The 144,179-nt window shown below is 47.5% G+C and overlaps 1 long non-coding RNA gene across 1 annotated transcript; it reads left to right on the top strand.

Moving 5' to 3' along the window:
• The first annotated feature begins 52,984 nt into the window (after positions 1 to 52,984).
• LOC146797382 (uncharacterized) lies at positions 52,985 to 140,553 on the top strand. The gene is made up of 3 exons (XR_014968986.1): positions 52,985 to 53,059; positions 133,021 to 133,143; positions 137,506 to 140,553. It is a non-coding gene; the product is annotated as an uncharacterized LOC146797382 (long non-coding RNA).
• The last annotated feature ends 3,626 nt before the right edge of the window (positions 140,554 to 144,179 follow it).

Here is a 144,179-nt window from a genome sequence, read left to right as displayed (position 1 = left end):
GTAAATATTTATTGAGCGCATATATCACCCGAAGGTCTCAAAGCACTAGCCTGCAACAAGAAACCAGAAGGGCAAGGGAAGAGACCCTGACTGAGAATGAGAAAGTCTCAAAACAGCCAGGTTTTGAGAGACTTGCAAAACTTTCTGTGGTCTGTCTCAGTTTCGAAGATGAAGAGGGAGAGCATTCCACAATGTTGGATCAAGGCACGAGAAGGATCTCCCGCCATTCCTGGCGGTACGAATCTTGGGAAGGCTGAGAAGATGTTTATTAGTGGATCGGAGAGTTCTGGAAGGGAGATATCCTTTTAGTTTATTAGCAAGGTAGTGAGGACCATGCCAATTAAGTGTTTTATGAACTAAACAGTTGATTTTGAAAATGATATGTTTTCTGACAGGGAGCCAGTGCAGAGCTCTAAAACAGGGAGCTGAGGAGGATAGGGGTGGCAAATTTATTACCAGTCTGGCCGCCGTATTTTGAAGGACCTGGAGTTTTGTTAGGTGCTCTTCGTTAATGGAGGCCAGAAGGGCATTGCCATAATCCAGCCGCCTTATGATAAGTCCTTGCACCAGTGGCATGCGAGATGACAGTTGGACCCACTTAAAAATCTTACGAAGGCTGCGCATTAGCCCGTAACAGATGCTGGCTACATAATTGACGTGGTTAGACATGGAGAGCTGATTATCAATCTGTACTCCTAAATTACGAATTGCGGATTTGGGAGAGGGACAAATGCCTAGATTAGGAGGCCACCAGTCACTTTACCACAGAGTTTGTGCTTTACCGAAGAGAATAATTTCGGTTTTGCTATGCGTTAAGTTGCAGGTGGTTGCTTAGCATCCAGTGGTGTATGTCCAAAATACACTGCCTGAACCGGAGTCTAGTGTGGGTGGGGTCAGGACCGAGTGTGATTAGTAACTGCATATCGTCGGCGTACGATACTGTCTCAAAGCCGTGGGTTTTAATCACACTGGCTGACGGGGCCACGTACAAGTTGAAGAGTGTGGGGCTCAAGATGGAGCCCTGGGGGACACCCTTGTCTAAAAGTTGGCTGCTGGAGGTAAATGAGCCCAACGGAACATTGGAAGTACGATCTGTCAGATAACTCCTGAACCAGTTCAGAGCGGGGCCCACGGCACCCATCTCCCACAGACGATTCAAAAGAGTGCTGTGGGAGATGGTGTTGAAGGCAGCCAACAGGTCAAGAAGGACCAAGATGGCGGATTGTCTGGCATCAAGAGAGAGTCTGATGCTATTGACTATTTCCAGCAGGGCTGTTTCGGTGCTGTGTGAAGCCCGAAACCCTGATTGCGAGGGGTCCAACAGATGATTACTTTCAATGTAGGTGAGCAGTTGATTATTGACTAATGACTCTAGGACCTACCCGAAGAGAGGGAGGAGGGAGATGGCTGGTCAGGATCTAGAGTGGGCTTCTTTAGTATGGGTCTCACCATGGCCTCTTTCCATCTAGTTGGAATGGTTGAGTGCAGTAAAGATAGGCTGAGGAGTTTGGTTAGACCAGGGAGAAGGGCAGGACCGATTTTGGACAAAATGTGCGCTGAAACTGGGTCAGTGGGAGATCCTGATTTGACCTTACCGAGAGCGATTCTGACATCCTCATGGGTGAATTGTGTGAATTCATTGAGGGAGGTGGAAATCAAAGGGTTATTGCTGTCCGATCCCTGATATTGTTTATTGTCGCCTGAGGGGGGGAAGAGACTGTGGATGTTATTGATTTTGTCCACAAAAAAGATGGACAGAGTATCCACCCACTCTTGGGATATCAGCTGCGCTGGCTGACAGGAGTTTGAGCTAGTGAATTCTTTTAATATTGTATACAGTTCTTTGTGGGAATTGGAGGCCTGACTAATTCTATCCCCCAGGTCGTTTTTTTAGGCCTTGGCTATGTGATTGAGATAGTGCCTGTGAGTAGATTTGTAGAGCTGTCTGTCACCGGTGGTTTTCAAGTGTCTCCACCTGTGTTCTGCCGTCCTGGTGGCTAATTAGTCAGATTTTAGGTCAAAGGTAAACCAGGGTGATATTTTATGGTGGCGATTAACTTTTTTTTCAGGCGCAATTCTATCTAAAGTCCGACAGATTTCTGCCTCGAGTAACTCAGCTACTACATTGGGGTTGTCGGTATTGGCTATGGGAGGGGTAGAAAAATGGAGAGAGAAGGTGGCCAAATTGGCTTTGTCCCATGATCTGCTCAGTGTGGGTTCTCTATATGAGTTTTCTAAGCTCAAGGTTGCCTGAATATGAAATTTTAATATATGGTGGCCAGACCAGAGAACTGGACTTGGGGGCTCAACCTCAATATAGGGCGAATTAGTAAATAAGAGGTCAAGTGTATGGCCTGCTGAATGTGTAGAACCCACTATCAGCTGATTTAGACCCAAAGTACTTAGGCTTTAAATAAGAGTGTTGGTATAGGTATCATGAGGGAGTTCAGCATGGTGGTTGAAATCTCCTAATAAGAGAAAGTTGTCAGCTGCCAGGACATGGGGCACGATGGTCTCTATCAGGTTACTGGAAAAGTGGGCTTTGTTACCTAGAGGGCGATAGAGTAAGGTACCGCTCCAGGATCCTGTATTAAAACAGTTAAGTTTGAAGATGCAGAGTCCTCCCCAGTCCGAGAGGAGGGTGTCGATTATGCTGAATATAGCACTGGCTCTAAATGCTATGGCTAATCCACCACCTCTCTTACTGTGTCTGTCCAGTTGAGTCAGTTGGTAATCAGGTGGGAAGGCGGTGGCAATGTCAGGGAGGGAGGACTCGCGGAGCCATGTCTCTGTGACAAAGAAGATGTCAGGTTTCTCAGAGTCTAACAGAGCCCATATTCCAAGGGCGTGTCTGGGGATAGATCGGGCATTACAGTAAATCCCTGTTAGGTGATTACAGGGGGACAAGCAGGAGATCATTAGGGGGGGATGGTTGGGCAAGGTTTGGGAAGGGGTCGGTCCCTGGGGGAGTGGGTGAGCGTCCTACGGAAATCTCGGCCACCCAGGGGGAGGTTATGAAATTCACTGAGGAGGTGGATCTGTTAAGCAAATGAAGCTCCCGGCTAGTGTACTGCATAATAGCCATGTATAAAGGAAGATTATAAAGGTTAACTGTGTGGAAGGGACAGGCAGGCAAGATAGGAAATCAGCCAGGGTGTCCGGCGTCCGGCGGTGACCAGGCATAGACGGGCATAGATGGGCTTGCCTTCTGCGCGCCGCTGCGCACGTCTGCTCTGGAGCCCTCCTTTTAACTAAAAGGAAGTGAGCTGTAAAAGGAGGCAGCAGTGCCTGGAACGCTGACCGGAGGTTTAGGGTGCTTCTGGTAGGAGAGATTGCTGGTGCACGTCCCTCCGCTCAATTGGAACAAGCCATGGCGGAACGGGGACTGCACTTCGTTTAAAATAAGGTGAGAGCGTCGCAGTGCAGAGTAAAACCAGTTTAAAACAAATTGGCACACAACTAAATGACGGACAGAGTTGCGTGCCGCGTCTGACGTGTGATAAGGTTACTGTAGAGGCCTAGTAGCCTGCATACCTTCTGGGAAGGCTAAGTCTTTCCAAATCTCTTTGGTTGGCATTTTTAACAGTGAATCCAAAACCACAATATCAGGCAGTGGAGCCATTGCTAAACTGCGAAGGACCGGGAGCAAAAGTCACATCACCACTGCCAACTTTTCAAGGAACTATATCAACTCAGGACTGCATGGTACCCGCGAACAGCTGCACAAGTCTGTTTCTTCAAAACTAGGACTAAGGGCCTGATTCCAAGCGAACCTGTGGTGACGGTCCCTTGATCACCAGACTGGCGGTCCAGCTGCTGTATTACCAATATGGTGGTGGGACCTCCACAGGACCGCCACAACCGCCGGGGATCATGGATCCAGTGGTGGTGGCATTGCAGTCAGAGGCCCTAATATGCTAGTGGTGCTGCTGGGGCACCGCCTAGCATATTAGGAGTTTCCTCACCGCCACAGTTTTCATGGTGATGAGGCCGCCATGAAAACTGTGGTGGTGAGGCCCCCTGTTGCCTCAGGGCCATAGTGTGGCTACAGGGGGGCATTTGTTGTGCCCCTCTGAGGGCATTCACCCCATTTCCTGCACGAACGGGCTTTGGCGTTCCCATTGTGTTGCCTTTTTAATAGGCACTGCCATGATGTAAATGTAAATGTGTAAATGTTATAGACTTGTAAAGCGCACAGCTACCCCAGCAACGGGGCGTCCCGGCGCTGTAGACCGCTGGGGAACCCGTCCCGGCTATCCCTGTGAGATGGTCCCTTTCTGGGTATCTCCAAGGTGAAACCAGGCATCCCCGGCGTCTGTGGGGGGCCGTTGTAGAGATGAGGCAAGCTTAATGCCCAGAGTTGCCGAGTGTGTTCCTGGTTAGAGTAGGTACCGAGGCGAGAATTATCGAGTCCGTTTTTGACCCTGGTCCACGACCCTGCCGCGTCGGGAATTGAACCCTGGTCCCTGGCCGATTCTCTGCTTACGGGTCATGAGAATGCCAAACGGCCACCCACCAGACCACAAGATAACTCGCAATCTGGCGGGCGGCTGGTGGTCGAGTTTTGGGGTCTTGGAGTAGGGCGTTGGCATGGAGGCCCACTCCAAGACCGCTAAACTCGTAATTAGGCCCTAAGTCTGAAGCCAGGATGACGCTCTGCTGGGCATACCTGCTGGTGCTGCTGGGTGTCTGTGCTCTCATCTAGACTCTGGTCCACATCCCTCCCCCCGTACCCACCAGTGGGTGACAGCGCACCATTTTATTAGATACTTGCCCACCTGGTGGGGATGTCACCACCTCAAATGCTTCCACCGTGCAGTGCATGCCCATGAGGCAGAGCTGAATGTTGAGTGGGTGATCTTGATAAGGGGGGCTCCTTGACATTCTGCTTTGCTCTGCACAATCAGACCTTCAAATGAGGGTTCATTGCGCAGAATAAACATTGTTCCTACCGTGTACTGAGTACTACTTCTTGCCTGTCAAGGACTTTTTCCTCCCTGGTACTGCCATAACTCACATGGTGCCCCACATGCAGGAAACATCAGTATCAGTAGCCCTGCCCCATAGTGGGTGGAGCTAATGCTACTGCGACCCAGAGGCATTCTTTCTCTTTCTAGCACTTCTGGGAAGATAGGCCACACAAAGGATGGAATTACTTAAAGCACTGGCTCTAAGCAAACTAAACATTTGGGTTGTTCTCAATACACAACTTTAATGAGACCAATCTAAGCAGATTTCATGGTTCACCGTCTTTATCTTTTTTTATGTTTTTAAATATTTGTATTTGTGGTCTTTACTTTTGATCGACGCTGAGTAACAGTTCTCAGTGAGGCGGACCGGTCATCCATTTTGGACTTTCAAAGTCCTACTGTTGAGGTGGGGGGGAGTGAAGGGGGGGTTCAGAGTGTCTTGAGGATGGAAAGTGAGGATAAAAGGAGAGAGCTGGGGGAGGCAGTGGGGAGCTTGGGGGTTGGGGGGCTATGCAGCTTATTCTTATGGCTTTCACAAAAGTCCCAACGCATTATACAACTGCAGACTTGGATAATATTTCTCCCAAGAGTGACAAAACCGTATCCGTGTTTTGGAAAATTGGGTGCCAGTTTCCTTCAGGATTTATCAATTCTCATGAACACCCACTTCTTTTTTAATGAAAAATGTTTATTGACATTTGTTGGCATCCTAAAGACATCCATAGTCACTGATACCTCAATGTCTCAAATCGCATCACAATAAGTATGTTACGTCACTCACATGACCACCCACTTCTTGCCTTCTCCGCTGACCCCAGAGTCAATGTGCAATACAAACTACTGAATGGTGACTCTTAGCTGTTATACAAAAAATCAAAAACAACCAAAAGTCATTGTTCATACAGGTTGGTGGCAGGGCTAGTCGGTTGCCTGTATGCCCACAGTTGCCCTTAGCACAGCGGAGACTGCCCTTCAGGGACAGCTTCATCGACTGACTTCTGAAGCAATCACTAAGCACTCATACATTTCCTTGTGGATGGCAAAGAAGTGGGGAACTTCTCCTTGTCCCACCCTTATCTTGAGATTTGCAATAAATGACATCATTTACATTGACCCTGCGAGTTCATGTAGGCGAAGGTAAAACCTTTACACATATCATCAGGCGAATTTGGAGTCTCTGCATCAGCCAAGCTGACCACTGATGCAATGTTCCCCACCTGCACACATACAGACACCTGCAGACAGGCAGACATCTGCTGACATACAGACACCTGCCGACATACAGACACTTGCAGACATACAGACACGTGCAGATATACTGGCAGACACCTACAGACATACAGACACCTGCTGACAGGCAGACACCTGCCTACATACAGACACCTGCAGATATAAAGACACCTGCTGACGTACAGACACATGCAGACAGGCAGACATCTGCTGACATACAGACACCTGCAGATATAAAGACACCTGCAGACATACAGACACTTGCAGACATACAGACACATGCAGACAGGCAGACACCTGCAGACAGGCAGACACCTGCAGACAGGCAGACACCTGCAGACATATAGACACCTGCAGATATACAGACACCTGCAGATATAAAGACACCTGAAGACAGGCAGACACCTGCAGACAGGCAAACACCTGCAGATATACAGACACCTGCAGATATAAAGACACCTGAAGACAGGCAGACACCTGCAGACAGGCAAACACCTGCAGATATACAGACACCTGCAGATATAAAGAGATCTGCAGACATATAGACACCTGCAGACATACAGACACCTGCTGACAGGCAGACACCTGCCTACATACAGACACCTGCAGATATAAAGACACCTGCTGATGTACAGACACATGCAGACATGCAGACACCTACAGATATAAAGACACCTGCAGACATGCAGATACCTGCAGACAGGCAGACACCTGCCGACATACAGACACCTGCAGATATAAAGACACATACAGACATACAGATACCTGTAGACATACAGGACACCTGCAGACAGACCGACACCTGCATACAGGCAGACACCTGCAGACTTACAGACACCTGCAGATATAAAGACAACTGCAGACATGCAGATACCTGCCGACAGGCCTGCACAGCTGGCCAGTATCCTCACCACAGTATGAGCTGCCCTGCTGATGAAGGACACGACATCCAATGGCTTGGAAACGCCTCAAAGTGCAGTCCAAGTATGAGGCAGGCAATGGGGCTGAAGGTTGTGGTGTGGGGCGGGTCTGAACACCAAGACCTGCGATGGTGAGTGTGGGGGAGGAAGAGAATGCCTAAAAGAGACCTCTCTGAGGGTTACAACTGCATGGGAAATGATGCGATATGGGGCAGTGATCGTGTCAGGAGTGTCGACTCTTAGGGCCTAATTTTGAGCCGCCACGCCAGTGGCCCACTCTGCCAAACCCGTGTGCGCACCGCCCACCAAATTACAAGTTTTCTCGTGTCTGGTGGCCTATTTTTTGGAGCGGTGCCTCCAAAAACAGGCACCGCAATGGGAATGCCAAAAACAGTTCCTGTAAAGTCCATGTTGTGCAGGAACTGGGGTGCATGCACAGCATGCATCCCCATGCACGTGGGCAACAGTGGGCTCTGTAGGGCCACCTTTGTTTTAGGACCACCAGCCTCCATGACACCGCTGGCGGTCCTAAAATTCATAATATGCATTGCGGTGCTGCAGCGGCACCACCAGCATATTGCTGAGCCCCTGACCGCTGTGCCACCGCCAGGGAACAATGGTTCCCTGGCAGTTACGGTAGTGCAATGGAGGTCTGACCGTCAAAGTTGTAATTGGGCTATCAGACCACTGGTGCGGCGGTGGCTGGACTCCCACCACTGCCCAGCGAGTCTGGTAGTATTCTGACCGCCAGTCTCATAATTAGGCCCTAAGTGGAGGATGGTTGATATCTATTGCCAATTAACCTGAAGCTCCATTTGGGAGTCTGAACGATTTCTCACTGCTGCGAAGAGCAACTGAAGGTGCCCTTTAAAAAACAAATATGCGTTTTACACCGCAAAGCTTACAAAGTTTTACAAAAACTGCAAATTTAAGTCGCACAACTTTGCCTAATTGCAAATATGGTTTCAACTAGCATTACCACAGTAATACTTTGTGATTTGTTTTTCACTGCCTTCCATCTTCGAGCAGCGGAAGCTTTTGGTGGGTGAAAAACCTTTATTGCATCAGGCACCCTAGGTTGGCACTTTTTGATATGACATTTACTGGTAAACAGTTCCAAAGCACAGCTGCATGGAAATGCAGCAACTTACCACCTATTTGGTCCAGGCAAAGTTTCAATTTTCCTAGGAGATTTAGAGTCAGATCGCAAGGGGTGACTAGAAATATGAAATGTTTTTTAAATTGTGGGACTATTTAAGGTGTGATAATACGACAATGAAGCATGGCATAAACCCATGCCCTCTTCATGCAGCTTGGTTTGTGACATTTTTCATTCAGACTTTCAAAATATTTTTCAAGATACAATAAAAAATTGGTGGGCCTTATTATGAGTTTGGCGGTGCAGGTGCCGGACCACCCCGCTTCTGCACCGCCAAACCCATGTTTGAACAGCCCATCAGATTAGGAATTTTCTCCAGTCTGGTGGGTGGTTCTTTGACGTTCCCACGGCAGTGCCTGTGAAATAGGCAATGCAATGGGAATGTCAAAATCAGTACTTGCACGACAGAGACAGCTGCAGTCCATGCAGGTACTGGGGTGCATGCACATAGGGGGGCACACGATGTGCCCCCCCCGTGTGCATCCATATGGCGCAGAGGCACAAGGGGCCCCCGTAGGGCCCCCTTTGTTTCCTCACCATAACACTTTTTATGGCGATCACACACCCCTGAAAAGTGTGTCGCAGCGGACTCGCCAAGCATATTGCGGCCTCAAGACTGTCGCGCCTCCGCCAGGAATCTCTGATCCCTGGCGGTTGTCGTGATCCCAGGGCAGCCTGACAGTCCTGGTGATAATAGGGCAGTCGGAAGACCACAACCAACGCGCTTCTGCGAGTCTGGCGGTCCGTTGACTGCCAGACTCGTAATCATCCACTGTGTCTTAGCATGGCAGCATGGACCCTGTGCTAACTACAACGAAGGAGCGTGACAGACACGAATGGTGTCAGGACCAGGGCATGAAAACAGTGGGCATGCACACACTGATGTCTACATGCCTGGAAGCAAACACCCAAAACATGCCACCCACATGCATCAACGTGACTTCAGCCACAGGGCGGGAGAATCAAGTGAAGGGTGCTACTCTTAAACACGATTATTGTGGGAATAATGAAAACGTGTAACAGTCTGCCTCTGGAGACACAACAGAGGCACCTGGACCCGGGTAGATAAAAACAGCCACTGCCAAAAGAAACAGCAATGAAAATAAATCCCATTGTGCTCACTTTTTAAAAAGAAATCACAGCGCCACCCTCACAATAATGAGAACTGCCTTCCCAGGAGTGAATCATATCAAATAAACATGCATAACATCTGCGAACAGAAAGTATTGCATAAGACGGGCTCTGGGGAGGAGGCGCCCACACTGGTGCCCTCTGAGGCACCAGCAGGAGAGGTGCCAGCTAGGAAGGGGAGGGCTGCACATAGGAAGTGCCAAAGAATGAAACCAGACACGCACTGCTTTTATGTATGGAGTTTTTTGTTAAAGTTGGTTATAAGTGGACCACCTTGTTGATGGGCTCTGGTTTAGTGAGACCAAAAGGCATTTAATTTATTGTCCAAGTCAAACGAAAATTGGGAAAACCAGGGATCTGGAACAGAAAGCTATTTGGATGCATTTGCTTAAAGGCCCCAGACACTTTACTCAACTGAGGAAGCGCCTTCTCAGAACAATACTTACTGAACAACAGATGTACTTGGGCGCACTGATGCTACAGTTTTCTGGGTATTGTGTTACTACTTGTCCTTGAAAAGAGTCATGGTAGGTGTAAGTGACAAACATCTGCAGCTCCAAGTGTTGGAGTGGGCCACTGGTTGTTGCAAAAGGTGGGGATGACCCAGATGTAACAAATACAAGTCAAAGCAGAACGATGCTGCTGTGGGGAACCCACATCCAATTTCATACAAACATGCTCGGTCTCAATGAATTAAAGGTACTTCCACCTGGCAGCATGTGTTGTCTAAGATTGGTAGATCCTGATAAAGGTAAAATAAAAACGAATTGTCATGTATTAAAAGTATGAGTTGCTGTTAGGGTGGAAAGTTCTGGACTTTCGGCGCTACAATTGTTAGGGCCCAATTTTATATGTGGCACAGTCCTCGTAAATGGCTACACCCAAGAGCCATTATAAAGTTAAGGTTCAGAAACGGTAGAGGGTAGTGCCTTCTTACTTGATCCACGTCGATGGATAATCAACATCAAAAAAAAATTCTCAAATAGAAATCACTTTTTTGGTTTTATTTGTATTTTTGTCAAAAAGAGTGCAAATAAATTATGAAGAGAAAAGCCAAAAGCTGACACGTGTTTCGCCCTAGTGGCCCATTGGCCGTGGGCTTTTTCAAGGCGGTGTAAGGTGATCATCAAAGTCTTCCTGTCAATGTCAGATGTTTAGTCTCTGCGGTCTCGGGGAAGTCCAAGTATTAAAAGTATATTGTGAGTTACAACATTGACATCGCGTGCTAAATGAAGGAAAGGCGGGTGGCAAAGAAGATTTCTTGTGGTTTGCAGGGAAATTCACGAGTGTTTCGTGAAGACTGGTGCCGTCACAGAACATTGAAACATTCTCGATTGCTCTTGTCAATCAGTAAAGATTCACCCAGTGGAAGCCTCCCTCAAAGGTACAGATTCCACTGTGCAAATGACAGCTGCCCGCAAATACCTAGAATGTCCACAATATGCCAAGGAGGGTCATGTTGTGTCATAGGAGCCGTATTGGAGTGGGTGTGGTGGCCTTCAGATACCAGGAGGTGGCTACCACCCAGGGGCGGCTCCTCCACTAGGGCGGAGGAGTGTCGCCCCACTGCTTTCTCACAGTGCGAGAAAGCCAAAACATAACATGGTAATAACTTTTGGTATTTACAATTTTTTGTTTCTTTCTGCATTTCTAGGAGCTGCAGGACAGGAGTGGACAGGAGTGGTGTGCCCTGACTGCGCATGACTGGTTAGGTGAGCCTTCTCGAGCCGCCCAAACCAGTTATGCGGCCTCTGCACTTCTCCAAGTAGGCTGCATTACAGCCTACATGGAGAACATGCCATCCCCTACAGGCCCTGGCTGGGCGCGGCCACTGGGTGAGCAAAAGAATGATGGATTTAACCCAGATCTCTTGACTGGGGGTGAATGTTTTGATTTGTTCTGCATTCCGTTCATCAATAGGTCTTTTTGCATTTGTCCCAACCAATCACAACGCTCCACTGGAGCGTTGTGATTGGCTTAGGGGAGGGGAGGGAGGCTGCCTGCTTCCTATTCCTGCTGGAGGCAGGAGAGCAGGAAGAAAGTGAAGACACGGGACTCGGGCCGGCAGAAAGGTCGTTTTTTATTATTATTGACCCCCTCTCCCCACGTGACCCCCCCTCCCCGGGTAGCTCCGTGCCTGCCCCCTCCACCGCGAGCCATGCCAGCTGCTAAGCTACCACCAGATGCCAGGAAGTGTCTACTACTGATATTGGGGTGGCTACCATTTGACACAGGTAGAGGCAACCAGATAACAGAGTGCAAGGGCCACCAGATCCCAAGTGTTTGCCTCTCGATGCAAGAGGATGTTTGTCTTTCATATGCCATGGCATGGCCAGCAGACACACACCTGCACATGTAGGCAGACTGACATGAGTATGCACAAACACACAGGCTCCTATTAGCATACATTCGTGCACACATTAACGGCTTACTCCGTATCCCTCCCTGCAAAAGGAACTCACTCGCCAGCCAGCACAGTACAATCAGTGCTGCCTCCTGCCTCCTCCATTCCCTGCTCTACAACAGCCCAAACCAGTGGTGAACCACTACCAAGAGGTACTATATTTGTCCAGGGATTATGGCATCTTCTCCCCTTCAAAACACTCTCATTGGACACTGGGAGTATGCACTCGAAGGCAAACGGAATATTTTGAAAGGATACAAGAAACAAACAAAACACCATCAATAGAGGCATCAGATGACGGAAACAGCAAAGGAAGACAGACATATCTCCGAGTCCCATTGAACAATATAGGGCAGGTCAAGAATGAACGGTGTAATTGATGCGCATACTAAATCTACAGAAAGATCTGTGGCTAATAGAATGTTCATGTGAGAAGTATAAATCATCCATGTTTGGCTAATCAAACTTTTTGTTGTAGGATTCCATTATTCTGTGCTTACACAGAAGAAATTTAGAGTTGGTGACAATGTTTCGGCCCTTTGGTGTTCGTGGACAACCTTCTGCGCGACTAGTAATATTCAATTAGTATTAAGCAAGTACTCTAGTTCATTGAAAATTGGCCTTACATTAAAAAAGCCGAAGCGCTGTTTCTTGTTTATAGTTCAACCACATCGGCATCTCCGTGAAACTTCTGTTAGTCAGCTGAATATGCATGTGTTTCACGTAAATGGTGTCTTGCACCAAGGTAAGGGTTTGTCAGAGGTTTATCACGTGCATTTATTTCATGTGAGTAAATTCTGAAAATTCACTTCTTGGCCTAACGTGTACTTGTTCCCAAGTGTTCCTTTTACTGACATTATTCACAGACAAGTGAACCTTTGCAAAGTTTAAACACGGAAGAAATGTATGTGCTCATTCTGGGGGTGGCTAGTCCATCCCAACTACATAACATTAAAAAACACACTCGTCCTTGGCCATGAGTATTTTGCTAGACTTCCAAACAACTTAGCATATAAATTGCCTCGGTTATTCTTCAAATAATGTAGTGTTTAGATATCAGAATCTACAGTTATGAATCAGCGTGGGCAATGGGGAGTTTCCTTATGTTGCCTGTCTGCGTGCTCCGATTCCAGAAGCGGAATAATGGTAACCAATGATGGATGGCGTTTGTGGGCAGAAGCGATAAGGTTCCCAGACTTTCCCCATTCTTGCTTTTCGCACCCTGGTTCTGGCTTGTTTAAGTCGGCGTGATGCTATCTGTGTGTTCTTGCATAGAGGCCAGGGCACTTAATCTTGCATCGGCTACAGAATGAGCTCAGCTTTCCTGTACATTGAGGTACCTGAGCGGAATGCAAGTTATGTGTCTGCCTTATGTGGTTTTACAAATGAGTTTACTGACTCTTAGTTACATTGTGTTGACCTCACGAAAGTGACTTTATGGAGAAAAAAATAGGGTTGAACTCTGTGTCACCCGCTTTAGGATTCTAGGTCACACTGGAGATTACACTCACCAAATCATTAATTATTAAATTAAATTACCATGAGTTGTGTTAGCTGTGTATTAGTCTTGTACACTTGTGCATTTGTCATTACTGTATATTTTAGCCAACACTGCTGCTCAGCGATTTTGAAATCTTCATTCTAATTTCGAAGCAATTGTAACAGTAAACCCTAAATTCAAAATGTGCAATGCACTGTGATATATCTGATGCCAGCATAACATGTCATGTGATGACATTCCTTATATAATTGGAACACACGTGTCGCTCTACCGGTCGCAACATGACCCTGCAGGTACTAGGAAGATCAGCTGTGGGGCTTGTGCAACGTGTGCTGTGATTCTACAAGCCCTTTGAAGGTGCTGTAATTACAGACCATGCCTTAAAATACTCCTACCTGGGTCCTTCAGGGCGTATAGATGCTTGTCGAGAGCGCGTGGAGGCCGTGCTTATTGGGCACAGTTCAACGCATTTGAACAGAGTCAAAGTCCTTGACAAGGTCCAACAACTCTGAGGCAGCTTCCTGGTCCTACTGGTTTGGGTTTTATCCAATTCCAGGTGTTAGCAGGATGTGGACTGAGGTTTTGTGGCCAGTAGAAATCTGTTCTTGTCTCCTTGGACCCTCCTGGGCAATATTCCTGTTGATCTGTTAGCCATTAGTTCAGCAACACAGTTCTTGGTTGAGGTAAGTAATGTACTTACGAGATACAAACTGAGCTGCTTACAACTACTATTCTTCTACATAGCATTGTAGACTTTGAAAGATGTCCTTTCCGATTGGCCATTTAAAAGGAAAGGTGCACGGGAAAACTCTGTCACCCTCACCCGGCTTGCCTTTTACTGGTCTGTCATCTGTTTGGCTGCCAGTGGATTTGAAAGTCAGTGTCTTCGTCGCCCAAGGAGACTTTAGCGGCCTTAGTAGAAGGAACTAAGAATTTATAGAGTCTGGGATGCATTTGCAAATCTTTTATGTTGCCCAAAGTAGAGCCATAAAGCTACATGCACCCTGCTTCGAAGGGATACACGTGTTTTGCTAGAAAACGACTACACTGACTAGATGAGCTGCTTTAAAGAGATGAGTTGGAGGGCGTAGCCAGGGCTGGATGGGCTACAAATCCCAAAAGGCCTGTTTGGACATCATTCTCTTGTGTTGGGGTTGCCGCCTTAGACCATCTGCAGGGAGGTGAGGTCAAACAGCTATACAAATATGGGAGGAAATTCGAAAATTTGAAGAACCGGATTTGTCTTCTTATCCCAGATGCAGCCCGGTGTTGGTATCAAGGGTAGAGGAGAACGGCATTGCAAGTGCTCCATTATACATGTTATGGGCACCTAGGCACTGTAGGTCAAACAGCGTAGGGTTGTACCAAATGTAGCACATGCTGAAGGAGCCAGCTTATCCCACTCCATTGTAGCATCAGCGAACAGAAGCTCGTGCCACATAGTTTAATAATTAACTTGGGAGAAAGTGGATTTCGTACAAAACATGGCACTGGATTTCATCCAGAAGGTAGTCATAGGCCTGGTGGGGCTCACTGGGAGTTAGCCAAGCTGTAAAATTGTCTGGTGGGAGATTCTGCTATGATTAGATGGGTGGGGTGCAGGATGTATGTTCTGCAGCATTGGAAGAATCAAGAAGACTTGAGTTGGAATATTGTGGTTTACAGGAAAAGGTTAACACTTCCTAAACTGAAGTATGCCATTTTTGAGGCGTGCATGCAAGTTTATTATGTTACACGAAAAGGTGAGTTATAAAAGTAGAAGATATTTGGAACGACCCGGGGTCTTTCTCTAGGTTAGGGTTTAAAGAATCCGAAATTGGGGCCAGATGTTTTAGAGTAGCGATTTCCCAATGACAAATTTTACAAAATGGCAATTTGGAAATGACTTTTTTTAATGTATAATAGTGATCCTTCCTAAATTTGCGAATCGGTATGGTTCGCATTTGCAAATTAGCAATTTTCTAATACCGAATCGGTAAATAGCAAATTGGTATTTAGGAATCGCAATGTACGAAAGTCGCAATTGGGAGCAACTGGATGACATAATGAGGAAGTGCTTTCACACATGCTCTCTTGAGTACTCTAAAGGAGAGAGGAAGGCAGACTGAGTGAGCTCAGTGTTCTGGTTAGAGTTTGTTGCCTTTTGGAGAAAGTGTTAACCACCATTTCCCGAAAGAAGGGCAAAAAGGATGCTGGTGATTGCAAAATGAAGCTGAATTGAGTGAGAAAGAGCTGGAGGTGGTCACTGAAGGATGTGTTCCTTCATCATAATGAGTTTTTGGGGAAAAAGTAATTTCAGATTCCAGATAGCCAGAAGAAAGACATTTGGTAAAGCCATCCAAGCCAAAATGTATGCTAGGGAAGTCATGCAGCGTACCATCGAGGTGATAAGAAAGCAGGTACAATCTGCGTTTACACACAAAAAGGTGGCAAATAGACTTGCTGAGTCCCGTAGAACAGGTGGGGGTCCTCTCAACACTGGTACCTCCAACACCTCTGGAAGACCCGATTGAAAGCACCAATGAGCCACAAAATATAGCTGGGCTTTCGGAAATGGATACCTCTGTCCCACCCACTACATCCAAAGGTGAGTGGGAAATTATTACATATTTCCTTAGTTAGTAGCATTGCAAAAGAAACCCTTTTCAATACATATTATACACTATCTTATACATTATGGGAGATGTGGTCCCTAGATTTTTTACTTGTTCTTAAATTAAATATATAATTCTTTAAAAATATATATGGCATTTCTGAACGTTAAAAAAGTTCTAAACACATTTTTATGAAACAAATGAATCTATTAAAAAAGAAAAATAGCTTTTAGTTCCAGCACGCTTAAAACTATATATCACAGATGTCCCATCCACAAGAGGTGATGATTGATAACATGAGGCAACTCAAGATACTACTTCAGATATGGAGGAATATAATGCAACAACACTGACAACAACAGCACCTCTGCCTTGCAGACACAGAGCAGCAGTCTCTCCACTGACAGATTTCCATCAGGTGTCATACGACCAAACTATATATATGGATACAACATAATCTTCTAGAAGAGGGAGGGACATGCGTAGGAGGGTTTTTCTGCGGTGATGCATTGCTTTCAGACTGAGAGGTTCAGGCATTGTTAGGCCTTCATTTAATGGTGACACTGCAGCTGCTTTGGTGGTTTGGAGAGCAAAATGTTGGTAGTGCAGCGCCTATAAAATAAAAACATTAAATCATTTAATATACACTTAAGGATTGATTACGATGCCGGTCGGACCGGCTTACGTGGTTCTGTTGGAGGCAGTCGGACCGCCATTTTCTCGTTGGAAGTGATCGGTCCGACCACCAGATTACGATGCATGCATTCTTTACTCTGACTAACGGCTGAAAGACTGCCGACTCCGACAGCCTTTCCCCGACTGCCAAGATTGCTGTCGGAAGTTTTTTAATTAAAATTATAATTAAAGTAGTTAAAAAAAATCTGGAAACATTTTAATAAATAGCAAAAGACATAACTTATTTTACAAAAATATAACATCTTTTTGAAATACAGCATGACATATCTTTTTATCTTTTTTCCCATGTTTTCCAATTGACTTTAATGGGGAAAATTGTTCTTTTTTTAATTTTTACTTTCAGGCTTGGCATCCGCAGTTTTGCGTCTTTCTACAGTTGGTGGAGTGTCGTGGTCAAGATCGGATGCAAATAAGAGCTGCAGTTAAGTAAGAACAGTTTACTTTACTGTTTGAAACATATTGGTGGCTAAATTTATAGGAATGAGAGAGGGGGGAGGTAGAAAGATAGTGTATAGAAATAATTGTAGGTTATTACTGTTTTAATCACTTTTACATCCCCCTGCAGGTTGTGTTCATATGCGCACATCGCATTTTGTTTTTTAATTTTCGGTTTTAAAAAAGTTGGAAAAAATGATTGTGATATTTTGAAACTTATTTTTGTTTTAGAAACTTTATTTAAAATAAAGCATGTTACAATATAAGCATTCAATTAGTACATTCAGGCATTGATGGTTTAGCGGTATACATACATAACAACGGCACAAAAGGGTATGCATTGATATATCATTCAGCGAATTGTACATGTGTCTATAAGGCGGTCATGAACTCGTGGTGTAGAACTTCGCAGTAGCAGTGGTTGTAAATGTGAGTTTATAGTGATCTATGCTACAGCGTAGGGTGGCGGGAGCTGGAGGTCTGTGCCCAGGGGAGCAGGGTGACCGTCAGTGTCATCTATTTGACAGAGGTATGCCACCAGGGGGGCCCAGATGTCATGTGGTTAGCTCGCAAGCGGCATCAACTTCTAATATTCAGTCAGGTGCGTCTGACAGTGCACAGCGTCCGCAAGCCAATTTCTGGTCATCGGTGCTGGTTTGCGGCTCCAATGGATTGCCACTCTGCGCCTGGCCAGCACCAATAGCATTGCCACTAATCTGTAGCTTGCATCCGGGATCTCTTTGACATAGCCCAGTAGACACGCAAGCGGGTCTGGTGTAATGTGGTCTGAGGTGAAGGCACTAATAGTTTTGCACACTGCCTGCCAGTAATTGGCTATCCTCTGGCATGTCCAGGGCAGGTGCATGAATGTGGCGTCAGGCGCCGAGCAGCCCGCATATTTTGTCTCTGCGATTAGGCCCATTTTGTGGCGGGCCATTGGGGTACGATATAGTCTATGTAAAAATTTGAAGTGTATCAGTCGTAGCCGATAATTAGGGGAGAGTCTTTCAGTCTGGTTGCAGCAGTATTGCCACTGGTCTGGTGATGGCCCCATATCTAGATCTGCCATCCAAGCGCAGCGCACGCGCTCAGTGTCCGCCGGGGAAGCCGCAAGGGTACGTGCATATAGCCTGGTGACAAGTTTGCGAGGTGACGCAGTAGTATGAAAATATTCGAGTGCTGCATTAGGCTGTGGAGAATTCGGGAATGAACTGTTAATGTTCCCGCAGGTCGCTCTAATTTAGTAATACAGCAGGTTGTCAAGCGGGGTGAGTGACTCAGTGTCGGCGCGTGGAGTGAGAGTTAGGAACTGCCCATTAGGATAAAGGTCTGCATTGGTGCGTATGCCCAGGAACTTAGCCCGACGTGCCATTCCTCTGTTGTGTAGTGGAGGAACTGAAGGGTTCTCAGCCAGTTGCATTGTTGGCACGTATAGGGTGTCAGCACCAGAGTGTTTGCGGATGCCTTCCCACACCCAGCGCATGCATTCGAAAGTGTTAATTCCGTGCCTGGGAGCCCTGTTTGGCAGAAACAATGCCGTCTGCTGTGGCCAGAGAGATGCCAGGACCGCCTCAACCGCCACATGCGGCTGGAAGGGCGTTGGGTGTAGCCAGAAATGGAGGAAGCTGGCTTTGGCGCAATATGCATACAGTTTAAAGTTCGAGCCCCCATCTCACCACGCGAGAAGGGTAGGGTCAGGATTTCATAAGCAATGCATGGTTACCGACCAGGCCATAGTAGAGTGATTATATTGGAACGTAGTCTCTTGAAGAATTGTGTGGTAAGGGGGAGAGGAATGTTCAGAAACAAGTATAATAGTTTCGGCAAAATCACCATTTTGGAATCTCGCAATACAGCCCGGAAAGTGGAAGTTGGTTCCAAACAAGGATTTTCGTTTCCAGCCATTCCATTGTCCTGCCAAAATTTGCTTTCCAGAGCTCCACCGGGTCCCTGCTCACCCATATGCCTAGGTATCCGGTCGGCTCTGTCGCTCAGTTTATCGGGAATTCCTTAAGGAAAACCAGTGTCGCATCGGTGAGAGGGAATAGGATGGACTTGCTCCAGTTGATTTGTACACCGCAATAGCCTCCAAATCGTATTACCTCTCTTGTCATTGGCGCTAAATTTGTTTGCGGCTCACGAATATATAACACAACATCGTCCGCATAAATAGAGGTCACTAAGCTGCGGGCTGAGAAGCCAATACCTCTCTGTGTGTGGTGTTGGCACAGTCAGGCTGCGAGCGGCTGCATCGCGATGGCAAATAACATTGGCGAGAGCGGGCTGCCCTGACGTGTGCCCCTGGTGATTGCTATGGGATTGGTAATTTGCCCACTAATTTTGATACGTGCTGAGGGCACAGTATATAGCAGCTTGATTTTGTGGATGAAGGTGGAGCTGAAGCCCAGACGACCGAGCAGCGAGAAGAGGAACGGCCATTCTAGTTCATCAAATGCCTTGGTGGAGTCCAGTAAGACCGCCACCGCAGGCAGGGAGGGGGTTAATTTGGTGCATTACAGAAAAGATTGTACGTAGATTGTGCGACGTGGCTCGCCCCAGTATAAAGCCTGATTGATTATGGGGCTTCCTACTCATATCATGGGCATGAGTAGAAGGAGTCAGATTGCTAATAATTTCGCAAATATCTTATTAACAGTGTTGATTAATGATAAGGGGTTTTAGAATAAGTGTAATGAGCGCCTCTCGGAGAGAAGGTGGTAGACGACCTATAGTGACAGATTCACTGGACATGTCAGCGAGATGGGGGATCAGGATAGAAGCATATTCTTTATAGAATGCGGGGATAAGCCCATCTAAACTCGGTGCTTTGTCGCCCGGAGGCTGACGATCACCTGTGCAATCTCCTCCGCAGTGAATGGGGCGTCTAGGTAGTCGCGGTACCCAGGGTCGAGCCACAGCAGTTCAATTGAGTCAAAGTATTGCTGTATGATTTCAGGGGGGGGGGTTCTGCCCTGGCTGTATATAATTAAGGCTCCCTGTTTTCCGTTTTTACCGATTTTTACAGATAAATACAGTCAGAAAACAATGTGTTTTCTTTCTGCATTTATTTTTCTAAAAGTGAATAAATACAGAAAATTGTGCTTCTTTTTATTGACTCTCCGTACTGTCTTTCATGCATTGTAGCCCAATAGCTGAGCAGATGTACAGCATGGGAAATTAAAAAACAGGATGAAATTTCTGCAAAAAATGGCATATGTCAATATATATTTGTGGTATAATGCTAATATTTAGTGGATGTATCGTTACGTAATATTTGGCAGCTTAAATAACTAAATCATGAAAGACATCAAAGTATGAGTGTGTGTCTATTAGTTAATTAAATATGGAAATGTACAATTTTACAACTTCATTTATACACAAAACACAAAATAAACATTTATAAATGCAGATAAAATATCCCAAAAATAAATATGGATAAACACAGACGGAAAGGTTACAAAAATAAATACCATAAAACCGGGAGCCCTATATATAATTGAAAGTAGAATGACATGATTGTTGTTATTATTTCACTGGGGGAAGTGATCCTGCCCGCAGTGTCGTCCAGAAGTTCTGTTAACTCAGCAAGTGTGCCAGCGTTTTGCCAGGGCGATCTACCTCTCCATACCCGCGGGCCTGCGCCTCTCGACCTAGATAGTTAATTTCACGCTCTGCTTGAGTATGATATTCCGACAGCTTTGTCCTGATGTCTGCCAGCACAGCAGGGGTAGGATGGGCACAGTACCCTTGGTCAAGTGTTTTGATTTCCGCCTCTAACCGCTCCAGGGTACCTCGGATGGATCGAAGCACTACCGGCTGCTTGGTGATGCCCCCCCCCCCCGGATCACCACCTTAAAGGTTTCCCAGAGGACTGAGGGCGACTCCCCTGAGCCAGTGTTCAGCTCGAAAAAGTCAATTATAGTACTGCACAGTTCTTCTTTAAATGCGGCATCTCGTAGTGCAAAGGGAAGAAAATGCCACGCAAGCATTCGCTTCGAAGTTTGCGGGATCCACAAGGTCAGGCGCACAGGAGAGTGATTGGATAGGGTGCGCGCCATATTCGCAACGGAGGAGGTCCAGCAGGCGACATCGCGGGTGACCAGCCACAAATCAATGTGGGACAAAGAGCTGTGCGTATTGGAAATGCAGGTAGCCTCGCGTCTATCATGGTGGGCCAGGCATCTACTAAGGTGTTGTCTCGCATAAGTGAGAGTAGCGAGGCAGTGGCCTGCAGGTGCTGTAATCGCGCCCCTGTGCGGTCTAATATTTGTTTTTTGAGTGCAATGTTAAAATCGCCGCCCCATACCACTGGGCAAGGGCAAGTGAGGAAATCAATTTCCACATAAGGGGGTAAAAGGCCGAATCATCCATGTTTGGACCATATACAGCTGCCATAGTTAAGGCTGCACATATAATGTCCCCGTCAGTACCACGTATCTGCCCTCTGTGTCTAGATAAGTGTGCGAGGTGCGCCAAGGGAGGCCTTTTTTTAAGCACTATGGTGACGCCTTTTGCGTAGCAGAGTAAACCAAGGAATAAGAATCGCCCCAGCAGCGGGCGCGCAGCCTGGCCGTGTTAGTGGCTGTGAGGTGTGTCTCTTGCAGGAAACAGACGTAGATCTTGTGTCTAGCTAGGTAGGTGTGTATGAGTTGTGCTTTGCGATGGTCGTTCATGCCTCTGATGTTCCAGGTTAAAAACGTCACTTCAGCCATGTACGAAGGCCGAGGGGAGTGTGCTAGTATGCGTTCCGTTGTTGGTTTTGGAACAGGGGGATGTTGTGCCATTGTGCGCTATGTAGCTGCCATTGAATGTAATGCATAGCATGTTTAAGGTCAAACAGGTGCAAAAACTTAGCATACCCTAAGGATATGGATCTAGTACCACATATCCTCTGCAAACTTCCCATCCCTTCCCCCCTCCCACTCCAACCCCCCAATGAGGTTGAGACTCATTCCTCCCCCCTCCCAAGGAGCCCCAACTTGGAAGATGCCAAAGGAACATGGGAATTATCCCTGTGGGGTGCGTGGGCTCAGCCAGTCTTCCCCCTTGCCATGAGGGAGGGTGGCTGAGTGAAATTTTTCGCAGTTAAGGGGCGATGTGCAAGGTCCTGGTTAGCTACAGGCAGACAGGTGTAGGCAATGGTGTGCAGTGGCGGCACTGACACGGTCCAGTTAGGAAACCTGGTTTAGGAGGGGTCATGCAGCATGTGTGTTATTTCCCTGCCATTATAATTAGTCATTGTCACTGGTGCGGCCATCATCAGATGAGGCGGGTGGGCCCCGGGAGTGGCACTTTTGCAGTTGTTTAGCAAATGACATAGCCGCTTGCTTTCGGGTCTGTGAAGTAGCCAGGCTTGTCTCCGGAGTCTATCCGCAGCTTCGCTGGGTACGTGGGAGCATATGTGATGCGTAGCTGCTGTGGCAAGCGTTTGGCAGGTAAAAAGTCTTGTCTTGCAGCTTGTACAGCTATGGTATAATCAGGGTAGAATGAAAGAATATTACCTTGGTGTCTGACCTTGCCCATTTCTCTGGCTTTTCGCAGGATGGGGTTGCGGTCTCGATAGTTTAAAATGCGTGCTATTATGGGTCACGAGGGAGCTCCCGGGTGAGGCTGCGGGCCAAGGGACGGGTGCGCCCGGTCGACAATGAAGAGACCGGACAGGGCAGCGCCAAAGTTTACGCGCAGTAGTGACTCCAGGTAGTCTTCCATTTTGAGAATTGCTGTGGATTCAGGGATGCCTGTAATGCGGATGTTGTTCCTGCGAGAGCGGGATTCGAGATCTGCATTCTTGGCATGGATGAGCTCTAGAACCTTGTCCATCTTTAGCAAGAGCTGCCGTTTCTCCGCATTGGCGTCATCCGCATCTGACACCCTGGCCTCCAACTGCCTAATACGATTGTCATGCACGTCTAGCTGTTGTTTTACTTGGTCAAGGCGAGACGCTAAGTGGTCGATTTTAGAATCAATAGTTTTTAGACTGGATTTAACCTCCAGAAGCAGGGAACGTATGTCCTAGTCTTGTACTTCCAGTGCATCGGTCTGCGTGGCTTGCTTGCCGGCCTCATGGGGTAGGTCTCCTCACCTTCCAGTCCTGCGGCCCTCAAAGCTTAACTTAGGCTGGTTGGGGTCAGTTTTCCCCATTATGGCTGTAGTTGGAACGCCAGGGCCAAAGAGAGTAATGTGCAATATCCACACAGTGCGCCGCAATATGGTTAGTTGGTTAAGCCCCGTCCGTTGGGTTACGTACACCCTGACTGCGCGCAGGGGGCTTGGGCCCCATGACCACTTCCAAAGTTCTCGCTAGCCAGGGCCTGCGCCATGGGTCTGGACAATGGAGGTAGTGGGGTGTAGAGCGTGCTCAGGGCTTCCTCCAGATGATTTTGTTGTGCCCCCCATGTAGGCTGAAGCCTCCAATGTTGGGGATGAGCACCGCCGGCCCCACCTTTATTTCTCCTAATAGGCAGGGCACCGCTGGAGTAAGCAGGAGTTGCAGTGTCAGGGGCTGTTGCAGGGCACCCCCGGTGTCAAGCGGCAGCACGGCCAGGCCAAGGATCCCAGCGAGGTCACTGCCCACCAACGCGCCAGGCACGCACTTATCTCAGGGCAAGGCAACTCTGGCCATGCTGGCAGGCTGAGGGGCAGGTTGTCTCAAAAGCGAGCCAGCCAGGCAGGCACGAGGGGGTGGTCAGGTTAGTTATATTGCACTGTGTGGCGTAAATGGCAGCAAGGACACTGTCCCAATCTTTGGGATCACCCCGAAGCAGACTCTCAGTGGTGATTGCACGATAGTGTGGTTGGGCCCTCCCGGCCTATAGCCGCTGTCCACAGAGCCACAACGCGTTCCAGGCAAGGGGCTCCACCGGAGGGCCGTCACCCTGCCACAGTCCTCTGTCCCCCCACCTCAGCGCCTTACTTGCAATCCGATGTGCAGGTCTCAACAGCGGGTCCCAGCATGTGTGGTGGGGCCCTCCAGGCCTATAGGCGCCGTCCACCAGAGCCACAACGTGTCTCAAGCAAGGGTTGGTCGCTGCCTCTGCGCCAGACACCCTCACATCCAGGACGTGTCAGTTCCGCAAGGGTTGGGAGTCAGCACAGCCGCGTCAGGCCTCTGCAAGGCAGCAGCAGCAGCATCGATACCCCAGGTGTGGCATGGCCATAGGTGATCAGTTGCGCTGCGTCTCCTCTAGGCCACAGTTCCCACGCATCTTCTTTGCAGCCTCCGCCCAGCCACAAATATGGCGATGCCGGGAATTCGGATAGGGGTGCCAGTGCAGCACAGGGCAGCGATATCACTGCCTCCGTCTCAGCCAGATCCCGGCTGAGGCCGTCCGGTGTGACAGACCTCCCGCAGGCTGCAACCCTGCACGCGGCCTCAATGGCGCCACTGCCTGGAAGTCAAACTCTGGTGTCTTCGCCGCCCCGGGCACCCCAGGCTTGGCAAAACGGGAGTCCGGCCACCAGATGAGTCAGCAACACAGGCCTGCTCTCTGTGCTTCAGGGCATACTCGATGCTGCAGGGCTTTGGCGGAATTCATCGCTCGGATGACAGAGCTCACTTAGTGTGCAGCCATCTTGCCGCCGGCGAGACCACGCCCCCCAATATTTTGAAACTTATTTGAAATAAAAGGAACATTTAAATTATTTTGCTTCATATTTTTTCACTGTTTAGTGACTTTTGAAGACAAAGATCGGTTAGTGCTGGACATTTTTGGAGAATTTCATTTTGGACATTGGTTGTTATTGTGGGTTTCTTAATAACTGGCTTTTATTCAGGAATTTCTTATTGGAATTTCTTTTTTTTTGTAATTTTGTGGATTGCCAATTAATAGAACGTAAAAGATGTATTTTTTATATTTTTTTAATGGGAGTGTTGGCCTTTTCCCTGGATTATGGTTTCACTCTGGTTATTGGATTACTCAAGACTCTTGGTGACTGGTGTTATGAAATATCACTAAGAGTCGAAGAAAGAAGACAACTACAGGTAGGAACACAAAGATGTTGCTTTTTTTTATTAAAAAAAATTCAAAAATGGCACTTGACTTTGTAAATGTTGAAAAAACAGGTGAGTAATTTTACAGGTTGTTAGTATATGTTAGAAGTGTAGGATGTATGCAATATTGTCAATGGAAATTGATGATTTTTTTCCAATAGCCTCTCGGACATTTCTTTGCTTTTTTTGGATACACGAGAGTTCAGACTACCTGACAATGATTGCGCCATTCTCATATCCTGGAAGTTCTGTGACCCGACCCACTTAGATGGACAATCCAAGTGTCCTCAAAGTAATTGAGTAGTGGAGCCAATTTTTCCTCATTTTGTAAAAAGTATTCTGATTCTTTAATTGATTTGTAGAACTAATCGACACACTCAGAAGGTACAAAACACAAACCTGTTAGCCTTTTCAACTCATACTGTAGTTTACTGCTTGAAATGTAATCATCATATTGTAAATTTTCGCCAATATGCCTGGGAAAAGTGGAAAACACATCCTTGAATTTGGGTTTCAGTGTACATTTTAGTAATAGTATTAATCATCTGTTATTGAAAATCAATTATAATTTTCCTAGGACTTTTATTCACAGTTTTAGTTTTTATTACTGATACAAATTCAGTGTATGTTGAGGATTGCTTGTCAGGGAGTAAGCTATATGCCAATGTTTCAGTTGTGCTGTTTCTGTTTGCATGAATAGTGTACATCTGTGTGACTGGATGGGGTGTTGACTTAAAAGTTTCACCCATTATCCAAATTTCATTATTCTCAAGGGTCACTAAGGTATGGGTTGTGCTAAAGATTAGTATTCGTTTGAGAGGGTTTTCGTTGTCATATGGTAGGAAGGGTTCATTAGCATATGAAATTGTACGTTCAGGGGGGATGTTAATGTCAGAGTAGGGTTGTGGTGTTACTCTTTGGGCTTCACTCACCTGTGTTTGCCTCTGAATCATTCTCCTTAAATTGAGTATAATGGGCATTCTACTAGCAGCTTTCAAGGGGATGTTTTGGGCGACCTCCCTCAAACCTGAGCCGCAGGGTTCATTGGAGGTGAATGCTAGAGTTTTTAATTGTTGGATGCTCTCCCTCACTTCGATCTCTATTGCAGAGGCAGAGTGGTTATGTTCTTTGTCAGCCCGAGTAATCGCTCTGCCTTTGCAATGGGATGAAAAATACTGCATACACCTCCAGTGACTCCTGGGCTCAGTTAATCTCTCCTTACAATAAATATAGCCACCATAGTCCCACAGCCTTTTTCCTCGCCGTGATTGAACATAGTTAGAATAGTAATTGTGCCCCCAGTCACTGTACAGCACCTTCCCTGAGGTAAGTACCCAGCAGAGTTTGAAAAGTAATTTGGCCCCCAGGCACAGTTCAGCACCTTCCATGAGGTAAGTACCCAGCAGAGTTAGAATAGTAATTTTGCCTCCCCAGTCAAATCACAGCATCTTCCCTGTGGTAAGTATCCGGCGGAGGTAGAATGAGAATGTTGCCCCCAATTTCTGTCTAGCACATTCCCTGAGTTCAGTACCCAGCGGAGTTAGAATAGTAATTTTTCCCCTCAGCCACTGTCCAGCACCTTCCCTGAGGTAAGTACCCAGCACAGTTAGATTAGTTATTTTGCCCCCTTTCACTGTCCAGCACTTTCCATGAGGTAAGTACCTGACAGAAGTTAGAATAGTAATTTTGCCACCACTCACATTCCAACTCCTTTCATGTGGTAAATACCCAACTGAGTTAGAACAGCATTTTTGCCCCAGTCACTATGTCCAGCACCTTCCCTGAGGTAAGTACCCAGCAGAATTTGAATAGAAATGTTGCCCCCCAGTCACTGTCCATCACCTCCCCTGAGGTCAGTACATAGCAGAGTTAGATTAGTAATTTTGCCCACAGGCACATTCCAGCACTTTCCCTGAGGTAAGTACCCAGCTGAGGCAGAATAGTCATTTTGCCCCTCAGTCACTGTCCAGCACCTTCCCTGAGGTAAGTACTTGGCTGAGTTAGAATAGTAATTGTGTCCCCAGGCACTATCAGCACCTTCCTGAGGTAAGTACCCAGTGGAGTTAGAATAGGAATTTTGCCCCCAGTCACTGCCCAGCACCTTCACTAAGATAAGTACCCAGCAGAGTTTGAATACTAATTTTGTCCCCAGTCACTGTCCAATACCTTCTCTGAGGTCATTACCCAGCGTATTTAGAATAGTAATTTTGCCCATCAGCCACTGTCCAGTGCCTTCCCTGAGGTAAGTACACAGTGAAGTTTGAATTGTAATTTTTCCTCCAGTCACTGTCCAGCACCTTCCTTGAGGTAAGTACCCAGAGGAGTTAGGATAGTAATTTTGCCCTGCAGTCACATTCCAGCACCTTCCTTGAGGCAAGTACCTGGCGGCAAATAGAAAAGTAATTATGCCCCTAAGTCACTGTCCATCATCTTCTCTGAACTAAGTACCCAGCAGAGATTGAATAGCAACTTTGCCCTTAGTCACTGTCCAGCACCTTAAATTGGGTAAGTACGCGGCAGAGTTAGAATAGTAATTTTGTCCACTAGTCACAATCCACCACCTTCCCTGAGGTAAGTCCCCGTGGATTTTGCATCCAGTGACTGTCCAGCACCTACCATGAGTTAAGTACCCAGCAGAGTTAGAATAGTAATTGTGCCCCCAGTCAATGTTCAGCACCTTCCCTGAGGTAAGTACCAGCGGAGTTAAAATAGTAATTTTGTCCTCAGTTTCTTTTCAGCACCTTCCCTGGGGTATGATGGTAGGAGAGTTAGAATAGTAATTTTGCCACTCAACCACTGTCCAGCACCTTCCCTGAGGTAAGTACCCAGAGGAGTTTAAACAGTAATGTTGCCCCTAGTCATGGTCCAGCACCTTCCCTCAGATAAGTACCTGGCAAAGTCAGAATAGTCATTTTGCCCCCCAGTCACATTCCAGCACCATCCCTGAAGTAAGTACCCAGCAGAGGTAGAATAGTACTTTGGCCCCTTAGTCACTGTCCAACACCTTCCCTGAGGTAATTACTTAGCTGAGTTAGAATAGTAATATTTCCCCAGCCACTGTCAGCACCTTCCCTGAGGTAAGTACCCAGCAGAGTTAGAATAGTAATTGTGCCCCCAGTCACTGTACAGCACCTTCCCTGAGGTAAGTATGCAGTGTAGTTTGAATAGTAATTTTGTCCCGTCACTGTTCAGCACCTTTCATTAGGTAAGTACCAGGTGGAGTTAGAATAGTAATTTTGCCTTCTACTCACATTACAGCACCTTCCCCGTGGTAAGGCCCCGGTGGAGTTAAAATAGTAATTATGACCCCAATCACTGTCCAGCACCTTCTCAACCACTGTCCAGCACCTTCCCTGAGGTAAGTACCCAGAGGAGTTTAAACAGTAATGTTGCCCCTAGTCATGGTCCAGCACCTTCCCTCAGATAAGTACCTGGCAAAGTCAGAATAGTCATTTTGCCCCCCAGTCACATTCCAGCACCTTCCCTGAAGTAAGTACCCAGCAGAGGTAGAATAGTACTTTGGCCCCTTAGTCACTGTCCAACACCTTCCCTGAGGTAATTACTTAGCTGAGTTAGAATAGTAATATTTCCCCAGCCACTGTCAGCACCTTCCCTGAGGTAAGTACCCAGCAGAGTTAGAATAGTAATTGTGCCCCCAGTCACTGTACAGCACCTTCCCTGAGGTAAGTATGCAGTGTAGTTTGAATAGTAATTTTGTCCCGTCACTGTTCAGCACCTTTCATTAGGTAAGTACCAGGTGGAGTTAGAATAGTAATTTTGCCTTCTACTCACATTACAGCACCTTCCCCGTGGTAAGGCCCCGGTGGAGTTAAAATAGTAATTATGACCCCAATCACTGTCCAGCACCTTCTCTGAGGTAAGTACCCGGCATCGTTAGAATAGCAATTTAGCCCCCTGTCAATGTCCAGCACCTTCCCTATGGTAAGTACCCGGCAGAGTTAAAATAGTAATTGTGCCCCCAGGCACATATCAGCACCTTCCCTGAAGTAAATACCCAGCAGAGGTAGAATAGTAATTTTCCCCCTCAGTCATTGTCCAGCACCTTCCCTGAGGTAAGTACTTGACTGTGTTACAATAGTAATTTTGCCCACAGTCACTGTCCAGCACTGCCCCTGAGGTATGTACACAGCGGAGTTAGAATAGAAATTTTGCCCCCAGTCACATTTCAGCACCTTCCCGGAAGTAAGTACCCTGCAGAGGTAGAATGGTAATTTTGCCCCTCAGTCACAGTCCATCACTTTCCCTGAGGTAAGTACTTGACTGAGTTAGAATAGTAATTTTGCCCCCAGCCACTGTCAGCACCTTCCCTCAGGTAAGTATCCAGCAGAGTTAGAATAGTAATTTTGCCCCCTTTAGAGCACCTTCCCTGAGGTACGTACCCAGCGAGAGTTAGTATAGCAATATTGTCCTCCCCAGTCACTGTCCAGTACCTTCCCTGAGGTAAGTATCCAGTGGAGTTGGAATAGTAATTTTGCCTCCAGTCACTGTCCAGCACCTTCCCTTAGGTAAGCACCCGGCGGCAGTAGAATAGTAATTTTGCCCCTTAGTCACTGTCCATCACCTTCCCTGAGGTAAGTTCCTGGCAGAGTTAGAATAGTAATTTTGCAACCAGTCACTGTCCAGCATCTTTCATGAGGTAAGTACCCGGTAGAGTTAGAATAGTAATTTTGCCCCAGTCACTGTCCAGCACCTTCCCTGTGGCAAGTACCCGGCGAAGTTAGAATAGTAATTTTACCCCTGGCCACATTCCAGCACCTTTCCTGAGGTAAGCACCTGGTGGATTTAGAAAAGTAATTTTGCCCCAGTGACTGTTCAGCACCTTACATGAGGTAAGTAACCGGCAGAGTTAGAATAGTACTTTTCCCCCAGTTGCTATCCAGTACCCAATCTGAGTAGGTGACATGTTTTATTTGTATTAAATAACAATTTCATAATTTTCTTTTAAATAAGGTTGATTTTACAAACTGAAGTTGAGGGCTGTGGATAACTTTATAACGTCTGAAAGATTTTGAAAAATTCTGAATAAATATACATACAAACGCCGAATCGCTATTTGGAATCACAAAAATAGTGATTCTGTATTTATTCGGTTCCAGAGCCGCTCTTCTGCTAAGGCAGAGGAGCGTTGCCCCCGCTCTTTCAGCAGTGCAAACAAACAACAATAAAATGATAATAACATGACGTCATTATCATTTTATTTTTCAGTATGGACTCAGAGCCAGATTAGTTCGGGGCGGGGCAAGACTGGCCAGAGCAGAAGGAGGAGTGGTTTGCACTCTCTAAGTGTGCATGACTGTTTGGCCGGCCTGCTTGGGCCGGCCAACCCGCCCTTTGCACTTAGCATTTCTCCACCTGACTGTGTTGTACAGCCAGTTGGAGAACTGTGCCAGGCTCCCAGGCACTGCCTGAGCGGCCATACAGGCCGCTCAGACCAATAACGATGCCGCTTTCATGACAGCACGGTTGTGATTGGCTGGGAGAGTCTGGGAGTCTGGGTGCTTCCGTTCCGTGCTGCCAGTGCCGAGAGACGAGGATGGAGGAGAGGGAGTGGTGGCATTCACAGGTAAGTTTATTTTCTCTTTTTTCCCACCCCGTTCTGAGGCAGCCATGAATGCCTTTTGGACATACCACAAGGTATTTTGGGCTTGCAAATAGCCAGATTTAGCAAACTCAAAAACCCTTTGTACATCTGGCCCTTCTGGAGGTGGGGGGGGGGCTTCCAGCAGCCATTCCTACAAATAAAACTACTTGGGGCCTCAGTGATCCTCAAAGATTGATACTTTGTGAGAGACCAAGCTCCTGCTCTCGTCCTAAAGCCCGCGAGCACTCAGGGTGGAGCATGTTGAGGACTCCTGTATGAACAAGCATTTTCAATGCAACAGGTCTCGCATTAGGTTGAGTTACAGTTATTGGATTAGTATATCTGTGTTGTTTATTGGTGTTGTTTTGAGTTAGTTGGTATATAGTACATGAACTTATGCAGGTCAATTATCGTTGATTAATATTGTTTATTAGACCTTTTATCATAGCATATAAACATTTACAGTGAATAGTTTAAACAATTGTAGAGATAGGGCATGAGTTTGCTATATATCAACCACAGGCAGAGCGCGTGCAAATGGGAAAGGGAACAGAATACGGTACTGTTGTGTGTCGAGACAAGAAAAGCGGAGAAAAGAAAAGTAAATACCATGTGGCACAAAATAAACACGAAGGACTTCGTAAAGAAAAAAAGGGAGTGAGGAACCAGGTGCAGGCAAAGGTAGAGCGCGTGCATATGTTTAGGTGGCAGGATAGAGTGCAGGGCAGAGGGAGAAGCAGAAAGGAAGGGCAAAGTAATAACATGAGTATAGGTAGGAGAACAGAGCGCAGGGCAAAGTAAAAGGCAGGGCAAGGCAATAATATAAGGATAGGTGGCAAGACAGAGTGCAAGGCAGAGGGACATGCACAGAGTTAAAAACATGAGGATAGGTGGCAGGAGAGAGAGCAGGGCAGAGGGACTGGGCATGGCAACAAAATTAAATGAGGATAGATGGCAGGATAGAGTGCAAGGCAGAGGGAGAGGCACGGCAAGTTAATAGCATGAGGATAAGTGGCAGGAGAGAGTGCAGGTGAAAGGGAACAGAATACGGTACTGTTGTGTGTCGAGACAAGAAAAGCGAAGAAAAGAAAAGTAAATAATATGTGGCAAAAAATTTAACACGAAGGACTTAATAAAGAAAAAAGGGAGTGAGCAACCAGGTGCAGGCAAAGGTAGAGCGCGTGCATATGTTTTGGTGGCAGGATAGAGTGCAGGGCAGAGGGAGAAGCAGAAAGGCAGGGCAAAGGAAGAACATGAGTATAGGTAGGAGAACAGAACGCAGGGCAAAGTAAAAGGCAGGGCGAGGCAATTATATAAGGGTAGGTGGCAAGACAGAGTGCAAGGCAGAGAGACAAGCACTGAGTTAAAAACATGAGGATAGGTAGCAGGACAGAGTGTGGGGCCGAGGGACAAGCATGTGGAGGCAAAAACATGAGGATAGGTGGCAGTACAAAGTGCGGGATAGAATGAAAGGCACGGGGAGGCAAGAACAGGAGGATAGGTGCCAGCATAGACTGCAAGGCAGAGTGAAGGGCACGGTGAGGCCAGAATATAAGGATAGGTGGCAGGAGAGAGTGCAGGGCAAAGGGACAGGTAGGGCGAGTGAAAAAACATGAGGATTGGTGGCAGGACAGAGTGCGGGGCAGTGGGTAAGCATGGCAAGTTGTTAACATGAAGATATGTGTTAGAACATAGTGTGGGGCAGAGGGACAGGCATGGGGAGGCAAAAATATGAAAATAACTGTTAAGACAGAGTGCGTGGCAGATTAAAGGCACGGCGAAGCAAGAACATGATATCCATGTGACTTTTGCAGGCTTTGCCATTTTCCCAAGTATTGAATTGTATATCCACTACAATCCATCAGTGGGAAATGCAAGTGCAGATGTACAATTTCTTAGTTTATTTTTCTCTGTGGAGGAAAAACTGTGGAGAAACCTCTTTCCCTGGGCCTCCAATAAGTTTGACGGGGTTCCTTCCCTTTCTTACCCTGGTAGGGGATTAACTCTAGACATTTGCAGCTGAAAATGTTTGACAATTTCAAGGGTGAGAGAAGACCCCTTAGAGTTTGCGAATCCCCACAAACTGATATGTTTGTGTTTCACAAACTCACAAAACAAACCACGTCTTGTTGGAACCACTTCCCAACTCATGCGTGGGATTTACACATGCCTTATTGTACACAGTCATGGTGTAGGGTTCCAAAGGTGTAGAATTCCAAAGGTGTAAAAGGATTTACACCATCTAGATATTCTAGTTGATGTAAATCCAGCCATTATCAACAGCCAACAAACGTTTATACTGAAAGTACTTTTGTGAATTGGGCATTGTTATGTAATCTTTAATGATGTGTCATTGTCTCCTTTTTTACAAGCTTTTGGGCTTTCTGTTCCCTCAACGTGGTTGACCATACTGAACCAAAATGATTTACATACAAACATAAGTGTACATTTTGCTTTTAAAAGTTCAGTACTACATACATTTGTTAATTTTCCTGAAAGAGGCTATAAAGAAAATATATTCCAAGAAGAACAAAGAAATGATAGACAAATTGAAAAAAACATTCACAAGAGAAAACCATGAATGAAATAATACAAAAAAGAGGGCGAGTTGACATAAAATCAGTTGTGTTTCAAAGCACGATTGTTTAAAAGCAGGATGCACCTCTTGTCACCCTGAGCGATTTGTGAACCTTGATACTTTAATTCAAATCCTGCCCTGGGGTCGAAGATCTGACCTGAAAGGACGGAAAATTGCCAAAACCTCAAATTAGAAGTCTTACTCCTTGGCTAACCTCAATCTGCAGTGCTCACCTTCAGAGTCCCGAGAAGAATTAAAGGATTTTGGAAAACAGTAGGCGTGAGCGCAGAGGAATGTGATTCTGTGTAGCTATCACTGACGAGACTCATCACTAAACGCAAAGAAGCATCCGTCATGTACGACATCAAGAGCACAGGCAATTTGCTTTTGGTTTAAGCTTGACATGTGGGGAAGCAATTTTGACTTCTATCAACTGAACCCAGCCTCGCTTTTAAATTCCGCAGACGGAAAATGTTCCCCGAGATCTGTGAACAAAAAAAGGTTGCACACCTGGAAAATGTCTGGCGAGAGTATTTTTGCACAGAGTTGCTAGGTGCACATTTTAAACAAAACGAAGGGCTTTTTGCCCTACGGATCAAAGGACCAATTACATAATGTAGAAAATCCTGCTACGGCCGTGAAAATGGAACATCTGCTTGCAAGACCTAATAAATCAAGCGCGCGGTGGGAGTGTGTGAGCGCACAGTGGGAGCGTGTGAGGCAGAGAGGAGACGCCATGCGCGTGCACATCGCCTGTCCGTGCACGCACATGGTTTTTCTCCCTTCGCGCACCAAACCCACAACAATAGAGTCTCGCCAAGGCGACGCAGCGCATGCGCTGCGTTCGCTAGGCGAGACCTAAAAAGGAGGAGGTGGTGTGGCTACTCCCCTTAGCAGCTACTGAGTCTGCTAGTCTCTCAATTCATCATGTGTTTTTTACATAAAAGAGCAAATAAAAGAATAAAATAATAAACCTGAAACTCCAAGCATTCCTGTAGTAATTGGGATGTTGAAGTTTATTTATGTTGTTGTAGGCAATGCTACCTATATGCGTGTACTGAGGCAAACAAGAAAGACACTCTTACTTGCAAAAACATATGTAATGCATGTAATACTGGTCAATAGTTGTATTTAGGAAATAGGGTTTATACAAAGAATAACCTCTGTTAATTAAAAATAAATGGCGTAAACTGATTTTACAACATAGTTTTTGGTTCATAGCAAGGACTGTAAAACAATAATTTTGCATCAGGGGTAGGCATTCAGTCAGGGATTGTGTTACCACACAGTAATTGTGGTATTACATTAAACCTGCATTTAAACAGGGAATAGTTTGGGAAAATAGTGCATCCGTAGGTTTTTTGCATTTATAGTTACAGTGATAAGACCAGCTGGGGCACAGTATTTCAGTAGTATTCATTTGTGCGCGTCATTTAGTGTCACAAATTATGCCAAAGGCAGTGCATTGATTGCACTGAAGGCGTGCCAATCATTCCTTGTTGCCACCCTGTCTCCTTTTAGGCACGCCCACTGGGATTGGATCGTTTACGGGCGGATTTACACTCTTTCCTTTAAAGGACTCGAAGCACTATTTTTTTCTCATTTGCAGTGCCGTCCACACGCTTGTAATGGCCGCTAACCGCCTCTCCTGCTTCAGTCCCCCACCCTCGCAAAATGTGGAATTCTGCTGCATCATCAACGCACCTTATCTCTCTGGTGTTTAGCTTTTTAGAGCAATCTATTCATGCATTCATTTGCACATTATGATGAGCTGACGAGTATATTTTGTGTGAGGCGGGGTTGGCCTACAGAGGTATGTTTGAATGGTCCTAGTTAAGGATACAATGTATATTTGTAATACATGTTCTGGTTTGCGGACATGAACCCAGTGGTCTTTGGGGTAGTTAGCCAGTCCTTGGAAGAAACATGGGCTCTCGTCGTACAGTGAGTGCAGCGTCATCTTAGATTTTGCACGGCAAGGATGCAATGAGCCCCAGTGGGACACTCACCACTTAGAGGTGATGCAGACACACCAAAGAATGAACACAAGTGCCTTTTGTCCACCCCGCATGTGCGTCTGTTGTGAATCCGCGCTTGTGCCCTGGTGCTGTGCACACAGAAGCAGGGCTACGGGAACAGAGGCGCCTGGACGGTACTCAGCCTTTGTGTACATTATCGTGACACTCTGTCGGGCAGCAGCTCAGTGCTGTATTTAACGATTGGAGGAGATGAGACCCCCTGATGTACACACACTCGCTGTGCATCAAGAGGCAGAGAACCAGGTCAGCAGAGCTGCTGTAGAGCCAGAGAAACCAGGTCAGCAGAGCTGCTTTAGAGGGAGAGAACCAGGTCAGCAGAGCTGCTTTAGAGCAATAGAACCAGGTAAGCAGAGCTGCTTTAGAGCCAGAGAACCAGGTCAGCCGAGCTGCTCTAGAGCCTAAGAGCCAGGTCTGCAGAGCTGCTCTAAAGCCAGAGAACCATGTCAGCCGAGCTGCTGTAGAGCCAGAGAAGCCAGGTCAGCAGAGCTGCTTTAGAGGGAGAGAACCAGGTCAGCAGAGCTGCTTTAGAGCCAGAGAACCAGGTCAGCAGAGCTGCTCTAGAGCCAGAGAACAAGGTCAGAAGAGCTGCTTTAGAGCCAGATAAACCAGGTCAGCAGAGCTGCATTAGAGGGAGAGAACCAGGTCAGCAGAGCTGCTTTAGAGCAATAGAACCAGGTAAGCAGAGCTGCTTTAGAGCCAGAGAACCAGGTCAGCCGAGCTGCTCTAGAGCCTAAGAGCCAGGTCTGCAGAGCTGCTCTAAAGCCAGAGAACCATGTCAGCCGAGCTGCTGTAGAGCCAGAGAAGCCAGGTCAGCAGAGCTGCTTTAGAGGGAGAGAACCAGGTCAGCAGAGCTGCTTTAGAGCCAGAGAACCAGGTCAGCAGAGCTGCTCTAGAGCCAGAGAACAAGGTCAGAAGAGCTGCTTTAGAGCCAGAGAACCAGGTCAGCAGAGCTGCTGTAGAGCCAGAAAACCAGGTCAGCAGAGCTGCTGTAAAGCCAGAGAACCAGGTCAGTAGAGCTGCTCTAGAGATTAAGAGCCAGGTCAGCAGAGCTGCTCTAGAGCCAGAGAACCAGGTCAGCAGAGCTGCTGTAGAGCCAGAGAAACCCGGTCAGCAGAGCTGCTTTAGAGGGAGAGAACCAGGTCAGCAGAGCTGCTCTAGAGCCTAAGAACCAGGTCAGCACAGCTGCTCTAGAGCCAGAGAACCAGGTCAGCAGAGATGCTTTAGAGGGAGAGAACCAGGTCAGCAGAGCTGCTTTAGAGCCAGACCACCAGGTCAGCAGAGCTGCTTTAGAGCCAGAGAACCAGGTCAGCAGAGCTGCTCTAGAGCCTAAGAACCAGGTCAGCAGAGCTGCTCTAGAGCCAGCGAACAAGGTCAGCAGAGCTGCTGTAGAGCCAGAGAACAAGGTCAGAAGAGCTGCTTTAGAGCCAGAGAACCAGGTCAGCAGAGCTGCTGTAGAGCCAGAAAACCAGGTCAGCAGAGCTGCTGTAAAGCCAGAGAACCAGGTCAGTAGAGCTGCTCTAGAGATTAAGAGCCAGGTCAGCAGAGCTGCTCTAGAGCCAGAGAACCAGGTCAGCAGAGCTGCTGTAGAGCCAGAGAAACCCGGTCGGCAGAGCTGCTTTAGAGGGAGAGAACCAGGTCAGCAGAGCTGCTCTAGAGCCTAAGAACCAGGTCAGCACAGCTGCTCTAGAGCCAGAGAACCAGGTCAGCAGAGATGCTTTAGAGGGAGAGAACCAGGTCAGCAGAGCTGTTTTAGAGCCAGACCACCAGGTCAGCAGAGCTGCTTTAGAGCCAGAGAACCAGGTCAGCAGAGCTGCTCTAGAGCCTAAGAACCAGGTCAGCAGAGCTGCTCTAGAGCCAGAGAACAAGGTCAGCAGAGCTGCTGTAGAGCCAGAGAACCAGGTCAGCAGAGCTGCTCTAGAGCCTAAGAACCAGGTCAGCAGAGCTGCTCTAGAGCCAGAGATCCAGGTCGGCAGAGCCGTTGTAGAGCCAGAGAGCCAGGTCAGCAGAGCTGCTCTAGAGCCTAAGAACTAGGTCAGCAGAGCTGCTCTAGAGCCAGAGAACCAGGTCAGCAGAGCTGCTCTAGCTGACACTGACCGACTGACTGACTGACACTGCCTGACTGACTGACACTGACTGACAGACTGACACTGACTGACTGATTGACTGACACTGACTGACTGACTGACACTGACTGACTGACACTGACTGACTGACTGACACAGACTGACTGACTGACACTGACTGACTGACAATGACTGAAACTCACTGACTGACACTGACTGACAATGACTAACACTGACCGACTGACACTGACTGACACTCACTGACTGACTGACACTCACTGACTGACACTGATTGAGACTGACTGACACTGACTGACGGACACTGACTGACTAACACTGACTGACAAACATTGACTGACTGGCACTGACTAACATTGACTGACTGACACTGATTGAAACTGACTGGCACTGACTGACACTGACTGACTGACACTGACAGACACTGACTGACTGACAATGACTGAGTGACACTGACTGACTGACACTGACACTGAGTGACTGAATGACACTGACTGACTGACACTGACTGACAGGCTGACACTGACTGACTAACAAACTGACTGACTGATTGACTGACACTGATTGCCACTGACTGACTGACACTGACTGACTGGCACTGACTGACTGACTGACACTGACTGATAGACTGACACTGACTGACACTGACAATGACTGACTGACACTGACTGACTGACTGACTGACAATGACTGACTGACACTGACTGACTGACTGACTGACTGACTGACACTGACTGACTGACAATGACTGAAACTCACTGACTGACACTGACTGACTGACACTGACTGACTGACACTAACTGACACTGCCTGATACTGACTGACTGACATGGACTGACTGACACTGACTGACTGACTGACACTGACTGACACGGACTAACTGACTGAAACTCACTGACTGACACTGACTGACTGACAATGACTGACACTGACTGACTGACACTGACCGACTGACACTGACTGACACTCACTGACTGACATTGATTGAGACTGACTGACACTGACTGACTGACACTGACTGACACTGACTGACAAACATTGACTGACTGACACTGACTGACTGACAATGACTGACTGACACTGACTGACTGACATTGACTGACACCGACTGACACTGACTGACACTGACTGACTGAAACTGACTGATTGACAATGACTGACTGACACTGACTGACTGACACTGACTGACACGGTGGGAGCGTGTGAGGCAGAGAGGAGACGCCATGTGCGTGCACATCGCCTGTCCGTGCACACACATGGTTTTTCTCCCTTCGCGCACCAAACCCACAACAATAGAGTCTCGCCAAGGCGAAGCAACGCATGCGCTGCGTTCGCTAGGCGAGACCTAACAAGGAGGAGGTGGTGTGGCTACTCCCCTTAGCAGCTACTGAGTCTGCTAGTCTCTCAATTCATCATGTGTTTTTTTACATAAAAGAGCAAATAAAAGAATAAAATAATAAACCTGAAACTCCAAGCATTCCTGTAGTAATTGGGATGCTGAAGTTTATTTATGTTGTTGTAGGCAATGCTACCTATATGCGTGTACTGAGGCAAACAAGAAAGACACTCTTACTTGCAAAAACATATGTAATGCATGTAATACTGGTCAATAGTTGTATTTAGGAAATAGGGTTTATACAAAGAATAACCTCTGTTAATTAAAAATAAATCGCGTAAACTGATTTTACAACATAGTTTTTGGTTCATAGCAAGGACTGTAACACAATAATTTTGCATCAGGGGTAGGCATTCAGTCAGGGATTGTGTTACCACACAGTAATTGTGGTATTACATTAAACCTGCATTTAAACAGGGAATAGTTTGGGAAAATAGTGCATCCGTATGTTTTTTGCATTTATAGTTACAGTGATAAGACCAGCTGGGGCACAGTATTTCAGTAGTATGGTTTTAGCCAGTGATGGATCACTTTAAATATTTTTTTTTAAAGTGTTAACAGTGAGGTTATCACAATACCACACCTTCAGCTGTACTTGTTTTTAGGTCTTGTGACGTAAGCAGCGCATGCGCTGCCCTCGTCTTACCAGACTTCTTGGAATCGATACGATTCCAGAAGCCTCGTCCCAGCTCTGCCTTCAGCTTTCATTTGGGCGTGTCATTTGGTGTCACAAATTATGCCAAAGGCAGTGCATTGATTGCACTGAAGGCATGCCAATCATTCCTTGTTGCCACCCTGTCTCCTTTTAGGCACGCCCACTGGGATTGGATCGTTTACGGGCGGATTTACACTCTTTCCTTTAAAGGACTCGAAGCACTATTTTTTTCTCATTTGCAGTGCCGTCCACACGCTTGTAATGGCCGCTGACCGCCTCTCCTGCTTCAGTCCCCCACCCTCGCAAAATGTGGAATTCTGCTGCATCATCAACGCACCTTATCTCTCTGGTGTTTAGCTTTTTAGAGCAATCTATTCATGCATTCATTTGCGCATTATGATGAGCTGACGAGTATATTTTGTGTGAGGCGGGGTTGGACTACAGAGGTATGTTTGAATGGTCCTAGTTAAGGATACAATGTATATTTGTAATACATGTTCTGGTTTGCGGACATGAACCCAGTGGTCTTTGGGATAGTTAGCCAGTCCTTGGAAGAAACATGGGCTCTCGTTGTACAGTGAGTGCTGCGTCATCTTAGATTTTGCACGGCAAGGATGCAATGAGCCCCAGTGGGACACTCACCACTTAGAGGTGATGCAGACACACCAAAGAATGAACACAAGTGCCTTTTGTCCACCCCGCATGTGCGTCTGTTGTGACTCCGCGCTTGTGCCCTGGTGCTGTGCACACAGAAGCAGGGCTACGGGAACAGAGGCGCCTGGACGGTACTCAGCCTTTGTGTACATTATCGTGACAATCTGTCGGTCAGCAGCTCAGTGCTGTATTTAACGATTGGAGGAGATGAGACCCCCTGATGTACACACACTCGCTGTGCATCAAGAGGCAGAGAACCAGGTCAGCAGAGCTGCTGTAGAGCCAGAGAAACCAGGTCAGCAGAGCTGCTTTAGAGGGAGAGAACCAGGTCAGCAGAGCTGCTTTAGAGCAATAGAACCAGGTTAGCAGAGCTGCTTTAGAGCCAGAGAACCAGGTCAGCCGAGCTGCTCTAGAGCCTAAGAGCCAGGTCTGCAGAGCTGCTCTAAAGCCAGAGAACCATGTCAGCCAAGCTGGTGTAGAGCCAGAGAAACCAGGTCAGCAGAGCTGCTTTAGAGGGAGAGAACCAGGTCAGCAGAGCTGCTTTAGAGCCAGAGAACCAGGTCAGCAGAGCTGCTTTAGAGCCAGAGAACAAGGTCAGAAGAGCTGCTTTAGAGCCAGAGAACCAGGTCAGCAGAGCTGCTGTAGAGCCAGATAAACCAGGTCAGCAGAGCTGCTTTAGAGGGAGAGAACCAGGTCAGCAGAGCTGCTCTAGATCCTAAGAACCAGGTCAGAACAGATGCTCTAGAGCCAGAAAACCAGGTCAGCAGAGCTGCTGTAAAGCCAGAGAACCAGGTCAGTAGTGCTGCTCTAGAGCTTAAGAACCAGGTCAGCAGAGTTGCTCTAGAGCCAGAGAACCAGGTCAGCAGAGCTGCTGTAGAGCCAGAGAAACCCGGTCAGCAGAGCTGCTTTAGAGGGAGAGAACCAGGTCAGCAGAGCTGCTCTAGAACCTAAGAACCAGGTCAGCACAGCTGCTCTAGAGCCAGAGAACCAGGTCAGCAGAGATACTTTAGAGGGAGAGAACCAGGTCAGCAGAGCTGCTTTAGAGCCAGACCACCAGGTCAGCAGAGCTGCTTTAGAGCCAGAGAACCAGGTCAGCAGAGCTGCTCTAGAGCCTAAGAACCAGGTCAGCAGAGCTGCTCTAGAGCCTGAGAACAAGGTCATCAGAGCTGCTGTAGAGCCAGAGAACCAGGTCAGCAGAGCTGCTCTAGAGCCAGAGAACCGGGCCAGTAGAGCTGCTGTAGAGCCAGAGAAACCAGGTCAGCAGAGCTGCTTTAGAGCCAGAGATCCAGGTCAGCAGAGCTGTTGTAGAGCCAGAGAAACAGGTCAGCAGAGCTGCTCTAGAGCCTAAGAACTAGGTCAGCAGAGCTGCTCTAGAGCCAGAGAACCAGGTCAGCAGAGCTGCTCTAGCTGACACTGATTGACTGACTGACTGACTGACACTGCCTGACTGACTGACACTGACTGACTGACTGACTGACACTGACTGACTGACACTGACTGACTGACTGACTGACACTGACTGACTGACTGACACTGACTGACTGATTGACTGACACTGACTGACACTGACTGACTGACACTGACTGACACTGACTGACAGACTGACTCTCTGACACTGACTGACTGACAATGACTGACTGACACTGACTGACTGACACTGACTGACTGACACAGACTGACTGACTGACTGACACTGACTAACACTGACTGACTGACAATGACTGAAACTCACTGACTGACACTGACTGACTGACACTAACTGACACTGCCTGATACTGACTGACTGACATGGACTGACTGACACTGGCTGACACTGACTGACACGGACTGACTGACTGAAACTCACTGACTGACAATGACTGACTGACAATGACTGACACTGACTGACTGACACTGACTGACACTGACCGACTGACACTGACTGACACTCACTGACTGACACTGACTGACTGACTGACATTGATTGAGACTGACTGACACTTACTGACTGACACTGACTGACAATGACTAACACTGACCGACTGACACTGACTGACACTCACTGACACTCACTGACTGACTGACACTCACTGACTGACACTGATTGAGACTGACTGACACTGACTGATGGACACTGACTGACTAACACTGACTGACAAACATTGACTGACTGGCACTGACTAACATTGACTGACTGACACTGACTGACTGACACTGACTGACTGACACTGATTGAAACTAACTGACACTGACTGACTGACACTGACAGACACTGACTGAAACTGACTGACTGACAATGACTGAGGGACACTGACTGACTGACACTGAGTGACTGAATGACACTGACTGACTGACACTGACTGACAGGCTGACACTGACTGACAGGCTGACACTGACTGACTGACTGACAAACTGACTGACTGACTGACTGACACTGATTGCCACTGACTGACTGACTGACACTGACTGACTGGCACTGACTGACTGACTGACTCTGACTGACAGACTGACACTGACTGAAAATGACTGACTGACACTGACTGACTGACTGACTGACAATGACTGACTGACACTGACTGACTGACACTGACTGACTGACACTAACTGACACTGCCTGATACTGACATGGACTGACTGACACTGACTGACTGACTGACACTGACTGACTGACACTGACTGACACGGACTAACTGACTGAAGCCACTGACTGACACTGACTGACTGACAATGACTGACTGACACTGACTGACACTGACCGACTGACACTGACTGACACTGACTGACATTGATTGAGACTGACACTGACTGACTGACACTGACTGAAACTGACTGACTGACACTGACTGACACTGACTGACTGACAAACATTGACTGACTGACACTGACTAACATTGACTGACTGACACTGACTGACACTGACTGACACTCACTAACTGACACTGACTGACATTGACTGACACTGACTGACTGACAATGACTGACTGACACCGACTGACTGACTGACTGACACTGACTGACTGAAACTGACTGATTGACAATGACTGACTGACACTGAGTGACTGACTGACACTGACTGACTGACACTGACTGACACGGTGGGAGCGTGTGAGGCAGAGAGGAGACGCCATGCACGTGCACATCGCCTGTCCGTGCAGGCACATGGTTTTTCTCCCTTCGCGCACCAAACCGACAACAATAGAGTCTCGCCAAGGCGAAGCAACGCATGCGCTGCGTTCGCTAGGCGAGACCTAAAAAGGAGGAGGTGGTGTGGCTACTCCCCTTAGCAGCTACTGAGTCTGCTAGTCTCTCAATTCATCATGTGTTTTTTTACATAAAAGAGCAAATAAAAGAATACAATAATAAACCTGAAACTCCAAGCATTCCTGTAGTAATTGGGATGCTGAAGTTTATTTATGTTGTTGTAGGCAATGCTACCTATATACGTGTACGGAGGCAAACAAGAAAGACACTCTTACTTGCAAAAACATATGTAATGCATGTAATACTGGTCAATAGTTGTATTTAGGAAATAGGGTTTATACAAAGAATAACCTCTGTTAATTAAAAATAAATGGCGTAAACTGATTTTACAACATAGCTTTTGGTTCATAGCAAGGACTGTAACAAAATAATTTTGCATTAGGGGTAGGCATTCAGTCAGGGATTGTGTTACCATACAGTAATTGTGGTATTACATTAAACCTGCATTTAAACAGGGAATAGTTTGGGAAAATAGTGCATCCGTATGTTTTTTGCATTTATAGTTACAGTGATAAGACCAGCTGGGGCACAGTATTTCAGTAGTATGGTTTTAGCCAGTGATGGATCACTTTAAATATTTTTTTTTAAAGTGTTAACAGTGAGGTAATCACATTACCACACCTTCAGCTGTACTTGTTTTTAGGTCTTGTGACGTAAGCAGCGCATGCGCTGCCCTCGTCTTACGAGACTTCTTGGAATCGATACGATTCCAGAAGCCTCGTCCCAGCTCTGCCTTCAGCTTTCATTTGTGCGCGTCATTTGGTGTCACAAATTATGCCAAAGGCAGTGCATTGATTGCACTGAAGGCATGCCAATCATACCTTGTTGCCACCCTGTCTCCTTTTAGGCACGCCCACTGGGATTGGATCGTTTACGGGCGGATTTACACTCTTTCCTTTAAAGGACTCGAAGCACTATTTTTTTCTCATTTGCAGTGCCGTCCACACGCTTGTAATGGCCGCTGACCGCCTCTCCTGCTTCAGTCCCCCACCCTCGCAAAATGTGGAATTCTGCTGCATCATCAACGCACCTTATCTCTCTGGTGTTTAGCTTTTTAGAGCAATCTATTCATGCATTCATTTGCGCATTATGATGAGCTGACGAGTATATTTTGTGTGAGGCGGGGTTGGACTACAGAGGTATGTTTGAATGGTCCTAGTTAAGGATACAATGTATATTTGTAATACATGTTCTGGTTTGCGGACATGAACCCAGTGGTCTTTGGGGTAGTTAGCCAGTCCTTGAAAGAAACATGGGCTCTCGTCGTACAGTGAGTGCAGCGTCATCTTAGATTTTGCACGGCAAGGATGCAATGAGCCCCAGTGGGACACTCACCACTTAGAGGTGATGCAGACACACCAAAGAATGAACACAAGTGCCTTTTGTCGACCCCGCATGTGCGTCTGTTGTGACTCTGCGCTTGTGCCCTGGTGCTGTGCACACAGGATCAGGGCTACGGGAACAGAGGCGCCAGGACGGTACTCAGCCTTTGTGTACATTATCGTGACACTCTGTCGGGCAGCAGCTCAGTGCTGTATTTAACGATTGGAGGAGATGAGACCCCCTGATGTACACACACTCGCTGTGCATCAAGAGGCAGAGAACCCGGTCAGCAGAGCTGCTGTAGAGCCAGAGAAACCAGGTCAGCAGAGCTACTTTAGAGCAATAGAATCAGGTAAGCAGAGCTGCTTTAGAGCCAGAGAACCAGGTCAGCCGAGCTGCTCTAGAGCCTAAGAGCCAGGTCTGCAGAGCTGCTCTAGAGCCAGAGAACCATGTCAGCTGAGCTGCTGTAGAGCCAGAGAAACCAGGTCAGCAGAGCTGCTTTAGAGGGAGAGAACCAGGTCAGCAGAGCTGCTTTAGAGCCAGAGAACCAGGTCAGCAGAGCTGCTTTAGAGCCAGAGAACAAGGTCAGAAGAGCTGCTTTAGAGCCAGAGAACCAGGTCAGCAGAGCTGCTGTAGAGCCAGATAAACCAGGTCAGCAGAGCTGCTTTAGAGGGAGAGAACCAGGTCAGCAGAGCTGCTCTAGCGCATAAGAACTAGGTCAGCACAGCTGCTCTAGAGCCAGAAAACCAGGTCAGCAGAGCTGCTGTAAAGCCAGAGAACCAGGTCAGTAGAGCTGCTCTAGAGCTTAAGAACCAGGTCAGCAGAGCTGCTCTAGAGCCAGAGAACCAGGTCAGCAGAGCTGCTGTAGAGCCAGAGAAACCCGGTCAGCAGAGCTGCTTTAGAGGGAGAGAACCAGGTCAGCAGAGCTGCTCTAGAGCCTAAGAACCAGGTCAGCACAGCTGCTCTAGAGCCAGAGAACCAGGTCAGCAGAGATGCTTTAGAGGGAGAGAACCGGGTCAGCAGAGCTGCTTTAGAGCCAGACCACCAGGCCAGCAGAGCTGCTTTAGAGCCAGAGAACCAGGTTAGCAGAGCTGCTCTAGAGCCTAAGAAGCAGGTCAGCAGAGCTGCTCTAGAGCCAGAGAACCAGGTCAGCAGAGCTGCTGTAGAGCCAGAGAACCAGGTCAGCAGAGCTGCTCTAGAGCCTAAGAACCAGTTCAGCAGAGCTGCTCTAGAGCCAGAGAACCGGGTCAGCAGAGCTGCTGTAGAGCCAGAGAAACCAGGTCAGCAGAGCTGCTTTAGAGCCAGAGATCCAGGTCAGCAGAGCCGTTGTAGAGCCAGAGAACTAGGTCAGCAGAGCTGCTCTAGAGCCTAAGAACTAGGTCAGCAGAGCTGCTCTAGAGCCAGAGAACCAGGTCAGCAGAGCTGCTCTAGCTGACACTACCTGACTGACTGACTGACTGACACTGTCTGACTGACTGACACTGACTGACTGACTGACTGACACTGACTGACTGACTGACACTGACTGACTGATTGACTGACACTGACTGACACTGACTGACTGACACTGACTGACAGACTGACTCTCTGACTGACTGACAATGACTGACTGACACTGACTGACTGACACTGACTGACTGACTGACACAGACTGACTGACTGACACTGACTAACACTGACTGACTGACAATGACTGAAACTCACTGACTGACACTGACTGACTGACACTAACTGACACTGCCTGATACTGACTGACTGACACTAGCTGACACTGACTGACACGGACTGACTGACTGAAACTCACTGACTGACAATGACTGACTGACAATGACTGACACTGACTGACTGACACTGACTGACACTGACCGACTGACACTGACTGACACTCACTGACTGACACTGACTGACTGACACTGACTGACAGACTGACTCTCTGACTGACTGACAATGACTGACTGACACTGACTGACTGACACTGACTGACTGACTGACACAGACTGACTGACTGACACTGACTAACACTGACTGACTGACAATGACTGAAACTCACTGACTGACACTGACTGACTGACACTAACTGACACTGCCTGATACTGACTGACTGACATGGACTGACTGACACTAGCTGACACTGACTGACACGGACTGACTGACTGAAACTCACTGACTGACAATGACTGACTGACAATGACTGACATTGACTGACTGACACTGACTGACACTGACCGACTGACACTGACTGACACTCACTGACTGACACTGACTGACTGACTGACTGACATTGATTGAGACTGACTGACACTGACTGACTGACACTGACTGAAACTGACTGAAACTGACTGACAAACATTGACTGACTGACACTGACTAACATTGACTGACTAACATTGACTGACTGACACTGACTGACTGACACCGACTGACACTCATTAACTGACACTGACTGACACTGACTGACACTGACTGACTGACTGACACTGACTGACTGACATTGACTGACACCGACTGACACTGACTGACTCTGACTGATTGACAATGACTGACTGACACTGAGTGACTGACTGACACTGACTGACACTGACTGACTGACACTGACTGACACGGACTGATACTGACTGACTGACACTGACTGACACTGACTAACTGACTGACAGACTGACTGATATAGACTGACTGACTGACACTGACTGACACTGACTGACATGACTGATACTGACTAACATTAGGTCTCGCCTTTCATTAAGTTAAAGCCATTTGCTTTGCTATGCAATACCATTAGCAAAGCAAATGGCTTTACCTTAATCAAAGGCGATACCGATTGCATTTTCAATGCTTGTTTTATTTGGCTATCTCCAAGTGTGGGACCTTACTTCATCTTCACGCCCCATTTCTTATTGTGCAAATAGGTGAACAGAACAAAAAGCAAACAAAGTAATAAATTAAATACAATCTCATAGGTTTTATCTAGACAATCGACCAATGACTCATAGCCAATTTGACAAAGCTGATGGGGAAACACAAATATCACACGACAGCACGCTATAGAAGACATTAGAGGTTTCACGAGAAACAAAAGACAGAAACCCCTGCTACTACATGTAGAAACACACTTTCAGATAAATCCTAGTGTTCCAATTGTTCCTTGTGGAGCACTTTTTTACTTGCAGCAGTAGAAACCCATCTTCTTAGAGAGAGGAAGGCAGGAACTACATGACTTTACATCCCACAATATCTAAGCACCTTAATGTTGCTGATGTTATGTCACCCAATTCATGTGTTTAGCGGTTTCAAGGTCTTCAGGCAAATCGCACATCCCTTACGTAACTAATCCATGATGGTAAAGTATGCATCAGCTGGACTGGGAGCCAGAAATACTAGGTGAAGTTGTAATGCCATTTACAGGATGGGTGAGGAAGTAAATGACACACAATTGATGAACGTAATGCAGAACAAATCAGAACATTCACCCCCAGTCAAGCGATCTGGGTTAAATCCATCATTCTTTTGCTCACCACGCCACTCCAGTTCAGACCTGGCCATATGCAAATCAGTCTCGACCCTGTGCCTCGTGGGAACGGTCCAGCTCAAACTACCAAGCTAGGATGGGTGGCATGAAAGCTGTGGTTAAAAAAATATGCTTAAACAGGATTGTGATATCATGTAGGATTTGTATGTGAAGTATGTGGTACAAAGAAAGCTATTTGCAACTTTTTACGTATCTGTGTAACTTATTGTGCCTTGCAGTATTCACACACATATGTATTGTGTTGGTTAACCCAAAAGATCACCAAGATAAAGCTTTAATGGTCAACGGGAACATAATTTTGGTCACAATCTGTGGTCATGAGATGTATATGAGAGCAAAAAAGGTGCTGCCTGCTTTAAAATTATCATTTGCTCATGAAATAAGCATTCGTTAAGTGCCACATAGCAGGCCCCAGCCCCTACCACACTCACTTGAGTGATGTATGGTTTCTTACGCATGCTAACCTTGCAGTTGACCAAACTTCTCAAATCAGTCCATGTAGGCCGGAAATCATGCAGGCTCTGTATCCTGATGTGGTAAGCAGCACAAACCCTTTGTGGGGAGTGCGAATGAGCAAACAAGGCTGATGATGGCAATGAAGATGTGGAGGCCACTGCAAGGATGGGTGGAAGGGGGAGGGGCCTGTTCACCACCGTGAGCCACCGGAAGGCACAATCTGATGCTAACGGAACTATGATAAAAACCAACCTGCCTTGGGACATGAACCGGGACAGAGATTAATGTTCAAACTGTCAGAAGAAAAAAAACACTAAGACCATCTGCATCTGGAGGGATCACAATTTAAATAAATCATCACTGATGCTTTAGAGAAAGAGCATACTGCCTTGTAAAGGAAATGGATGCAGCCGAGAGCCAGCCTGAAGAGAGGCCCTAGACTTTCAGATCCTTCCTGAGCTCTGTGTCTGGACCCTTACAAATTAGATCAGATCCCAACATGACAGAACAGGATCCATAATGACCCTACCAATTTATTACTAACAGTGCCGGAACTGAATGAGAGATCGTGTTATAGATGATTGTGCATACAGCAAGACTGTGCAGTTCTGCTAGCTTAGACAATTCCCACTACATATAACACACATGAAGAATCAGGATGGGTTAACATGATGAACAGCAATACTACATTTATTAATCTATATAAATCAGGGGTCTCCAACCTTCTCTGTAGTGAGAGCTACTTCTGATCAGTGAAAATCATTGTGAGCTACTGAAGGCTAAGCAACTCGCACATTCTTATCAGACACCCTCATGCCCAGCTTAACTTGACTTTAAGCCTAATGTCCATAGAGCCAGATGCTATGATTTGAACAAAATACTTTGATTAGCGGGCACTATGACAGGGCTGTTTGTGTCAGTGAGAGCGTGGTCTTTGGGGATGTATAAATATGTATGCATATGAATGGGATATATATGTTTACTGGTGACCTAGAGACTGTCGTATGTACTTGTGGCACAGCACATACCTTCACCATATATGTCACAGTTACATGTATAACACAACTGAGAGAAATTTAAAGTGCAGAAAAATGTTCTGCAAAAATGTATGGGATATGGAATATTTTTTTGCGCTTTAGATAACTCCAGCTTAAAAAATGGCTGTAATCTTCACTTATAAATATCGTGAAAATTAAATTGAAGAGTTAACTTTGTTTATAGGCATTCCATAAAACTCAACGTTTACATTTTTTCCCATTTCCAAGTGTCACATTTACAAACACCAAGCATCTTGCTCCCTGTGGCCTGTAGAAAAGATGTGATAATTATAACAGAAAAATACATTTGTTGAAATGGGAGGAATTTTAAGTGAATAAACATGCTTCATAAAACTTTAATAGTATTCAGATTAATTGAAAGTGTGGAAAGACATTAATACTTAATGTTTCATAGAAAACGTTTTTTTCACTTTAAATTTCTCCCATTTGAAAAAAAAATTACTATTTTGTCAGTTATGAATATGGCACAGTGACTACTGGCCACTGAGAGCAAAAGGCCTGCTGTTTGTAAATGAGACACTTTGAAATGGAAGAATATTAAATAAAGAGTTAATCATTGAGGTAACTTCTCATTTTCTCCCATTTAAAAGCATTCAGAAACCTCATTTTGTTCTCACACTTCAATATTGAGTGGACAAGGGCTTTTTTTTTTTGTAAACAAATTTTATTCGTCAAATACACATTCAGCGAAGCTCTGTGAACCAGAGGCTTCAACGGCATCAAGAGACAACATACCCGCTTTGACATTTTTCTCATGAGAAATCTTATGAAAATTACAGAAGAGACATGCATAACCAAGACAGTCCCCCCATTTAAATAAACATAAAACCACCCCCCTCCCCACCCCCCACCCATCGCACTGTCCATCTAGTCAAGGCAGCAAATCTGTTCACAACTACTATTCTGTACTCTCTATGAACCATGTCCCTAAGACACCGCTGCACCCGATACACCAATGTTACATGCCCCCTTAAGACCGGGAGGAGATGGTCCACTACCCACACAATTATTCCACTGAAATGGGTTCCAATTCCAGTCCCCTGTAGTCCGCCCAGCGCTTCCAGATTTTAAAATGCTTTCGTGGGCAGCCCCGTGCCACATAAATGGGGGCCTCTAGACCCATACAGAAATCTAAACCGGCCTTCCAGACAGATATTGGGGGTGCGACTTTCGCCTTCCAAGCCCTCGCTATATCTCGCTTGGCAAGAGTAAAACCCAGGAGCATCAGATGGCGCTTATAGACATTGCCTCCTATATCATCCATCACATGCAGGAGCACCAATTTAGGGGACTGTGGGAGATCCCAACCCAGAACCTCAGAAAGGCATGTCAGAACCCCCCGCCAGAACCTAGTTAATGCAGGGCAATCCCCTACCGTGTGTAGCAGCGTCCCCTCTTCACGCAGGCAGCGGAGGCAATTCGGAGAGGCCACCAGGCCCGCCTTATACAACCTAACTCTGGTAAAATAAACTCTGTGTAGATATTTAAACTGGATGAGTCGAAGGCTCACGGCTACAGCCGCCCCACGCGGAGAGGCCAGGGCCTCCGTCCAGTCCTCCTCCTCCAGCTGACCCACATCCTCCTCCCATACCCCACGGAGATGCTGCAGAGACGGGGAGCAGTGAGTCACCAGGGACTGGTATATTCTCGAGATCTTATGGTCTCGTAGGTCCCCCATGAACACCTTCGCCTCAAGTGGACTAAAATCGTCCAACTCCTCCAAACCCACCAGGCTGGGAGAAAGGGCATGTCGGAACTGCAGGTATTTAAAGAATTGGGTACGCGGCATATGAAAGTCAATCTGCAGCTCCTGGAAGGATTTCAGAATAGGCCCCCTCATTAGTGGACAAGGACTTTTATTTAAGAGTTAAGCACTCCAGCGCTTCACCTCTGTGCCCCAGCCTGGCCCATAATCTGACTGAGCACTGTTCCTTATCAGCCTCTGGTATCTGCCGTCTGATGATAATAATGTAAAGTAAACACAGCCTTCCTTTAACATTAAAAGAAGAATGCAACACTTTGCTTAAGTAAAAATGAACTCAAGGCTGGGAGCTACTTCAAAGGTGTCTGGGAGCTACTGCTAGCTCAGATCCACTGGTTGTAGACACCTGATCTACATTGTTCTAGCTGCCTGCCTCTGGCCCCGTTGGCTGTGGTTGAAGGAAAAAAGTACCGGGCTGCAGCTTAAGAGTTCTTACTTGTGTGTTGTACTATACAATATAAATCTCTCTCCACTCCCTCTATGGCAGCTAAGAAACATATATTCTGGCCAGGTGGCAAGCATTTCGTTTCAGGATTTTTTGATGACTGAAGTAGATACATTAATGTTTTATAACAGAAAAGACATGTGACGAGTAATTTATATGGCATAGACATTAAAAGGTGCAATACAAGTGCTGAACCAGCCAGGGGTGTGGGGTGGTGAACGCAAAGCGTTTGCGGCACATCCTGCAGATTCCAGAGCACATCCTGCGATTGTCTTTTCCCTCTCAGGGTTCAGGGAAGAAAAATGTCTTCAGGGAAAGTAAAGGTATTTCCTTGTTGTAAATTACATTTCATTAGACTGTTCAAGTACGCCGTCAGATTGCGCCAGGCCGATATGATTTACAAAACATCTAATTTCAAAGGCTATTATCCAGAGAAATGAGAGGCTGACTGTGGCATTTCAACACCTCTTCAGGGGTAGTAAGCGCTATATAAATACAATTCCAATACAATAGAAGGCCAGTATTGGTGGTGAGAGTAGAATAAAAAGTTAGTTAATCCTTTACTAAATTTTAAAATCGTCTTGTTCTTACTTGTCAGAGAAATTAAAGGACCCTAGCTACAGATAAGGATGCTGCCACCTTTCTAAGAAGAACATAGGGAGCATTGGGTGTTGTTTTAAGAGTCTGCAAAGGGCTGGACATTATACTTAACAGGACATTAAAGAAAATCGAATTTATTAATTGCTAACATGACTTTTCAGCCTTTGTTTACTTTGATTATCAGACAAGGATCTTAATGCAGCGCTGGAACACATTTTAAACTGCTTTCTAGTTATATTTTCTGTTTGAACTATGTACAAATACGTGCTATAAATACCGACTTTAGGTTATTTTGCCTATTTTCGGACCGACCAGGACATTAAAATACCGGTGATGCCGGTAGAAAACTGGCCAGGTGGCAGAACTGAAAGGCTCGTTCCTTTAAGCTGGCACTTCTGCTCCCCTTTCCTTTCGGTGTCTTCATTAACCGCCGCCTCCCTCTTCTGCCTGACCCGCCGGTTTGCCCTCGAGGGGCTGAGATTGTATTATTTCCGGGTTACGGACCGCTGACCCCCCCCCGACCTCGGCCCAGTTCCAGTTTCCGCCTGTCTTCGGGCCGATTGTTGCTGCTTGCACGTTGATCCTACGTCATTTTAAAGCGTAGGGCTCCGCAGGTCAGTCTTTAGTTTTTACGCTACATTCTATTTAATACTACTTTTGTTTTTATACTCGAAAATACATTTATTTGTGCTCTTTTTTTCTTGTTTTGTGCTCTGCAATTTCTCTCTATTTTACCAGAATTTGCGAGGGACCAAAACAGTTGTAACAGTGACCAGACTCTATTATTTATTTAAAAACGAGTGCGAGGGCATTTCTCTTAAGAGATGCATTTGGAATGTGTCAGTTGTTTCATTTCCGGCCACGCTGACTGTATTTCCTGGTCTATCCTGGCCTATCAGGAGGCATAGGCCTAGGCAAATTTTAAATTATGTGTATTTAATTTTGTAAATTTCGTATTATGGTATTTGTCTGAAATACATAAATTACAAATTGCCATGTAATTATGCTGACGTTGGTGGCAAAATTATAACACTGGAACAATGTCAACAATCAGAATGCGAGCGGCAGTAGTTCTTTTCACGCTTTTTTCTACTGCGAAATGTGTCAATGCGTCATAAATGGATTTTAAGATGCATTTCAAGCTAAATATAGCTCTAAATAATGGATTTTAATTTCACATAAATTAGACTACATTTCTCTGAAATTATCCTTAATTGCACTAAAGCCATTTCCACAAATTTGGGACACCTCAGGAGCTCAGGTCCTGTGTACATCACACAACTCTGCCACCCTCTACTCATCCCTTCTTAATAAGATGCCAGTTTCAACCCCTCAACTCTTCATAGGCCCTCTCTACTTAACCCCTTCCGCCCAGGGCTGCCCAGGAGGTTAATGCAAAAATAACAATTGATGGACAGAATGCAGAACAATGTCATACATTTACCCCAGTACAGAGATTTGGGCCTAAATCCATCGTTTTTTTGCTCACCGTGCCATTCCAGTTTGAACCCAGCCATATGCAAATCGGTCTTGACCCTGTGCCTAATGGGAACAGTCCAGCCCGAACTGCCAAGCCAGGTCCTCCCTGCACTGGAAACAAGCATCCTAGGACCGGTTTCGGGGTTTAACCCCTCTTCAGCCAGGATAGCTTGATTCCAGTGGCATGGAGAGCACGGGACTCACGTCCCACTCGGGGTGACAAATGCAAAAACAACAATTGATGGACAGAATGCAGAACAATGTCATACATTCACCCCAGTACAGAAATCTGGGCCTAAATCCATCGATTATACTTATGTGTTCACTTCCTTGTTTTATTTTAACAGCAGCCATGTTAAGGTTTCAACAATACAATACAACTCCAAACCTCAAAGAACTACAAGATCCATGGTGCTTGAGTAAAAATGACAATTCCCAAGTGTATAACCCTATTCACCAATGAGAGTCCACGTAGCTATGCGACATTACTACCATCTAAAAGACCGCCTCTTTCTTGCTGCTCAGAGCAGTCATGTTGAGTACCTTTTTCTGATCACTTTACTGAATGGAAAACATTTCAATTGTACCCTATTCATTGGTTGAGGTTTGGCAGCACATAGACAGTGGTTGGCACTGCAGATACCTCCTGCTTCCATGTCCCATTACAGGCTCAGCTCCGGGACTTGTTTTCCCCATCAGCCCTTTCCATTAGCACTTTGCGAATCCGCTTCACCCAATCCTATCGCCCATTAATTCAGCTTCATGTTGGCACCATTTTCAACCAGTGTTCACAACACGGCCACCTGTTAGGATGCCCTCTTTCAGTAGAGAGCAGGGGCTAAAATATTTATTGAAGATGGTTCTCAATACCCACGGAAGCTTCCTGACCTGCCTGCCGTGTGTCACACTCAGAAGGGCGCTTTCCCTCCCTATTACACCCATGGGTTGGCTGTAGCAAGTTCCCCTGATAAAATAAGGGGAAATTTGGTGATTGGGACTTGAATTGATGCTGTTGAATTAATCCCTTAAAAATGACCCTACCTCAGGGTCCCCATTTTGTGACACCTGTAGACCTCACTCTAGAGGGGTTGAAGACTTTATCTTTGGGAAAGATAAGCCAGCTGTATATCAGGGTATGTAGACTTATGTCCAGAGGTCCATCTCGACCTCTCAGGACCTTTTGTTCAACAGTTTAAGACATTCTTTTCCCATTTACACAACCCTGATTGTCTGGCCCGACTCTCACTTCCAGTTTCTTCCAATGCACCTCCCCAATCGGGACAAGATGCTCCTTTTCCTTTAGTTTACATTAGTACTGCTGCTAGGGGTTGGGAGTCCATCGCTCCTGCATTGGCGTTCATAAATATAACCTGGTGGATTAAAACTGATATACGGGGTTCATCATCCGTTGCTGCTACATTAAATTCATTTAGTATTATCTTGTAGCTTAGCACTACCGCCCGGGATTCGGCTTCTGCCCGTCCTCTCTTTCAATCCATAAAGTGTTACATGGAGGGTTCGAACTGTTGCTACGAGTTGGGATTCTGTTACTCCTCATTTTGTCTCCTTCTAGTACACACTGGTACCACTATTCCAAGAAGGAAGTAACATCCTTGCATGCCTGCTTCATATGAGTGCCTGCATGATCATTTTGCTATCCCTCAGTCATTTTTCATCTCAAGTTCATGCATGGGCGCATACTATACGCAAGATAGTTGCTCAACTCTGACCCTCGTCCACATCTACACTACATGTAAACAATACTACAGACGCACGCTTCCAACCAAGACACCTAAACAGAGAACTTTGTTACAGACCCCCCTTCATCCTTATTAGGGGTAAGAAGTGCTATATAAATTGAAACACAAAACAACACAATTACAAATTGTACCAAAAGCTCAACAAATGCCAATGTTGTAAGCATCCCATAGAGCAGCCTACTACCTGTCAACAAAGTGCTTTAGTACTTTATCAGAGGTGTTAAGCGCAATATAAGTACTAAAACCATACCATAACAAAATTATGACACTCTTTAAACCACATTAGCATCATATCACAGTCTAAGAATTCTTGCTGTTCTATCACCAGATAACCCTGTGTAAGCGTAACAATTTCTCTGCCTTAGAAGAGTGTGTATGTGTTAAAAAGTAGTTCAAAGTTTGTTTCCATCAATGACACAACTTTCTGAATACTTCTCTGAATTCCCATAGGCCTTCAAAAATTATTTGTAGAAAAACGAGTGGGTCTTGGCAAGGAAACCCAAGGTCCTTTTAGCAAGGCTGTGGCTGCTGCATCATCGTATCACAATACCCTAGCAGCAGAAATGTTGTAGGCAGTGAGGCAAGCTGTTTACATCTATCCAAGCATCTTTCCCGAATATGCAAGAGTTCTTGGTCGGTTGGGGTTGTAGTTTATTGTTGGGCACTTCTGCGTAGAGCATTTTCAGTGAACGTCCTCATTCCAGACAGTGCAGAATCTGTGATCACTGCCAACATTTCCTTCCCTGAAAGAAACTCAGGTGCAGGTTTGGAGTATCATTCCTACACACTCGTCAAGAACTATGTGGTAAGCAATGCCTCGAGCCTGATTCCTGACTGTCGGAGGGATGGGCAGAAACAGAAGCGAGGAGGCCGTATGGAAGTAATAGTGAGATTTTATTGAAGAGATGTGACAATCCCAAAGCAAGGGCGGGAAACAAAGGAATGCAGCTCTTCACTCCCATCAGCGCAATAAACCCAAAGCACAATCTTGACCAATTTCCAAAAGGGCCATGCGGGTCTGCCAGTTGTAGGAGTCTTCCTCACTTCATGGTTGTCTGGTCGGGTCCCGAAGTTTACTCCACCGAAACAAGAAAGCAAAAAGCAGCGATCAGTGTTCTTGCTCTACTCTGTATAAAGAGCTTCTACCACACCTCGTGAGGGATTGGCCAAGGGAGTGAGTGAAAAAGGAAACAAAGAAAATAACGAAAGGAAAGTCACCCAGCCTGTATTCCCAACAATTTGACTGGGTCTTCTCCCTGTTATATTGTCCCCAAACCGATATGGGTAGGAATGGTGGTGGCCACACAATTGGGATAGGAGGGGGCTCTTGGGAGTCACTATGCCAAAACCCTGTTTTCTTCACCTCCCCTTCTGTTGTCACTCTGCCCAGGTTGCATACCGGTTTCTGTCGCAACTCTCCTGAGTTGCGGCGGCTCATGCACGTCCTTCGGGATCCACCAGTCTTCGGACCACTCCTCAGGATTCTCCGGGTCTCCGTCTTCTTCCGTTCTCGCCTCTGCGATGTCCTCTGGTCCACCAGCACTGCTTCTCTCCCTCGCTCTCCGTCTTCCTGGCGCCGACGACCCTGTCACGACTTCTTCCTCTTTTATGGTACCATCCCTGGATTCCTCTCCTACTCCGGATTGGTCAACTTGGGTTTCCGGTCCGCCCCTCCGTGGAGTGACTGCTTCCGGGTTGCATTTTCCGGGCTGTTTGAGGGGAAAGTCCTTCGTTACTGTTGGCTGCACCTCCCCGTGTTCGCTGTCTTCCTCCCGACTATACCGGTAAGGGACCCATAAAGGAGGTACAGAGGTGATAGCGTGATTGGCGGTGGTGTTCGGGGGTGCCTCTTACACTGACACATTGTTATAATGTGAAGTAAAAGGTCCTGCCAGTGGCCTTTGTTTTGCATGTCAGGGCTGTAGAGAAAACTGAGGTTATGGGCTGATTTGGAGTTGAGTAGGAATTGAACCTGTAATTTGATCCCGTAGATGAAGCTCCCTACCAATTAGATATTGTTTAATGTAAGGGCCAGTAGTGTCTAGGGAGCTAAGAAAGAAGACAAGGAAAGTATGATGGCTTGCTGGATGGCAGAGCAGGGTATTTGCCCGGGATGCAGAGAGAGGGAAGGGTTTGTTAAGTGCAAGGAACTCTGTACTGAGAATAGATTGGGTTGGAATTGTCTGCGGTGTGTTTGTAGTGGCCAGCACCAAATCTGCTTTCTTTAGCCCATTTTGCTGGCTCACTTTCTGCATGGTAGGACGATTGTGTTGTACATATGTAGAGATGATACCCAGTTTCCTCTTAACATCAGAGGTGAGGAGGAATCGGGGATACAGCAGCTTCCTGTGGTGGATTTGCGATAACTACTTTGAACTCAGTCCATCGAAATTAGAGATGCTTTTGGCTAGTTTGTTAAATGGGTGGGATTGTAGTCTTTGACCACCGTCTTTGGGTCCATGCCCTTCTTCAGTCTAAGCTGTAAGAGAGATTTGGGCGTGGCAATTAACTTTGTCCTCTCTCTGTCCCAGCAAGTGGTGGAAGTCACAAAGGCCTGTTTCTTTCCTCTTTGGGTCACATGAAGACATTTTAAAAGCATTTTGTTACAGGTGATGGTCGTTATCTTCGTCATCTATTTGTGATGGCCATTTACAACCAGGTTTGATTCTGCTTGTAAAACAATCAACAGACTACACCATATTCATAATGAAGCTGCTCTTGTAGTTGATGGCATAGGAACATTTGATTCAGTTCTGGCTAGAAATTTGAAAGACAATACCCCATGTAGAAACTTTGGTCCACTTCTCTGTTTTCAACCCTAAAGGTTACATGCAAAAGGTTGAGCAGTTGAGGTTTTAGTTCCCAGGGTGTAAGCCTATGTGACCTTTTATCCATGTTTTTCTAAGCAGAACAAAGCCTCTTTATTGTTGCAAGAAATTTAAATCATAGATCTATGTTCGTAAGATTCCATTGCAAAACCGCAGCTCTTGGCTAACTAATGTGTATATCACCAACAGACCTTCTCTGAGGATGGATGATTGTGCTATAAAACAGTTACAGAGTTGAGGGTTGTATGCGATTTCATAAAACAAACATTTTATGGAATACCGTTACCGAAAAACCATCTCACCTAAACTGTTTAATGGAAATTTGCAGGATTAATGGCATTTACCATTTCATATAAATGCAGGTCTTACTTTCAGAAACAGAGTTATTTATTGCAGTGCTTCACTTCAGTGGAGCTTAATTTAGAATTTACATTGTCGAACAATTACTTTGCTTGTAATTCACTGGCCCCCTTACCACCCCTAAACACTATCCTTGCATGATCCCCTCACTACCCCAAAACACCATCCATTCCTGCCACTAAAACTTCCTCACTGCACCTACAGCACCCCCATTCTCGACCCCTAAACTCCACCCATCCCTGAACCCCAAAAGACATTTCTAGCCCTAAACTCCAGCTACCTCTGACCCTAAAACCCCTCTTACCCCTAAACTCCACCCGTTATTGAAACCTAGATACCCCTTTCTATGCGTAAAACCCACTGATTCCTGAAGCCTTAAAACCCCTCACCATTACTAAACTCTACTCATCCCTGAAACCTAAAACAAACCTCACAACTCCTAAACAACTCCCATCCCTGATGCCTACAAACCCCTCACCTCTGCTAAACACCAATTCCTTAATCCTAAAACCCTTAACCACCCCAAAGTTCTAACCATTACTAATTCTTCACTAGCCCTAAACTCCACCCATCCATCACCCCTAAAAACTGCACCATCCCTGAACTCCACCCAACCCTGACCCTTGAAACCCCTCATCACCTCAAATGATCATCCATCCCTGAGCCCAAAAACCACTCACTACCCCTAAACTCCACCCATGTGTAAATAATGTATATTTTTATTTTTAGAAAAATTATCTTTTCTTTAAAATCTTTCTTTAAAATTGGTTTTCTATTGTTTAATTTTCTTCCAATGTGGTTTCTCAGTTCTAGTTTTTCCATTAATTCATGTACATCATTGTTCTGTAGTCTGGAAACCCTGGGGAGGTACGCCTAGATGTGGCTAGTGATTGTGTCATAGATGTGGCGGTCATGAAAAAAGGCAAATTACGTGTTGAGTAGGGCATGTTGGAGGGTTGTGGCTGAGATGAGTGGTGATTTTGAATGATCCTGGTTGGATTGGATAATATTCCACGAAGGTTCACTTGGGCATGGTCTTTGTGGGGATAGACCCACTTCCTTTGTGAATGTTGTGATGTAGATTGCTACAGTTGCATGTTTGGTGGACAGTGAGGGTATCAGGACTCATAAATTAGAATTTGGTCAAGGTACGGTGGTAGATTCAGTGAAGGGAATGATTTGAACACCATGGGTAGAGATGTGCAAAGTTTTTAATTCCTTAAGTGAAGTTTCGAAAAATTCCCACTTATTGACCTTTGCTTTGTTTGCTTAGGGCCTAATTTTGATTTTGGCAGACAGATTACTCTGTCACAGTGGTGACTGATATCCTGTACACCAAAATGTTAATCCCATAGGATATAATGGGATTTATATTTTGGCAGACGGAATATCAGTCACCGTTGTGATGCTGTAACCCGTCTGCCCAGATCTAGACCAGGCCCGTAGTTTCCTACATTCCCTTGTATATCACAGCATCAAAATGTTTTTCCTGCTGCATTTTTTAGACCAAGTAATGATTTTATTTGTGGTGTATGCATAGTTAAAGTATCTCAGTAGTTAACTTTTTTCTTATTCAAAATACCTACATTTTCATGTGAAAGCTTAAAGACATAGAACTTCATAACATTTTTTAAAAAAGAATCTTCAATTCTTTTTTTTCCCTACAATGGTACAACAGGAAAAAAAAACTCTGGCCACTCACTTATCCTAAGCAATGCCCAACAAGTTGTGCATTAAAACTTTCCCATCGCGTTGCAGCAGAACTCGCCCAATGACCTCTTTTTCCAGGGCCACTTGTTTAAATAAAGTGGAGAAGGGCTACGAGGCCCCCTCCCCGAGCCTTTTTAGGCCTCGGGACCTCATCTCCCAGAGTCACTCTTTTTAAAAAAGGGATGGGGGAACACGTGCCCCCACCCTGGGCCGAATTCGGCCCCGGGATTTCCATCTCCCAGGGCCCAGTGTTCTTTTTAGGGGGAGGGGGGCATGCAGTCCCCCTCCTCGAACCAACTTTGGCTCTGGGGACTCCATCTCCTGGTGCCCAGTGTTCTTTTGAAGGGGGGAGGCACTCATGATCACCCCTGAGCCGATTTTGGCGGGGAGAGCCATCCCCCAGGGCCTGGCGTTCTTTTGAGGGGCGCGCATGCCCCCAATCTCTTGGCCGAATACGGCCCTGGGAACCCCATTCCCTGGTGCCTGGCGTCAGTGCTTTAAGTGGGCCGGGTCTGAGCACCGGCAGTTTTTTAAAGGGGGCCTCAAAACGGGTCTCTATCGGGCTCTGTTCTGTGCCCTGGCTCAAGCGGTCTGTTTTTTCCAGACTGCAGTGACAGCAGGCACATTCATGTTACGGCATGACGTCGTGCCAGGTGAGTGTTGTAGGGGAAGGGAAATCCTTTAAAGAGTTATTTTCTCTCGGGATTTCCCTTCTCTTTTTGAAATTCAGGAGCAGCATTGAAATTCAGGTGCAGCAAAATTGTCGTGGTGTCACATGCAACTAACAACCATTGACATAGCCAATGGTCCTGACTTGTAGGTATGCTGTTACTTGTTGTATCAGATATCTAGATGCAATGACAGAAACAGCAAAATATAAGTCGGGCGGCACACTATGCTAAACACAGATTTTTAGTTTACGTGTTTTTAAACCACGCCCGTAATTACATTGGCCACGCCCCTTTTAGAGACCCTCGAGTCTTTTCATCCCACTTAAAGCCCTGCCTGGCGTTCTTTCAAGGGGGGCGCTTGTAGTCCACCTCCCCAGGGCAATTTCAGCCCTGGAGATTCCATGTCCTGGGGCCGGCATCATTTTTAGGTCTCGGCTAGCGATGGCTGCGCTTGCGCAGTCTCGCTCGCGAGATTTAATGACTTTAAGAAGAGGGGCTTGCACCCGCCCCTCTTCTCTCCTGTTCTCCATTGGCTGGCCTCTTAAATGCTGGCCAGCCACTGGAGAAGAGGTCCAGTCACTCCGATTATGCGCCGTCCTTTTCGGATCGGGGGGCGTGTTTTTTGCGAGAAGTCTCAGGGAGGAGACAACAGCAAAACACGCCCCCAAATCCGAAAAGGACGCTCCCTTTCTCCGAGGCATTTCTGCTGTGCCTCGGAGAAAGGCGGTGGTGTCTTTCGGTGCCCTCCATTAAATTCGATCATTTATGTAGCAAAGAAAATAAAAGTAATTGTCGCTTGCAGATTTTAACTCTCAATGTCTTCAGTCTCTCACATCAACATTTGTGCACGCTCTCTCGGCTCGCGGGTCATCGTTACACAATTCAAGCTGTTTTACCGAGCACCAGGCACGTTTTACGAAAACCACCCCCTCCCTCACGAACATTTATTTTATAGAACTCTGGTTTCTCTGCCACAATGAACCGTGCTTGGACTATGGTCTCCGCTCTGGCAAACAGTACTTCGACCTCTTTAACTTCCTTTTATGTTGTGGTGCTACAACTCGGCGCCATTTTGCGACGAACCGCGTACTTCCACCACAGCCTCCGAGTGCAATGGCCAATCCGTCCGGGTTATTACATGACTCGGGACCAGCACGTCCCCGCACTGTCCCCTAGTGCACTTCAGTGCGGATCCGACAAGCTCCGCAGTCAGGGTCCGGAATCGGCAGGCCCAGCCGATAGCTTTACATTCGGCCGTTCGAGGCTGTAAAGTCAGCGTTGAATGCCTGCACCTCGAGGTGACTCGGGTAATTTGCTCTCCAGGTCCCGCAGCAACTTCGGTCCTCTGGGGTTGCTGCTGGTACTTCGCTTGTTGTTTCAGGCCGCAAGCACTCGCAAGTTCGTATCCTTTCAAAGTTCCCTTTTCAAACAATCATTATCAACGCCAAGTCTGGCCCTGGCACGGTAGTGCGATTTTTGTTTAGTATTAATAAAATGTGACACTTCAGACAGCAGCTTCAGCAGAGAGGACAAAGAAGGAATGGGCATGGAATCCAAATACAGAAACTGAAACTTCTCTATCAAGGGGAAACATCACTGCCAAAGTTCAGAGCTTGTGAAAAAGCGACCAGCGAAATCACTTGCTAGTTAATGTTCGGGGGGGGGGATAAGCGAAAATTTGGGGGGGCGCTGAATCTTTAAACAGTAGGCAGAGTGGCGCTGATTTTGGGGGTGGGGGGGCTGAATCTAGGCAGAGTGGAGCTGCGGGGGTTCTTAGAAGGGGTGAAGCAACAGCGAGGCCTCATTAACATGCAAATGGTCTTTTTAAAGACCTGTGAACTGCTCAGGCGCGGCTTTGTGTCTGCCCGGGAAGCGGTCTCATCCCGGGCTGCCACACACGACGGGGGGGGGGGGCTGAAGCCCTTTGAGTTCAATGGGTGTTGCGCGCCTGATCACAGGTAAATGCGGGAGAGAACGGGGTTGTTGAGCAGGGCCGGGCTGGCTTGCCCGGGCATCGGGCGTTTCCTGTAGCAAAAGTGCTTCACAGTTAACCTCCCCCATGACCCTCCAGCTGGTCCGACATAATTGCCAGGCCTACTTTGGGGTTCCAGTTCGGCCCTGTTGTTGAGTATCCTACCCAGGGCTTTAAGTGGGATACAAACAAATGGGTGGGGGGCGGTGTTGCGCGGGGTCTATACGACTTGTATTTTGCTGTCTCTTTTGTCATTGCATCCAGGCATAATGATACAACAAGTAACATGATACCTACAACAAGTTAGGACTATTGGCTTTGTCAATCGTTGTTAGTTGCATAAGATAAATTAGCAGTAACTGTGGCTTGTATATAATATTGAAAAAGCATCCACTTGAAGCCCTAGTGACACCACGACAATGTTACTGCTCATGAGTTTCAAAAAGAGACAACAATATAATCATGCAGTGGCTGAACTCGACAGATTAAGAAATATATCCCAAATTATATATAACAGTCGGTAGACGCATGCCTCTACAGTGTTCTCTTATATTTTGAAACCAGAATTGGTCAAGTTCGTATCCTTTCAAAGTTCCCTTTTCAAACAATCATTATCAACGCCAAGTCTGGCCCTGGCACGGTAGTGCGATTTTTGTTTAGTATTAATAAAATTTGACACTTCAGACAGCAGTTTCAGCAGAGAGGACAAAGATGGAATGGGCATGGAATCCACATACTAATCATGCATATTAGTCTGGGCCACTGGCATTTTGCGATGCTGCAGCGTTTTCCTCATAATTATGGATTTGCCAAACTTCCCAAATAATGCTCGCATAATAAATCTCGCTTTTGAGAGTGATTAAGCTATTGACATTGTAAATAACAATGCCGTTTCTTTAAATGTTTTAAAAACATAAACAAAAATAATGTCACGAGCAATGCCAATAGCTCTAACTTTAACAATGCCGAGACCGTTGCATTGTAAATGCTTGTTTAATGGGGAGGAGGGTCCCGCGGCCCCACTGCCTGGTCTGATTGTGGCCCCAGGTATCCCATTCCCCAGAGGGGAGGGGCTGGAGATCTTTTGAGGGGGAGGGAGGCGTGCATGGCCCCCCTCAATCCCATGCCCTGGCGCCCAGTGCAATTTTTATGTAGATGGGGGCACTCGGCCGATAGTTCATCAAATGCCCCATTGTCAAACAAAATTATTCCGTGCTTTTGCGTGTTTAGTACATTCAATATTTGTTGACTGGAAACTTGAGAATGCTACTTTATGGAGTCAAATTTGTTAGCACCAGGAACAGAATTCGGAAGTCGAGCTCGGACTTTCTAGGTATTGGAAAAAAAAGCCTTTTTAAATTCCTTACTAAATTAAATAAAAAAATACGTTTAATGAATGTTCCACTGATGGACGTGGAGTGTTTCAATGAAGATTCATTTTACACATGTTCCTTATATCTAAGATTAAGCCATCGTGGGTTGAAAATATATAAACAGTGCACCGTCACGTATTATAAATCGCACGGTTTATACACTCATTGGGTTAATGTATTCAATTAAAAAATCTGGGGCTTATTTACAAGCTCCTTGCATACCCAGTACGTCACTTTTCCCAATGTTAAAAGTGACGTACCTGGGGCGCAAGGGGCTTGTAAATAAGCCCCATAGAGTTTACAATAAGGCATATCTGTTCCGTCTCCCACCAAAGTCGAATAAAAGCGTAGTGGCCATCTTCGTAATAGTAACAACACCGTGTTGTTAGGGCAGACACAATTCAGGAAAAGTGTACTAACTTGTAATCCATCATTACATTGTGACAGTATCCCTTTGGTCTATCTTTCTGTCAAATCTAGTTGACTCGCACCTGTTTCTTTTTCCGAGTTCAGATGGAACATTTCACCTGGCTGGAGGAAGTCATAAAGTTTCTGCTATACTATGTATCTTTTTATTTAAGTCTCGCTCTGCGACGCGTTACCAGTGAATATGAAACCCATCCCTTCCTCGATGGAGTTCGGGCGACATCCACCGACTATTTGGATACATTGCACCGATAACGATGCTTTTAGTTTGTTTCTGGTTCTGTTTTTCTTTCCAATCCTGTCCATCTTTCCACGTGGATAATATCTCAAAGAAAGAGTAATTTACCACGTTGTAAAGACACGTTCAATCTGCTGAGCCCTCGTGCCCGAGACCTTAAAGTTGTGCTGTCACAAAAAAGGGAATCCGCCTAGCGCCTGAAATGCGACAATTTGTTTTGTCAAGAGCGCCTTCAGGAAATTGGTATCCTGCACCTGCCTTCGTTTATATTTTCAATATTCCCCTTCACGACACGTGCGCACTTCTGTAGTCGTTATTTGGTTTCAAGATTCTTGTTGCATAATGAACACTTCTGAAAGATGCCTTGGACGGGTCACCTGGGCTAAGAATCTAGAGCCGTGAAAGAGAAGGTAATCTGGGCTGCTCAGATTGACTCTGCTGCGCCATTTTCGTACACGTGGGCGCTTGAATTCTGAGGCAACGGATAGAGGCTAGGGTGACCAACTGGCATTGGTGCAAATTCAGGACATTGAATGTAAAAATTCAGGACAAAGGGTCAAAATTTTCAGGACAAAAATTCAGGACAGGAGGTCAAAATTCAGGACAAAAGGTAATTTTTACACACACATCAGAGGAGGTTGCACAATAGTATATAAGTAAATAGACAACCACTTAAGTACAAGTGAAAATAAGTTTATATTGGGTTGATACAATTGTTCACTTCATGGTTTTTCAGTATGCGCGCAGCTTTAAGGAAATGTGCAGGTATTTTTGTGGTAACAAAAGTGCCGTTCCACCCCACCTTTCCAGCTCTCAGAGAAAACGCCAGATGCCAGGTCCGGCCAGCCTGGCTTTGCTACCACCCTCCAATGGTGCCCCTTATCTTCACATAGACCCTCTCTTATGTGTATTTAATTTCTTTTAATGTGCTACTCAAATCAAGTATGTAGGGCAGAGTGTTGGAGTGTGTTACAACATACACATATTATATAGAGACAATGACTCATATAAATGTGAAAGTCAATGTATAGGAAATTTTGCTTAAGATAATGGGGCTTACAATGTGTAATGCACAAGTTACTTACTTGTGTAACAATATATCTGAAAGAGACATTAGTTAGTGATAGATTCCTTACCTTAGAATATCTCCAGGCGTCAGACTGGATCTGGAAAGTTTTCTTCAGCAGTACCCCTGCGCGTCGGTAGGCGTCATCGTACGGCTCCGTGTACGTCGCTGGCGCCGTAGCCACCGAGATGACGTCGTCAGAGCTACTTAGACGCGCCCACGCGCGCTGACGTCAGTTCTGTACACAACTTTTCCGCGCCAGAAGCGCAGAGCCATGCCAGAGACCGACTACTGGTGCAATAGAATTAGGGCCCTGAAAAGTATGACCTGAACCCTAGAGAACAGTTCGCAAAATGGGGAGAATGGGCGGGCGGTAAGGAATCTATCACTAACTAATGTCTCTTACAGCTATATCGTTACACAAGTGAGTAACTTGTGCATCCGAAAGAGACATGTTAGTGATAGATTCCTTACCTTAGAATACATACCCAAGCAATAGCAACCCCGATGGTGGGTCTGCGAAGTGAGATTACACCAGAAAGTCACGGAGAACTAAACGGCCAAAGAAGCCATCTCTCCAGACCTGACTGTCAAGGCAATAGTGCTTAGTGAAAGTATGCAATGAGGCCCAAGTTGCCGCATGACAGATGTCTTGCAGTGGGACACCGCGCCCCAATGCTGTAGTAGCTGCTGTCGACCTGGTAGAATGGCCGCGCAGCCCAACCGGAGGTTCCTTTTTGGCCAGAGAGTAACAGGCTTTAATGCACAAGACAACACATCGGGAGATAGTGCGCTTGTGCACAGCCCGGCCTTTCTTGGCGCCCACGTAGCCAACAAAGAGCTGGTCATCCACCCGGAACTGTTGTGTGCGGTTGAGATAGAACAAGAGCGCACGTTTTGGGTTCAGACGATGGAGCCTCTCCTCTTCTCTTGAAGGGTGCGGAGGCGGAAAGAAAGTGGGCAGAGTTACAGTTTGCCCGAGATGAAAGGCAGAGACTACTTTAGGTAGAAAGGAAGGACGCAGTCGAAGCACAACCTTGTCCGGATGAATCGCCAGGAAAGGAGGTTTGCAGGAAAGAGCCTGGTGCTCACTCACCCGCCGAGCGGAGGTGATGGCCACCAGGAAGTCAGTTTTCACAGTCCATAACCGCAAATGACAGGTATGAAGAGGCTCAAATGGAGCACACATCAGATATGTGAGAACCAGGTTCAAGTCCCATTGAGGCATCACAAAAGGAACAGGAGGGAAAAGGTGAGTAATGCCTTTGAGAAATCGATTGACAACCGGGGACTTGAAAAGAGAGATCTGATCAGGCAACCTGAGAAAGGCTGAAAGAGCAGAAAGGTAGCCCTTGATAGTGCCCAAAGCAGAGCCCTGCTGGGCCAAAGAAAGGAGGAACAATAGGACCTCTGAAAGAGGGGCTGCAAGAGGATCAACAGGTTTTGCTGTGCACCATACCACAATTTTTTTCCACCGACAGGCGTATACCGTTTTAGTGGAGGGACGCCTGGCTGCCAGAATCACATTACAGACTTCGGGAGGCAAGTCAAATAGAATCAGCTGGCGCCGCTCAATCTCCACGCAAGGAGGTGGAGGCTGGAAAGGTTCGAGTGGAGGACCGTCCCCTGCTGCTGCGACACGAAATCCTCCCAAAGAGGCAGTCAGATCGGGGGATCCACGCTCATAGTGAGTAGCTTGGGATACCAAACTCTTCGAGCCCAGTCCGGTGCCACAACAATGACTTGTGCCCGGTCGTGCCTGATCTTCTTCAGCACTCTGGGCAGAAGTGGTATAGGCGGAAAGACGTACAACAGACCGCAACTCCACTCGTGACGAAAAGTGTCACCTAGCGAGTGCCGCCTTGGAAACCTCAACGCACAGAACTGCTGACATTGCGCGTTCTCTTCGGTGGCGAATAGATCTAACCAAGGTTCTCCCCACTGCTGAAAGAGACCTTGCACCACCTCCGAGTGAAGACGCCATTCGTGATCCAACATGCACCTGCGGCTGAGTTTGTCCACCCTGGCGTTCAGGGTACCTGCCAGGTGTTGAACCACCAAGGAAATGCCTTGACGTTCCAGCCACGTCCAGAGACGTAGAGCCTCCTGACATAGGGTCCACGACCACACCCCGCCCTGTTTGTTGCAGTACCACATGGCGGTGGTGTTGTCTGTGAACACCTGCACTACTCTCCCCTTAACAGAGGGAAGGAATGCTTTGAGTGCAAGTAGGATCGCCCTGAGCTCCAAAAGATTGATATAGAGCTTGGACTCTGCCGGAGACCAGAGGCCTCTGATCTCCGCCTCTGCCATGTGGCTGCCCCAAACCAGGAGGGACGCATCCGTCACTACTGTGTGCTCCTGTTGGGGAAGGGAGAGGGATCTGCCGCTGACCCAACGCTGGTTTGTGAGCCACCACTGCAAGTCCTGTGCATTGGCCTCCGAGATCTAGACTTAGTCGGACAGGTTCCCCCAATGCTGCGTCCACTGGAACTTCAGGGCCCACTGCAGAGCCCGCATATGCCACCTGGCATGATCGATTAGCAGGATGCAGGAGGCCATGAGACCCAGCAGCCTCAGTGTCTTCCTGACCGAAACCCAGGACCAGGGCCAAAAGATCGGAATCATAGCCCGAATGTCCCGGACTCGCTGTTCGGGAGGATAAACTCAAAACTGTGCCGTACCCAGAACCACTCAGATGAAGAGGAGCTTCTGAGAGGGAATCAGGTGCGACTTCGGCACGTTGATGGAAAACCCCAGCAAATGCAGGAGGTCGGCCGTAGTCTGGAAGTGGGAGATGACTGCCTGGGGTGAGCCTGCCTTCAACAGCCAGTCGTCGAGATAGGGGAAGACTGAAACCCCTGATCTGCGCAGATGAGCTGCGGCCACCGCCATCACTTTGGTGAACACCGGAGGGGCACTGGTAAGGCCGAAAGGGAGCATGGTGAACTGAAAGTGCTCGTGGCCCACCTTGAACCGTAGGTAACGCCGGTGGGCTGGCAGGATAGGGATATGAAAATAAGCATCCTGCAAGTCCAACGCTACCAGCCTGTCTTGTGGGTCTAGGGCAGACAAGACCTGAGCAAGCGTGAGCATCTTGAACTTCTCCTTCTAGAGGAAGCAAGTGACGTTCCGGAGATCTAAGATTGGGCGCACACCTTTGTCCTTCTTCGGACCCAAGAAGTAGTGGGAGTAACAACCACGACCTACTTCTGGCGTCGGAATGCACTCGATGGCCCCCTTGGCCAAGAGAGCCGCAACTTCCTGCTGGAGAAGTGCCAAGTGTTCCCCCGACATGCGGTGGTACTGAGGTGACATGGCTGAAGGGGTAGATTCAAACGGGAGAGAGTAGCCCCATCGGACTATTTGCAGAACCCAACTGTCCGAGGTTATGGAGCGCCAGTGGGGAAGGTGATGGTGAATCCTGCCACCCACTGGCGTCAGGTGGGCCTGAAACACAGGACGAGGACGGTTTAGAGGCGGCGGCGGCAGGGGAGGTGGTGGACTGACCCGTCCGCTGTCCTCGGGACCCACCACGGCGGGTCCCACGTCCGCGGCTGCACTGAGACTGTGGCTGCGCAGGCTTGCGGGTCTGAAAAGAACGCGCTTGGGTGCCCAGACCCTGACCTCGAAAGGACCAAAAAGCGGACCCCGAGGGAGTGCGCGTGGTGGTGAGACCCAAGGACTGGGCCGTAGCCTGAGAGTCCTTAAAGCATTCCAAGGTGCTATCTGCCTTATCACCAAAGAGGCGTGTACCATCAAAGGGCATGTCTAACAGGTTGTTCTGGACATCCCTAGAGAAGCCAGTAGTTCGGAGCCAAGCATAACGACGGAGCGCCACTGTTGTGGAAAGTGCCCTACCGATAGAGTCGGCCGTGTCAAGCCCACAACGAATAGTACATTTTGCAGCATCTCTCCCTTCGGTAATGGCTTGGGAGAGAACCGCCTGTGCTTCCACAGGGCATTGAGGCAGCACCTGTGCCACAGTGTCCCACACAGAATGGGAATAGCGACCTAGCAGGCACGCAGTATTCACCGCCCGCAACCCGGAGCTGGCAGATGTGAAAATCTTTTTCCCAAATAGTTTCCTTGTCCAGAGGAGCAGAAGGAATCGCACTCGGCGAGGCAGAAGCCTGGACAACCAGACCCTCAGGCGTCGGGTGTTGTGTGAGAAAGCTGGGATCGCCCAGCCCCGGGTGATGGCGGCGCGTCCACACCCTTGTCTACCAGAACTCCTGTGTTAGGTTTGACCCAGGTGCCCAACAGGATATCAGTAAGTGCTTCATTGAAGGGCAGTAACGGCTCCGCAGAGGAGGATTGCGGCTGCAGGACCTCAGTCAGGAGATTGGTCCTGATAGGCACAGAAGGGAGCTCGAGGTTAAGAGCCTTAGCTGCCCTACGCAACACCACCGAAAAAGTCCCAACCTCCTTCATGGCCACGGAAGAAGGGGACAGAGTACCAGGGTGAGGAGAGAAATCCAGATCCACTGGAACCCTCCACATCGCCTTCCCATTCAGGCTCATCTTCGCATTGGGCTGCAAGAGGATCCTCAGACCCCTCTCAGTACTCCCCTTCGTCCACCGGTTGCTGAAGAGGCCGGTAAGGACGAGGTGCCCTGGGAAATGGGATCAACTCCCCTCCAAGAAATGGAATGGGAGGGTAAGATACCAGTCCCGGTTCGACACCATCCGGCGTCAGCGGCGGCGCTGCGCCCGGCACAGGAACAAGGACTGGAGCCAAGGCCGGAACCGAGGCCAGAGCCTGGCGGCGCTGCAGAGTATGGTGCCGGTGTAGCTGAGGCCAGAGGCAGCGGCACGGAGGAGAACCCTTCCAACGGATCTGCGGGGCCCGAAGGCGCTCCGGAGGGACCCGGTGGGGCAAACAACTGGCGCAAGGCCGAGATGAAGGCCTGCACCTTGTCCGAAGTCGCGTGTGGGCCCGGAAAGGGTGGGTATGCCGCAGGCATCAACGGAGGCTCCAACTGAGCCGTGGGGGAGTCACCGCCCGCCCCATCCACTGCGTCCCGCGACCAGTGAGGTGTAGAGGAAGAGCAATGTCGCTTCTTCGACTTTTTATGGTGCCTAGACTTACCTGTCCCCGATTCCGATGAGCTATGCTGATGGCTCCGCGACCGGTCCCTCAACCTCCCACGGGACCGGACCTCCAACAACTTTCGGAAACGCTCCCGCAAAGCTTTCGGCACCATGGCCCGACATTCGGCGCACACCTCGGGGTCATGGGCGTGCCCCAAGCAGAAGAGACACATGTCGTGAGGGTCTGATACCAACATGTTTCGACGGCGGGCCCTACAGGACTTAAACCCGGGCATCCCTATTGCACCAGGAGTCAAGTACACGACAAAACAAGTTGTTAGAATCCAAGTTAAAACTTTTAACTAGGGGTACCGCTCTCTCTCGGATCTGCGCTGCTGCGTGGAAAAAGAAAGAATTGACGTCAGTGCGTGTGGGCGCTTCTATGTAGCTTTGGCGACGTCATCTCGGTGGCTACGACACCAGCGACGTACGCAGAGCTGTACGACGATGCCTACCGACTCGCAGGGGTACTGCTGATGAAAACTTTCCGGATCCAGTCTAACTCCTGGGGATATTCTAAGGTAAGGAATCTATCACTAACGTGTCTCTTTCAGATCATACTTTCATCCATCATTCAGTCTTTCACCATTCATTCTGTCCTTCCATCTGTGTGCCCATCCATGTCCATATTCAATCATTTACAAACTTATCCATCACGTATCCTTCCATCCATCATTTCACTCATCCATACCTCCATCCACCCTTTTACTCATCCATCCATTCATCCATCCTTTCACCCTATCCATCCGTAAACTCATCCATCCACTCTTCCACACATCCATTCACTCATCCATCCAGCCATTTACCTGTCCAGCCATCCTTTCACTTACTCATTCATCCACCCAGTCACTCATCCTTCCACCCATTCACCCGTTCAGTCAATCATTCACCCATCCTCCCTTTTTCTCTCCCTCCCTCGCTCACTTAACCATTCATCCTTCCTCCACCCACCAATCCATCTACCCATCCACTCATGAATCCATCCATTGAACCTATCACTTATCCATCCTTTCACACATTTATCCATCCTTTCTCTCATCCATCCACCCTTTCACTCCTTCACTCATCTATCCACGCTTTTGCCCATCTACCCACCCTTTCACTCACTCATCCAGACTTACATCCACCCTTTCACTCATCCATCCATCCATTCACCCTTTCGCTTATCAATTCCTCAATCCACCCATCATTTTACTCATCCATCCACCCATTCACTCACCCATCATCCACCCTTTCACTCATCCATCCATCATTTCACTCACCCATCCATTCATCCACCCATCCCTTCACTTACTTCTCACTCACCTTTTCACATTAATTATGAGCTGAGCCGGGAGGAGCCAAGATGGCGACCGGGACGGCAGCGTAGACTCCCGGCTCCGTGAACCTCCGCATCCCGCACGGATATCCTGCCTGAGATCCTCAACCTGTGCTGCGTGGTCGTGTCTCTGAAGGAGAGGGGCTCCCGACTGTGTGACTCCGAGGTTTCTAGCTGCGGTATCGCCGGAGAAAACTGCATCGGAACTTTGCGGCCTGTGCGGCCCTGGAGCCGGGACCTCGAGTGGACGTCGTGGCCGGGTGGCAGTGCAACAACAGCGGCCGGTTGTGACTGGGTGGAGTCGGCCCACCGGAGCGGTGCCAAACTCGGCCTACATTTCGGCGTGGTCACTTCTACTGCCAAGCGTAGCGGACCGAGTGCATGTCCGGGGGTGCAATTCTTAGATCCTCCGGTGACTGCCCCTGCCTTGATGGTGAGCTGCCCGGCCGCCGTCCGTATCCTGCCCTGATCATTGCGGGCCGCCCCCTGGATCTACGGGAGCTGGTCCGTGGTGGGGACGACTGTTGCCCGTGACCACGCAACGGATAGTTTTTTGCCTGCCCCCGGAACCCGGTCACCCGCGACGTGGACATCGCGACGCTTGTCCCAGGGTCCCGGCCCCGGTGAGGGTCGGGCATACTTGGCGGCCATCTTGTTGCGATGAAGCCTACCATCCTGTCCGCTGGGTCGCAGCGGGCCTGTGAGGGTGCGACTTTTGGGAGTGTGGCGGCGCGATCGCAGAGAGCTGTGCTGGGGTACGGCGACCTCCTCGAGGCTCTTGGTGCTCTTCACTCCTCCTTGGTTCATGGTTTCGGGGTCTTGGGGAGTAAGCTCGACGGTGTTGCGTCAGAGTTGGGGCAGTGGCGGCCCACCTGTCCGCACGCACACAGGGACTACTCACACTGCGCACAGGAGGACACGGTGGCGGCCACCCCTGAGGTTAGTGCACAGCTGTATGCTCCGGCCAGTATACTACAGTGTGTTCGTCCTGCTGAGGGCCTGATCTGTCCCGGAGGCGTTGGACCTGAGTGGGATGTGGTGGCCTCGTCCCGTACGTGCCCTCCTGCGACCCAGAGACAACTCCAGCAACTATTGTCTGCTTTGGCTGCTTCTGCCTTCCTGGACCTTGAGTGCAGTGCACATCCTAGGGCAGCACTGGGAAGCCTGTTTCTCCACGCGGCGGACTGTGTTGATGCTCAGAGACTTCCACCCCACCTGTGTGCGTCGCTTCTCGGTCGTTTTTGGACACTCCTCTACCGTGGAACATTGGATATGGTGCTGGGTCGAGGGGTTGACATGGGCAGAATTCCAAGGAGTGGTCAGGGATAAGGCTGATCCTTCAGGGGTGGTCATCTAGTGGACGGGCGGGCTCAGGGGTTGCGTGCTCTCCTGGCATGACTACTAGCATAATAGGTGCCTAATGCTCCCCATCTTGTTTTGAGACGATTGACTTTGTGCTGTTCATTGTTCACGCTGGGGGAAACTTACCGTGCGGGAGGGAGAAGCCGGGGGTATGTTTTTAAGGCCCTCCTCCAGTTTATTAATACTCTCTCTACCCCCCCGTCCGGGGGGGTTCTTTTCCTACTTCTTTTTCCCTATTCTCCTATATTTCGGGTCTGGTTCCAGGGCGACAGGCACACTGCTGGGGGGGGGGGCCATACTCATCTGCAGAGGTGCGGGGTGGGGGTTGGGGGAGGGGATTCTGTACTCTTTCATCTCTTTTTCCATGGCCTCCTTTTTCTTCTCTGATTCTTTTTGTTTTTCTTTTTCTGGGATCAGCGTGATACACCTCCTTTGCTATGACTTGTTGCCGTTTCCTGTGTTCCACAACTTCTGGGGTGTTCTCGGGGAGTTCGGCGGGGGACTGCGGGCGCAACTGTCTATGCTATTCTTCCCCATCCTGATGTTCTTGTGTTTGCGCCATTGACCTAATAGATTGCTGTAAATCGCTAACGTCTATTACTCTGCATACTTGTACTCGCTGTTTGAAAATTGTTTGTCACCTGATCCTTCTACCTTGTTTCATTATAAAATGAAAACCTTTTTCTCCTGGTGCCCTACTTATGCTGTCCACAGTATTAGCATTACGATTCTGCTCCCCGAAGTGCTGCCTGTGTTTATACTTGCCCGTTTTTGATCTGATTGCTTAGCGGCCGGCCCCGGGGGGTTGTAGGCCCATACTTGTTCTTATTGAAATGTCAATAAAGGTTTTCAAAAAAAAAAAAAAATTATGAGCTGAGCCTTTGTCTGCAGAGTTGCAGACAAAAGAGACCCATCAAGAACTCCACCCTCGCTGTGGCTCCTAAAGCAAGGGGTGGGGCAGGGTTCACTATGCCCCTGCACATAGGCAATCTGAAAAAGTGGAAGGCATGAGTCATGCATGATACACAGTGCCTGGACATGAGGCGACTGTGACATGGTGTTGTTTCCAGAGCTTTACGTGGGATTAAAAAACTAGAGTGGTCTCTCCAAAAGGGGTGTTCGATGTAATTAAGGGCGTGGCTTAAAACACATAAGCTAAAATTCTGTGCTTAGTATAATGTGCCGCCCGACTGGTTCACACTGCAGGCATCCCTGACTATGGCTCTATATATAGCTAAGTGGTGAATGATGTCATAATATCTGCCAGGGGTGTGATGAGGTACATGATGTCACAAGCCTGCCAGGACCAGGGATGTGATGTAGTACCTGATGTCACAAGGGATTGATGGAAACGCGTATAACACTCAAGGCTCGATGGAGAGACCAGTGTTACATAATGTTGATAGGTGTAAGCCCGTCTGTAACATGACATCACAGAACCAAAAGATTGAGGGAAGGAAGTCAGTTACAATTAACTAATTATTAAGGTTTCCTGTGTTCTCTTATTAGCGTACAGACTTTTATTTTGAACCTGCCTAGACAGACAGAAGCTGTTAGAGGGTTTGTTCCAGAATTTCTCTTTGTCTTGATTATGCTACAGATATTGCAGCCACAGTGGTCAATAATTAACAATAGTCATCTTTCAATGACGCTGTCAAAAAGAATGTCCTTCAAACCCATCGTAACAGAATCTGTAAAGGCGCTGGTGAGACGGGCCTAGTGCACTGCACAGGAATGCACAGCTTTTAATTCTGTTTTCTCCTATCTGCTCTGCCCATTTCACAGGTGTGATTCAGTTATTCAAATGGCAAGGTGGGATCTAAGAATTAGAAGACACCCTGTATCTTTCTTCTGCACTGACTAGCAGAGCCTGACAGTGGCCTTATGGCTGGGCTCTGAGTCTTCATCTGTGTGAATGCCTCTGTGCTGGCCTGGCTTGCCATAGACTCCTTGTGTGACTCTACACAGCTTCAAGAGCTCTGCACCCATTCACTCAATAGAAGGTAGTTCTGGGTACCCAGGTACGACAAGGTGCCCAACAAAACTGTAGCCTTAGAATCTGCTCATTACTACTCACAAAATGAACCTTAGACATCATACACAGCTGCTGCTTGAACCTGAAAAAACATTTTATGTTTTGCGCAAGAGGCATTCCAAGGGTAGAATTTGCATTCCAAACATAGTTCTGACTATCCAAATTAGAAGTGTGGTTCCAATCTGCAGTCTAATGGAATTCTTTTATTTCCTAATTAGAACTTTCATTCCAAACATAGAATGTCATTTACAAAGTAGAACTCATTCTAAATTAGAGCTCAAATTTCATATTAGCAAGGCCTGAACATCACATAGTGGCTTCATTGTGACACCACAGACACCCTCATTGCAAGTCTTGTTGTACATTTGATTTTGCACAAAAACTAAATTTCTGATCTAACGGGTATTGCAAACAAAGTAACACTACTGCACTCTCAGGGTTAGTCATGGATACATTTGGTCAGGTTAAAGCTTGTGGAACGTGTCCATGGAAAACTGCAGGGAACTTGGCATAAGTCTGTCAAAATCAGGGCATAAAGGTGGACGTCAGCTATAATTCTCCAGTGCAAGAGCACGGCTGTCACATGACTGCCCATGCACAGCATAGCATTTGACAGTTAAGGAGCCGTCACACATTCACACATTCACAATGTTCTCTCAGACAACTTCTTCACCAAAGAAGAGGATGGACAGGTACAGGACTATTCAACTGATCACACGAAAGGGAAAGGAGAATGGGATGGTAAATGGGAGATGGAATGATATAGGGACTTCGTGTTACCTCTACATGGAACACACAAAACCACCTCATTCGTATTAATTAGCTCTTTTCAGCTCCAGTAAGAACAGATGTTATATTTCATATCGGTAACCTAATATAGGTCCAAGGAACATCGTACACTTTCCCTACATCAGCTCCCGTTTTTTCATATGAACGAGCTTTATAAGGACATAACTCCAAATAACGACAGAATGCCTTATAAGTACATCACGCCTTATGAGGACTGCAGCCTTTTATGGACTAAACCTTTCACCTATAGGCTAACATATGCAGCGGGGGTGTACGGAGTCAGTCTGCCACCAGACCCACGGTATATGTTATCCGTAAACAGCCTAGGTCCTGCATAACAGGGTACTATTGGAACTACTCAGGCTAGGTGATTCATATATATATATATCTATATATATATATATATCTATGTGTCTTGTTTATATAACTCAAGCACTACAATTGGGCGATGCATTATGTTGTATCTTGTAAACTTCATGTACATTGAATTTTGTCACAGTGGAGTATTTATACCGTGCTTTTTTATCTAACCATTCCTTGTGAATAACACAACAAAGTCCACCGTGTTATATAGATCTAATTAATACAAAATACTTAGATCGTGCTTGAGTGGGTAAAATTAATTCGTTCAAAACCATTACAAAATGGAGCCCACGTTTTTCGTAGCATACTTGTGATCAGTCCCATTTCGATGCCACTGAATATGCATATGTAAAGAGAACGAGTTTGTATTGTGACCACACCGTGAACAAGCTTATTGCGAAACGCGTTGGTGAAGGCTATCACTTGCCTGGATTAAAAACTTGGTGAACAGCAGTCCTGGGTGTCCTGGATTTCTTTTCGTGATTTTCGGAAAGGTGCGTGTGTAATATATCTATATATATATATATATATATATATATATATATATATATCTACTGGCGGTCGCCAGTAGATAGTTATAGTTACAAGTTACAACCTAGTTTCCATAGGAAATCTCAAAATTCTATTTTGAATAACTTTGGCGCCGGTTGACGAATCCTCGCAAAATTTTCAAAACTAATGGGGCGCTCCGCTCAGCTCCTACCCTGAAAGTCTCGGGGTGATTCGTCAAGCGGGGGCCGAGAAAAAGGGGGGGTCCCAAAACGCGTTTTCCCCATGCATTTTTCCATAGGTCCTTTAGTCGCAGATACAGCCCGAACGGCTGAACAGAATTACGTGACATTTGGCAGAGATGTAGCCATAAGGTCAAGGAAGTGCCTTTTGCAGGTCTGGTGTAAATCTGTTCAGTATTTCCTGAGAAAATAGCATTTAAAAGCATATCAATATCTATACGCGCGCACCGTGCGCGCACCGTGCGCGCACCCTGCCGTGCGCGAGAGCAATTCTGATTGGTTGTTAGATGTCGGTAAACATTTGAATCAGTCGAAACCAGGAAGTGTCGGCCGCCATTTTGTCTCTCGCAGTCTGAGGGAGTGAAAAAAAAAGGTGGAGAACGTGAAAAGGGGGCAGAGTGGACAGTTCCTGACCCCCTAGCCTTGGTCAGGGGGTCACAGAAGGACCCCCAAGGGAGAAAAAACAATTTATTTTTTTTTTTAAACGCGAGGTGCGCGCACGGCACGCACTGCGAACCGTGCGCGCACGGTGCGCGCACCTCCCGATTTAAAAAAAAATAAATAATTCACGGTGCGCGCACGGTGAAAAACCTGAATTTTTTTTTTTTATAAATACATAACTTAGCATTTAAAAAAACGTACAAATTCACTGAAAAAACCATAGGTTTCACACACGTTATAGTTACGAATTAGCATTTAAAAAACCTTGCAAATTCACTTAAAAAACCATAGGTTTCACACATGTTATAGTTAGCTGGACATTTCACTCGTAAAAAACCAATATATAGTTAGTGCAGGCAACTATAACTCACGCGACCGCAATCCTCTGCTGATGACGTCAGATATTACATCACTGATGACATATGTGTCTTTATGAAAAATAAATATTTGTAATATATGTATAGCTAAAGATTAATGGAAGAAGACATGGGTAAATCAGTGTCTAAATACAGTGATGTAATATCTGACGTTATCAGCAGAGGATTGCGGTCGCGTGAGTTATAGTTGCCTGCACTAACTATAACGGGGGAATTTCATTGGTTTTTTACGAGTGAAATGTCCAGCTAACTATAACATGTGTGAAACCTATGGTTTTTTAAGTGAATTTGCAAGGTTTTTTAAATGCTAATTCGTAACTATAACGTGTGTGGAACCTATGGTTTTTTCAGTGAATATATATATATATATATATATATATATATATATATATATATATATATAATCTACTGGCGGTTGCCAGTAGATAGTTATTGTTAGGACCAAGTTTCCTTAGGAAATCTCAAAATTCTATTTTGCATAACTTTGGCGCCGGTTGACGAATCTTCGCGAAATTTTCAAAACTAATGGGGCGCTCCGCTCAGCTCCTACCCTGAAAGTCTCGGGGGGATTCGTCAAGCGGGGGCCGAGAAAAAAGGGGGGTCCCAAAACGCGTTTAACCCATGCATTTTCCCATAGGACTTTAGTCGAAGGTACAGCCCGAACGGCTGAACAGAAGTACTTGAAATTTGGCAGAGAGGTAGTCCTCAGGTCAGGGATGTGCCTTTTGCATATATGGAGTCAATCTGTTCAGTAGTTCCTGAGAAAATTGCAGTTAAAAGCACATACATATCTATAGCCGCGCACAGTGCGCGCACCGTGCGCGCACGGTGCGCGCACACTGACGTGCGCGAGCGTAATTCTGATTGGTTGTTACATGTCAGTCAACGTTCGAATCGGTCGAAATCAGGAAGTGTCGGCCGCCATTTTGTTTGTTTTCAGTGCGAGAGTGGAAAAGGAAGGTGGCGAACGTGAAAAGGGGGCAGGGTAGAGAGTTCCTGACCCCCTAGCCTTTGTCAGGGGGTCCCTGAAGGACCCCGAAGGCAGAAAAAAACATTTACATTTTTTTTTTAAATCGCGGGGGTGCGCGCCCGGTGCGCGCACGGTGAAAAACCATTAAAAAAAACAAAACATTTTTTAATACGTAGTTTATTGAAAAATAAATATATAAAAAAAATACATACATAACTTAGCATTTAAAAAAACGTACAAATTCACTGAAAAAAACATAGGTTTCACACACATTATAGTTAGGAATTAGCATTTAAAAAACCTTGCAAATTCACTTAAAAAACCATAGGTTTCACAACTGTTATAGTTAGGTGGATATTTCACTCGTGAAAAACCAATGAAATTCCACCGTTATAGTTAGTTCAGATAACTATAACTCGCGCGACCGCCACTCTATCACAAGGATGATGTCATCAGTGATGTCAAGAGTGATGCTACTGACCATGTCATGAGTGATGCAGTATGTGACGTCATGAGCAGAGGATTGCGGGCGCGCGAGTTATAGTTATCTGAACTAACTATAACGGTGGAATTTCATTGGTTTTTTACGAGTGAAATATCCACCTAACTATAACATGTGTGAAACCTATGGTTTTTTATATATATATATATATATATATATATATATATATATATATATATATATATATATATATATTACGGAGTTATTCGTTTCAAGCGCTCCTATGCACCAAAAATCCAAAGGAGACCAGGAACAAACGAACGCTGACCCAGGATGCGGGTGAGAAATTTTATTTATTTTCATTAGAACAGCAATGCCTGCATGACGCGTTTCAGCCTACGAAAGGCCTTGATCACATGAAACTGACTATATATATATATATATATATATATATATATATATATATATATATATATATATATATATATGTCAAAAAAGAGGCTCCATTTTGCCGGGGGCCCCCAATCCTGCAGGGCGGGCTCTGGGACCAGGAATGGAGATCCTGGAAACTGCGGTTTTGCCACCAAAGATAAAGAGCCCAACACCGACTTGCTGAAAGCTGACTTTATTCGTCTTGCAATGCGGAGTAGGAATACACTCATGAATCCTTACGCGTTTCAGCCTTAAGCCTTGCTCACAGGTGAGTGCAATTTTATATATATGTAGTCCAAGTGGTCATGTGGTTTGCTGTTATGACCACAATCCCCAGAATGCATCAATTTTACGTTTGTGCAGCAAGACATGGCACATATTCCAATTCTGCCTTAATAGCGTTTTTTTGCAGCCAAAGTCCAGAAATATCACTTACATATCTGCAGATGCACACTGGTAAAGTTCTATTCTGCACAGTGCGTGTTCCTCCGCATCATACAAAGTGGTATTCACAGGGTTAGAGTAGACAGTGGGAAGATTAATAACCACCGTAGATCCAAAAGGGAAATTTCGATTATATCGACAACCCAGGATCAATATCGGAATACGATAAGCACCTTACTCTAGAAGAAATTTCAACAAGCCAATTTTCAATTGTGGCCATAACAATACGTATTTGCAGGTGCGATCCCTATTATGGGCCAACTACATGTCCCATATATATATTCCCTTGATTAAAATCATCTTATTTTAATTTAATTCATGATTTGCTTTTATAATACAGAGGCTATGACTAGGGCTTGATTAAAATCATCTTATTTTAATTTAATTCATGATTTGCTTTTATAATACAGAGGCTATGACTAGGGCTCACAGGAAATAGACGATTATTCATTTATCTCATCTAGGAGAACTTATGCAGCAGAGAAAAGAAGACAAGATGGAGTATAGAGGGTATTTGGAGAGACCATATGCTTAGGAGGATGGCTGGTGACACATTTGATAGTAAAAACAAGAAATCTACTGCAGAAAGAGGAAAGCGAGCTACCCTGAAAGATTGGCAAGGAGAAATTTAGGGCGAAAAACTAATTAGAAAAAAACTAAAAGTATGGAAAAGAAATGGAGTGCAAGGATAAAAATTACATATACGAAGGGAAAGGACAAGTGGGGATCAGCCATCAAGAACGGAAAGTAGGAAAAAGTAAACTTGAGTAATAGAAAATGTAGGTTCTAAGATGTTCCAATATTGTCGTACGGCTTTATACTTCCTAGTAAAAACTGTGTGTATATTGGACAACATAAACGTCAGGATTGTGCCAGATTAATTCTATGCACACCCCCAGGATATGCTGCCTGTAATCCTGCCAGCCCACAGAGCACTATTGGTACCCCAAACCTAACCAGGTAGCAGATAGATTGTGCAACTTCAGGACATGCCCAACCTGATTTCCCAAGGAATCATGGTAACAAATCTAGAGCTATTTGTTTGGACTCTCATGCATACCCAAAGTAATGCACAACATGCAATTTCATTATACATTACAGCATTGCGATTCTTGAGTATAGAATGTGTGCTGTAATGATAAATAAAGGAAACAGAATAATGTAATTACCATTACGAGAATAGCTAATAAGACGAACAAGTCCAACATTATGCTAAAACAGTGTTCCTACACAGTGCTCCGTAACCTAGTCTTGCCTAGGGTGGGTGGTGTGCAAAATCCCTGTTGGGTGGTCTAACTTTCCCATTCCATTCCCTCCGGGTAAGTGCCATCAGGCTGTCCATCTTGTGGACGTGTCGGAAAACAGAAAACAGCTGAGCAGGAATTCTGACATGCAGTGACCTCGCAGTGCCAGTGCTCCTCTGACCAAATCAAGGAAGTGGTTCTGCATATAAAATAAACAGCACCCATATGACCATGTCGAAACCTCAGTCAGGTCGCAACCGTTTTTTCTAGTTTTATCGTTTACCGGACAATAACAATAATTCGATTTGTGCAGTGAACTTTATCCCTTGTTTAAGGTTTCATGATAGAGTGTTTACAAAGTTGAAATGTAATATCTTGGTGTATCTCAACATCATAATTGTCAGTATTAAAATAGTGCCATGTGGTAGTGTTCTAAAAGTAATTCCACCGCAAGTGATTGGTGTCCCATCGGATAACATGGGCTGGCATTGGGACATTACCTCTATGTCCAGCTCCATGATGGCACAGCTGATTTCTTTCAAGTGTGTGCTTTTTAATCCTTGACACACTGGTGGTGTTGAGGTGTAACCAGCGTCTACTTAGGTGACACTTCAGAAAGTGCCCACCTAATTTAACCAGTGTTCCCATGTCTTGGCTGACTTTTTCGAAGCCTTGCTTCCCACACATAAGCCTGACCTCATGCTGGGAAGTTTGTGTTGTTCCCAGAAGTCAGAGACAATGGACCTGTGTGAGCAGGAGGTGACACCTCTGCCCACACATGATGATTAGTGAATTGAACTGGCAATGCAGTAAGCCTCATAGGCTTCATTCATGACACTGGTCAATCTAACAGTCCCCAGCTCGAGGACAAACCCATCTCCATGGAAACAGGCTATGGTCAGAGCCCTTTTAAAGAAACCTATTCTGGATCTGGAAATGTTTGCTAACTATCGGCCAATTTCATTGCTGCCAGGATTTGCAAAAATGTGCGAAAAATATGTTAATTCGATTCTCTCCGCCTTTTTGGAGGAAAATGATCATCTGCACCCCTCTCAAACTGGTTTCCGGCCACAGCAGAGTACTGAAACAGCCTTGCTAGTAGTGGTCGAGGAATCAAGAACATTTTTAGATGTCGGTGGTTCTGTAGCTGTTGTACTACTCGATCTTAGCGCGGCCTTCGACACAGTTAATCAACAACTCCTGATTGAAAGGCTTAGGGAGTTGGGGGTTTCAGGAACCCTACTTAATTGGCTGGGGTCATTCCTCAGAGAAAGGTCTTTTCAAGTCTTTGAGGACAACTTTATCTCAGAAAGAATGCCGGTGCGCTGTGGGGTTCCTCAGGGATCTTTCCTGAGCCCCACGCTTTTCAATGTGCATATGCGACCTTTGGCAGAAGTGGTCAAGCCTTTAGGGGTCAGGATCGTTTCAGACGCTGACGATATGCAGTTAGAGGTGTCTCTTAGTCAGATGAATGATAAGCAGTTTTGCCTGGCAAATTGTTTAGAGAAAGTGTCCGCTTGGATGGATACCTCCTTTTTAAAATGAAATGCTGCAAAAACTGAATTGATGTTCCTGGGAAAACCCATTAACATCAACCCTTGTGTTTTCTGGCCTAAATGTTTAGGAACTATGCCCACACCCAAAGAACATATAAAAAGCCTTGGGGTATGGTTCGATCACAAACTAGAGTTTAAGGTGCAGGCACGTAAGGTAGCTGCTACCTGCTTTGGGATCCTTAAAATGATTAGGAAAATTCTACCCTTGCTCCCTTTTAGTGCAGGGAAATTGTTGGTGCAGGCCTTGATTTTGTCACGGCTCGATTACGCCAATGTGCTCTATCTAGGTTCCTCGTGCGCTACCATTAAAAAGCGTCAAATGGTTCAGAATTGTGCTGCACACCTCCTCATGCAGGCCCCCTATCGGTCATCGGCAAAGCCCTTGCTTATCTCTCTGCACTGGTTGCCAGTGGCAGAGAAAATTCATTTCAAGGCCCTGTGCATTGCTCACAAGGTACTGTCCTCTAGGGCACCTCCGATTCTCAGGACTATCATTACCCCCTACCTCCCAAATAGAACACTGCGCTCAGGAAAGAAACGCCTTGCAACAGTCCCGAGAGTTAATCGAGCTCGGAGTGGTGGGAGGATGTTTTCCATTGTATCATCGAAAAGCTGGAATCAACTCACTGATCATGTTCGGCTTGAGATTACTCACCTTTCCTTTCGTAAATCTCTTAAGACTCTGCTGTTTCCCTGATGCTCCTTCTGTTCGGTAATTGGCTTGTTGTCAGCGCTGGGAGGCCTTTGGTAGCCATGCGCTTTATAAGTACTCATTCATTCATTCATTCATTCATTCCCCTGCCCCAGGCACTGTATTTCATGGACAGAAGGGAAATTCGCTATGCAGGAGGCATTCACCTCCACAAGGCTGACCCCACTTCCATGGGCTGGCAGCTGAGGTGAACCACTGAGGATGGTTCTGGCAATCTTGAATTTAGGCTGAAACAGGTTCTGACTAACTTTAGTGACATACAACATTAGGATGTTGTTACTACTGACGTGGATTAGCCACAGTACATGATTCCAATTGGCTATTAGGCCTCACACCCACTAACATTCCCTAAATCTAGGATTTAAGGGGCAACCGAGACACCAGAACCTCAGGTTCGACATGATACCAAGAGACCTGTTACACAACATAGCAGGACTCCACGAAGAGAGGTGCACCTGTGGCAGCCACCCTGTACCCGCTGGATTTCAACTCAGTCAAGGCAAGAGTCCAGTTAGCAAAGGAATGTGAACCCCTCTACAAACCCCAGACATCACAAGAACCCTGCAGTTGGCAGGCACAAACGGCAAAGTCCACAACCTTAAAGTCTTGCACCCCAAGCCACCTGAAATGGCTGCTCCAAGTCCTTGTGTAGGTGGCTTCTGGGAACTGTTGTCCCAACCCTCAGTTAGGCTCAGCTTTCTACACCATTCCCCTGGTCCTCCAGATAAAGATTTCTCTAACCAGAGTGCTTGAAGATACCAAGGATTGTTGTTTTGTAGTTCAATGACAACCTGCTTGATTGAATGCTTAGAGAGCAGAGATATATCAGCTCGAAGAACCAACCACTCCTGTGGCTCCATCTTAAAGAACTTGCATTTGGTTTTTACCCTTTCTTGCCACACCTTCCAGTTCTTCTGGCCACAGATCCTGTCCAGCACCACGGGTAGCCAAGAGCACCTCTACACCCGAGCCCCTGAGCGAGGTAGATTGGTCCAGGACCAGCTCCTTGCTTTAATTCTAGAGGGTTTTGCTCAACTCACCCATGCAAGTACCATTTTGCTGAAGTAACTATTTCAACACAGCAATTCTGATTTACATCTCCGTTTGACAGCTGAAAGTGCACCTCTGCACCTCATTCACTTTAAAGAGGTAAAATTGTGCTAGCTGTTATGAACTGATCTTAGACCTTCAGAGACCTTAACTCTGAGTGGGTTCCATTGAACTTACCCTTTAAAGTATCAACTGCATATATGTGTTTTTCCCACTGAACGTAACAATGTTTTTCACATTGCAAAGTATTGATTTATTTATTGCTTGAAAACTGATAGCTCCGGTCATACTGTATGTATTGATTTCATTTTTGTATCTAAAAATATATAAAAATCAGAGCAATTTTTCTAAGGTGGTGTTGGAATCCTCTCAATGTATGTCAATTACTTATGTCCATGTTGCTGATTTGAAAAGCTTCACAATTGTTCCTCTAAGTAGTCTGTATGCTCTTTGTCACTCCACCAGGGCTGATAGAAGGTATACTTAGAGAGTATAATGAGAGAAGGTCTACTGAGAGTGTACCCGGGTTCCATCTTTGCATATTTTATCAGTATTGCACTGTAAGGCACCCCTGCAAGACCACATAATACTTCTACCATACAGAAACCACACTTTATCATACAGGAATCTCAATCCGAGATGTCACTCATGACTAATCACATCCACCAAACCAGGGAAGCAGAACAAGGACACCGCCCTAGAATGAAAGCTACCTTATTGCGATTGAATTTTACTTGGCAGGTTTGCATAAGACAGTATTGAAACTGTTTTTGGTCCTGATCTTAAGATAAGTTTTCTCATACAATTGTCTTTTTATTTCTGCATTCAAGTCAGGATTGCAGTTGTTGAGCGATAAAACAGATGCCAAAATGATTTCCTCAGTTCCCCTCCAAATATCAAAATCATTATGAATATACTGAAACAACATTTTCAACTTATGGCTATGTGGCTTTGTAGGATTGAAAATATAGGCTTCGTACAATTGGCCCATGTAAAGTTCTCTCAAAAGGTGATGGGAGGAATGCTTGCAAGTAATCTAACCACAGGCACTCACGCGGGTAGCATCCCCATTAATGGTTCTTTTGCTCACCATGCCACCTCGGTTTAGACCTTGCCTTTGGCAAATCAGTCTTGAACCTGCTCCTCATGGGAACCATCCAGTTGAACTGCCAGACCATGTCATCTCTGAAGGCAAACACAAACAAACCAGGTTTGAAACGAGGTGGAAGACAAGAAAACAGAAGTAAGAAAGGTGGCGAGAGCAGGAAAAAAACACTCCCTACTATAAAACAAAAATAAGAAAACAAAATAAGAATTGGCAAAATCAAAAGACTGCCAGCCAATGTCAGACCGATTGGCTTTACCAGTGCTTTTGTTCCTTGTTACTGTATCAGGGCCTACTCCTGACTTGCTTTACAGAGCTTCCAACACCTTAGTTTGTACACATCACATAACACACAAAATCAAAGCAGGCTATACAATAAAAAACGTGCAAGTGGCCACCTTCACTGCAGACTCAGAATACCTCAAAGGTTTACTGTCCAGTCCTCTTTATACCTCACAGTTCTTGCAGTGCCGAAACGCTCCTCTAAGATATTGTCCCCTCTAAGGACAGTTGCAGGGCTTTCAAAAATATATTTTTGGTCTTAGCACCTTTCAGTGTCTTTCTACTTCTGTTGAACACAAGGTCTTAAGGAGGTCCTTTTGTCCAGTTTCCTCTTCGTGATTCATGTAACTCAAACAGCTACTCTGGTAAGATGCAGAACAGATATAATATACAGCTCAATGGTGCCAGGACAGGGTTCACTGCTTACAAGGTAGTGGCAACATCTAAAATTGCTATCACATCTTCTAGGTGCCCCATTCTATTGGTGATTCAAATGTCATCCCCTAACAAATCAAGATATCTTTGTCCTATTTGTAAAAAGAAACACCAAAAATAAATAAAACAAATTGGGAACTGCACTGAAAATAATCAACCAAGAAATAAAAAGAATGTCAGAGTGAGAAGATGAACAACAAAACAGCAGGGAGTAAAGTGAGAATGTTGAGAAAAAACGAAGACATGAAGTATTGATGCCAGAAAGTAGTGAAGTAAAAGAGTGGTGAAAGGAACAATATGAAAACAAGTAAAATGTTAGAAAGGATAAAATAAGGACAACATAAAGAAGAACGAGAAAATAAAGAATGTATGGAAGTTAGAATAAGAGAAAGGATACAGTAAGAATGAGAAAAGAAAATATTCTGGACAAGAGAAAGTCCAAGATACAAAATGGAAAAAAAGCAATGAGGAAAGTTGGAAGCCTATACAGGATGAAAGAATAAAATATAAGACAAAACAAATGAGAAGACAAAAACCATAGATGAATTGAACAATGAAGGAATAAAAGAATGTATAAAGAGAATGAAGTGAGATTTAGAAGGCAAAAGTGAGAAAGGCAACATGAGATAAAGGGGAAGAAAGCAGTTAGGAGAAAATCACAAAACAGAAAGACAAAGAAATCAAAGCCAATGCAGGATCCACTTTCATCTAAAATAGGTCAAATTAGCACAAGTTCATGGGTAAACTTGTGAGCAGTAGCACCACACCAAGGTTTTGACCTTTGCTACTGAACATTCACACCATTCACACCTTCAGGGGGCTACCTTTCTTCCCAACAGATATATAGACATCCGGTGTCCAGCTCCAGATACGGGCGGTGCTAGGGTTCGTCGAACTCAGGGCAAAATTCAGTTTGCCTACTGGAAAACCCTGGAAAACAGTTTCTTCAGTATTGGGGTGTCTTTCATAGATTCACATGCTTGAATATTCCCCGTCGTCGGAGTGGGAGTCCCACGGTAAATAAAAATAGCAATATATATAGTCATAATATACATAAATAATCACATAAATAGAGCTATGCAGGTGTAAAAAACACCAAGAATGTACCTATATGAAATCTCCATAGGGATACATGGAGAGAGAAAAAAAGACATTTGTAGTCTATCTCTGTCATTATCTTGGTCCAAACTACAGCCAATCAGGCGTCAGCACCTCTCCAGAACCTTCTCCTCAGAGTTCCTGACCTCAGATTTTCTACCGCACGTCGTGTGACAGGGAGTCTCCCTAAGCTCTGCTCAGTTTTTGTCTGTCAGAATGTCTTCAAGTAAGAAATCTTTGTTTAGACCTTGTTCTTCGTGTGGAAAACTGCGTTTATTCTCTGAGGACCCACACAGTAAGTGTATTTACTGTTTGTACCCAGATCATGAGGTGGCAAAATGTAAATTTTGTAGAACCTTTTCTACAAAGACTTTGAAGGACAGGGAAGGCCGTCTCTTATTGTGGCTACAGAGACTGAAAGATAAGGAGGATCCAGTTTCTGATATTGAAAGCCTTATTTCTGGCCGTTCCCAGACAGCCTCAAAGCGCAGTAGTGTGCAGGAGTTGCCATCTCCCTTCCTGAAGAAAAAGAAACTGTCTTTGGCTCTGACATCTGCCACATCTGCTGACTCACCTACTGCTTTGTCGCCTTCGAGACCTAGTTCTCAGGCTGTTGAGGCGTCTACTTCCCAGTTTTCTGGAAAAAGACTGGCCGCCTCGTCGACGATGCTTCCGATGACAAAATCTGCAGTGTCCGGCTCGTCGACGGTGACTCTGACGACGACATCAGCAGTGTGTTCGTCGACGATTGTCCCGTCGACGTTATCCTCGTCGACGGTAACCATCAGTACCACAAGGTCGGTGACCTCTATATTGCCCATTACATCGTCGTCGACGAAGAAGGAAAAGGTTCCGTCGACGATGACTTCGTCGTCGATCTCATTGACGGCTACTCCGTTGACGAAGAGGAAGAAGATTCCGACGGCGGCTCCGTCGACGACAGCTCTGTCGACGACGGCTCCGTCGACGATGAGTTTGTCGGCACAAATTTCGTCGATGATTGTTCCGTCGACCACCGTTCCATCGACGGTAGCTCCGTCGACGAGGCCCTCTCCGAAAACGTCCTCGGTGACTACCATGCAGCCATCGACGGCAGGTTCGTCAATAAGGATAAAAGTGAACAGACTGTCATCTGCTCAAAGGTCATTGAGGGAGCAGCTGCCTCCCGCGACTTCAGCGCCGGTTTCCTATTTCGCTGTGGTTCCCTTGATGCCATTGCCACCTAGTACTGGTCTAGATAGGCAAGACGAGATTATTCCTGTAGAGGATTCGCAGCTTCCATCACCATTATTTGCGACTGATTCTGATCAGGAGTCCGAGGAAGGTTTACCTGAATCTTTTGGAACGGCGCAAAGCCCATCCGACTTAATAATTAAATGCCAGGATGACAGTAGTGAGGCTGAAGATCCAGTTTACATGCAGCAGGTCCCTGCGAAACATTCAACGGCGACTCTGCCATTGTCACTCATAGCTAATCTCCAACGCATGTTGGACGATTATAACCAACGTTTTCCTCTGTCTCCGCAACATCCTGGGGTTCCGTCAACTCCTGTGGTTTCGACAAATATAACTCCAGTGCCGATTGGAAATCCTTCACCCCTGATACCGTCAGCACCACCAAGACAGCCTTCAGCGAGGTTTTTACCTCACCATGAGTCTGTGGAGGAGGTCCCTCAAGAAAGAGAAGAGGGTGAAATCCCAGATGATGATGGTGATGTTGATAACGACGATGATGATATGGCGGAGCGGGACGATTACCAGGCACAAACACCATCCCCCTCTCCGGTAGTATCTGGTGACTCACCTCCAGTGGACATAGCGAATTTTCACCAACTAATGGAAAGGGCGGCACTACGTTTTAAACTGACAACGGAGCGCAGAGAGGAAGATTGTTTCCTTTATGATTTCAAGAGTCAATCTTTTAAACAGACGCATACTATTCCCATTGTGGAATTCATTTGGGAAGAAGGCAAGAAGTTGATGAAAACACCGAATACCTTGCCAGCACAGGTGCCTCGATTAGAAAAGAAGTATAAGGCACCACTAGGAACCCCAGCATACCTCACGGGTCAGTCAAGACCTGAGTCCGTCATTACGCAGGCAGCGCAACGTAGGGCGAAAAATCCTGCGTCTACTGTCACCGCACCACCGGATCGTGACGGACGTCCAATGGATGCCATAGGGCGTAAGTTTTCTTCAATGGCCTCTACTGTGGTTAGAGCGGCTAATGCCTTGGCCATCTTGGGTCATTATGACCGACAAGTGTGGGCTGATATTTCAACTTTGGTTCAAGAACTGCCGGAGCCATCTAAAGGCGAAGCAATGAAGTTGCTCCAAGAGGGAGAAGCTACGTCGGCGGAAATGATTGATTGTGCAGTGGACATCGCATGCACGGGTTTCCGTCAGCTTGCTGGAGCGGCTGTTCTGCGCAGGCATGGGTGGTTACGATCGACATCCTTTCGCCAGGAGGTGCAGTCCATGATTCTAAACATGGCTTATGACGGAGAGGCGTTATTTGGAAATCACGTCGATGAAGCGCTCCAGTCCATAAAGAAAGATACTGAGACTGCTAAATCTCTCGGAAATTTACATTTTCAAAGACAAAATTTTCGTGGTGCACGCGGACGCGGCACCTCCTCAAATTTTCGAAGGGGGAATAATCAATACAGACCCTATAATCAAGGATCCAACCGCTATTCATATAGCCAGCACCAACAATCATCACGACAGCAGGCCTCCAAGTCGTATAGAGGGAAATCCTCATACAGAGGAAACGCGTCAAAAAGACAATGACTCTTACCAGACATACAAAGTTGGAGGTCGAATCTCTCTGTTCTTTTCTCAATGGTCCTCCATTACAAGGGACCGTTGGGTTTTGGACATTGTGAGAAAGGGGCACGCTTTAGAGTTCACCAAATTCCCTCCGTCCACACCACCCACCGGACCACCACCAGCTCACATCAAAGAACTTTTACATCAAGTTCGACTTCTAAGGCAAAAAGGAGCTATAGAGTTGGTACCAGTATCTCAAAGGGGAAAAGGATTTTATTCCCGGTTCTTTCTTATCACAAAGAAGAACGGAGAATGGAGGCCCATCCTCGATCTGAGGGCACTCAACAAATATCTAAAGAACCAATCCTTTCGTATGATGACGCTAGTAGAGATCTTGCGTTTACTCTCGCAGGAAGATTTCATGTCAACGATAGATCTCCAGGATGCCTATTTTCATATCCCTATATTACAACGTCATCGGAAGTTCCTGCGTTTTCGAGTGGGTCAACACGATTTCCAATTCAAAGTGTTACCGTTTGGTCTGCGCTCGGCCCCTCGAGTGTTTACAAAGGTACTAGCTCCAGTGATAGCGTTTCTGCGACTCCAGGGAGTGCAAATATTTCCATACCTAGACGATTGTCTACTAAAATCACAGTCAAGCACTCACCTGCGACAACACACGCTTCTATGCCAGGAGGTGTTTCGCTCATTAGGTCTCTCCATAAATGCAGCGAAATCCCAACTTCATCCTTCGCAACAAAGGGACTTTCTGGGAGCCACTCTGGAAACGGTATCAGCAAAAGCGTTTCTCTCCCAGGAGCGTCTACAAAAGATACTACGGCTGGTGACTTTGATCAGGTCAAAAAAGTCAGTTTCTGTAAGACTGTTAAAATCATTTCTGGGGATGGCATCATCGTCCATTGCCTTGATTCCTCATTGCAGGCTAAGGACACGTCCTATCCAGGAAGCACTGGATGTTCAATGGCGTCAAGTTTCGGGATCTTTCAACGACATGGTATGTGTCACAGATCAAATGAGGTCAGCACTCGAATGGTGGACAATACCAGCCAACTTAGCAGAGGGCACTTCATTTCTGTTGGTGACGCCGGACAGAACAATCACAACAGACGCCTCATTAGAGGGATGGGGCGCGCATTTAGAAGATCTCTCTGTAAAAGGAAGGTGGTCAACACATCAAAGAACTTGGCACATCAACAGGTTGGAGCTTATGGCGATTTTTCTGGCTCTAAAATCATTTCTACCCTTAATCCAAGGAGAATCAGTGCTAATACAGACAGACAACACAACCTGTATGCACTATGTAAACAAACAGGGTGGAACGAAATCCCCAAGTCTGTCCAGGTTAGCTCAATCAATTTGGGACTGGTCTCTCAATCATTACAGCAGTTCATCTACCAGGAATATCCAATGTCCTAGCGGATTCCCTGAGCAGGTCCTCCTCATCGACCCACGAATGGGAATTACACCAACCAACTCTAGAGAGGATATTCCAACAATGGGGTCGTCCACGGCTGGATCTCTTTGCTACGCCGGAGAACCGAAAATGCCGAGATTATGCAAGCTGGCATCCCCACAAAGGGTCGCAGGGAAATGCCCTTTTGATGAACTGGTGCAATCTATTTGCGTACGCTTTTCCTCCAATTCCCCTCATACCTCGGGTCCTTTGGAGGATGAAGAGACAACCTTGCCACCTGATTCTAATAGCCCCACGCTGGCCCCGACAGGCATGGTTCTCAGAATTGCTCCTGCTGTCCCAATGCCAACCAATCCTCCTGCAGCCTCGGACAGATCTGCTCACGATGAGCGAAGGGAGAATTTGTCATCCGAATCCCTCCTCACTGAGCTTATCGGCCTGGAACCTGAACACCATGAGTTCGCCCATCTAGACATCCCGCAGGATTGTAGGGACATTTTGGCCCAAGCAAGAGCACCCTCTACAGTCAGGACGTACAAGTTGAAATGGAAGAGATTCTGCCACTGGTGTGCTTCTAACGGAATCCACCCAATACATTCCACGGCACACCAATTACTACCATTCTTCTTGCACCTAGCTAGTTCCGGACTGTCCCATGCAACCTTACGGGTTTTCCTAGCAGCGATTTCCCGTTTCCGACAGGATGGATCAAATTCCCTTTGTTCCTCAAGAATAATCCGCCAATTTTTTAAAGGCTTATTTCGAAAATTTCCGCCAATTCGGCGCCCTCCTCCGTTGTGGCATCTTAACATTGTGTTAGCGCAATTGATGAGACCACCGTTCGAGCCCATTCACAAGGCCGACTTAAAATATCTAACTTGTAAAGTGGCCCTACTTCTGGCACTAACGTCTTCACGTCGTGTCAGTGACATCCATGCTTTTACCATCAAACCTCCTTTGCTGCAGTTCAAACCGGATGCTGTAGTGTTGCGTACCAATCCATCATTCCTACCCAAGGTGCCTTCTGATTTTCATATTAACGAGCCAGTGATATTAAAGACTTTCTTTGCTAATCCTCAGACACCTGCAGAGCAAAGGTTGCATTCTTTGGATGTGAAACGATGTTTAAAGTTCTACATCAGCAGAAGAGCTTCGTTTCGAAAATCCGATCAGCTTTTTATAGCGTATGGACGCTGTCATAAAGGATGTCAGGTTACTAAACCGACGATTGCACGCTGGATTTCGACGGCTATTGTCTTCTGCCATCAAAAGGCAAACAAACCACTGCAGTCTTCAGTGAGAGCACGCTCCACTAGGGCAGTATCATCATCTACCGCCTTATTTGCTGGAGTACCTTTGAAACACATCTGCAGAGCAGCTACGTGGTCGACCAGACACACATTTACTAAGCACTACTGCTTGGAGGCTTTAAGCGAGGAGGATGCTGCAGTGGGACAGGCAGTGCTGCGCAATCTTTTTAAATAAGGTGAGCCTCTTCCTCCCGCCTCCATATTGTTTCCATTTACTGTTCAATACTATTCATTGCATTTATATACATGCTGTATGTCGACAGATATATGTATATATATATATATATATATATATATATATATATATATATATATATATATATATATATATATATATATATATATATATATATATATATATATATATATAGATATATATTACCTACTGGCGGTCGCCAGTAGGTAGTTATAGTTAGGACCCTGTTTCCATAGGAAAACCGCAACATTCTATTTTGAATAACTTTGGCGCCGGTCGACGAATCCTCGCGAAATTTTCAAAATAGGTGGGGCGCTACGCTCCGCTCCTACCCTGAAAGTCTCGGGGGGATTCGTCAAGCGGGGGCTGAGATAAAAGGGGGGTCCCAAAACGCGTTTTTCCCATGCATTTTTCCATAGGACCATTAGACACAGCTACAGCCCGAACGGCTGAACAGAGTTCCTTGAAATTTGGCAGAGAGGTAGTCTACAGGTCAAGGAAGTGCCTTTTGTAGGTTTGGTGTAAATCTGTTCAGTAGATTCTGAGAAAATAGCCTTTAAATCAATATATATATCTGAGCCAGCTTACGGTGCGCTTACCGTGCACTTACCGTACGCGTACGGTGACGTGCGCGAGCGCGATTCTGATTGGCTGTTAGATCTTAGTAAACATTCGAATCGGTCGAAACCAGGAAGCGGCGGCCGCCATTTTCTCTCTCGCACTCTGAGGGGTGGAGGATTAACAAAGGGAAAAAACATGTAAAGGGGCTGTTTAGACAGCTCCTAATCACATAGCCTTGATGATGGTGTCCCCAAGGCGATTACGCTTACCGTACGCGTACGGTAAAAATTTCCCAAAACAAAAAAAAAATCAACCACGCTCTCCACACCCCGTGTGCAAATGGTGCCCGCAGGGCACCAGTTGTGCATTGCATATACCGTTAATATGAAAAGAAAAAAGATTTCCTTTCGCAACGAAGCGCATAATATGTCCTCCATGTGCGCACGGTGCGCGAAGCGCATCGTGCGTACATGGCCCATCGAGCGTAACGTGGGCACGCGGTGCGCGTAGCGCACCGCGTGCCCACCGTGCGTGCACGGCACTAACTGCGTAAAGTGGGCGCGCGGTGCGCGAAGCGCACCGTGCGCGCACGGAACGAACTGCGTTAAGTGGGCGCGCACGCCACGAATGGCGTAAAGTAACTTAGCATTTAAAAAACCGTACAAATTCACTGAAAAAACCATAGGTTTCACACACGTTATAGTTAGGAAATAGCATTTAAAAAACCTTGCAAATTCACTGAAAAAACCATAGGTTTCACACATGTTATCGTTAGCTGGACATTTTACTGATAAAAAACCAATGAAATTCCCCCGTTATAGTTAGTGCAGGCAACTATAACTCACGCGACCGCAATCCTCTGCTGATGACATATGTGTCTTTATGAAAAAAAAATATTTGTAATATATGTATAGCTAAAATTTAATGGAAGAAGACATGGGCAAATAAGTGTCTAAATACAGTATTAGCATCAGCAGAGGATTGCGGTCGCGTGAGTTATAGTTGCCTGCACTAACTATAACGGGGGAATTTCATTGGTTTTTTATCAGTAAAATGTCCAGCTAACTATAACATGTGTGAAACCTATGGTTTTTTCAGTGAATTTATAGATGTGAATATATATGTGATGTTTTTATAAGAAGGTTTATGATCATTGCGATCTCACGTTGATGTCATTATGGAAACAATAATATAGTTACTGCTTTCTATTCATATTCAAGCATGTGAATCTATGAAAGACACCCCAATACTGGAGAAGAACAATTGTTACTTACCTGTAAACAGGTGGTTCTCCAGTATTGGTGTCTTTCATAGATTCACATGCGACCCTCCCTCCTCCCTTCAGAGGCTCTTTCCTCCTCATAAACTATGCATACACTTTGGTGCTACGAAAATCTGAGGTCAGGAACTCTGAGGAGAAGGTTCTGGAGAGGTGCTGACGCCTGATTGGCTGTAGTTTGGACCAAGATAATGACAGAGATAGACTACAAATGTCTTTTTTTCTCTCTCCATGTATCCCTATGGAGATTTCATATAGGTACATTCTTGGTGTTTTTTACACCTGCATAGCTCTATTTATGTGATTATTTATGTATATTATGACTATATATATTGCTATTTTTATTTACCGTGGGACTCCCACTCCGACGACGGGGAATATTCAAGCATGTGAATTTATGAAAGACACCAATACTGGAGAACCACCTGTTTACAGGTAAGTAACAATTGTTCTTATTTGGCCATACCACACCGACTGGTCCTTGCACCCCCACGTCACAGTGCTTACGACCCCGCTTTGCAAGGTGTTGATTGGTTTCTCCTCTCTGAAGGAACCTAGCAATCACAGGGCAGGCACAAGGGGTTTCCTGATTTCTCCCCCTGAAGGAACCAAACAAGCACCCATCAGAGGCCTCGGAGAAGTAGAGCTGTTGTGGCCATCCTGTCTGTCTGATGTCAGTCTAGGTGCCCCAAAGTCCCTCATTCACACCGCTTTCACACCATTCATACGCTAGCCCACACACTGCACTCACACTGCAGGCATCCCTGACTATGGCTCTATATATAGCTAAGTGGTGAATGATGTCATAATATCTGCCAGGGGTGTGATGAGGTACATGATGTCACAAGCCTGCCAGGACCAGGGATGTGATGTAGTACCTGATGTCACAAGGGATTGATGGAAACGCGTATAACACTCAAGGCTGCATGGAGAGACCAGTGTTACATTATGTTGATAGGTGTAAGCCCGTCTGTAACATGACATCACAGAACCAAAAGATTGAGGGAAGGAAGTCAGTTACAATTAACTAATTATTAAGGTTTCCTGTGTTCTCTTATTTGCGTACAGACTTTTATTTTGAACCTGCCTAGACAGACAGAAGCTTTCAGAGGATTTGCATTTCAAACCTAGTTCTGACTATCCAAATTAGAAGTGTGGTTTCAATCCGCAGTCTAATGGAATTCTTTTATTTCCTAATTAGAACTCTCATTCCAAACATAGAATGTCATTTACAAAGTAGAACTCATTCTAAATTAGAGCTTACATTTCATATTAGCAAAGCCTGAACATCACATAGTGGCTTTATTGTGATACCACAGACACCTTCATTGCACGTCTTGTTGTACATTTGATTTTGCACAAAAACTACGTTTCTGATGTAACGGGTATTGCAAACAAAGTAACACTACTGCACTCTCAGTGTTTGTCATGGATACATTTGGTCAGGTTAAAGCTTGTGGAACGTGTCCATGGAAAACTGCAGGGAACTTGGGATAAGTCTGTCAAAATCAGGGCATATAGGTGGACGTCAGCTATAATTCTCCAGTGCAAGAGCATGGCTGTCACATGACTGTCCATGCACAGCATAGCATTTGCCAGTCAAGGAGCCGTCACACATTCACACATTCACAATGTTCTCTCAGTCAACTTCTTCACCAAAGAAGAGGATGGACAGGTACAGGACCATTTAACTGATCACACGAAAGGGAAAGGAGAATGGGATGGTAAATGGGAGATGGAATGATATAGGGACTTCGTGTTACCTCTACATGGAACACACAAAACCACCTCATTCGTATTAATTCGCTCTTTTCAGCTCCAGTAAGAACAGATGTTATATTTCATATCAGTACCCTAATATAGGTCCAAGGAACATCGTACACTTTCCCTACAACAGCTCCCGTTGTTTCATATGAACGAGCCTTATAAGGACATAACTCCAAATAAGGAAAGAATGCCTTATAAGTACATCACGCCTTATAAGGACTGCAGCCTTTTATGAACTAAACCGTTCACCTATAGGCTAACATATGCAACGGGGGTGTACGGAGTCAGTCTGCCACCAGACCCATGGTATATGTTATCTGTAAACAGCCTAGGTCCTCCATGACAGGGTACTATTGGAACTATACTACTCAGGCTAGGGGACATATATATATTTGTCCAAATGCCCAAGAGCTTGGAACTCGCACTCCCAGCACATGTTACCTTCCGGCATTAATCACGGAAACAAACCTCGGCATGTCAGGAAACGTTTATTTCATTCGCCTACGCGTTTCGAGGCAGCAGCCTCTTCTTCATGGGTGACTGCTGAAAACTGCCTTATGGAGTTTTCCTCATTGCTTGCACCTGTCCTGCCCTCAGTGGGCCACGTTCATCACGCTGTCTTTGTCTGGTGCATGCAGGGACTTGTGATCCTTTGAAATACATTGAAACACCCACAGTGGGTTCCGTGCCAGTTTTTAATTAATGCAGCATTGAATTGAATTAAAACACCTTTAGTGGGCTCCACATTGTCAGGTAAATTGATTAAATCCACATCTGCTGCGCTGATTGCAACGGGGCACAGTTCAGTGTTGCGCAGCCTCTTTAAATTCACAAGATGGTGCAAGTTCCACGGCCGGGCGCCATTTGAGTGATGTCATCAGTGATGTCACTGACCATGTCATGAATGATGTAATATGTGACATCATCAGCAGTGGATTGCGCGCGCGCGAGTTATAGTGAGTACAACTAACTATGACTGAGGAATTTCAATGGTTTTGTACGAGTGAAATGTCCAGCTAACTATAACAGCCCTGAAACCTATGATTTTTTCAGTGAATTTCTAAGGTTTTTTAAATGCTAATTCCTAACTATAACATGTCTGAAACCTATGGTTTTTTCAGTGAATTTCGAAGGTTTTTTAAATGATAATTTTTAAATGTAATAATAGTTATATGTATTTTTTTATACTGACTTTTACAGTTTTTTAACTGTTTATTTTTACATATTTTAATTTTTAAATTACATTGTATATTTTTAATATAAATGGAAATAAAAATGTTTTTTTTAAATATTGAAACTGAAATATTGTTTTTTTTGTTGAATGTATAAGTGCAGAACTATAAGTGTGTTGGTTAGTTAGGATACTGCATGCATAGTGGATAGGGGTTTGAGGCAGTCCATGTGCTAATGCCTGGCTCGCTGCATGAGTACTTCGATACTGACTGAATGATTAGAGTACTGCAAGAAGAGTGACTGGGTGAATTTATAAGTGTTAGAATTACTTTTCAGAATTAGTACTGGGCTGAAAGATGCAGCACTGAGGTCTCTCCTGATAACAGGTGAGTAAATCGTAATTTGTAGTGCGGCTGATTTTAAATGAATATTTTAAAGTTCCAAAACTGCACGCTTAGAAAAATTTCCAAGTGAAACCAGTCAATGTTAGTCTATGGATGTAAATTCAAGTTACTGGTAAGTACGGTTAGAATTACTTTTCAGGATCAGCACTGGGCTCAAAGATGCAGCACTGAGGTCTCTCCATGTTCACAGGAGTACTATTAAACAGGAACAGGGGTGGGAGCACACCGCTTCAAATCCCAGCAAGGTTCGCCTCTGGCATTGTAGTAAATGCAGTTTCAGTTACTTGCTTGCTTCAAGACTGTTCGAGTGTTTCGCCACAGTTGGCGCAGATAGTGCTGATCTCTAAACACATGGTTCTGGTTCTTTAACCGTCATCAGTAGAGATTACAGTCTTTCAAATGTGGAGTTTGCTGAGTAGGCTGCCAACATCTTTCTCAGGTCAGGTACCTCTCACAGGCATGCGGGTGCTTCATCCACGAGCTCATCAGCTCAAGGACTCACAGGAGTACTATTAAACAGGAACAGGGGTGGGAGCACACTCCCTACACCTCCCAGCAAGGTTCGCCCCTGGCATTGTGGTAAATGCAGTTTCAGTTACTTCCAACATCTTTCTCAGGTAAGGTACCTCTCACAGGCATGCGGGTGCTTCATCCATGAGCTCATCAGCTCAATGACTCATGGGAGTACTATTAAACAAGAACAGGGGTGGGAGCACACCACTTCACCTCCCAGCAAGGTTCGCCCCTGGCATTGTGGTAAATGCAGTTTCAGTTACTTGCTTGCTTCAAGAGTGTTCGAGTGTTTCGCCACAGTTGGCTCAGATAGTGCTGAGCTCTAGACATGTGTTTCTGGTTCTTTAACCGTCATCAGTGGAGATTACTGTCTTTCAAATGTGGGGTTTGCTGAGTAGGCTGCCAACATCTTTCTCAGATCAGGTACCTCTCACAGGCATTCAGGTGCTTGATCCACCAGCTCGTCAGCTAAATGACTCACAGGAGTACTATTAAGCAGGAACAGGGTTGGGAGCACACCTCTTCACCTCCCAGCAAGGTTTGCCCCTGGCATTGTGGTAAATGCAGTTTCGGTTACTTGCTTGCTTCAAGAGTGTTCGAGTGTTTCGCCACAGTTGGCGCAGATAGTGCTGATCTCTAGACACGTGTTTACCGTCATCAGTAGAGATTGCAGTCTTTGAAATTTGGGGTTTGCTGAGTAGGTTGACAACATCTTTCTCAGGTCAGGTACCACTCACAGGCATGCAGGTGCTTCATCCACGAGCTCGTCAGCTCAATGACTCACAGAAGTACTGTTAAACAGGAACAGGGGTGGGAGGCAATGATATCCTATGGAAGGAAATTCAAGTTACTGGTAAGTGCGGTTAGAATTACTTTTCAAGATCAGTAGTGGGCTCAAAGATGCAGCACTGAGGTCTGTCCTGATAACATGTGAGTAAATCCAAATTCGTAGTTCGGCTGATTTTAGAGGAATATTTGTAAGTTCCAAAACTCCACACTTAGAAGAATTTCCAAGTGAAACCAGTCAATGTTAGCCTATGGAAGGAAATTCAAGTTACTGGTAAGTACGGTTAGAATAACTTTTTAGGATCAGTACTGGGCTTAAACATGCAGCACTGAGGTCTCTCCTGATAACAGGTGAGTAAATCGGAATTTGTAGTTCGGCTGATTTTAGAGGAATATTTGTACGTTCCAAAAATCGACACTTAGAAACCTTTCTGCTGAAAACCACACAATGGATTTCTATGGAAGGAAATACAAGTTACTGGTAAGTACGCTTAGAATTACTTTTCAGGATCAGTACTGGGCTTAATCATGCAGCACTGAGGTCTCTCCTGATAACAGGTGAGTAAATCGGAATTCGTAGTTCGGCTGATTTTAGAGGAATATTTGTAAGTTCCAAAACTCCACACTTAGAAGAATTTCCAAGTGAAACCAGTCAATGTTAACCTATGGAATGAAACTCAAGTTACTGGTAAGTACGGTTAGAATTACTTTTCAGGATCAGTACTGGGCTTTAAGATGCAGCACTGAGGTTTCTCCTGATAACAGGTGAGTAAATCGGAATTCGTAGTTCGGCTGATTTTAGAGAAATTTTTGTACGTTGCAAAAATCGACACTTAGAAACTTTTCTGCTGAAAACCACACAATGGATTCCTATGGAAGGAAATACAAGTTACTGGTAAGTACGCTTAGAATTACTTTTCAGGGTCAGTGCTGGGCTAAAAGATGCAGCACTGGGTTCTCTCTTGATAACAGGTGAGTAATTCGGAATTCGTAGTTCGGCTGATTTTAGAGGAATATTTGTAAGTTCCAAAACTCCACACTTAGAAACTTTTCTGCAGAAAACCACACAATGGATTCCTATGGAAGGAAACACAGATTACTGGTAAGTACACTTAGAATTACTTTTCAGGGTCAGTGCTGGGCTAAAAGATGCAGCACTGGGTTCTCTCCTGATAACAGGTGAGTAAATCGGAATTCGTAGTTCGGCTGATTTTAGAAGAATATTTGTAAGTTCCAAAACTCGACACTTCGAAACTTTTCTGCTGAAAACCACACAATGGATTCCTATGGAAGGAAATACAAGTTACTGGTAAGTACGCTTAGAATTACTTTTCAGGGTCAGTGCTGGGCTAAAAGATGCAGCACTGGGTTCTCTCCTGATAACAGGTGAGCAAATCGGAATTCGTAGTTCGGCTGATTTTAGAGGAATATTTGTTAGTTCCAAAACTCCACACTTAGAAACTTTTCTGCTTCAAACCACACAATGGATTCCTATGGAAGGAAATATAAGTTACTGGTAAGTACGTTTAGAATTACTTTTCAGGGTCAGTGCTGGGCTAAAAGATGCAGCACTGAGAAATATTTGTAAGTTTCGAAAATCGACACTTTGAAACTTTTTCAGCAAAAAGCAGGCAATGATATCCTATGGAAGGAAATTGAAGTTACTGGTAAGTACGGTTAGAATTACTTTTCAGGATCAGTACTGGGCTCAAACATGCAGCGCTGAGGTCTCTCCTGATAACAGGTGAGTAAATTGGAATTCGTAGTTCGGCTGATTTTACTTCGGTCCAGTATATATAGAGCCACTTTCCTACACCATCCCCTCCCTTCACCACTGTGCAAACACGCCCTGTGGCGCATTTTCAGTTGGGGAAATAATTCCCCTTCAATCTTGAGGGTCCGTAGAGACCAACTAGCCCACTAGGTACATCCAGTAAGCGCCACAGAGCTGCATAGCAGAGAGATGTAAAAAGGCGCACGGCCTGCACCACCTCTCTGCAACGCAGCGCAGTGGCACTTCCTGGAAGCACCTGGTGGGCTACTTGGCCCCCAGGGTCCCTCAGGATTGAAGAGGATTTTTTTCCCCAACTTAAAACGCACCACAGGGCGTGTTTGCACACGTCACCTCAAGCCCCGTCCCCTCCCTTCACCAGTGTGTAAACGCACCCCATGGCGCATTTTAAGTTGGGAGATTAAGTCCCCTTGAATCCTGAGGGTCCCTAGGGTGAAACTAGCACACTAGCTGGCACATGTATCAACAATGCCATTTGCGATTCCTTATTAGCGAAAAATAAGGATTCGCTAATAAGGAATAGCAAAAGGCTATGCATGTAGAAATCGCTTAAAAAATAGCGATTTCTAAACATTCCTTAATGGCGACTCGCAAATTGCGAGTCGCAATTAAGGAATACCTCCCCATTCATTCCTATGGGCCCAGAGACCCATAGGAATGAATGGGAAGACATTCTCAATTTGCGATTCTCAATTAGAGAATCGCAAATTGCTCATGCAATTTCAAGGGTGCCAGGGTGTCAAAAGGACACTCTGTTGCACCCCTGAAATCTGCATATGAGGACATATTGCACACACACATGCCCCAAGGGCATGTGTGTGTTTAAAATGGAACTTTGAAAAATGCACTTTAGTACATTTTTCAAAGTTTTTGCAAATTACCATGGAGTTCAACTTCATGGTAATTTGCTCCCCCTATTAGCGAAATCGCTAATTTTTTTCCTTTAATGCATTGCATTTAAGGAATCTCAATTTGAGATTCCTTAAATGCAATCGCAATTTAAGTAATCGCAATTTAGAGATTACTTAAATTGCGATTTTTGCATTTGGGATGATGCATCCCAAATGCAAAAATACCGGTCGCAAAGGGGCAGATTCTGAGAATCTGCCCGTTTGCGACTGGTTTTTGCTTTGATGCATGTGGGCCTAGTTACCTCCAGTAAGCGCCACAGATCTGCGTTGCAGAGAGGTGTAAAAAGGGGCGTGGCCTCTGAACACCTCTCTGCATTGCAGCTCCCTGGCGCATACTGGAGGTACCTGGTGGGCTAGTTTGACCCTAGGGACCCTCAGGATTCAAGGGGACTTAAATTCTTATTTTTTGGCCTTGGGGACCCCATCCCCCAGGACCTGCCCCCTATTTTTATTTTTTTATTTTAAAACTGTGGAGGAGAGCCACGTGGCCCCCTTCCCGAGGCCTTAATCTGCCCGGGGACCCCATCCCCCGGGGCATGGGCCTTTTTAAAAAATAATTTTTATTTGGAGGGGGGCTGGCTTGCCCCCCTCCTATGGCCACTTATGGCCCCGGGGAGCCCATCCCCTGGGGCCAGCCCTTTTTTAAATAATTTTTTTTTTCAAAAACAAAAACATTTTGGGGAGCCCCTCCCGGGCACTAATATCCCCGGGGACCCAATCCCCCGGGGCTTGGCCACCTCGTTGGGGACTGTGGGGGGGTCCCAATCCCCCCACGGTCCCAGCCGGATCTCGCTTCCTGCGGGAGCCGGCATTGCTTTTCCACATGGGGAGCAGCTAACATGCTGCTCCCTGTTGGAAAGGCGTTCGCCGGAGGGGGGGTTCGATACACGTCTTGCCCACCCCTTTGACCCACCTCTCACAAGTAAGCCGAACCAGGCGCGCACACCCTGATATGCACTACGAACAGAGTGACACCACACGTATTCTTTGTAGGACGATAGGTTCTTTTATCGATGATTTCAAGGGATCTTTATGATCCAAAAAGCAAGTAGTACAGCAGTGGCACGATGTACCACAAATCAGTCGTGGGGAATGGGGGTAGCGGGACAGTCTTTCAAGATAGTGTCTCTGCAAAATACCCTGCGGGAGCTCACAATCCTCGAGCTGGAGGGTGTCGTATCTCTGGGCGATCTCTTACCGAGTCGTCCTCAAGGGGAGCGCCGCGAGTCTCTCAGCAGGCACAGGTGGTCGGAGTTCGGGAGCCGCGATTCCGTCAGCAGGGCTCAGATGGTTCAATAGCTGGGGGCCGCGAGTCGCTCAGCAGGCCTAGGTGGTTCAATGTTCGGGAGCCGCGACCTTGTCCGCAGGGCTCAGATGGTTCAATAGCAAGAGGCCGCGAGTCACTCAGCAGGCCCAGGTGACTTCAGCGTTCAAGAGCCGCGACAGCGTCAGCAGGCTCATATGGTTCCAGGTCTTCTCTGTCCTTATTCCTCCGGCACCCCTTGTTATACTCCGCTGGTTCTTTGAAGTCCGGAGTGCTCGCAGAGGGGGGACTGGGGTGACGGAGGGGGTTCGGCGGGATTTCCTGCCGCTCACTTCTTTGGTCTTTTCAGGTGGGTCTGGGAGGGACCCCAGACGCTCGGTAGGGGAGGCGCCTGCTCCCCAGGGGCCTGGTGGCCGATTGAGTCCTCCCGGGGAAGGCGACCCGAGGTGTGACTGGGCTGGCGCCTCTGGGTCTGGCTCGAGGGTTCCCGCTCCCTCGGTTGGGCATGCGTGGTAGGGTGTTGAGTCTGTCAGGCCTCTGGCCGGCCCGTGGATCGGGGGTGGCTGGGGCGGCCGGAGTCGGGGATGTCGTGTCTTGAGGGTGGTTGCAGGTTGGCTGGATGATGGAGAGGGCAATGCCGTGAGGCCGGTCTCACACGCGTCCCCCCCAGCTGAAAGGCGTGGAGAACTACCCATCCACTGGGGGGTTCTCGCCGAAGCGGAAGAACCGGGACAGGCCGTCGGCGTTGGCATGATCCGCCCCGGGCGATGTTCGACAGTGAAGTCCATCCCTTGGAGAGAGATGGACCATCGTAGTAGCTTGGGGTTCTCCCCCCTCATCCGCATTAGCCACTGCAAGGGCCGGTGGTCCGTCTGTACTCGAAAATGGGTTCCGAACAAGTAGGGCCGCAGTTTCTTGAGGGCCCAGACTACGGCAAAGGTCTCTCGCTCTATAGTACTCCAACGCTGCTCTCTCGGCAGGAGCCTTCGGCTGATGAAGGCTATGGGCTGATCAATGCCCTTGTCGTCGAACTGCGAGAGCACGGCCCCGATGCCGTGTTCGGATGCGTCGGTCTGGACCACAAACTCTTGGGAGTAGTCGGGGGCCTTGAGTACGGGAGCGGTGCACATGGCGGTTTTCAAGGCGTCGAACGCCTGCTGGCACGGGGTGGTCCACTGCACCTTCTGCGGAAGCTTTTTGGAGGTCAACTCTGTGAGGGGCCCTGCGATACTACCATAATTTTTAATGAACCTCCGGTAGTACCCCGTAAGGCCCAGGAAGGCCCGAACCTCTGTCTGCGTGGTGGGGGGCTCCCAGGATTTGATGGCGTCGATCTTCGGCTGGAGAGGGGCGACCTGGCCGCTGCCCACCTGATGCCCCAGGTAGACCACGGAGCCTTGCCCGAGCTGGCATTTGCTGGCCTTCACGGTTAGTCCGGCGTGGCGCAGGGCCATTAGTACTTGTCGGAGGTGCTGGAGATGCTCGTGCCATTGAGAGCTGAATACAGCGATGTCGTCAAGGTACGCTGCGCTGAACTCCTCGAGTCCGGCCAGGACCTTGTTCACCAACCGCTGGAACGTGGCTGGGGCGTTTCTCATCCCGAACGGCATGACCCTGAAGCGGTAGTGGCCATCTGACGTAGAGAAGGCAGAGCGCTCTTTCGCTCCTTCCGTGAGAGCAATCTGCCAGTATCCGCAGGTCAGGTCGAAAGTGCTGAGGAACCGGGCGGCCCCCAGGCGGTCTATGAGCTCGTCGGCTCGGGGAATAGGGTGAGCGTCTGCGCGGGTGACCGCATTGAGCCCCCGATAGTCCACGCAGAATCTTAGTTCGGGGGCGACCCCCGGGGAAGCCGCCTTCGGGACCAGAACCACCGGGCTGGCCCAGGGGCTGTCGGAGGGTTCGATTACTCCCAGGGTGAGCATCTTCTGTACCTCGGTCTTGATGCAGGTGCGGACCCGGTCAGGCACCCGGTAGGCTCGGTGTCTCACAGGCGGGCTGTCGCCGGTGTCCACGTCGTGGACGCACCAGTCGTTAACCCTTGGAATGAGAGAGAAGAGGTCTGTGAATTGTCTGAGCAGCTGGCGGCAGTCGTCGGCCTGCTGGGGAGTGAGGGTGGTCGACAGTTTCACTCCCTCCACGGAACCGTCCAGGTCTTTCGTGCACAGGAGATCGGGCAGGGGTTCGGTGTCTTCTTCCGCCCCATCATCAGTGGCCAGTAGCAAACTTAACTCCGTCCTCACAAAGTGGGGCTTGAGACGGTTCACGTGGAGGACCCGGAGGGGGTTCCGTGGGGACTGTACGTCGACCAGATACGTGACCTGGCTCTTCTGCTCGACCACCTTGAATCAATCAATCAATCATGGAACTTATATCGCGCACTACTCACCCGTAAGGGTCTCAAGGCGCTTGGGGAAGGGGGTCTGCTACTGCTCGAACAGCCAGGTCTTGAGCTGTTTCCTGAAGGCCAGGTGGTCCTGGGTCATCCGCAGGTGGACGGGTAGGGAGTTCCAAGTCTTAGCTGCCAGGTAGGAGAATGACCTTCCTCCAGCGGTGGCTCTCTGGATGCGAGGGACGACGGCGAGGGCGAGGTTAGCGGAACGTAGCCGGCGGGTGGGCGTGTAGAAGGTGAGGCGGCTGTTGAGGTACCCTGGGCCTAGGTCGTGGAGGGACTTGTGTGCGTGGGTGAGGAGTCTGAACGTGATCCTCTTGTTGACAGGGAGCCAGTGCAGGTCTCTCAGGTGGCACGAGATGTGGCTGCGTCGGGGGACGTCCAGGATGAGTCGGGCGGAGGCGTTCTGGATACGCTGAAGTCTTTTCTGAAGCTTGGCTGTAGTACCGGCGTAGAGGGTGTTTCCGTAGTCTAGTCTGCTGGTGACGAGAGCGTGGGTGACCGTCTTCCTGGTCTCGGTCGGGATCCATCGGAAGATCTTTCGGAGCAAGCGGAGGTTGTGGAAGCAAGCTGAGGAGACGGCGTTGACTTGTCTGGTCATCGATAGGGAGGAATCCAGTATGACGCCCAAGTTGCGTGCGTGGTCCGTCGGTTCAGGTGCGGTGCCTAGTGCCGGGGGCCACCAGGAGTCGTCCCATGCGGAGGGTGATGGTCCCAGAATGAGGACTTCTGTCTTGTCCGTGTTCAGTTTCAGGCGGCTGATGTTCATCCATTCAGCGACGTCTGTCATCCCTTCGTGCAGGCTGGCTTTGGCGGTGTCGGGGTCTCTGGAGAGGGAGAGAATCAGCTGGGTGTCATCGGCGTAGGAAATGATGTTGAGGTTGTGTTGGCGTGCGATGGCAGCGAGGGGTTTCATGTAGATGTTGAAGAGAGTAGGGCTGAGCGACGATCCTTGCGGGACGCCGCAGATGACTTCGGTGGCCTCGGAGCGGAACGGAGGGAGGCGTACTCTCTGTGTTCTGCCGGAGAGGTATGAGATGATCCATTCCAGAGCCTTCCCTTGGATGCCGGTGTCGTTGAGGCGTTGGACTAGTGTGCGGTGGCAGACAGTGTCAAATGCTGCGGAGAGGTCTAGGAGGATGAGTGCCGCTGTTTCGCCGTTGTCGAGCAGGGCTCGGATGTCGTCGGTGGCTGCGATGAGGGCTGTCTCGGTGCTGTGGTTGGCTCTGAATCCGGACTGTGATGGGTCGAGGGATCCGTTCGTCTCGAGGAAGGCTGCCAGTTGCTTGTTGACGACCTTCTCGATGACTTTGGCCGGGAAAGGAAGGAGCGAGATGGGGCGGTAGTTCTTGAGGTCGGTCGGGTCCGCTGTTGGTTTCTTCAGCAGAGCGCTGAGTTCGGCGTGCTTCCAGCTCTCCGGGAAGGTTGCTGTGTTGAAGGAGGTGTTGATGATGTCTCGGAGGTGGGGTGCGATGGTAGAGGCTGCCTTGTTGAAGACATGATGGGGGCACGGGTCGGTCGGAGATCCGGAGTGGATGGTGTTCATCATGCGTGACGTGTCTTCGGGGGTCACCTCGGTCCATGTCTGGAGGGTGGCGGCGGGGCGCGAAGGTACAACCGATGGGTGCGGGGGTGAAATGTCGAAGCTGTTGTGGATGTCGGCGATCTTGCGGTGGAAGTACGAGGCGAGGGAGTCGCAGAGGTCCTGTGAGGGAGTGATGTCGTTGTTGCCGGTGCTGGGGTTGGAGAACTCCTTGACGATGTTGAAGAGCTCCTTGCTGTCATGGGCGTTCTTGTCCAGTCGTTCCCGCAGAGATTTCTTCTTGGTGGTGCGGATGAGCTGGTGATGTCTGCGAGTGGCGAGTTTGAGTGCTGTTCTGTTGTCGGCGGTCTTGTTGAGGAGCCAGGCCTTCTCGAGGGTGCGGCAGGCCTTCTTGGAGTCCTTGAGTTCGTCGGTGAACCAGGGGGCCTTCTTGCTTCTGGGTCTGGAGGGGGGGTTCTTCAGTGGGGCGAGGTCGTCGGCACAGGAGGTCAGCCACTGCGTGAGGTCGAGGGCAGCTGTGTTAGGGTCCGTCCAGGGACGGGACCAGTCCATTTGTCTTGTAGGGCGCAGGGTTTCACCGGAGCCATGACCCAAACCTGCTGGCCCGGCTGGAACTCGACCAGGGTTGCGTTCTGGTCATACCAGCGCTTCATTTCTTCTTGGCTGGCCTCGAGGTTAGCTTCTGCAAGTTCTCTAAACTTCCTCGTCTGGTTGCGGAGCGCCAGGATGTAGCGGAACACATCAGGGGGTGTCCCCCGGGGGCTCGTCTCCCAGCCCTCTTTGACCAGGCTCAGGGGCCCTCGGACGGGATGTCCGTACAGCAGTTCAAAAGGGCTGAACCCCAGAGACTTTTGGGGGACTTCTCGGTATGCGAATATGAGGCAAGGGAGGAGGACGTCCCATTTCCGGCGCAGGGGCTCTTCGAGGCCCAGGATCATTCCCTTCAGGGTTCGGTTGAAGCGTTCCACTAGGCCGTTGCCCTGGGGGTGGTAGGGGGTCGTGAACTTATACGTGACTCCGCACTGCTGCCACAGGGACTTCATGTAGCGGGATATAAAGTTAGTGCCGCGATCACTCACAACCTCGCGGGGAAATCCGACACGGGAGAAGATCCCCATGAGAGCCCGGCCCACCACGGGAGCCGTCACGGTGCGGAGGGGGATGGCCTCGGGGTAGCGGGTGGCATGGTCCACCAGGACAAGGATGAATCTGTGGCCCTGGGCGGTCTTCGGATCCAGGGGTCCCACGATATCGATGCCGACCCGCTCGAACGGGGTACTCACAACGGGGAACGGTTGTAAGGGAGCTTTGCGTTTTACGCCACTCTTCCCACTGCCCTGGCACGTGAGGCAGGACTTGCAGTGTGCTTCTACATTCGCTCGCATCTTGGGCCAATAGAAGTGGGTCACCAATCGCTGGTATGTCTTGTCTTGGCCTAAGTGTCCTGCCAAGGGTACATCGTGGGCCAGGCCCAGGAGGAGGCTCCGGAACCGCAGGGGTACCACCAGTACTCGTGCTGCGCCTAGCTCGGCGGACTTTTGCTCGCTGTATAGGAGGCCATTGTCCCAATAGACCCAATGGGTTCCGGTTCGGTCACCGGCGGCCTGGGCTTCGGCTTGTTGTCTAAGTCCCTCGAGGGAGGGGCAGGTGGTCTGTTCCTGGCAGAACTCTTCGCGGGAGGGCCCCCCTTCGCAGCGCCACTGGGCCAACTCGGGCAGTTCTTCGAGTTCCGTCGGGGCCTCTGGGGCGGAAGGTTCCGATCCTTCCCCTGGGTTAGTGTCTCCTTCTCCCTCGGAAGGAGGGTTGTCTGCTTCTGGGAGGGGGTCCCGGCTCTCGGGGATAGTGTTCGGTAAGAGGGCTTCGCCGCCCTTGGAGGGAGGCACTCGGGCGGTCATGGAGCGCGTGGTGGCGCAGACCCATTCTGGTAGGCCCATCATCTCCAGGTGGGCTCTTCGTTCTACTTGCCCCCACGGGGAACTCTCCAGATCGTTGCCCAGGAGGCAGTCTACGGGCTGCGATGTCCGGACCGCTACCTTCAGTTCTCCGGAGACCCCTCCCCACTCGAAGGGCACCAGCGCCATCTGGCAGAGGCTCTCAGAATTGTCGGAGGATACGACCGGACAGAGGGCCCCGGTTAAGATCTGGTCTTCTGAAACTAGGCTGCGGTGGACCGCGGTGACACTCGCCCCGGTGTCGCGAAGGCCCTCGACTCGGTGGCCGTTGATGGTCACCCGCTGTCGGTATTTCTCTGTGTTGGCGGGCAAGGGTGTCCCGGGGACCATTTCTCGATCACCAAGGGAGACCAGGGCCATGGCCGCCGGTTCCCATTCCTCGGAGTCTTCCATCTCTTCCCCCAGAGCCACGGAGGCCATCTGCCGGGCCGCGGGGTTGGTCGTTGTGGTTCGCTGATACTGGGGACACTGTGGGTCATTGGCGTAGTGTCCGGGCTGCTGGCAGCGGAAGCAGGTGATCCTAGCTCGTGGACCTGGTCGTCCTGGGGCTCCGGTGCTTGCTGGGGACTGTGCCGAACCCGCCGCTGGTGGGCTGCTGGGGGGGCTGGTTGAGGACCCCCCGGGGAAGTCTCGGGGTCGGCCGTGGTTCCCTCCGCCCCTCTGGCGGGGGGGACCCTGACTGTGGCGGCCGTAGTCCCCCACGGGGCCCCGGGTGGCCCGGGTGTTCACCCAACGATCAGCCTCCGCGGCCAGCTTCCGAGGGTCGGTGAGTTTACTGTCCAGGAGATGCTGGCGCAGTTCTATAAAGCAATTGGCCGCTAAATGTTCACAGGCAATCAGATCGAACAGTTCTTCGAAGGTGGAGACCTTGCTGCCCTTGATCCACCCGTCCAAGGCTCGGCTGTAAAAGTTCACGTATTCTACCCACGTGGTGCCCGGTATCTTCTTGCAATCTCGGAACCTTTGTCGGTACATTTCGGGGGTGAGTCCGTACCGGCCCACGAGGGCTTCCTTCATGTGGCTGTAGGAGTTCATGACCGTGGAGGGCAGATCCAGCAGAGTGTCTCTTCCTTCGCTTAAGAACCGGCCCCATAGGCCAGCCCCCCAATCCTTTTGCGGGACTCGGTGAGAGGTCATGGCGACTTCGTAGGCCTTAAACCACTGCTGGATATCATCGTTCTTATAATACTCTTTTACCACATCCTTGGGGATGTGAACCTTGGTTTCCCCGGTGGGAGCGGATGGTGGATTCCCGGGTGGCTGGGACTTTTCGCTTCTAGCCCGCCACTCAATCTCCTTCAGGCCGCGTTCATGTCCTAGCTGGAGTTTCTTTTCGTTGTGCTCCCTTTGGAGCCTCTTCTCTTCGAGTTCCCCTTGTAGCCGTAACTGTTCGACGGCTAACTTCTTCTCTGCCAGTTTTATCTCTCCCTCGATTTTTAGTTTTGCCAGTTCAAGTTCGTGGTTTCGGCTTCTCTCTCGGTCCGCCAGTTCCTCGGGGGACAGGTTCCCCTCTGGCACGTTGTTTCTTGCCGGGATGCTTGGTGGTTCATGGGTAGAATCCCCTTCCGTTTGGGTCGGGGGCGCCCCCGTCTCGACCCAGGCGTTCAGTACTTTCTGGAAGTCTTCCTTTGTGCTTAGTCCGGTGGTAGCGATGCCAAGGTCTTTGCAAAACTGTTTTAATTCTCTATGCGTGTAATAGTCCAATTGATCTTCTCGGAACGGTGAGCTTACTTCGGTACCTGCGGCACCCAGGGAGGTTTCTCCTTCCATTTCTGTTTGGTAGTGCGTCAGTCGTTCACTGCACGCTCTCTTTCGGTGTCGGCTCGGATCCCGTCGTCTGCCACCAAATGTTGGAAAGGCGTTCGCCGGAGGGGGGGTTCGATACACGTCTTGCCCACCCCTTTGACCCACCTCTCACAAGTAAGCCGAACCAGGCACGCACACCCTGATATGCACTACGAACAGAGTGACACCACACGTATTCTTTGTAGGACGATAGGTTCTTTTATCGATGATTTCAAGGGATCTTTATGATCCAAAAGGCAAGTAGTACAGCAGTGGCACGATGTACCACAAATCAGTCGTGGGGAATGGGGGTAGCGGGACAGTCTTTCAAGATAGTGTCTCTGCGAAATACCCTGCGGGAGCTCACAATCCTCGAGCTGGAGGGTGTTGTATCTCTGGGCGATCTCTTACCGAGTCGTCCTCAAGGGGAGCGCCGCGAGTCTCTCAGCAGGCACAGGTGGTCGGAGTTCGGGAGCCGCGATTCCGTCAGCAGGGCTCAGATGGTTCAATAGCTGGGGGCCGCGAGTCGCTCAGCAGGCCTAGGTGGTTCAATGTTCGGGAGCCGCGACCTTGTCCGCAGGGCTCAGATGGTTCAATAGCAAGAGGCCGCGAGTCACTCAGCAGGCCCAGGTGACTTCAGCGTTCAGGAGCCGCGACAGCGTCAGCAGGCTCATATGGTTCCAGGTCTTCTCTGTCCTTGTTCCTCCGGCACCCCTTGTTATACTCCGCTGGTTCTTTGAAGTCCGGAGTGCTCGCAGAGGGGGGACTGGGGTGACGGAGGGGGTTCGGCGGGATTTCCTGCCGCTCACTTCTTTGGTCTTTTCAGGTGGGTCTGGGAGGGACCCCAGACGCTCGGTAGGGGAGGCGCCTGCTCCCCAGGGGCCTGGTGGCCGATTGAGTCCTCCCGGGGAAGGCGACCCGAGGTGTGACTGGGATGGCGCCTCTGGTCTGGCTCGAGGGTTCCCGCTCCCTCGGTTGGGCATGCGTGGTAGGGTGTTGAGTCTGTCAGGCCTCTGGCCGGCCCGTGGATCGGGGGTGGCAGGGGCGGCCGGAGTCGGGGATGTCGTGTCTTGAGGGTGGTTGCAGGTTGGCTGGATGATGGAGAGGGCAACGCCGTGAGGCCGGTCTCACACTCCCCATGTGGAAAAGCAATCTGCTTTGCTTCATTGAAGCGAGAGCAGTTTTCCCTGCTCTCGCTTCAATGAAGCAAAGCAGTTTGCAATGACAGGGCGGGAGCCGCGAGGCTCCCACCCTGTCATTGCAAACTACAGTGTCCCGGGGGTGGGCACCCCGGGACACTGCAGGAGCCGGCCCTGGGGGGGTGGCGGTCCCCAGGGCCATCATTGCCTCCGGCGGGGGGGCGCGCGTACCCGCTCCCACTTAATTTAAAGCCCCGGGGGGTGGTGGTCCCCGGGGATTGGGGGTCCGTAATGGACCCCCTATTTTAAATATTTAGTGCCCCGGGGAGGTGGCGGTCCCCGGGGCGTGTGGGGGGCCGTGAGCCCCCCTGCAAATATGTAAATAAAGCCCCGGGGGTGGTGGTCCCTGGGGCTTGGGGGGGGCCTTTGAACCCCCCACCCATTTTTTGCAAAGCCCCGGGGGTGGCGGTTTCCGGGGCTGGGGGTCTAAGAGCCCCCCACAAATTTCACAAAAGCCCCGGGGAGTGGCAGTCCCCGGGCGCCCCCATTACTAAATATTGTCCCCGGGACTTCGTCCCCCCGGGGGCTAATTGTAAACGAAGCGCGGGAGGCCGCGCTTCCTTTTTTTTTCCGGAGCAGGATGCGCTTAGGATCCGCGCATCCTGCTCCGGAAAAAAAAGGAAGCGCAATTTAAAAAACTAAATATATAATTTATTTGGCCTTGGGGGTCTGGCCACCTCGTTGGGGACCGTGGGGGGGTTCCCAATCCCCCCACGGTCCCAGCCGGCTCCCGCTTCCTGCGGGAGCCGGCATTGCTCTTCCACATGGGGAGCAGCTAACATGCTGCTCCCCATGTGGAAAAGCAATCTGCTTTGCTTCATTGAAGCGAGAGCAGGTTTCCCTGCTCTCGCTTCAATGAAGCAAAGCAGTTTGCAATGACAGGGCGGGAGCCGTGAGCCTCACGCCCTGTCATTGCAAACTACAGTGTCCCGGGGGTGGGCACCCCGGGACACTGCAAGAGCCGGCCCTGGGGATGGGGTGGCGGTCACCAGGGCCATCATTGCCTCCGAGGGGGGGGGCGCGCGGCCCCGCTCCCACTTAATTTAAAGCCCCGGGGGGGTGGTGGTACCCGGGGCTTGGGGGTCCGTAATGGACCCCCTATTTTAAATATTTAGTGCCCCGGGGAGGTGGCGGTCCCCGGGGCGTGTGGGGGGGCTCGTGCCCCCCCACACAGGTATTTTATTTATTAAATAAGCCCCGGGGGTGGCTGTGAGGGGGCCATGAGCCCCCCTGCAAATATGTAAATAAAGCCCCGGGGGTGGTGGTCCCCGGGGCTTGGGGGGGCCTTTGAACCCCCCCACATATTTCACAAAAGCCCCGGGGGTGGCAGTCCCCGGGGCTGGGGGGCTCCCCATTACTATAAAATATTGCCCCCGGGACTTGGCCCCCCGGGGGCTAATTGTAAACGAGCCCGCGCTTCGTTTTTTTTTTTCGGGAGCAGGATGCGCCGATCGTAAGCGCATCTCGCGATTTAAAACAAAAAAAATGTATTTGGCCTTGGGGGTCCTTGTGGGACCCCCTGAGCAGGCCTAGGGGGTCAGGGTGATTCTACCCTGCCTCCTTTTTGCGTTTTTTGCGGGTTTTCTGTGCTTTCTTGTGCCTCGGTTCTACCGAGGCACAAGATGGCTGCCAACACTTCCTGATTCAGAGTGTTGGCAGCCAATTAGCATAAAGCTTGTGCTCGGGAGGCTCCGCGGCCCTAGATATATCTATCTTTTTACTTATGAATATCTCAGGAACTACTGAACGGATTTACACCATTTAACCAAAAGGCGCAAGTGTGAACCAAGGGCTACCTCTTTGCCAAATTTGGTGAAATTCCGTTCAGCAGTTCAGGCTGTAGCTGCGTCAACAGGTCCTATGGGAAATTGCATGGGGAAAACGCGTTTTGGGACCCCCCTTTTTTCTCAGCCCCCGCTTGACAAATCACCACAAAACTTTCAGGATAGGAGCGGACCAAAGCTGGCCAAAAGTTTGGAAAATTTTGCGAAGATTCGTCAACCGGCGCCAGACTTATTGGGAATAGAATGTAGCGGATTTCCTATGGAAAATAGGTCCTAACTATAACTATCTACTGGCGACCGCAGAAAGCAGGAACAAAGCAGGAAATCCCACCAAGAAGTCCAGCGGCACACTAGAGGACAGTACACAGATTTTATTTGTGTACACAAACAACAACGCGTTTCGGCAATGCCTTTCTCAAGTTGAGGAATTGCGCTCTATCTCCTATAGAAATACACCTCTTGATTCATGAACATGAACAAGATACTATTGTTTTGGAACAAATACAAAACAATAGACTGCAATTGCAAGAACGATTGTCTAATGTCCTCAATACTTGTAAATAAAGCAATTGAAAATTTGTGAAGATGCAGAAAATGAGTGCAATAAAATCACATTTGAATCGCCAATGCAATCCTTCTGTAAGCCTGTAATTAACATGGAAGAAATACTATTAAGCCAATCAACGCGCTGGATCCATTCCAAATTTAGAGCTCAATCGAGAATACAAATGAATAGAAATTAATAACTTATAATTAAAGCAATCATAATTGGAACAGAAATCCAGAAGTGAGTCATGCTGTGTAATATGGAACAGCTTTGGCAACATTAATGTACGGAAACAGATTTCTGCATATAACAGCTGGAAGGAAATATTATTTCACAATAAGAGCATGGAATGAATTCTAATACTTGAATAGTTTTATGAGGCTAATCTATTGTATATCATAGATGCAATCAACACATGTCACATCCTACACAGAACAATTCCAGTGCCACGACTGGGTAATGTAACCCATTGTAATTCTGCATCTAAACTAAGAGGTGTAAAAGATAATGTTCCTTACTGTAAGGGCGACAATCTCAAATGTTGTAATTATGAATATGTCGGTGGTATGACATACAACGGAGTAGGCAATTCCTGTGTATGTGCGCCCCCCATCCCAAACAAGTGATACAAATATATATACAAAGTGGTATTAATTGGGTTAGAGTAGACAGTGGGAAGATTAATAACCACCGTAGGACCAAAAGGGAAATTTCGATTATATCGACAACCCAGGATCAATATCGGAATACGATAAGCACCTTACTCTAGAAGAAATTTCAACAAGCAAATTATATTTCAATTGTGGCCATAACAATACGTATATGCAGGTGCGATCCCTATTATGGGCCAACTACATGTCCCAAATATATATATATATATTTCCTTGATTAAAATCATTTTATTTTAATTTAATTCATGATTTGCTTTTATAATACAAAGCCTATGACTAGGGCTTGATTAAAATCATCTTATTTTAATTTAATTCATGATTTGCTTTTATAATACAGAAACTGTGGGCCCGATTCACAGAACTAACTTAAGCCAAAATCCTGAACTTACTACCATTTTGGTATTCACAGAAGGCACTTACTCATTTCGGTATTCACAGAAGTTAGGAGTCCTAACTTTAGGACTCCTAAATGCCTTCTGTGAATACCGAAAGTCTTAAAATTAAGATTTTTCTCAGTTTAGTAGTAGTATAGTTAGGACTCCTAACTTTAGGACTCCTAAATGCCTTCTGTGAATACCGAAAGTCTTAAAATGAGGATTTTTCTCAATTTAGTAGTCCTAAATTTAGGACTCCTAACTTTAGGACTCCTAAATGCCTTCTGTGAATACCGAAAGCCTTAAAATTAGGATTTTTCTCAGTTTAGTAGTAGTATAGTTAGGACTCCTAACTTTAGGACTCCTAAATGCCTTCTGTGAATACCGAAAGTCTTAAAATTAAGATTTTTCTCAATTTAGTAGTCCTAAGTTTAGATTTAGGACTACTAAATTGAGAAAAATCCTAATTTTAAGACTTTCGGTATTCACAGAAGGCATTTAGGAGTCCTAAAGTTAGGAGTCCTAACTATACTACTACTAAACTGAGAAAAATCCTAATTTTAAGACTTTCGGTATTCACAGAAGGCATTTAGGAGTCCTAAAGTTAGGACTCCTAACTTCTGTGAATACCGAAATGAGTAAGTGCCTTCTGTGAGTACCAAAATGAGTAAGTGCCTTCTGTGAATACCAAAATGGTAGTAAGTTTAGGATTTTGTCTTAAGTTAGTTCTGTGAATCGGGCCCAGTGACTAGAGCTCACAGAAAATAGGCGATTATTCATTTATCTCATCTAGGAGAACTTATGCAGCAGAGCAAAGAAGACAAGATGGAGTATAGATGGTATTTGGAGTGACCATATGCTTAGGAGGATGGCTGTGGACACATTTGATTGTAAAAACAAGAAATCTATTGCAAAAAGAGGAAAGCGAGCTACCCTGAAAGATTGGCAAGGAGAAATTTAGGGCGAAAAACTAATTAGAAAAAAACTAAAAGTATGGAAAAGAAATAGAGTGCAAGGATAAATATTACATATACGAAGGGAAAGGAAAAGTGAGGATCATCCATCAAGAATGGCAAGTAGGAAAAAGTAAACTTGAGTAATAGAAAATGTAGGTTCTAAGATGTTCCAATATTTTTGTACGGCTTTATACTTCCTAGTAAAAACTTTGTGTATATTGGACAACATAAACTACAGGATTGTGCCAGATTAATTCTATGCACACCCCCAGGATATGCTGCCTGTAATCCTACCAGCCCACAGAGCACTATTGGTACCCCAAACCTATCCAGGTAGCAGATATATTGTGCAACTTCAGGACATGCCCATCCTGATTTCCTAAGAAATCATGGTAACAAATCTAGAGCTATTTGTTTGGACTCTCATGCATACCCAAAGTAATACACAACCTGCAATCTCTCTATACATTACAAAATTGCGATTCTTGAGTATAATATGTGTGCTGTAATGATCAATAAAAGGAAACAGAATAATGTAGTTACCATTAAGAGAATTTCTAAAAAGATGAACCTAGTCTTGCCTAGGGTGGGTGGTTTGCAAAATCCCTGCTGGGTGGTCTAACTTTCCCATTCCCTCTGGGTAAGTGCCATCAGGCTGTCCATCGTGTGGACGTGTCGAAAAACAGAAAACAGCTGAGCAGAAATTCTGGTATGCAGTGACCTCTCAGTGTCAGTGCTCCTCTGACCAAATCAAGGAAGTGGTTCTGCATATATAATAAACAGCACCCATAGGACCATGTCGAAACCTCAGTCAGGTCGCAACCGTTTTTTCTAGTTTGATAGCTTTATCGTTTACCGGACAATAACAATAATTAGATTTGTGCAGTGAACTTTATACCTCGTTTAAGGTTTCATGATAGTGTGTCTACAAAGTTGAATTGTAATATACATATATCTTGGTGTATCTCAACATCATATTTATCAGTATTAAAATAGTGCCATGTGGTAGTGTTCTAAACGTAATTCCACCGCAAAGGATTGGTGTCCCGTCGGATAATATGGGCTGGCATTGGGACATTACCTCTATGTCCAGCTCCATGATGGCACAGCTGATTTCTTTCAAGTTTGTGCTTTTTAATCCTTGACACACTGGTGGTGTTGAGGTGTAACCAGCGTCTAGTTAGGTGACACTTCAGAAAGTGCCCACCTAATTTAACCAGTGTTCCCATGTCTTGGCTGACTTTTCCGAAGACTTGATGCCATAAGTCTGACCTCATGCTGGGAAGTTTGTGTTGCTCCCAGAGGTCAGAGACAATGGACCTGTGTGAGCAGGAGGTGACACCTCCACCCACACATGATGATTAGTGAATTGAACTGGCAATGCAGTGAGCCTCATAGGCTTCATTCATGACACTGGTCAATCTAACAGTCCACAGCTCGAGGACAAACCCTTCCCTGCCCCAGGCACTGTACTTCATGGACAGACTGGAAATTTACTATGCTGGAGGCATTCACCTCCACAAGGCTGACCCCACTTCCATGGGCTGGCAGCTGAGGTGAACCACTGAGGATGGTTCTGCCAATCTTGAATTTAGGCTGAAACAGGTTCTGACTAACTTTAGTGACATACAACATTAGGATGTTGTTACTACTGACGCGGATTAGCCACAGGACATGATTCCAATTGGCTATTAGGCCTCACACCCACTAACATTCCCTAAATCTAGGATTTAAGGGGCACCCCAGACACCAGAACCTCAGGTTCGACATGATACCAAGAGACCTGTTACACAACATAGCAGGACTCCACGAAGAGAGGTGCACCTGTGGCAGCCCCCCTGTACCCGCTGGATTTCAACTCGGTTAAGGCAAGAGTCCAGTTAGCAAAGGAATGTGAACCCCTCTACAAACCCCAGTCATCACAAGAACTCCCTTGAATTAGAGGAACAAGTCCACTGCAATTGGCAGGCACAAACTGCAAAGTCCACAACCTTAAAGTCTTGCACCCCAAGCCACCTGAAATGGCTGCTCCAAGTCCTTGTGTAGGTGGCTTCTGGTAACTGTTGTCCCAACCCTCAGTGAGGCTCAGCTTTCTACACCATTCCCCTGGTCCTCCGGATAAAGATTTCTCTAACCAGAGTGCTTGAAGATACCAAGGCTTGTTGTTTTGTAGTTCAATGACAACCTGCTTGATTGAATGCTTAGAGAGCAGAGATATATCCGCTCGAAGAACCAACCACTCCTGTGACTCCATCTTAAAGATCTTGCATTTGTTTTTTAGGTCTCGGGACCATCCGGTCTGTCGAAGGCAGAACCGGAAGTCGAGAGATTTAATGTTTTGGAGAAGAGGGGCTTGAACCCGCCCCTCTTCTCCCCTGTTCTCCATTGGCTGGCCTCTTCAATGCTGGCCAGCGATTGGAGAAGAGGTCCCGTCACTCCGATCAGGCCCCGTCCTTTTCGGATCGGGGGGCGTGTTTTTTGCAGAAAGTCTAATTATCTCCTCCAGCCAATGGCTGGAGGAGATAACAGCAAAACACGCCCCCGAATCCGAAAACGACGCAGCGTTTCTCCGAGGCATTTCTGCTCTGCCTCGGAGAAAGGCAGTGGTGTGCTTGTTGTGAGATCTGCCCGGATGAACACCATGGAGCCTAATGTCAGCACATGTGTGGGAACTGTTTTTAAATATCCGACGTATGTATCGCGTCACAAATATGGATTAATTGGATAAGTGAAAGCAGAGCGAGTCAGCGGCTCCAAAAATCCAGGTTTTCAAGGATTTTCTCTAGCAGAGTGAATGAGGCGGAGATGACGGGGGAGTGTATTCCATGCTTTTACCCCAAGAACGGCTACTGATTCCCCTCCCTTTGTGTTACATCTAAACAATGGGTTTTAGTAGGTTTGCTGACGAGGATCTTGGAGGGCTTGCGGTGAGTCCATTGCTTGCAAACATGGGGCTGTGGGATAGCGGAGGCATTTCCGTATGTAGCGCTTACCGCAGCGACAGGAAGTGGATGGTCACGCGCCGGCGCCCGCTGGCAGTAAGTATCCTGGCAGTCCGTTTTTAGGGAAGGCAAGCGTGTGAGCCTGTGCAGAGACACTTGTCCGGCTGAGCGGCAAGTGCGTGGGCAGCCGCGGGCGCTGCTCGCGTGACCTGTGGTAGCAGCGGCCCTCCTCCTGCCTTTTCTTTAGCTTGCTCTGGTTTTTCATGATTATTACGGTATAGTGCCGACTTAAAGGGAGCTACTCCAGCTTGGACATGTTAAGGGCTATAGGAAACTCCACCAGCGTTTTGCTGTACCGTGGCGTAATGCATGTTCTTAAACAGCGCTGGCTACTAACATAAAACTCCCTTGTGCTGCATTTTCATGCAAAGACCTACTGGCCTTTAGGGACATTTGGAGATGTGTGTACTACCCACGAAATGGGGAAGTTGTTAGGGCTATGGAAAGAGTATAATGTAAGCCAACACTGCTATCGTTTCAAAGCTCCCGTCCTGACTGACTCCTTCCCCGCCGTTATCTCAGTCACCGTCCTGCTGTGCAGTGTCTCGGACGCCCCGTCCTTGCGAGAAATGCCGAAACCACCTGATATGTGGTAAACTGTACTCAAAACTATCGTTTCATCGGACGCGCCGGCCTGTCGCCTGAGTCCAATGGGCTGACAAGTGGCTGACTGCCCGTGCCCACAACACCAGTGGCACCAATTTGTAGAGAACTGCTCTCATTTCCTGATGTGACTGACAGCGCCCCAGCCCAACGGTCCCTTCAGAGGGAACCTGCGTATTTGGAAATGTCTAGATTACCTTTCATGTGCCCGACTTCTTCCCAGCCCTACTGGTCTCTTAGACCCACTTGCTTGTATGAAGCCCCTCAGATTGTCCAACACGTACCCTAGCGAGAACCAGATGTCTGTGTGACAGATCGAGAGAGTTCTCGGGGGCGGGGCGCTACTGCTATCGGGGGAAGCACATGCCTTGCAGTCATCACTTTCTTGCAGCGCTTTACCGGCATCCGGCGCTAATTCAGGGAAAGCCCCCTCATTTACTCAGCGAGTCACGTAGCGCCGCTGGAAAGGAAGTTCGCTGTATCAGCTCAGCACTTAGAAATTCATCAAGGCGCTGAGCTAAGCCGTCACGTGACCGCAGTCACAAGAACAGTCCTTCCATTCAGCGCCTCCCCGGATATGGCGGATTTGCATCAGCCTTGGCTGCCCCTGCGCGCGGTGACTCAACAAACACACGTTCCACGCGGTGTCACTTGATACAATATTGGAGGATGTGTCACGTCCTGCTTCCCTGAAGTGGCGGCGTCTCCCCCGCACCCTAAATAGCACCACCCTCCCTCGAGCTCGGTCTATAAATGTTTGGTGCCTCCGGCTGGCACTGTACAGACGGCTCCACGCTGTTTGTTTTTGCTAAATGTATTGAAATGTTATTTGTCAGATGTACCCTTTAGGAAAATTCGGTGCTTACTGTGGCCACAGGGAAGTGCAGCAGCTCTCTGCCCCCACCGGCGAGGTCCCAACCCCCATGGCAGTGTACACTTTAATGCTACAATGCAACGGTCTCGGCATCGTTAAAGTTAGAGCTATTGGCATTGCTCATGACAATGCCGTTTCTTTAAATGTTTTAAAAACAAAAACATAAACAAAAATAATGTCATGAGCAATGCCAATAGCTCTAACTTTACCAATGCCGAGACCGTTGCATTGTAAATGCTTGTTACCCTTTCTTGCAACACCTGCCAGTGCTTCTGGCCACAGATCCTGTCCAGCAGCATGGGTAGCCAAGAGCACCTCTACACCCGAGCCCCTGAGCGAGTTAGATTGGTCCAGGACCAGCTCCTTGCTTTAATTCTAAAGGGTTTTGCTCAACTCACCCATGCAAGTACCATTTTGCTGAAGTAACTATTTCAACACCGCAATTCTGATTTACAGCTCCGTTTGACAGCTGAAAGTGCACCTCTGCACCTCATTCACTTTAAAGAGGTAAAATTGTGCTAGCTGTTATGAACTGATCTTAGACCTTCAGAGACCTTAACTCTGAGTGGGTTCCATTAAACTCACCCTTTAAAGTATCAACTGCATATATGTGTTTTTCCCACTGAACGTAACATTAATGTTTTTCACATTGCAAAGTATTGATTTATTTATTGCTTGAAAACTGATAGCTCCGGTCATACTGTATGTATTGATTTCATTTTTGTATCTAAAAATATATAAAAATCAGAGCAATTTTTCTAAAGTGGTGTTGGAATCCTCCCAAGATGCAGAACAGATATAATATACAGCTCAATGGTGCCAGGACAGTGTTCACTGCTTACAACGTAGTGGCAACATCTAAAGTTGCTATCACATCTTCTAGGTGCCCCATTCTATTGTTGATTCAAAAGTCATCCCCTAACAAATCAAAATATCTTTGTCCTATTTGTAAAAAGAAACACCTAAAATAAATAAAACAAATTGGGAACTGCACTGAAAATAATCAACCAAGAAATAAAAAGAATGTCAGAGTGAGAAGATGAGAAACAAAACAGCAGGGAATAAAGTGAGAACGTTGAGAAAAAACGAAGACATGAAATATTGATGCCAGACAGTAGTGAAGTAAAAGAGTGGTGAAAGGAACAATATGAAAACAAGTAAAATGTTAGAAAGGATAAAATAAGGACAACATAAAGAATAACGAGGAAATAAAGAATGTATGGAAGTTGGAATAAGAGAAAGGATACAGTAAGAATAAGAAAAGAAAATATTCTGGACAAGAGAAAGTCCAAGATACAAAACAGAAAAAAAGCAATGAGGAAAGTTGGAAGCCTATACAGGATGAAAGAATAAAATATAAGACAAAACAAATAAGAATAAACCCAAAGATGAATTGAACAATGAAGGAATAAAAGAATGTATGTAGAGAATGAAGTGAGATTTAGAAAGCAAAAGTGAGAAAGGCAACATGAGATAAAGGACAAGAAAGCAGTTAGGAGAAAAACACAGAACAGAAAGACAAAGAAATCAAAGCCAATGCACGATCCACTTTCATTCAAAATGACCATGTCGAAACCTCAGTCAGGTCGCAACCGTTTTTTCTAGATTGATAGCTTTATCGTTTACCGGACAATAACAATAATTAGATTTGTGCAGTGAACTTTATCCCTCGTTTAAGGTTTCTTGATAGTGTGTCTACAAAGTTGAAATGTAATATACATATATCTTGGTGTATCTCAACATCATATTTATCAGTATTATAATAGTGCCATGTGGTAGTGTTCTAAACGTAATTCCACCGCAAAGGATTGGTGTCCCGTCGGATAATATGGGCTGGCATTGGGACATTACCTCTATGTCCAGCTCAATGATGGCACAGCTGATTTCTTTCAAGTGTGTGCTTTTTATTCCTTGACACACTGGTGGTGTTGAGGTGTAACCAGCGTCTACTTAGGTGACACTTCAGAAAGTGCCCACCTAATTTAACCAGTGTACCATGTCTTGGCTGACTTTTCCGAAGACTTGATGCCCACACATAAGTCTGACCTCATGCTGGGAAGTTTGTGTTGCTCCCAGAGGCCAGAGACAATGGACCTGTGTGAGCAGGAGGTGACACCTCCGCCCACACATGATGATTAGTGAATTGAACTGGCAATGCAGTGAGCCTCATAAGCTTCATTCATGACACTGGTCAATCTAACAGTCCCCAGCTCGAGAACAAACCCTTCCCCTGCCCCAGGCACTTTATTTCATGGACAGACTGGAAATTCGCTATGCAGGAGGCATTCACCTCCACAAGGCTGACCCTACTTCCATGGGCTGGCAGCTGAGGTGAACCACTGAGGATGGTTCTGGCAATCTTGAATTTAGGCTGAAACAGGTTCTGACAAACTTTAGTGACATACAACATTAGGATGTTGGCGACCCTTGACCGTTCTGCGGGCCAGGTCGCTCCTCACGCCGCACAGCTCCACCAGTTGTGCCCGTGCCTTCCCCACTACCGCCTCCTGTTAGCGTAAGTTCGCCGCCTCTATTGTGCCCATTGTGTTAACTTTGCCGTTCTTCTTCCCTGTATTCCATTGCTTATATTTTGTATTTTGGTTTTTCTGACTCATTTCTGCTGTATGCCGCCTGGTTCATTGTCTCTCCCTCTTGCCTCTGTACCCCGTCTCTCCCGCTCCCGCCGTTGCTCCCCTGCAGCCCGCCTCCCTTTTGCTTTCTGTTTCCCACGCCCAACCACCGCCCCGCTCCCGCCTCCCAGCAGCTCCTCCCTTCCTCTCTGCCTTATATGGAGGCCGCTGCGTGGCGGTGAGTGCGACCCTTGACCGTTCTGCGGGCCAGGTTGCTCCTCACGCCGCACAGCTCCACCAGTTGTGCCCGTGCCTTCCCCACTGCCGCCTCCTGTTAGCGTAAGTTCGTCGCCTCTATTGTGCCCACTGTGTTTACTTTGCCGTTCTTCTTCCCTGTATTCCATTGCTTGTATTTAGTATTTTGATTTTTCGGACTCATTTCTGCTGTACGCCGCCTGGTTCATTGTCTCTCCCTCTTGCCTCTGTACCCCGTCTCTCCCGCTCCCGCCGCTGCTCCCTGCAACCCCGCCCCCCTTTTGCTTTCTGTTTCCCACGTCCAACCACTGCCCCGCTCCCACCTCCCAGCTGCTCCTCCCTCCCTCTCTGCCTTATATAGAGGCCGCAGCGGGCCGCGCGCAGCGGGCGCGCTGCTTGCGGAGGCGCACCAGAGGCAAGCGCATCTGCGCCCGTCCGCGCCTGGACCGCGCCCAGTGCCAGGGCCCCTGGACCCCGCAAACGCTACAACGCGAGACTCCGCTACGACGCCAGCACCCTCCACGCACTCAATGCCGGCTGATACCACACCTGCTTCCAGGCCGCCCCGAAACGGACCCACGGACCCTTCTCCTGCCGCACCTGCAGCTTCACCTGCGACAGAGCCACTAAACCTCCAAGGACTGGACCCAACCACCTCCGCTGCATACTCCTCAACACCCGCTCCGCACGCAAACACGCCGTCGAGCTCTGGGATCTGCTCAACACCTCCGCCCCAGACATTGCCTTCCTGACCGAGACCTGGTGGAATGACTCCTCGGCACCTGACATTGCCATAGCCATCCCGGACGGCTAAAAGATCACACGCAGGGACCGCGCCAATGGAATCGGAGGAGGAATAGCCATCATCCACAAGTCCACCCTCAAGGTCTACACGCGGACGACACCCTTAAGACCACCGAACACCTGCACTTCCGGATCCACACCGACCCCAACACCACCCTCAGAGGAACACTCGTCTACAGACCCCCCGGACCTAGGGCACCGTTCAACAACTCCATTGCTGACCTCGCCAGCACCCACGCACTCGCCTCCACAGACTACATCTTCCTTGGGGACCTGAACTTACACCTCGAGAACAACAACGACGCCAACTCCATCACCCTGATCGACAACCTCGCCAACCTCGGCCTCAGACAACTCTTCACCGCACCCACCCACACCGCCGGCCACACACTGGACCCCATCTTCTCCACAAGCACCCACATCGCCTTCAACCATACCACCGAACTCCACTGGACCGACCACCGCTGCATCCATTTCACCTTCAAGAAACCAACCACACACCACCGCACCCAACAACTGCCCCGTCGCTGCTGGAGCAAAATCACCGAAGATCAGCTGACCACCACCCTCGCCCAGAACCCACCAACCAACCCCACTGACACAGATGCCGCCGTCCGCAACCTCAGGCAGTGGATCGAAGACTGCGCCAACACCCTCGCACCGATCAAGAAACCCTTCATCAACCATGCCAGCAAGAAAGCCACCTGGTTCACCGATGAGCTCCTCACCTCCAAACGCGCCTGCGGGAAACTGGAGAAGAAATGGCTCCACGAACGCACACCAGACAGCCGCGCAGCCCACAAGGACGCCACCCACAGACATCACCACCTCATTATCACCTGGCAGTGAACAGCAGTGTGCATCATCTTAGTGTGCTTTTGTAGATGTGTGCTGTGCACAACTTGGAAATTGTGAGAACTACACATCTGACACCAATGTGCAATTGTTGTTGTGCTTCAAAGCACAACATGGTGGACATCAGTAGCTTATGGCCATTTCAAAAGGACATTTGGGAGTCAGTATCTGTGTTGTTCCCTTAAAGTGACTCCATATATGACAACATGTTGAGATGTATCTCACCTACAGGCACGTAGGTATGCTTACAGAGGGAGGGCGCTAGGTGGCGCACATCCAAGATGGCCTCACACCTGTGAGGCTCGGGAAGCTTGGCGGCCAAATCCGCAATTCATCCTCACTTCTACTGACAATACTAGGATGTGCCGCTACCTGCCTATTCCCTAAACCATTCGGAACCTCTGGAGAAAAATCGCGGCTCTCGCGGCCAAAGAAGGTGCTTCAATCTGCTTTCAGTGTTGCGGGGACCTCTGGGGGCGGAGTGCCTGGAGACCAGTACGTCAGCCGCTGTCAATGAAGCCCCGGGGATTCCACGTGGCGGTAGGCCCTGTTTGCAACAAACCCGCTTCCTGCCCTGTCCTGCATGGAGAAGCCTGCTCCCCACCAGATCGCTCCCTATCGTAATTGCCGGCGCATCATACAGCGGCGCAGACATTGGTCACCGGAGGAGACACGGTGAGGTGTCTGGTGTCTGGGGTGAAATCTCTGATGTTGGGGTCACGCCATTTCCCCTACCGCTACTCAAGTACGTGGCGAAACCTGTGCGAGACAACATACTCACCTCAGGACTGCTGCTGCCCACTGTGCCACCCCCGAGGGCCCCTAACGACAGGTGGACTGTGCGCCACTATGGGGGAGTGAATGCCACATATCTCCCCACCACAGAACCTTGAGGGCGGCGCCATCTTAACAGGCCGGCTGGATGCTTCACTACTGTATGGACACTGTTGCCCTGCCTCATCCATAGCCCATAGCGCACCATTCGACGTCCCACGACGCTGCCCGCCTGCCTTACTCCCTGAGATACTAACCCGAACTCATCTGCGGGACACTGGAAGGCCACTCCCTTACATTTGTGTGCTCGCCGGTGGGCTGGACTGCACTCAGCGCCGTGGGTACTGTAAATCTCCCAGGTTTGGCTAATTGATGGTGGTGCACTCCGTTATTTCCAGTGCCCACCCATTATCGCACACTAGCACCCTGATCATCCACAAGAAGCTAGGACGCACAAAGGAGGCTGTTGGGCTGTGAGAAACCAACTACGAGACCAGACGCTGACATTGAGACCTGGAGGAGGTTGGTGCTGTTTCGCTGCTCTCGATTGATTTATCACCTGATGGTGCTGCCCACGACGGGCCCGCACATTCCTGACTGGCACCACTGCATCTACGCCTCGACAGCTACCAGTCAGATGACACCCGCCCATCTATACTACTGTGTCATCTAAATATATTGAGGAGGGCAATGGGTAAACCTGATGGGCGCCAATCTAGGCTCACCTTTGAAAACAAAAAGGCCACTTCGCGATCCACCTCTGCAGACTCGGGTCAGGCCAGTACTGACCAGGCACAAACGCCCTCGATGTCCTCTGCGGATTATGTTCAAGACACTACTCCTGGCTGTTCAGCACAGCCTCACTGACCTCTCCGGCAAAATGAACACGATGAACTGCTGGTTAGATTTCCTTGTCCACAAAGTCGACAAACATGATGGGCAGCTGAAGGAAGCTGAGCGCCGCATATCCAAGAATGAAGATGCCACCTCACCGATGGAACAACAGGTGTCGCAACTGGACAAATTTCTAAAAGTAATCGCAGCCAAAAATGAGGACTTAGAAGCTATGAGCCGCCGTAACAACATTCGGATCCTAGGCATACCTGAAAGCACAAATACGGGGTGCATGGAGGACTACGTTGAGCGCCTCCTGATGCGTACCTTTAGTGCTGACTCTTTTTCGCCGCAGCTGGTGGTAGAATGCGCCCATCGCTCCCTGGGTCCCCGACCTCCACCGGGTGAAACTCTGCGGCCCATTGTAGCCCATCTCCTGAATTATCGAGACTGTGATGCGGCCCTGAAGAATGCCCGAGAACAGAAACCACTGCAATTCGAGGGTAATACGTTCTCCATATATCCTGACTTCACTATGGCGGTGCAGGAAACACGTCGCAAATTCCTCCGTCAAACAGAAACTGCGCAAGGCTCAAATAGAGTATGCCTCATGTACCCTGCACGACTTCGGATTACAAGTCATGGCAAACACATCTTCTGCACGAATCCGCAACAAGTGGAGGACTTTCTGAAGACCAACCAGCGACGATCGCCACGACGGGAATGTGCTTCCAGATCCCCTTCCCCATCCTTGGACTGACTGGGGCTGTGTGGACATAAGCTGTGATGACCCGGTGTTGGTCTTCCTGCTTCTAGTGTTTTTGCTGAGCTGTATTGCTGCAATGTTGCGGGTGGCACGGTTGTTCGCTGATGGGGTCCCTGCAGCCCCTCAAGATGGAATTATTCTTCTACAGGATGGTCACGGACAGCTAAGTGCCCTTCGGGCTTTGAACAATATATGTGGTTTATGACTCAGTACCTGATTTTCTATAGACTTGTACCATACGTTGCCAAGCACTCTTCCCCCCACCACTCTACCCCCTGTCACTCGGTGACATCCGGGGACTGCAATGCAGCTAGAGGTTGGGAACGGGAAGGTCTTATAGCCCACTGGCGCCACTCCCTTATGGGAGATCCCCCATACTGTCTCTATTCCTATGTTTCCTATTGTTATTTTCTTTTTTGCTGTGTTGGCCTTATTTGGCTATGATAAAACAGCCATGTTGTTTGATGGTAATGGGTGGGCGACTTAGTACCGGCACGTTTGGGGTGCTGGTGTGGGTGGGGGTGGCACGGTTGTTCGCTAGTTGCGGTAATGCTGGCACACTGGGGTGGCTTTTGTGGGGGGTGAGTTGGGAATGTTAGGTTTTACTTTTATGTATTTTGGACAACAGCATACAGACATGACAGTAACCGTAGGCATAGACACACTACCTATACGCAGTGTCACTATCACCATAACCCTCACAATTATAATGGCAGCTCACACTGAACAGCTTTGCATCAAACTGATCACATGGAATGTCAGAGGCCTGCGCGACCCTCTTAGATGGAGACAAATATTAGCATATCTTGATAGACATCATATACAAATTGCAATGCTTCAAGAAACACACATTGACCCCCGACGTCCTAACTGTTTTGTTAGCAAATGGGCCTCTGCTCGGGTGTTTTCCTCCTACTAGAAATACTAACGAGACACACTCATATTAATGAAGAAAAATACGCCCTTCAGACTGGGAGGCACATTTAGCGACCCCTCCGGTCGGAGTTGTCTGCTCTGGGGTACGCTGGGCACACAATCGGTCCCCCTAGCTTGCTGTTATGGCCCTAACACGGATAACCCAGACTATTTCACTACTCTTTGGGGACAGTTACTCAAGGTGGGGTCCACTCATGTCATATGGGGCGGAGATTTTAACACTACCCTGTGCCCATCCATAGATCGATCCAATCCCCTTCCTCATCACTACACCAACACCCAAGACTGGAGTAGTGGTTTATTTCTCACTCATGGACTCATTGACGCGTGGTGATACATACATCCAACCGACAGGGAGGGCACCTTATATACAGCTGGGCACTCGACTTGGTCGAGGCTCGATTACTGGGTATGCTCACGAGGGGTGGGTCCTTGGATTCATTCGGCAGAGCACTTGGCCCGCACATACTCGGACCATGCGTCAGTCTGCCTAGAGATAGCTCCCCCTAATTTGTCACCCCACGCTGTTGGAGACTAGTGCCAGAGGCACTGTTGGACACTGTCTTTCAGGCTGAAATTGGAGAGGAAATTACCGACTTTTTGCCAGAAATAAGGGCTCTGTTACCCATGTGGGCACAATTTGGGAGGCCTTTAAAGCCACTATACAGGGTTTGTGCATGTCAAAGAGCTTTGGGGTACTCAAAGATATTCAGAGAAATTTGGGACGTCTGGAAACTGAGATAAAGCAACTTGAAACTGACATGTGGAGTGTGGAGCCTGATGTCCAGAGAGCCAAACTCCGGGAAAAACTTACAGACTACACTACCACTGCAGAACGGGAAGTCAAATTTAGAGGTCAATATTTTATTGCCCGTCGGTACGGTGAGAGCGAGCGACCCGGCCGAGCACTGGCGAATGATATTAGACAACCCCGCTTCTCTAACTATACCTTGGATGTGGTTGATGGAGATGGGGTACGACACAGGGACAGTCTCGAAATTTAAAATATCTTTTCTACATACTATGCCGATATTTATAGCTCACGCTGCAACTCTCCCCCTGATTTTTCTCACTCCCTTAATGATATAGCACTGGGGTGGCTGTGTGACCACCATTGGGAATTTTTGGCGGCACCATTCGAGGACGACGAGCTTTGCGCAGCCATCATGCAAATGAAATCAGGCAAAGCGCCGGGGTCTGACGGCCTTCCCATAGATTTTTACAAAACATATATTGATCAACTTCTCCCAGTACTAAAAGAAGTGTTTCTAGAAGCTCAGGAGACTCAGATTCTGCCCACTTCGATGAGAGAGGCACTAATCACCTCACTATTAAAGCCGGACGAGCCTGCGGACCAATGTGAATCCTATCGGCCCCTCTCTCTAATAAACTCAGATGCAAAAATCCTTGCTAAACTTCTAGCAAATTGTTTCAGTCTCCTAATGGAGAACCTCGTTCTGCCGGATCAAGCGGGGTCATCCTGGGAAGGACGACCTCTCACAACCTTCGGACGCTCTTCTCGATCCTACAAACTGTTGACCCACAATTGGCGCTAGTGGCGGTATTCCTCGACGCCACAAAAGCCTTTGATTCTGTGGAATGGGACTACCTGTTTACTATTGTGAGAAGTTGGCCTGGTATATGATGTTCACTAGTTAAAGTGACCACCTTGTACCATGCCAAGCAACCCTTATGGTGTGGTTGTAAGTCAACCTTTTCGGACCAGCTGCCCTAGTGGTAGCGTAGGCTAAGCAGTCTTTCAGGCTAAACTCGTTTAGGCATGTGAAGCAAGCTGTTTTACCATATGCAACCCCCTTTTATACCAATGAAAGGACACCACACAGATATGTATTCAAAATATATATGTATTTATTACTCAAAGTATCCCCTAGACTCTTTATGAGCACAGGAGCACAAATTGTTAAACAAAAAAGTATCACAATATACAGAAGTTGCACTTTATATGGATAGGCCCTGGTGGCCGCTCAAACCATATACTAAAATAGTGGTATAAGTACCATGAACAGGAAAGGGAAAAGGCCTAGGGCCTCTAGAATCGCTAGGCCTACAAGGAGCTAACTTCAGTTAGTGACCAGGAGGTCCACGGGTCGCGTGTGCAGTGAGGAAAGTTACACGCGGGCTCCCATAGGTTTTCAATGGGTGCGTAAAAGTTCAAAAGTTACTGCTAGAAGGGTCTTCTGGATGGACTACGAACTTAAGACTTCAAACCTAGACATTAGAGATGTTACTCTACACTTGTGCACCGGAGTGCCAGCTTTATCTCACCCACAGGAAGCGGGTGCATAGGTCTCGAAGTGCGTCGGGTTTTGTCTATCTGTTCAATGGAGCCTGATGACAAAGATGCTTACAAGGTTTATTCTTTATCCATAATTTAGCTGAGGACGTTTTTTGTGATTCTTTGCAAAAATTGTTTGTGTATTTTATTGACAACCACATATATATATTGTAAATACCTGCATCTTCACTACTACACAGAGTCACCTTATTCACTTTGTCACTGCGTCGTTTTTTTGTAAATATTATTGTATATACAGCCTTCTTCATTTTTCGTCCATATTCCAAAGAATTGATAAATGAGTTGATATTCAAATGAATCTCAAAAAATAAACTATTGTGTTTTTTGCAAATATTATTCATCGTTTAATATTGATTAATCCTTTGATCTACTAATGCTGTGTTTTGTGAATTTTGATTTTTTTCAAATGTAAATAATTGCTTCCCTTTTGGAACCATTGTTCATATTTTGTTGACAAAGATGCTGCAGGCGGTCGGTCCAGAAGAGATGCGGTGGATCCAAGGGTGGATCGGAGTTGCAGAAGACCTGAAAGCAGAGGGGACAGTGTTCACAGTCACTAGCCAGTGACCGGCGTGGCACCAGGTAGGTACCAGGCGATGTCGGGTGCAAACAGGTGAAGAGGTGTAGCTTGTCTCTGCAGCCACGTGGTCCCTGAAGGTCAACGACGTCCAGGAGTCGGTTCACGAGCTGTCCCACGCAGGCTCTCGCTGTCGGCGGTGTCGGCGACTCAAAAGAAGCAAACAAGCCTTGGCAAAAGCAGGAGTCGCAGGAATCGAAGAAAGCTGTTAGCTCTGACCAGCAAGGTCAGAGGGGCTGCTCCTTTGGAGGGAAGCAGGGGCCAGTCTGGAACAACCAGACCAGTGTCGTAGTTTTCAAAAAGGTTCGCCAAGATGGCCACTAGCCAGCGGGCCAGGGACTGGGCAGGCACGTCGAGTCACAAAGTGCAGAGGGGCCCCACGCAGATCGTAGAGATGCTGGAGGGCTCAACTTTGGTGCAGATGCTGCTCGGATGTTGGGCTTCTCAGGACCCAAAGCACAACTTGGAGGGAGCCTCTGTTGTCGCGTTTGCAGCTTGTCGAGTGTCTTCCAAGATGGCTGGCTCCACGTGTCTCGGTGCCTCCACGGGTTCCTTCTTTGCAGGGACTGTGGATCGGGCTGTGAGAGGTCTGGAGGTCCAGGTCTTGTCGGTCTCTGGGCTCGGGCTCCGGCGGGAGGCGGCGGCAAAGCAGACGTCGATTCGCTGGTTGGTGCTTGCGTTAGCAAGATGGTCACTCCCTGACCATAGGGGAGATTTCCTTCAGTCTTCTGTGCAGCAGAACGTCGAAGTTCCCGTCTTCTTCTTAGTGTTAAGTTGATTCCAGGCTGTCTGAAGTCTTAGGACACAGCTCCTACCTTTAAGCAGATTCTAGGGGCCGGACTACCTGCTAGGTCCCTCACTAAGGGTGGGACCAGGAAGGGGGGTGGTTACACCCCCAATCCTTTGTCCAGCTCGCCCCAGGTCCGGGGCTGGTGTGCCCCAGGACCGGTTTGAACTGGCATATGCACCGAGGCTCCTTGTGAGACTCAGGCATGTCTGATTCCATTCAAGCCCTACCTGACCAATACACAAAATCCTGTCTGGGGTGGTGCTCGCACCTCCCCTGGCAGGAAACCCTTTGTCCACGTCTCCCAAGCTGGAAGGAATCCCAGCAGCAGGAGGGCAGACTTGTGTCGGTGGTGGCAGCGTCCATTTTGTGGAGCTGAGGCTATGTCTGATTTTACCCGGGTTTCAGGTTCTGTACATGTCGTGTCCCTCTAGAAGGGTGGAATGCTAATCCCGTCGCCAGAACTGGCGAGGGGTTAGTATTCCAATTCGTATGACACCTTACTCGACATGTTTTGATAAAGCCAAACCAAAGATAGCATTTAACCGCGAGGTTCATAATGCACTTAAGAGTATATGGTATGGCGATATCTGGAAACGGTAGAAGGAAGTTGTTCCGACCACTGCAGACAGGCTCAGCTCATGCCAGAGCACCATCTCACATGAAACCAAGCACTCTGCCTTCAGGATTGTTAAGGCCTGCCATAGGAGTGACTTATAGGTTAACATGTGTCCCATTTAAGGTTAGGTATAGGTATACTACACCTAAGTAAGAGGTGGTTACACCAACTTACCCCAGCTGAGTGATCAGCCAGTTGTGTCAAATTGCTAGGCCTGGCCAGGGGTGGCACAATACATGCTTCAGCCCCTGGTAGGCCTTAGATACACCAATGCCCTGGGTACCTAGTGTACACTGGTGCAGGGGCTCACAGGGTGATCCTTACCAATTGTGTATGTACCTAGGGTACATGGAGTCCATTTTAAAGAGAGAGCAGACAGGCTGAGATCCTGAATGGCAGGATCTCAGTCCAACTAAGTTGAAAAACCAGCTAGACACTAGGCAAAAAGTTGGGGGTAACCATAGTCAGATATCCACCTTCCTACAACTATATTGCAATGTATGGGGCTCCCCATGGGATTTTTGGCCTGGATCCGACTTCTCTATGCCTCACCGAAAGCGAAGGCTTTGATAAATGCACGTTTCCCCCTCGATCTCTCTCTCGTGGCACTCGGCAGGGATGTCCACTGTCTCCCCTTCTCTTCGCCCTGGTCATGGAACCTTTGGCAGCTAAGGTCAGGCAACATCATCAAGACAAAAGCCTCCGTTGCTTTTTCCGCCCGATCCTCATTTCCCTTTATGCTGATGATGTCGCCCTATATGTTATGGAGCCGCACCAAAACCTCAATCCGCTACTCCGGGAATTCGTCAAATTTGGCGGCCAATCTGGTATCCATATCAACTGGGCCAAATCCCAGATCTTCCCACTAACCATCGCAGCCACACCATTCGAAACAGATTTCCCCATCGGGTGGTGCTCTGATGACACGAAGTACTTAGGGATACGTGTTACAGCAGACTGCGAAGAGCTGATGAGACTCAATTATGGGTGTGCGATGGAACATGTTACTGGTTGCATCACTAGATGGATTGTGCTTCCCTTGAACATGGCTGGCCGCATCTCCCTTATTAAAATGATAATCCTTCCTAACTTTTTGTATCTATTTCTCAATATCCCATACGATCCAGGCCGACATTTTTTCATCTCTCTCCGTTCAGAGTTGATTCGATTAGTATGGGGCGGCAAGCAACCTCGCATACAATGGGACACACTCATGCGACCATACTCACAGTAGGGTTTTGACATTCTTAATTTTGAATTATACTATATATGTGCCCAGGCACATCATGCTCATTTCTGGTTTCACCCTCCTCGGTATACACCTCATGTTGCTACTGAACACTGGCTTGCAGATCCTATTCCTTTTGAGGGTATCATACTATCCAAGAGCGAGGCCCGTGGGCCTCATCCGTCCTCTGTGGACTGCACGATCAAAGCCTGCTCCCGAATTACCGATTGCGTACTAGCACCCTGCCTATAATCCCCACTGCTCCCTTCCGCCTATCATCCAGAGCTGTCATTATTGCAAGAGGGTGTCTTTAAGAAAGTTGCAACTACCCATCGAATCCGCTGTTGGGGTGACTTATACCTTTATGGCAAATTTTGCACTCTCCAACAACTCTTTCCAGACCCCCCACCTTCTACTATGGAGACCTTCCTTTGCGACCGGCTTAGACATGGAATTAGAGACTGCACCCCAGCGTACCCGCTGGAACCTGCAGTGGTGGCTCCTCTGCATCATGTCCTCCGCGCACTCACTGCTTCACATTTAGTGTCCACGCTCTATCACAGTTTATATGTTGACACTGAATACCCCCAATGCGCAGCCCGAGATAAATGGTCGACTGAACTGGAACACGACATCACTGACGCACAATGGTCTTTTCTGCTGTAAACAAATGGAGCAGGTCTCCTCCAACAGTAGGCTACGAATCATTCACTACAAATTCCTTCATAGAAGCTACTATACCCCAGTAAAACTAGATTTGGCTTACGTGATACAAACTGATGTGATAGATGTAAGACAGAGGCCGCTGACTTCCTCCACCTAGCTTGGGGTTGTCCGACCGTTCACACATACTGGCAACAGGTCTTCATGGCGTTAGACTGCATGGTTTCTATACCTATTTCGAGGTCCCCTATTGTGGCCCTTCTAGGCTACACTGAGCAGATTCTGGTTAAACATCGCAAGTTTGTGTCCTTTAGCTTAGTTCTAGCCAAACGTCGTGTGGCTTGTAGATGGGGCCAGGGACGTGCCCCAAAATTCAAGGACTGGCTTGGTGATATGATATTGTGGCAAGACCAAACCTGTGCACATGCTGAACTCATTCCACTCTCCTCACGCCCTCGTGACATATGGGGCCCACTACTATCTGTTGGAACATCCAGATCACATTGAACAAGAGTCCTGACGCTTACATTAACCATCATATGATTGTCCTACCCAATACAATGCAAGAGCTTTCCTTGATCACTCCTCTGTGTAAACTACTCGCCTTCCCACACTCCCCAGGTGCTGAACGTCAGTCTCCACATGTTACATTCCGGTGTGGTAACGCTGCAAAGCCATTTTAGAAGCTTATAACTGTCCTATTTGCCTGAATGTGTTTGATCATGTCGGTCCACATGCCATCCGATCTACTGTATTCTCTTTTGTTGTTTCTTTGCTGAATGTTCACTGCATATGCTAAATCTGTATATGTGCATTATCAATAAAAAAAAAAGTATGCTTACAGAGATTAGTATGTTACAAGGAGGCACGGGCCAGCTATTTTGCTGTGTCAATGTCACATGGGTCATTGATGTAAACTATGCAGGTTTCCATGCATCTTCTGAGGATTCCATAAAGTTTGCACATGCAGACTGCACATGGTGGTGGCCATTTTCTAGTTTTGTGCTTTGCTTGCATGTGATGTTTGTGAGTATGGCACTATACTGAACCTATGTCTCTGTCTATTGCAGCATCTACCGAGGGCATGGAAGGACAGGGGAAGGACACCAGTGGTGAAGCTTCTGGCATGACTGCTACACATGAGCTCACTGATGTGACCAGCGCCTCGGAGGGAGAAAGGAGTGCCCTGGATGAATCACACCCGGAAACACCAACCTCAACATCATTCTGACTCAAGCGGTGACTCCTCGATGTTGGCGGGCACAGGGAGTTCAAAATCTGCCTCATCTTCCACCACACATCATCCAGTGCCCACCCTCCCTGCTGCTACCACTAGTGCTGTCCGTGCCCGCAGCCCTAGGAAGGGTAGAGTGTCCTTCCCCTCCAGGCACCTCAGCCCCTGCCCCTGTCTCCCCTGCTGCCCTCAGTGTGGGGGTGGTGGACCTTTTGCGCCAGCTGTGTGTGGGTCAGGCTGCTCTCCTGAATGCCTTCCAGGATCATGAGTTATTTTTGTTACTTCTGTCATTGCATCCAGATATATAATACAGCAAGTAATGTTACACCTACAACAAGCCTACAACAAAGACAGCTTTGTCAATGGTTGTTGGTTGCATAAAACAAAAAAGCAGCAAACATAGATTCCTTGAATATAATATTGAAAATGCGTCAGTTTAAAATGATGACACACTGAATGAACTATAATCCTTACCTTTGAACTTCTTGTATGTCAGGAAGCCTCATACACTTTCACCAACCCACCAGACACCTGCGCTCTGCCTCACTCTCATATACTCCCCGCAGCTCCAAAAGCAAAACTGGAGGTCACTCGTCCTCCTACATCGCATACGAGGAACGACCTCCCTCAACACGTCAGAGCCTCCTCACTTATTGAATTCTGCAAGAAGCTGAAGACCTACCTGGCTCTTCACATAAGCACTTGGGGAACACACACCTACACACCATGCCCAAGCGCCTCGATACCCTGATTAGTGTACTATACAAATCAACAGAACATACAGACCGATAGCAGAACATTACATATTCGTTACATACATGACTCCCAAAGAGTCAGTTTGGGATTCAAGGCATCAGAACTTTATATGTGTAAGTGCCATGTTAATACTGGCTTGTGGCATCATCCACTTCGTAGCTCTGACCGGTGTAGGCAAGAGGCTTTGGAAAACTGTGCTCTCTTCCTTGACGGAGATTGAACATTTCCTGGTTTGTGACCAAATCACGTCAGTTCCTGAAGCTCCTCACTGGCCCTGTCCACTGACGAAGGCGGCAGTCCTGGAAGCTTCTTGATGGATGGGAAGGAATCCTTAAATGAGTTTCAGCCACAATCGGAAAGATTCTGGGATTTGGGTCTATAGCATTCCAAAGTAGAGCCCCCGCATCCGATTGACCTCTCTCCTTGTTTCTGGTTTGAACAATCCTGTTTGTCTGGCAAGAACTCTGACTGCGACTAGGACAGTCAGGGACATGCACCTTCCCCGCATTTTGTCAGTGATGACACTTGTCACCCCCTCAGTGATGACACCCAGGGCAGCCGCACCCCCCCCCTTCCTACGCCACTGCTTCCCCACTTTTTAGACCTTGCAGAGAAATTTGCATTATATTCTCTGCACCTTGGCGTCGCCAGTCTAGTTCTCTGAGAGCGGCAGAGATGTGAACTGGTTTCTTTAGATTGTAGCAGACTCTGCTTGTTTGGTTTTCCAGACTCTCACGCTCTGTGAGCTCTTTCTTTTGAGTGCCATTGAAGGCGATATTGCATAGTCGAGCCATGAAACCACCTGATCCTTTGACAGTTCAGTTTGGTGCGGTACCTGGAGCAGCAGCATGATCCTTCTCACTAGGATAATGGAGAAAGTGTTGTTTTTAATTAGCCATGTTTACATCTAACCATATTCAGCCTGATGAACCACAGGATTGAACCTGCTGGGTGTCTTGCTTTCAGGATCTGGTTTTGCGCTGTTCATACAAGGCTGCTCTCCTCCATTCAGTGATGAACTTGAAGTAGGCACTTAGTGATATTTTTGGTCCATGTCTCGGGGATGGTCAAAAGGATGTGTAATTACACATCATCTGTACAAATTTAGAATGTGAGATGGCGATGATCAAGTGAGCCAGTGGTCTCAAATAAATATTGGACATTAAGAGCGATAGACGTAATCCCAGAGGGATCCTGCACAATGTCTCTTTCACTGACAATGAGGTTGCGCTCGTTAACATTTATTGATGTTTATTAGTTAAGAATAATTATGATCATGTGCCTGGATCTGGCCTCTTTTTTCATCATTCCAGCATTCCCAAGTCACCCGCCATGCATTACACTATAAACAGGTTGAGAAGGATAAAAATGTGTTTGATCAATGTCAGGGGGTGGTTAACAGCTCCTCCCTAACGCCCCAGTCCCAGTTCTTCTGCTTCTCTAACCTAAATATAGATAGACTGCTGTGAAAAATGGTATGAGCTCCAAAGAATTCTTGCCACTGAGGTTTAGTTTGCCACCCACTGTTCTGTTGACGGAGAGGGCTCATCAGTCAGGATCGGCTCATCAGTTGGGTGTAGCTTGCTTCCAGTGGCACAGTGAGCACTCGACCCGTGTCACAACATTTCCTTGTCCACTTAAAGCGTTACATCAATCACACAAAGGTGATAGGAGGAGTGCTCGCAATAAGTCCAACCTCTGGCAATTGCTCTCAGTAGCATTCCAATCCATCGTTCTTTTGACCACCATGCCACTACCGTTTGGATCCAGGCAGTTAGTGTTAGGGCTCCAAGTGTGAGAGATCAACTTCAAATTAAATGTGTGTGAATCTCTACTAACCCGTGAGTGCCCCGTTGAAGTAACTGCTACTTTGAGGATAGTGTCTGGCACGTAAACATGAGTCTGCAGAAAATATCCTTTGACGAGTATCTGACAACAAGGACAGTTCTCCTTTACATCCCTTTGTGGTCAGAGAGAGCGAAAATTAGTAAAAAACCTGGAGGTTTCCAACGTTGTTTGTATGTATGGATGAATGTATGTTTGCATGAATGACATATTTGATTGTATTAAGAGAACTATGTGCTGAGTTCTAGTAACAAAAATAATATAATTGGCATCTATGGTCCTGAGGAAGGCATTGTGATCCATAAGTGCATGAAAAATAGGCCGCAACATGTAGACCCTTCGACGCAGGACTACGACACACTGCAGGTGTCCTTTTATTGTTTATTTTGCCATAGGACCCAAAGATTAAGTGGATTTGGCAATTTTAACTGATAATGTTATAGATAGATTCCCTTGAGCATAATATCAAAGAGTTCCCTTAAATAAGGTAAAGCCCATCCAAGTGTATTCACATTCCGGAGGAGGACTCGATGATGAAGCTTGTCACAAAGATGATGTGGTTGAGAGTCCTTTCAACAAACCGTTCTGGCTGTAGGGTGTAGATATACAGGGTAACATTGAATTCACAAAACAACCCTATATTTGGGCTGTTCTGAATATACAATTCTCAGTAGGCTACATTTTTCTATGATTACATGTATTATTTAACACCACACTCCACTACTGATATAATTCCTTTTGAGTTGCATGGCTGGAGAAAGGCTGACTCATTCGTGTCCCTTCCATGGGATGTGGTATAAAGAATGGGCTGTGAGATGAAAGTACGATAGCGGCTCAAAGAGCGAAAGATCTGAGCTGATCAAAAGAAAATGAAGATCTGACCCAGAGGAAGTAGTTGGATACCTTAAACCAGAGTGTGGGGACTGTGGAATGATTAGAGCTCATTTGGACGCAAGCTGGATTCTCGATTTACTAAACAACGCAAAACTAAGATGTTCAAGAAAGGAACAAAAAGTGAATATGGAGAGGCATGGAATTTGCACTGAGTGCCTAAATTTAAAAGATAGGTTGAATCAACTTAAGAGTTGACTTTGTATTTTGTTGCATTAGTTCCCTTGATTGTACACTGGAAGATGTGTGATATTTTCTTTTGTTTATTTATATATAGTTCTTTGGGTTATTTGTTTGTACCTTACTTTCCTCTCCTTACGTCCTGGTACTGTCCGCTCCTCTGTGGCTACTCTAGGCGTATCTCCTTGGTGTTCCTGGATTCTATTTAGAATCCAGAATGTGCTAGTTTTAAAAGTATAAGAAGCTGTTAGAAGAGGTTGTTGCCTCTCCTCGAGGCTGAGGCGTTTCATATTAAAGAACCTATTTTATACTTCTCTCCGTGACTCCTATACACTGGCTGCTCCCCTGCACTCACTGGGAGTCTTGGCTGAATTGTTAACACTTTAAGAAAGCTGAAAATTACTTTTAAAATTATTGGGATCGTTTTTTAGATACTTGATGGTTGCTTTTAAAAATTGCATTGCTTTTATTGTGTTGCTGTTACTTACGTTTGGAGGGACGAAGGGGCATCCTTAAGCCGCTTTGAGGGCTCTGGGGCTTTTGTTTGACTGCCAACTAGCGCGACCGGAAGCATCCGCCATCTTGGGTGAGGCGGTTACTCGGTTGGCGCTCTAGTGCGAGGGTGTTTCCTGCCCCTCGCGCTCTAAATCGGTCATTATTTCTCGACCTCGTCCTATACACTGGCTGCTCCCCTGCACTCACTGGGAGTCTTGCCTGAATTGTTAACACTTTAAGAAAGCTGAAAATTACTTTTAAAATTATTGGGATCGTTTTTTAGATACTTGATGGTTGCTTTTAAAAATTGCATTTCTTTTATTGTGTTGCTGTTACTTACGTTTGGAGGGACGAAGGGGCATCTTTAAGCCGCTTTGAGGGCTCTGGGGCTTTTGTTTGACTGCCAACTAGCGCGACCGGAAGCATCCGCCATCTTGGGTGAGGCGGTTGCTCGGTTGGCGCTCTAGTGCGAGGGTGTTTCCTGCCCCTCGCGCTATAAATCGGTCATTATTTTTTGACCTTGTCCTATACACTGGCTGCTCCCCTGCACTCACTGGGAGTCTTGCCTGAATTGTTAACACTTTAAGAAAGCTGAAAATTACTTTTAAAATTATTGGGATCGTTTTTTAGATACTTGATGGTTGCTTTTAAAAATTGCATTTCTTTTATTGTGTTGCTGTTACTTACGTTTGGAGGGACGAAGGGGCATCCTTAAGCCGCTTTGAGGGCTCTGGGGCTTTTGTTTGACTGCCAACTAGCGCGACCGGAAGCATCCGCCATCTTGGGTGAGGCGGTTGCTCGGTTGGCGCTCTAGTGCGAGGGTGTTTCCTGCCCCTCGCGCTTCATAAATGGCGACGAATCCCCGTCCGCGCAGCGGGCAGGCGCAGCGGGCGCGCCGGAGGCGCGCCAGAGGCAAGCCCGTCTGGGCCCGTCCGGGCCAGAACGGACCTAGGGCCAGGGACCTTGCCGGTCTCTACAGGCAATCTGATTAAATACTCCATAGCAGACTTATTCATGCTAAAGCCGTCCGACTCACGCTATTGCTCACATGGACTTAGACTTGATGTTCCTTCCATACCTTGTGAGTACTGTCCCCCCCGTAGAATCCAGGAGTGTGGTAACAAAATCTTTGTGAAGGACCCTCTTAAATTAGGACTACTTAACTGTAGATCTTTATCAAAGCATTCTACTCAAATTTCCGAGTTGATTCTAGACACACGTTTAGATATTTTATATCTCACGGAAACCAGACTTTTCAAATTTTGATCTAGTCAACTCTCTTCCTCCCGGCTTTTTGATTCACTGCCTCCATAGACCGCAAGGAAAAGGAGGCGGTTTAGCCATCATCTATAGGGACAAGTTTTCTTGCAGAGTAGTCCGAGGTCCTATTTTGGACGCGGAAAGCGGTCACTTTCACATACAGCTTTCTCCGAATTTTTCCTTAGCTGGATTATTGGTCTATCGCCCCCCTGGGACGATTACAAAATTTGCCAGCTCCATTTTGGATCATGTCCCTGTCCTAGCGGCATCCTCTCCCTACTTCATGCTTCTGGGGGACCTTAACCTCCATTTCGACCTACAGGAAGATAAGAGTATAAATGACCTTAGATCGGAACTCAGAACAGCCAATATGAATCTACACAATTTGGAACCTACGCACGTGAAGGGCCACCTGTTGGATTGTGTGTTTTCAAATATTGCGCACCTCCAAACAGGCCCTCCTCTTCCCTTGCCCTGGTCGGACCATTTCCTGGTGGTAGGGGAGCTCAATGTCAGCCTGGACTCTTCTTGTTCCCGGCCTCAGAAGACCCCCCCGATCTACAAGAGAATTTGGTCCCAACTCCCTACTGACAGCCTCTTGCGTTCCCTCGCCGAGTCCACTCCCCCACCTGGCCATGGGCCTCTGGAGGCTGATATCGCTCTCCATGACTGGCTATGCCATGCGTTAGATGCGGTTCTGCCCGTCAAAAAGTGTACAAACAAAACTAACAGCCACAAGTCATCTTGGTACACCCCGGAGCTGGGGATGATGAGAAAGAACTGCAAAAGGCTTGAACGGGAATGGCGGAAGGACTGGGCCGCCAATAGTAAACACAACTATCGAGAAGCTATGAGATCATATAAAGCCGCACGGATCTCCACCAAGGCCGCCCACTTTGAGGAGCGAATAAATAAGGCAGGCAATTCTTCAAGGGAAGCCTATAAAATTTTCAAAGAGCTTATTACGGCTCCCATCCCCCCACCCTCTCAGGTGGAGAATCCCAATAGATGCAATGAGCTGGCTCAGTTTTTTGACACCAAAATACAAAATATCCTAGCTAGCCTTCCCCCTAGTTTAGGTAA

Source organism: Triturus cristatus, chromosome 9, assembly GCF_964204655.1.
Source record: "Triturus cristatus chromosome 9, aTriCri1.1, whole genome shotgun sequence".
NCBI lineage: Eukaryota > Metazoa > Chordata > Amphibia > Caudata > Salamandridae > Triturus > Triturus cristatus.
Note: the sequence above shows the minus strand (reverse complement) of the source record. Positions and strands in the feature narration are given on the sequence as shown.